This window comes from Mixophyes fleayi, chromosome 12, assembly GCF_038048845.1.
Source record: "Mixophyes fleayi isolate aMixFle1 chromosome 12, aMixFle1.hap1, whole genome shotgun sequence".
NCBI classification, from domain to species: domain Eukaryota; kingdom Metazoa; phylum Chordata; class Amphibia; order Anura; family Limnodynastidae; genus Mixophyes; species Mixophyes fleayi.
The window spans coordinates 6,485,203-6,628,063 of NC_134413.1; the positions used below are offsets into that span (position 1 = coordinate 6,485,203).

Sequence of the window (142,861 nt, forward strand, 5' to 3'; positions counted from 1 at the left end):
TGAGCAACACCAGAGAGAGACTATGGGACTGTCCGTCCCCCTACTTAAGACCACAGACACTCACAAATAAAATAGCAACACACCAGGCTGGTCTTTAGAAGCCACATTGGCACATTTATTAGTGAGGTGCAGGCTCCTAAAGGTTTTATATTTCTAAAATATTTCTCTTCAAATCAAGCCGTGGTTTAAGGGTAACTTTGAGTGCAGCAATCCCAATAAATGCACAGCAATTTAAATGCATACGTTTCTACTATATCACATGAACAAGACTAATACTAAATACATGTCTCACTTGTTACATACCACTAAGATGTACCTCTAACTCTTTTAATTACTATCCTGCAATATTACTCTAGCTCCATTATACATTAAATTCAATAACAATTGCTTTAGTTCCACTGCACGCGGGGAGATATATAAGAGCTCTGCCAGCAGGGAAGGTCTCTAAATCGCATGTGCAGCCCCATCTGGTCGCTGGCGCTACATACACATAATAAATGAAACGGCAAGTAGAATATACTGTTACTATAGCCACGAATTAACTACCACTTCAGTGTCACCTGATACAAAGCTGCCTGGTTACTATGGGTGACATCTGGATATCTTATTCAAAGTGAAAGCCTAGTGAATCAATTAGATCATTACAATCAAAAATAGGGCAGTGGTTAGCACTTCTCCCTCACAGCGCTGGGGTCAGGAGTTTGATTCCAATCAGGGCCCTATCTATGTGGAGTTTCTATGTTCTTCCCATGTTTGCGTGGGTTTGCTCTGGGTGCTCCGGTTTCCTCCCACAATCCAAAAACATACGGGTATATTAATGGATCCTAGAGTGTGTGTATGTAGGGACTTTAAATATGAGCTCCAATGGTTCATGTTGGGGGTGTGACCATGCTAATCAAATCATTACAGTCCGCCCCCTGCTATGCAGTATCAATTTTGACCTATTATAGGGGGCAGGGCAGGATGACACAATTAGTCCTGTCCCCACTCAATTTACCAATGAAGTGGGTAGGATTCGGGAGGTTGCCCTGCTTTCCCGGGAGTCCGGAAGAGCTCCTAAAAATTTGCGAGTCTCCCCGACATTCCGGGAGAGTAGGAAACTATGATATAAATAAATGATGATAATGATATGACTGACATTGATGCAATAGATGAATAATGTTGACCTGTGTGTGGGGTCCTCCGAGCGAGATTGCAGGCCCAGAGTTTTCTAGACGCTAAGTATGAGCACGGAGTAGCGGGATCTGTCCATTTCAGCACTATAAACAGCAGAATTGGCCGATTTCAGCAGGACGGTCCCGAATTTAGGGCTCTGTCCTGCTGTCCCACCCTGGGTCTTGTTTGTTATGCAGGTGTGTTAAGGGAGGAGATAGCTAATAGAAAGACTAGTGCTTTACAGTGCTAGACAGCATTCTAGCTCTCCTTATGTGGTCCCGTCCCGTTGAGACATGGCCACACCCCCTATGCTGCCCCAAGGGACTTGCATGTTGGTAGTTATGCAGTAAAGCCACCATTCTTATTATATTGACTTCCTCCGTTAGGTTACTGATGCATTTAAAGCAGTAACATAAATATAAATTTGTTCATTTCACGCACACTACAATATATTATAACAAAACTCTGTATGGCTTGAACGCAAGGAATTACTCTTCTTTTGTGGTTCTGTGGAAACCCGTATGATGCCAGAAACCTCCATTCATAGGGATTGTCTGTGTCTTCTAGGTAGAAGGGGACTGTAAACCTCTCTGGCTTTCTTTCTAAAATTGCTCCCAACTATGATGTACAAGAGGGGATTAATGCAGCTGTTGCTTGTGCCAATGTAGGTAGAAAGTTGGTTTAGAATGTAATTGTATCTTGTTACAGCACAACCAGCAAAGACATTGTAGAGATCCAGTGTATCGATGAAAGCAGAAATATGGAACGCCAGCCAGCAAACTATAAACACCAAAAGCACCGATACAACCAACCATGTGGCTTTTTTTTCATTTTTGTCTCCCTTGAATTGCTGCATTGTGTTATTCCTCAGAACGTATGTAATCTGCACAGTGCAGAATGTGATAACAATGACCGGTATTAAGAAGCCAACAACGTTCGTAATGATATTTGTGGCAATATGCCAGTTGTTGGAGGGGGGTAGTACAACACAGATTGTAGTATTTAAACTAGTGATAAATATCAGCCTTCCGAAGACTACTTTGGGCAAACTTACTCCTATTGCAATTATCCAACTGATGGCACAGTTCACCTTGGCACATCCAGCTCTTCTCATTCTGCCAGAGGACATGGTCTTCACGAAAGCCAAATATCGGTCAATACTGATCATCATGAGGAAGAAGTTGCTGCTGAACAGGTTTAGATGAAGCAGGGAATGGACCGTAACACAGAGGAAGCTGCCAAACATCCAGTTGAAATTGTTAGAAACATAAATAGCCCAGAAAGGCATTGAAACAACAAAAATCAGATCTGCAGCCGCCATGTTCCCCAGGTAGATCTCCGCCACTGTGCAGCGGTTTTTATGCAGCAAAAAGACTGAGATGACGAATAAGTTTTCTATGACGCCAAAGACAAAAATGAACCACAAGTAAATTGGCTCGTAGTCAAAAATCCATTGAAACTTTTGAAGATTTGTGCAGTTACCTGGAATCTTAGTGGAATTTTCGAGCATAGTGAGGGTGGTGTTCAAATCTTCGTTCATTCTCTGTATTTAACACACTTGGGCTCCTGTGGGACACACAGAAAATAGAATTAATGGGTTTACACTCCTCTCTTGCTGTGCATAAACATTGGATTCATATTCATATACATTAGGACCTATTTAGTACCATGGTGAAATATGCTGAAATAAATTAATAGGCTGAAAATCTATTGTGTGTAGGTAATGGGTTAGTGGAATATAACACTGGTCTACAAAGTTTTACTTTTTGAATGTTAAATTGATCTGATAGGGTGTTTCTTATAGTATTTTTGTTTTGCGCTGATTTCAAATCTGTTTGTCAATTTACATGGAGGGCTGGGTTTTTGAGTAACATGTTTTTGTTTGTTTGTTTGTTTGTTTTTTAAAAAAATCTCTAACCCCCTGATGGGGTATCAAGGTTCACCGATACTTCTATCAATCGCCTTCAATGTCGGTCAGGTCTTCATTGATTTTCAGTCGACTGGTGAACAGAAAAACACCCAATACATGTATGATATAATACTGAGCAATTCTGATTCTGTTCCAACCAGAGCTTACTTCAGGGTCTTTATTTATACAGTAGAATATTAGAGGTATAGAAGCTTAACAACCAATTATAAGACAGTAGATTATGAAAACAACATGAAAACAATAAACTAATTGTATATTATGCGTACTCTGCAGCTTGTAAGTTTAAACAAATTTTTCTTATTTATGCTTTTATCTTCTCAGGCATTCTGCCACCAGTCTTGTTGTTACTTTACATAGAACATTCAGCTGTGTGTCCATGGGTTGATCATGTTCTCTGAGAACATCTTGTTGTAACATTTTTCAAGGCTTCAATCTGTACCTCTTCTCATTCTGAGTACAATATCTGCTAATTTCTTTTTTTAAGGTTATAGCATAACATAAGTTTCTAAAGCTTAATACATGATATATATAAAATCAATAATCATACAAAATTACCCTTACACTCCCCTCTGTTGATTAAATATCTACTTCTAACTTTTACCTATCAGTCATGGTGATAATCAGCAGAAGACAGTTAGCACTTACCTTTACACTATATGGTATCTTAAGGACCCCACATAGGTAGAATAATAATTCATTCAGCACGTATCTCCTGGTATCTTTATCACCATAACTCTTCTTTCCCTATTTAATGTCTTATCCAGGTTTATAGAGGGGAATACTTTGCTGATATCTATTTAAAATTGTCCTTGTATTATGTTAGGTAATGGTTCCATATAATCATTATAGTTAGCACAAGAAGAATTAGTAACAATGGATGAATCAAGATATTCATTGCTTTCTTCATGGAATAAGATCCATTAACAAATATGTCCCACTAATGATGTGACAAACCATTTTTTAATTCCACTCCACAATTGTCTTCCCATTCTGCTCACAGATTTTTTTAACCAACTTCGTATCTAACCCGGGGTCCATGCCTGCCCTAGGATTTTCATCAATCGATGGTCGCTGTCAATCTCGCTGTAGTTTTTTGGTTTGATTGCTGACCATTGTTCATAGTGTTCACTGTTTGCCTCAGGCATTAAACTTGTAGACATTTCTGAGATCATTACTGGTTCAGGAAGCTCATTATTTTTCCTGCATTAACAACAATCAAGTGTCGGTAATTTCTTAATCAGCCATATAACAATTTTCACAACCACATATACGATCAACAGGATGGCCAAACCCTTTGCTACTAATGCCAATATCCAAAATGAATCATGACTGCCAATGAGGTTATGCATCCACACAAAGTCATTTTCAGAGTTTACTCTCCTATGAGTGCAAATTGTTGAGCAATACTTCCTCTTCTATTTCTCATAGTGCCATAGAAAATTTGTCATTTATCTGTCTGTTTCACACTGGGTTAGGGAGGCCTTGATCCCTACTTCAGTCACAACTATTCTGGCAAGACATATCAATACCATAAGACAGTACATCTCTATTTATCAGAACAAGACTCCCCTGATTTGAAGACTTTGCAGTGTGATGCGTAAATCCAGGTGTCTATTTCCCTGTACTTTCACTGTCATGGGAGTCGTCAACAGGACTTGATAAGGACCCTTGTATCTGGGTTCAAGACTTCTCCTGACAACCACCCAGTCTCCAGGTTGCAGTCTGTCGATATCTGTATCAAAATTGGGGTCTGGAATGGAAGAAAATAATTGACCATATATTTCAGTTAGTTGTTTCTGTAATAAGGCAACATAGTTCAACAAATCACCATGTACATGCCGTAGTTGCTGTGGAAAATAACAGCCTGTTCTGTGTGCTGTGCCAGAGTGTCATATGGTGTTAAACCTGTGTCTTTCCTAGGAGTGTTTCTTACTGAATGCAGGGCCATAGGTAAACATGAGATCCATGGCAGGCCTGTTTCAGCCATGATTTTCTGCATATGCTTTTCTGCATGCCCACGTCTCCACCCAGCAACTGAAAAGGTCCACACACACACACAAGTACATTTTCATACCCTGAACATTAAAGAAGCTGAATAAAATCTATCTGAATCTTTTGAAAAGGATACAGTGTCTGAGGGGTGCTTTTCTGTGGAGTTGGGACGGACTTACCCGGGATGTTTTGTGCACAGATTTGGCAACAAGCAACTAATGCTTGCGCTGCTTGGGCAAACACTGGTGTTATCCAGTATTTGTTAGTGCTACAATAGCATCCTGCCCCTGGTGCACTTTCCCATGTACTATATTGGCCATAATTGGTTAAAGTGCTATTGGCAGATATAATTGCTGACCTTTACACCATTCTCCTTGCACTTCTAGTGCATCTAGTTTAGCCCAAGTTATTTTCTCATTCTCTGTTGCTTGTTTTTGCATAGCTTGGAGTATGGTTCGTTCAAACTTGGGGTCTGGGGCTACCACATAGGCAACTTTTCCTTCTGGGATTGGTTTTACAGCAGCATTTCGAGCAGTTTGGTCTACCAGTCTATTTCCCTCTGCCTCGGGCATTGTTTCCTTGTGTGTGCTTTCACCTTAATCCCTGACAGTTTAGCAGGCATCTGAAAGGCAATTCTCTTATGTGGTTTGCATGTTTTATGGGTCTGCCCGGTGACCCCATAAAGTTTCTGCTTTTCCATATTGGGCCATAGTCATAAGCTATACCATAGGCATAGTGTGAGTCTGTGTAAATGTAGACTTTTTGTCCTTCAGCGTATATACAGGCCAACGTCAATGATTTTAACTCAGCTTCCTGTGCTGACATATGGCTTGGGAGTGATTGCTGAATCAATATGTGTGTCTGTGTAGTAACAGCACAACCTGTGTACGGTGTGCTGTTTATGTAGTAGCATGAGCCATCTACAAATAGATCTATGTCAACATCAGGGAGTGGTGTATCATGTATGTTTGTTAGGCCCAAAACCTCTAATTGCATGAGTTCAATACAATCATGATCAGAAAAAAAAGTGGTTTTTTTGTGTATTTCTTCAGTTTTTTCTTCAGATGCTTCACTCAAGTCCTCATATCCCCTGTCTGATGCTTCACTCAGGTCCTCATATCCCCTGTCTGATGCTTCACTCAGGTCCTCATATCCCCTGTCTGATGCTTCACTCAGGTCCTCATATCCCCTGTCTGATGCTTCACTCAGGTCCTCATATCCCCTGTCTGATGCTTCACTCAGGTCCTCATATCCCCTGTCTGATGATTCATCTTCTTTGTGACTCCCCTTACCCCCCTCTTTTGAATCATCAATGGGGAGCAGGGTTGCTGGATTGAGGACTGTGCATCTGGTAATTGTTACATGTGAGGGGCTAAGCAAGGCTACTTATTTAGTCTAGCTGCAGACAAATGTCTTGTCTTGTCCTTGCTTGATTGAGAATTTCTGTGACTGCATGTGGTACCATTGTGGTTACTGGATGTCCTAGCACAATATCTATACTCTTTTCAAGCACTACAGCAGCTGGAGCTACTGCTTTTATCTGTGTAGAGTAATATGCAAGTGACCTCTGTTTGTGACCATGTATCTGTGTCAGTACCCCTTGTGCATGTGCTCTGACTTCATGATAAAATAATGTGAAAGGCTTGTCATAATCTAGCAAAGTCAGTGCTGGCGATGAAGTTACTTAAGCTTAAAATTGGTTAAACATTTGGTTCTGCTCAGAGGAGAGTGTAAATGGCTTTCTATCATCCAGAAGTGCTAATGTAGGAGCACGGATAATAGCTCATAAAGTCTTAAGTCTTTTTTCGTTTATGTACAAACATTGAATTCCTAACAATGCATTACCATACCCAAGAAGTATTTAAAGTATATGACAATTACAGTACAGTAAATAAGGGCAGTGAATGTGTTTATAACACTGATTTGACTCAAAACTATTGTGAGGATAAAAATAAAAACTTTTTGTTATCTACCATAATTTGACATTACATTGCATTACTTCCTTTCAAACTATCTAATATAAAATTTGGTTAAAAAAAACCCCAAAAAACAAACCGAAACATCATTTCATATTCAACTATGTTAGTCCATTTCTCCTTTATTTTTCAAAAACATACCTTCTACGACATACATAAAGGCCATGCATTTGCTATGTGAATAGCCCATAAAATCTAATATCTTTTTCCAAAACACATTAATCATTACTCAGCAGAGTCTACGTTATTTAAATCCTTCACTAGATTTTACTTATGTTTGTTGTAGCTGTGGACCAAAACATATTGCAAACTTCTATTCATTGGAAGTTGGATAAATTAAATCTGGATTGCCTAAAGAGTCTTTCTCTGTAGCTGGAGACCTTCTGTGAAGAGAAAAAACTTTTGCATAGTGATTAACATTTATTCATTAGAGATTACAGTAACTGTCATTAATTCACATTTTCCAATCAGTGTGTGTTGCATGTAACATGCTTGTCAATTTCCATACACCATTATCAGGTAACCAGTAAACAGTTTTGTGCAGTGAACAGCTGCTAATAAGACACATGTTTACGTGTTTCTCTGTGTAGCTTTACTGTGACGCTATGCGTTCCACGTTATGAAAACATGATTTCCACAGGGACAGTCCCCGATATCACAAAGAGGGAATGTCAAAGTGACGTGACCTGAGCAAGTGTTCAAAGCCACTCCTTTCTTATCATCACCTAGTACAACCCCCTTGAATGACTCTGATGTGTTTTCTGGGTTTACAAACATTCAGTAACAAACAGCCCTCTCTAAAGGTTCCAGGCATTCAGCCATTTTGAAAGCAACACTGTTTCTCTCATAAATCAGAGTACTCTGACTAGACACCTCGCATTGTATCTGCAACAGAATCTCCCATCACCAAATATTCTCACACATTTCCAGATTCTGTGATTTCCGTGTCGAAAGTGCAAATGTATTCACTTAAACAAGTCTCTTAACAACTAATTATAAGGGACTAGATTATGAAAACAACAAGCTAATTATACATTATGCGTACTATGCAGCTTGTAAGTTTAAACAAATCTTTCTTATTTATGCTTTTATCGTCTCAGGCATTCTGCCACCAGTTTTGTTGTTACTTTATATAGAACGTTCAGCTGTGCGTCCTTGGGTTGTTCATGTTCTCTGAGAACATCTTGTTGTAACATTTTTCAAGACTTCAATCTGTTTCTCTTCTCATTCTGAGTACAATATCTGCTAATGTCTTTTTTACGGTTATAGCATAACATATTAGTTTCTAAAGCTTAATACATGATGGATATTAAATCAATCATCATACAAATTTACCCTTACACCCCTGACCTACATCGCTGTATGACTGTATAAAATAGCATACTTATCACTATTAACCATTGCACACTGGCTGGTCTGAAATGCAATATGTAGCACTTAACCTTGTGTTTACAACTCCCATTGTCCCATAGATTGTAAGCTTGCGAGCAGAGTCTTCTCGCCTCTTTGTCTGTATTACCCAGTATTGTTTATTACTGTTTGTCTCCAATTGTAAGCTAAACAGAATTTGCTGGCGCTATATAAATAAATGATGATTATTTTCAATTTGAACTTTCCTTTTAATATTCACAATATAATGCATATATGCATTATATACTTCTAAAATGAACATTTAGTGGGGGAATTCAAGTCGGCCAGGAATAACGCAGCATTAATAGTATTACCGTTAATACAGTCATTTTAACTCGGATTTCTGCTTGCAGCTCAGTGTTAAAGATTACAATGCTAATGGTAATAGTGTGCACTATTATCGTAGTAACGGTAATAGTGCGCAGACCGCCAGAGGTGGAACTAGCGAGCCATAGGCCCCGCTGCAGGGAAGCGGGGAGGAAGGAACCAGGGCCCACAGCTCGCTAGTTCGACCCTCTGCATATGCAGTGCAGAGGGCCCCATTATCTCCATGGGCTCCGGTGCACCGAATCTGCCGTATCAATGGTAGTTCCACCACTGCAAACCACAATACTTTCGGCAGTAACGCGGCCAATTGAATTCCCCCCTTAGTGCATTTTCTGCTGCTTTTAGCTTTAGGAACATTATATTTAGTGAAAAAATATATAATAAAATCCCACAGCGCTTCACTTTTAACTGCTGCCTAAGAGATTCCAATGAGAATATACACCCTTCTCAAATATACATTAATACTAAACAACAATATGGAATCCTATGGGCGCTGTTATAATTTCTTTACAGAGTTATTAAAGAGACATAAAATACTTAATTTTGGTGATGATAATCTTCAGATCTTTGGTTCTCTACGATATCTCTCCCAAGAAACATATAAATGAGAGAAAAAACACAATAGTGCAACAGTGTTTGTAGTAATACACTTATTTAGCAATGTCCCACATGAAGTTCTTGATGGTTAAGAAAACCCACATTTTCCTCCTTATTTAATGCCCCCTAGTGTAGGGCTACTCACTAGAAATATAAGGGATATAGGCACATCAAGATTTATTTCTTGTTTCTTTTTCCTTTTATCTTTTCCTTTAGCATCTTCCTCCCCACATCATATAGGGATCACCATCATATCATAAAAGAAAAAATAATAAAGTGCATAATGGGTAAAAACAAAAAGAAAAATCCATAAAATATATATTATTGTACTCCTACCAGATAAATTCAGGCAGTTGGTATTATTTTCACATAGCCCGGGATATCAGATGTAGAAAGGCCAAACGAATATCCATTCAACGGAGGAGAAACAGATTCTATATGATGTAAAGATCAGCCTGCATGCTCCAATATGTTTCAACCATCTTCGTCTTTTTTTAAAGCGCATGTCAGCTGATCCTCCCTAGTGAGCTATTCAAATCCAGCTCATCCAATCACAAACATGTCCCTAATTAAACCTGGTGATATATTCTTATCATGAATAGGAAGTGAATAATAAGGATACCTATATATTATGCCAATCAAAGAAAAAACGGGATATTAACCTTTTTTTTTTTATGTTTCTGAGATGTTCACTAATACAAATCTTAAGTGGTCTAGATGTTCTTCCCACATATATGAGATCACATTTGCATCCCAATAAATAAATCACAATCTTCAAATTACAGGTAAGGAAATGACTGATAGAATATTCCTGTTCTTTTATTACAAAATTTCCCATTTTACTTTTATTACTATGCATAGTCTTACAACCCTGACACATCCCACATCTATAGAAGCCTTTACTTTTAATAAGGCCAGCTGTTTCTTTACATTCAAGAGAACCTCTCACAAGTTTATCTTTAATATTTAATGCTCTTCTATAGATAAAGTTTTTGAAACTACTCACTATACTCACTCGGATACTTTCAAAGTATCCGAGTGAGAATTTCAAATTTTTTATGATAATTACTGAATCTCGTAATAGAGGATGTTTCATAGTTCTTTTGTTTATTATGCCGATTTTGTTGACCATTATTATCTTGAAATAAAAGGCTGTGTCTATCAATCTTTAATGCTCTATTTTTTTACTCTTTCTAAATGTGGGTCATTGTATCCTTTTGCCATAAAGACTTTCTTCATGTCATCCATTTGGCCATCTCAAATAATTAATTCTGTACAATTGCGTCTAAGGGCTAGATTTACTAAGCAGCGGGTTTGAAAAAGTGGGGCTGTTGCCTATAGCAACCAATCAGATTCTAGCTGTTATTTTGTAGAAAGTACTAAATAAATGAAAGCTAGAATCTGATTGGTTGCTATAGGCAACATCCCCATTTTTTCAAACCCGCAGCTTAGTAAAGATACCCCTAAGTCTTAATGGCATTCCCTTTAGCCAATTTTTAAGGGATGTTTCATGATGTTCACTATTCTTAAGGATATATGAGTTACTGTCAGTGGTTTTTTTTTTATATCCCTTGGTATGTACAATCCCAGAGAAGTGGCCACTTGGAAGCGGGGGGGAGTGTTGGTAAAGCTGGAGATTGCACAAAGTTGGAAAGAAACCAGATAAACGTAGGCAGTGTTGAGGGTGTTCCAAGCCCTGGGGTTTGGGGGGGGGGGGGGTGTAGCCATATCATTCCAAAGAAATAAACCTAAATTGTAATTGTTGTTTTTTCACTTATACGTTCTATATATTTTACGCTCTTTCTTCTATGACTTTTTATATTATCTAGTGTAAAAATACTACAGTCTCTCATCCTACAAACCCATAAACTGCCTCTTCACGTGCATAAAAAGTAGATTTTTCATTAAGTTAAAATTCTAATCAGTCTATCTTTGTTTTTTAACCATTACCAAAGTTTACAACAAAATGACCAAAATACAACTTCTACCAGTCCTGCTCCCCTCCCCCCACTCCGTGTCAGCCCTCCCCCCCCTAGAATGTAAGCTCTCGTGAGCAGAGCCCTCTCTCCTAGGGGTAAATGTATCAATCTGCGGGTTCTTCAACACCCGCGTGTTCAGCCTCTTCCGCGATTAAATTTCAAGCGGCGCTGCATTGTAAAGGGTTAACTTCCCTTTACAATGCAGCGCCGCTTGAAATTTAATCGCGGAAGAGGCTGAACACGCGGGTGTTGAAGAACCCGCAGATTGATACATTTACCCCCTAGGGCTAGATTTACTAAGCTGCGGGTTTGAAAAAGTGGGGACGTTGCCTATAGCAACCAATCAGATTCTAGCTTTCATTTATTTAGTACTTTCTACAAAATGACAGCTAGAATCTGATTGGTTGCTATAGGCAACATCTCCACTTTTTCAAACCCGCAGCTTAGTAAATCTAGCCCCTAGTGGTTTTTTTTCGTATATTGATGATGTCATTTTTTTCAAGTGGTAATTTTATGCAAATTTTGTTGTAATCTTTATATATTACTACAAAAGTGACAAAATGAAAAAAGCACTTAACTGAAAAGCACAGAAAGAAGCCAGGACACTATTTTAAAAATAAAAAATAAAAATAACTGTTGTGGGACATGTACAATAGATTAAAGACATCTAGTGTTAGAAAATCCCTATAACTTCTGTGCATTGTGAGCTTTTTTATTATAAGTCTTTGTTAAAATTCATAAGAGGGAAAGAAGAACGTGCGTGTGGGTCATTGTGTTTTAAAGAGCTCAGTATATGCTTGAATTGTGTAGTAAATGTTGTATTTAGTGCAGCAAACTTTGCGTGTAATATAATACATATAGAGACGCGCAGATCTTATACAGAACGGAGGTGTCAAGTTAGGAGATATTTTGAGACAAGTGAGGAGATGTTGGTGCAGTTTTGTTGACTGCCTTGTATGTTAGTAGAAGATTTTTATATTGGGTTTGGTAAAAAAAACAAAAAAAAAACCAGGCAACCAATGTAGAGACTGACAGAAGATGGATGATGTGCTAGGAAGTTATGATGGGAATAACAGAAAATAAAAAAGTCTTATTTGTAGAAACAAATATTGATACATTACCTGTGAAACAATGAAATCTCCTGGATCCCGAGATGAGACTGTGGACTTCCTCTGAGTGATGTGAGTGTGTGGTACAGAGCAGAGCGATATAATATATAATAATGTTGGGTGGTATTATCACACCCTTGGCTGTGGGGAGAGGAAGGATCACACAGAAGCATTTCAGATGGAACTCTTATCAGATACTGATATGGAAGTTATCATATCAGATGCTGGGCTGTCAGGATTACATGTTAATCTGTTACAGATTGTATATATTCACATGACTATTAATTGGCAAAGTATCGCAGGTTTACTTGTAGAATCATTGGTGTGACTTATTACTGTGCCAACCTGCACATTTAATAAATTGTGAATTGTGACTGATCCTAATAAATTAAACCCCCTTCAATAAATTAGCTGGAAGGAGCTTGTCCTTTACATTTTGTAATGTTCGTTTCCACCTTTTTAATTTCCGAGAGGCTTCCGCTAGCTGAGGCATAAGGATCAACTCTAAGGCTGGGTACACACTACAGCTTTTTCACCTGATGATCGTGCCAATCGCACAATAAATGAATATTGGGTCCAAAATCTCATTAGTGTGTGCGCTCCAACAACCATATTTTATCGTACCAAAGCACATTGAATCATTTAATTTTATAAAGAGACTAAAAATCACTATGAATGATGGAACGATGTCGGGCTGATTCTGCAGTGTGTGTGCACTCACCACCAGATCTCCATCTTTTCAGTTGATGGTTATGATACAGGGGCGAACTGGCCATTTGGCTCTTCTGGCAAATGCCAGAAGGGCCAATGGCTAAATGGGCTGATCTGGTCGCCCCAGCAACTGCATCTCCTGGGAAGCAGGGGTGGGCTGGGCCAGGAAAAAACTATTTTGGGCCTGTCCGACACTATTACTTGGTGACTGGCCCCATCTCCGGGACCAGCAGCTTTACTTTATGCTATTGTTGGATACACGCAACACAGGAAGAGCCTGTTAACCAGGAAGTCCTGGTGCGTTCCGCTGTGGAACACATACCGCAGATTCAATTCCAGACGTCATGGATTATTACATGTATCCAAAGCTAGTGGCCCAGACACAAGACTGCAAAGAGGCCAGAAGTTTCCCAAGAAGTGAGAATAAGTTGTCTGAAGTATATGCCAAGAGATGTGTAAGCAGTGATATTATTGGTTATTTAAATAACCAATTCACAAAGTATGTGACAAGTAAATCATTCAAATAATATTACCCCCAATATTGCCTATTTTGGTGCCTGTTATTTCCAATATTGCTGTTATAGCATCATAACACAAAACATTTGATACTGTATATGCTAAATAGTCATTGTGAGCTTCAGAAGTGGTTCCAATTACAGTAAAATTCAATGTTTTAGGTAATGAGCATCTTTTACAAGTGCCAAAGACTATGTGCCCCAGTATATGGCTTTTTATTCAAAACTCAACTGTTCACAAATTGACCACAGTTATAAGGAAGAGGAGGAGAATGGGCCGACTAGAAGTGTGTAACTCACATGGTACATTATTGATATGACAGCTGGCACTGTAGACCCATGCTCTGAACTAGACAGATACCCTCCCTGATTGTGCTTATTGCGCCATATAACTGTACTAGAGACGCATGTGTAAGAGAGCAAAGGCCTCATTCAAAAAGCACAAAACTGCCAAAGGCACAGTGCAAATTCTTCTGACACCAGGCACCTCGATCTGCCCTGGTGCATTTCTATGTCCACCAAAGTGCATAGGTTTTCAGTGAAAGTTGGCGGCATTTACAAATGAATAGAGGTTTGTAGTGGTCGATGGGAGCAGTTGTGAGGTATGCAGTAGGCACACCTTTGCAGTAGGCACACCTTTGCAGTAGGCACACCTTTGCAGTAGGCACACCTTTGCAGTTTTAACATTAGGCAAACACGTTTCATTTGCAGATCAAGATCATTAAAATCACTTCACTCTGCAACACTTGAATTTTTGTACCAGCTCTCAGCTGGTGGAGATTGGGTTCTGTCCTATACTTTTTAATGAGATGCAGTTTGCATCTTCCAGTTGCACTTTTTCCTATGTTCAAACACACATGTAAGAAAGATATGAGAGTGAGGGGACATCAGGCCTGTTTACTTTGAGCCATAAATGAGGCAGAACTGAGCAATATTTTAACATTTAGTGATGTTGTTACCTCTCCACAAACAAGGCGCACTAGGTGCGGAGAGACCTGCGGAGAGTAGGAGCATACCTTAAAGAGCACTGGGGAAGTGGTGGGCAACAGGCAGCGCAAGAGTCACATGCGGCCCCCAGCTCCTTACTGCTTTATCATCAGACTTGTTTGTTTTTGACCACTGTACAATTTCTCACAGGGTGGATAAGGTTCCAGGAGCAGCATAGGAGGAATCCACAAACACCACCAGTGTATGTAAGTAAATTGACTGTGTGTTACTTAATCAAATATTATACTGGCTTAAACTGTGAACAACAACTTCTGGATGAGTACTGCACACTAGTAGTTAACATTAGGAACCCCTGAGGTTTACGCATCAGAATATCCTGATTCTTGGACAATTCTATGCTGAATGGGACTTACAAAAAAAAAAAAATCAGACTGTGAACTTGTATAAAGAACACTAATCCTCATAGACCACTGACTTATCAATCTTTACATCCTTTATAAATAAGGCTCTTGAATTTTAGTCCCAAGTGAGCAATTGAATAAGTCATAATCACACAGATCATTCATACATCAACACAACGAGATGTATCGCTAAGTTGTCTCTTCTCTTTAAAAATAATTTTGAGGCTGATTACCTCCACAACCTAGCAGCTCCCGGCCACACTAACCTTCAGCCCAAGCAGTTCCACAGACCACCTCACCATATTTCAGTCTGTCTCTCCAACACAGCGCTGGTGAAAGAAGGTATGTGCAGGGGGAAGGGGGGGGGGGGTATATTAATGTAATGTGGATGGGAGGTGGACTAATTTATGTTAGGAGGTTAATTTAATGGGATGAGGGTGGGGGCTATTAATTTACTTGTTGGTGATGGTGGGGCTATTAAATTGATAGGCTCCACTATTAAATTAAAGTTGAGGTGACAGGACCTTTTAATTTAATGCTGGGGTTGTTTGGGGCTATTAATTGAATGTGGGTTTAGGGAGGTGGGCTATTAGTTAAATGTGAATATTAATTATTTAATGCCGGGGATGGTTGTGGGAAATGGTTATATTTATTAAACATATTTGCTATTTATTTATTGCTGGGGCTGTTTGGAGGGAGGAAAATAGGTTTATTTATTAAATGTGTATACTATTAATTTAATGTTGGGGCTTGTTGGAGGGAATTCGGTCTAATTATTAAATGTGAGTACTGTTATTTTAATGTTGGAGGTTGAGGGAGTCCTAATTATAAAAAGCTGGTGCTATTGATTTAACACCATGGCTAGTTGGAATTTTCTACATTTCATGTACCCATTTTTTCCCCAAATAGGGCCTCCAACATTCCAGGATCCAGACAAGCAGCAACTGGTCTAAAGACACCAGTAGCCACAAGTGATAAAAGTGACAAGAACAGTAAGAGAGAGCAGGACAGTCTGCCAACTGTCCTGAATCTGGTGGGGCAGTCCCAAATTTGAGTAACTGTCTCGCTTAATCAGGATTTGGTCTGACTAAAAGGACAGGTGGGAGGTATGTCTTGCTTCACAAGGTACTACTTGTGAAGGTAGAGCTGCGTGCATCTAACAGTAGTGAACACAGTATTGCCTGTGTATTTGTCTAAAATGATAAACATGTTACATAATAGGGACCCCCTTTCTTAAATATCCTGGGCCCCTCCAGCCTTTATCCAGCTCTGGTTAGCAGGAGGAAACTGATAGCTTCTCCCAGTCCCTGGATAGTACACAGCCTGCAGAGCAAGCCGAGGAGCTCTAAGTATCACAAGATTTGGAAATCTCATGAGACTAAGAGCTTCCCTGCTCACTCTACAGGAAGTTCCCACCCTGATGGATAGATAATACACTCCCAGTGGACTGGGAGTGTATTAATGTGCCTGGGGGGATTTGCGTTATGTGGCTGGGGAGGGGATGATAAATGTAAATATTATAATGTATGTATTAACACCCCATGTTGACTACGCCCCCCAGCACAATGTGGCCACACCCTTGGTGGTGCCCCCACTCCGTAGCCGGGACTCAGTTTGTTTTCTGCCCATCAACAGATGTGGACCTGTGTGCTTTAAATGCCAGGGCTGATTTTTAGTCCCAGTCCGACCCTGTTATGATAGATGAAGAGCACAGATCTGAAGGTAAATTGTGTAAAACATGTATGGTGTGTACACATGAATCGGCTGCTGATCAGTCATTGGTAAAATCGTTAATGATAACGCAGCGGGAGAATTTTTCTGTAGTGTGTACCCAGCTTTAGATGTACTATCCTCTATCTACTACATATTCACATCCTCAACTGCATAGAGCTGATTTTGGCGAATTACCCAGATAGTCTGTTTGAATAAGCCAATAATATTTTATTTCTGTAAGAACTTCACGGTTTAGACTGAGGTTCGTTTTGGATCTTTGTCTTTCTGCCATATCCAACTTCAATTTCAATTTCTTTAGTTAAATCCACATAACCCCAAAGTATAATATATACTTTCTCATGCTTAACATTTTGCAAGTTGTTCTTTTCTTACAGTGATTCTCTGGGTTTTCTTCCACAGATTCTTTTGTGGTTGTGACCAAAAAGTTATATTTTTGTTCCATCTGTCCACAGCACTTTGGAGTATATCAAACAATTCTTGGATAATCCTAAAAAATTTTGTAACAGACTTCTTTTTTTTTTTGTTTGTTACAGTTCTAGATAACTTCCATGGTGGATTATGGGTAAATATATGAACCATTACTTGTAAAGGAAATTATTTTCTTGAATGTATTTTTAAATAGTCAGAATTTAAATACTGATTAGGATTTTTGGCAACAGAGAACAACAGGAAGGATGAGCGTGCGATAGATTAAATGTCAGAGAGATTAACCAAATCAAAATATTTTAATCAACATCTAAACATAAATGTTTTTGAGGAGACCGGAAACCGCGAGTCTTGTTCTCCAAGTCCAACTAACTGATATTTTGCGTGTACAGTATATATATTGTATTGTAATGCTATTGTATAAAGGCAATATAAATATTGCGAAAATTGTCTCCTAAATGAGAGAGGTTACTTAAACATCTGACATCTTTTATGAGTACATTGGGCAAGGAAACTGACAAATTATGTCCCACAGGTTATTTACAAGCGATTTTGCATGTACGTGCCTTTATATTCATGAAAAGTTGCATTTTATAGTGAACCTTTAAATGTCCCTCTTTGCCTATTTTTACAACCTGGGAGGTATTGGTTTCTTTATCAGACTATGACTGTCAAGCGGTTTATCATAGTGTCCAGGAGGAATGAGACGTGTTGTCCCAGAATTCTCTGTCACTAACAGACCATCAGACGTGCTGATGCTTTGGGTGCAGGTCTGATGGAGCACAGTAAGCATGGCAGGAGGGCACCGTGCTTACCGGGGCACCCGCCTGTATCAAACAAGTATATTCAATATATTCTATTTTTATGTGGGTTTATTTGGCCCCTGTCCACTTTACATCCAAATTCCCACTCTGAACAGAGCAAGGATCAGATTTGGTGCCAGAGTATGGGGGAGCTGTGTATGCACCACAAAGGGAGATGCTTGATCTGCAGGTCATTTAAGCTGTGTAGTCTGTTGGTCATTGGTGCTGTGACATTTTCTGGTCATTGGTGCCACGCACTCTGCGGGTCATTGGTGCCACACACTCTGCGGGTCATTGGTGCCACGCACTGTGCTTGAATCATTAGAACATGCCTATTTTCTGGACCAATGGGCAGTGGGGGACAATTCACATCATCATGCCCCCCCCCCCACACACGCTGCGTAAACACGTCATCACATTGCATGTGTGTGAGCAAGCGTGATGCAAATCCAGTCATCAAAACCCGTTGATGAGAATAGTATTATCCAGGTCCTGCTCTCATTACAAGATGAAAGCCAGGATCCCGGAGGGCAGTCTGGTAATCTTCCTGGACTCCCAAGAGAGTAGAATTTCGGTAGAGTAGGCAGGTACACTACAGAATGGATATTCATGGCAACGCTATGCGGAGATCAGTGAACAGGGGCAGGGGGACATCTGCTCCCCCCGATTGGTCCCATAGTGAGCTACCTTGGGCTGGCTCACTGGAGTACCTGCATTTTATTTTTCTTCAAAATCTTATTAACAATATTTGTTGTTACTGCTCCAAAACAAAGTAACATGGTATAAAAACTTGTAACAAAATTTACATTAGTAATTGTATACACAATATGCTTACACACGTATGTAATCAGAGATACAATATAGCCCCCCCCCCCCCTCCTCTTCTCTTATAGGAGAATAGGAGGGTCGTCCGCCACCATTCTCAACTCATACCATGTCGAAGATGACAATTGTCCAATAGATTGTAAGCTTGCGAACAGGGCCCTCTTACCTCTCTGTATGTATTACACAGTATTGTTTTATTACTGTTTGTTCCCAATTGTAAAACGTTATGGATTCTGCTGGCGCTATATAAATATATGATGATGATCGATAAATCAGGTTGAAGTGAGTCAATGTATCTTTCCCACAATTCGAAAAAACATCTTGACTTTAGACTCGTTTTGTGAGCGATACTTCCAACCAATCCATTTTAAATATGTAAAATAATTAATCTTTAAAAAAGTTAAATGGGGGAGACTCTTGGTTGTGACCACACCTGTATGATGTTTTTTTTTTTTTGTTGCCGCACCAAGAGCCACAAGGAGTCTTCTGTTACCTCTCCTCTCGGTACTTGTTGACCCTGAGGAAGAATACCCAGGATAGCCCAGGCTGGCGTGAATGGCAGATAGTTCAATAGTTTGTCCAAAGCAAAGGTTCTGACTTAGAGCCAAAAAGCGGGTACTAGTGGACAATTCCAGAGACAATGTAATATATCTACCTCTCTCTCCTGGCATCTCGGCCAATGATGAGAACAGGAGGAGCCCATTACAAAACTATGATGTGGGGATATATAGGATCTATGATAAGTAGTAGGAAATGGTGCAGTGTATATACTGGCTGGAATCAGGTGTCTAGAAATATACAAATTTTCTAGAAAAAAGTCAGGGAATGATTGTAGACACTGTAGGAGACCCACTGTAATGGTGGAATCATCCATTTGGTCTCTTATAAAGTGACAGTGGGAGGTGATGGCCTTGTGTCAAGGGGCGCTTTGGGACAAGATTATATCCAGGGGATACTGCCAGTCGTGATCAGAGAAGTCTCTAATTATGCTGCTAATATAATATTGCACTTGAAAATATGCAAAAAGGAAGGGACTAAGGCAATACAATTTCTGTATAGCTTGTGTATGTGTAAGGGGACGTCTGTTTGAGATATATAGTAAGCAGCCTATTTTTGTGATGCCTCGTCCTATCCAGGCCTCAAAGATGAGACGTCCTGCAAATCAGGGATTGAAATATACTTATGAGAATTTAAGTAAGTGTTGTGTCTCAGGATACATCAGACTCTGGTCCACAGCAGAGGGTTATCTTCTAACTCATGGGGTATTTCTTGGTCATGCAAATGTAGAAAGGATACTAGATTCCTATTTGGGAGAAAGCTACTCTCCAAAGGAGTGTCTGTGTATATTTCTGTGCTATGTAGCCAATCTCTGAGATGTCTGAGTAGGACTGAATGGTTGTAATGAGTAATGTTAGGGAAGTTGATGCAACTTTTAGTTTTTGGTTGTTGCAATTTGATCACGCGAATACTTGGTCTTTTACTATTCAAGATGAAATTCTTAAATAGTGAGTTGAGCAGTTTTGTATCTCTGAGTAAGGAGAAGTGGTAAGCACTGTATAAGGTACATGAGTTTCGGGAAGGTGGTCATTTAAATAAAATTGTCCCTCCCTAAATAAGAGAACCAAAGATGACCTCACTCCTCCCCCCAATACCCTGATTATAGAGGAAATAGTTGTTGATACATTCAGTTGGTATAAACAGGAGGGATTTTTACTAATTTGGACACCAAGGTAGGTGAGTAAATGGGGTATGTTTGCCCCACAACGGGCAGGTGATCCCTGGCTTAAGGTATGTAGCTATAGACTTTTCTGCATTAATGGAGAGTCCCAATATTGATCTGAATTCTTCAATTTTATTTTCAAAATTAGGTTTTAATATCTGCTAACAAGGATGCACAAATTGAACCTGTTACTGTATTAGTTGTGTAGCTAATTTTGATTGGGACAGATATGTACAGATAAGGCGAGTGTTATATTCACCATAATGTGAGACTGAAGCTAAACCTAATTTGCATACATAATTACTTTGCAGCTAAATGGACTTTTTTAAAAAAAATATATATATATGTATTAAGATCCTGATATTTAAATTAAACAAATCTTAAAGTGTTTTTTTTTACAAAAAGATAATAATGTAAGGGCTATTTAAATATTTTAAATAGGCAGAATATTTTCTCTTATATATGTTAGTCCTATTTCACACATAATATATGCACCGAATTACAGGCACACACTTGGGGAGTGGGGAGTTAGTTGCTTAAATACAACGGGATTGAAACCCCTACCCTAGCAGGCGGCAATTGGATAATCAACTGGCTGGCAAATTGTAGTCCAGAGGGCAAGATCCAGGGGTGGTGACTGCATCTGATTTTGACTGCATGTTAATGGTGTTTGAAGCATATAGGTCAGTGTAGGACCTGCGTATATCGAGGTGCCCTTGACAGTGGGATGCAGGCTTAAATATTTTGATCAGTATATGAACCAATATCTTAGGTTTTCATATTGCTAAATACACTCAGAAATGCAATGTTAAAGATAAGCGCTGACAACAACTGTCTTTTTGTATTGTATCTTTTAAAACATAACACAATGGTTGTTTAATGTGGAGCTCTTGCCTTCTTATCAGTTGCTTATCCTGCTAATTATACAGAACTTGGTTATGCAATGTATATAAAGTGGTATTTAACAAAATTCTATCTGTACCCACCTAATACGGTGCTAATGAAAGCAGATGAGCACCGTTATGCATATATACAAAGTAAGTGTAGACTGAGGGACTTAAGTAGATTTGGATACAATTTATGCTTAAAACAAAAGTGTAAATGACTTATTCAGAGATGCCCAGGACAAGCAGCAGCAACTGTACCCCTCCTGACCCCTAACTCTGTGCTGGTTATATCCTTCTTGGTGAGCTGGCACCTGTCTCATGTAGGATGCTCTGGTTCCCCACTTAATTCTGGTGCTGTCCGAGTCAGGGCTGCAGGAAACAAGCGCCGAAACGTCGTTCCGCAGCTTCCCAGCACAAGTTAAGCTCTGAATATAAACTGTCTGTCAAAGTGAAGAAAGAAAATCAGAACTGTTAACTTAGGTTATTACATTAATTGTTCAGCTTTGATCAACCCTCTTTACTTTACTTTATTCTACGCCCCACCTAGCAAACAGAATATTCCGGCAATTTAAACCAAAGGGGACAGGATGGAAACATTTTTTGGATAAGCCGAATAACAAGAAACAAGAAGCACTTTCTCCCAAAATCCAAAGAAAACCAGAATAAGGAAAGGTGAATGCTATAGTTCCCTTACAGTTACATAGCCAAACATTGGTGCAGTATAATGCAGGGACAATGGCTTCATAGCTAGGTGTCAAATCAAGGGTATTAAGCATTCTATAGATTACATTTTGCAGACTTTAGCAACCCAATATATCTGCATTCAACAGGCTGAGCAATGAATTTCTTCCGCAAAGTATAGCGCAGCTTGTTTAGGAAAGATAAGCTCTGCCGCAGTCCTCCTTTTGGTAGAACCCTCTCACGATAGCGGGGAATAATTCTAGAAAAAAAAATATTTTATATAAAACATTTTTTCAATTAGATTTTTTAAAAAATATTTATTTTAAATTGTTATATATATTTTAAACATTTTATTTATTTATTTGTATTTTATTTGTTAGTACTGGTAACTGGTCTTCCAGTTCCAGTGACCCAGGTTTAACAAGTACCGAGGGGTAACAGAAAACTCCTTGGGACTCTTAGTGCGGCACCCAAAAAAACCATCATACAGGTGTGGTCACAACCAAGAGTCCCCCATTTAACCTTTTTAAAGATTAACTATTTTACATATTTAAAATGGATTTGTTGGAGGTATCGCTTACAAAACAAAGTCTAAAATCAGGATGTATTTCAAAATGTGGCTCACTTCAACCTGACATTAAGCCACAGATTTATCGATAGTCCTCTTCGACATCATGGTATGTGTTGAGAATTGTGGCTGACGACACTCCTATAAGAGGAGGGGGGGGACTATATTGTATCTCTGATTACATACCACCAAACACATCTATATTCTGGTTCAATATTTTAAACATATATAACTGTGAATTGTTTATTACGTGTGTAAGCATATTGTGTATACAATTACCAATGTATATTTTGTTACAAGTTTTTATACAATGTTACTTCGTTTTGGAGCAGTAACAACAAATATTGTTAATAAGATTTTGAAGAAAAATAAAATGCAGGTAGTCCAGTGAGCCAGCCCAAGGTAGCCCACTATGGGACCAATCGGGGGGAGCAGATGTCCCCCTGCCCCTGTTCACTGATCTCCGCATAGCGTTGCCATGAATATCCATTCTGTAGTGTACCTGCCTACTCTACTGAAATTCTACTCTCTTGGGAGTCCAGGAAGATTCCCAGACTGCCCTCCGGGATCCTGGCTTTCATCTTGTAATGAGAGCAGGACCTGGATAATACTATCCTCATCAACGGGTTTTGATGACTGGATTTGCATCACGCTTGCTTACACACATGCAATGTGATGACGTGTTTACGCAGCGTGGGGGGGGACGACGACATGATGTGAATTGTCCCCCACTGTCCATTGGTCCAGAAAACGGCCATGTTCTAATGATTCAAGCACAGTATGTAGCGCAGAGTGCGTAGCCCCGGTGACCAACAGACTACACAGCTTTAATGACCTGCAGATCAAGCATCTCCCTTTGTGGTGCATACACAGCTCCCCCATACTCTGGCACCAAATCTGATCCTTGCTCTGTTCAGAGTGGGAATTTTGATGTAAAGGGGGCAGGGACCAAAAACCCACATAAAAATAAAATGTATTGAATATACTTGTTTGATACAGGCGGGTGCCCCGGTAAGCACGGTGCCCTCCTGCCATGCTTACTGTGCTCCATCAGACCTGCACCCAAAGCATCAGCACGTCTGATGGTCTGTTAGTGACAGAGAATTCTGGGACAACACGTCTCATTCCTCCTGGACACTATGATAAACCGCTTGACAGTCATAGTCTGATAAAGAAACCAATTACTCCCAGGTTGTAAAAATAGGCAAAGAGGGACATTTAAAGGTTCACTATAAAATGCAACTTTTCATGAATATAAAGGCACGTACATGCAAAATCGCTTGTAAATAACCTGTGGGACGTAATTTGTCGGTTTCCTTGCCCAACATACTCCTAACAAATGTCAGATGTTTAAGTAACCTGTCTCATTTAGGAGACAATTTTCACAATATTTATATTGCCTTTATGCAATAGCATTACAATAAAATATATATACTGTACACACCCAAAATATCAGTTAGTTGGACTTGGAGAACAAGACTCGCGGTTTCCTGTCTCCTCAAAAACATTTATGTTTCGATGCTGATTGAGATGTATTGATTTGGTTAATCTCTCTGACATTTAATCTATCGCACGCTCATCCTTCCTGTTGTTCTCGGTTGCCAAAAATCCTAATCCGTATTTAAATTCTGACTATTTAAAAATACATTCAAGAAAATAATTTCCTTTACAAGTAATGGTTCATATATTTACCCATAATCCACCATGGAAGTTATCTAGAACTGTAACAAACAAGAAGAAGTCTGAAATAAGCCAAACAATTCTTGGATTATCCCCAAAAAATTGTAACAAAGTGCTGTGGACGGATGGAACAAAAATATTAATTTTTGGTCACAACCACAAAATAATCTGTGGAATAAAACCCAGTGAATCATTGGAAGGAAAGAACAACTTACTGAATGTTAAGCATAAGAAAGTATCTATTATTCTTTGGGTTTATGTGGATACAACTAACTACAGAAAGAAAATATTCCAATGTCAGTGAAAAAATTTAAACTAAAGTTGGAGATGGTAGAAAGACAACAAACCCAAATGAAGTATTTACAGAAATAAAATATTAATGGCTTATTCAAAAACACGATTGGCGAAATTCATCAAAATTCGAGTACATGGAGTACAGTCATGGCCAAAAGTTGTGAGAATGACACAAGTATTGGTTTTCACAAAGTCTTCTGCTTCAATGTTTTTAGATCTTTTTGTCAGATATTGCTATGGTATAATGAAGTAAAATTACGAGCATTTTATAAGTGTCAAAGGCTTTAATTGACAATTACATTAAGTTTATGCAAAGAGTCAATACTTGCAGTGTTGATCCTTCTTTTTGAAGACTTCTGCAATTCGCCCTGGTATGCTGTCAATCTACTTCTGGGCCACCCATTCCTGCCTAATCAATGTTTGTCAGAATTTGTGGGTTTTTGTTTGTCCACCCACCTCTTGAGGATTGACCACAAGTTCTCAAGGGGATTAAGGTCTGGGGAGTTTCCTGGCCATGGAACAAAATTTCAATGTTTTAATCCCCAAGCCACATAGATATCACTTTTGCCTTATGACAAGGTGCTCCATCATGCTGGAAAAGGCATTGTTCGTCACCAAACTGTTTTTCGATGGTTGGGAGAGGTTGCTCTTGGAGGATGTTTTGGTACCATTCTTATTCATGGCTGTGTTCTTAAGCAAAATTTGTGAGTGAGCCCACTCCCTGGCTGAGAAGCAACCCCACACATGAATGGTCTCAGGATGCTTTACTGTTGGCATGACACAGGTCTGATGGTAGCACTCACCTTTCCTTCTCCGGACAATCGTTTTTCCAGATGCCCCAAACAATCTGAAAGATCAGATAAAATTACTTTATCCCAGTCCTCAGCAGTCCAAATCCCTGTACCTTTTGCAGAATATCGGTCTGTCCCTGATATTTTTCCTGGAGAGAAGTGGCATCTTTGCTGGCCTTCTTGTCACCAGTGCATCGTCCAAAAGTCTTCGCCTCACTGTGCATGCATATGCACTCACACCTGCCTGCTGCCAGTCCTGAGCAAGCTCTGCACAGGTGGTGCCCTGATCCCACAGCTGAATCAACTTTAGGAGACGGTCCTGGTGCTTGCTGGACGTTCTTGGGCACCCTGAAGCCTTCTTCACAACTATTGAACCTTTCTCCTCGAAGTTCTTGATGATCAGATAAATGGTTGATTTAGGTGCAATCTTACTAGCAGCAATATCCTTGGCTGTGAAGCCCTTATTGTGCAAAGGAATGATAACTGCATGTGTTTCATTGCAGGTAACTATGGTTAACAGAGGAAGGACAATGATTTCAAGCACCACCCTCCTTTTAAAGTTTCCAGTCTGTTATTCTAACTCAATCAGCATGACACAGTGATCTCCAGTCTTGTCCTCGTCAACACTTTCACCTGTGTTAATGAGAAAATTACTGACCTGATGTCAGCTGGTCCTTTTGTGGCAGGGCTGAAATGCAGTGGAAATGTTTTTGGCATAAAGTTCATTGTCATAGCAAAGAGGGACTTTGAAATTAATTGCAATTCATCTGATAACTCTTCATGACATTCTGGAGTATATGCAAATTCCCATCATAAAAACTGAGGCAGCAGACTTTGTGAAAAATAACATTTGTGTCAATCTCAAAACTTTTGGCCATGACTGTAGTATCAAAATATATTTTGTTTCACTTTTCTTCTGCAGGCAAATGAAGACCTAAACGGTTCTTTTCCATTTAATTTGTATTTAAATATTCAGTCTATAAGCCACTTAATACCACAGTTTCTCAAACGTAAATTTTGATCTTTGCCACCTTAAGCAGGGGTGAGGGAGGTCAACCAAACTTAATTACAGAATCCAAAGATTACTCGTGTTTTGTATATGTGGTTTTATTACAAAATGAGAAAACTATAACAGAATTGAGCAAACAAAGATAACTTATACAGGAACAAATCATTGCACTATTCTTGCAGTGCTGCTATTAAAAATGTGTATAACAGCAGTAAGAGAGAGAACTCCAGTATATCTAAGAAAATGTATATTTTTTGCATGTAATTTCTAATAAAACGACATGACACTTGCCCCTCTCCAGGCTGGCAGGGAATGACTATCACATAATTCCACTTGTCTGATCAAGCTGTGGTCTTAGAACCTTTATTTATTGTAAGTGCTAGCCTGAAAGCAGGGAACGATGGAGGACAGGATCTTGGACAGACGGAGGCCAACTTTCATAACAGCCCACAGAGCAGCCGCCTCCCGTGTCATGGACACTTAAAGTGCTTGACAATTTTTTTTAATGAGTGTTCATAAGTGCAATATAAATAACTAATGCAAACATTTTAGTTATTGGATATTCAAGTAGGCACAATATCCGGCAGCCTTGTGTTATTTCCAAAATATTTCAGTTATAATTTTGTTTTGAAACCTTTTTACATTTTTGACTTTTTTTTTTTTAAATAATCACTTAATTTTATTCTTTTTGAATTATAACTTTACCCACATCACTTGATGGCAGTGATAAATAAATAGATACACACATTGTATAGAAGGCAGTGCTATCAATTCTTTTGTTTCTTTTTTTTTTTTTGCATTGTAGGATCTCTGATCCTTCATTCAGATAAAATAACAATTCAAACATATATGTGTATTAAAAAAAAAAAAAACAGTTGTTCCACATGGGCTGTTATATGGGCTGAGAACCCTGAAAGTGTAAACAATGGCCGATCCCAGCGGAGGCAGCCATATTGTGGGCATAAACAATATTCACTCATAGAACGGCAATAGCTTGTTATTGGCAACATATAATATGTTTTGGGGAAGAATACATATTTTTTGGGTGTAGTTTCATATTACACCAATTGTTTATTTGATCGCTCTGTAAAGTAGATTGATCACCATGAATGAACAACTTCTGTTATACTAGTAATTAATAATTTGCTATTTAAACGAGTTATACTACTTAACTAAGTAGTATAACTTTTGTTATAGGAATCCTCTTAGTTATTTAAGTATTTCTCTCTGTCTCCTGACATATTTGTTAATGTCTAATTCCTATTAGCAGTGAAATTCTAATTAGAGGGAGAACGCAGATTCGGTAGCTATTCTAGTTTAAAAAGGGAGTGTCTACCTTTAAATTACTTATTTTTTAGTTAGTAATTCTCTCCTATATTTTACTAGATCTATTGCTTATCTATGGCCTTTTTGTGGTTTGTTTTTTTTGGGGAGTTTTTTTCCCACCAGATTTTTCATTCTCGATGCCCTTGGGTACCACACAGATCGGCTTTGGAGAACATTATTAACCAGGTAGCAGTTCTGTGTTGTATCTACAGTCAATGAAAATGAACAACTTTGCCGGAGATCAAGGTTGGTGGAGATAAAAGTAGAATTTGGAGGTGACCCCTCCTCTTTCTTCTCTAAGTTGATGAAGCACTAATTAAATGCATAAAGCATTAAGTGAGTGGAACTACTATGGCTGAGGCAGACTTGTCCAGCAAGTGCCTACAGGCGAACGTGTAATTGTCAATCTTGTGTACAAGATTTATCCACAGCAGAAACAGATTTATGAAGTCTAGTGTTCATGTGAACAATATTCTTTGTTTTTTGTTTTTTTTTAAATAGTGAACAAGTCCCTGCAAAATAAATATGGCAGTGATGTGTGTCATACGGCAAGTTCTCACATTGCACTTTAAGGATTTAATGACCATAAAGTGTTCCCCTCACCTAAACACACGGAGGCAGCCGGTTTATGAGCTCAATAAATATTCAATGCAGCCGACGGTATGAGGCCGTTTTCCTAGTGAATGTTGGTCCACAAAAAGGCTGCCTGCAGTGTTTTTGTGTCGGATACACTTCAAGAGGTAATTGTCCAGCTTTCCGTTTGCACTTTCGCAGTATCGAGAGGCATTTTTATAAATAATCCAGAAAGTAACATTGTATCTTCTAGAGTCTTGATGGATCTCCATGATTCAGCTACAAGTTCCGCCGATGGGAGAGGACTGTGCCCAGGTCGGCTGGGGCCAGGTCTCTCACTATTTTACTCAGTCCGCAGATCTTCTCCTCCAGTAGATAGTTCTTCTTCTCGGCTGTCTGATGTCGCTGTTCGCTCATCTCCAGGGCCTTCAGCAGCTGAGAATTTTCCACATACAAATCTTTAATCTTAGCGTCTGCTCTTGTGGTCCTGGTTTCCTGTGGGATATAGAGGAGACGTCTTACACGAAAGAAGGTGTAATCTACATGCCTTTAAGTCACCCCTAGTCAGAGAAACATTGGTAGACATGGATGAAGAGACTGTGCCACCAATATAATTCTGAAAGGTCTAACCCATGTAGTTAGAAAAACTCTTGAGGGGCTCCCAGGGGCTGGCTGGCAAATTATAGCCTGGGGGGCAAGACTCTACTTAGTAGCCTATTAGGAACATTTTAAGGGAAAAAAAATGCAGATAGTCCAGTGACCCAACCCAAGGTAGCGCATTGGCCTGGGGGGCAGATGCCCCCCTTCCCAGCCAGACTCTTCCCTCGTCCTTCGAAGCTGGCCACTATTATCGGTACACAGCTCGCTGCCCAACCGTAGGGACAGGAGACCGTAGCAGAGAACTCTACCCATCGTAGAGATGCAAGACCAAAGGAGGGGCGTGTGCAGTATATAGGAGACACCTGATTGGATTAGCTGATGCTCCTGACCAATCAGATACTGTATATACTACACGCCTACAGTGAGGAATTTCAGCTGCCTGACCAACTAAGTTAATAGTGCTCTCCACACTAAGGGTTTGTACAGGGGTTTAATTGTATGTCTGTCACATCACTTAAAATAAATAACAATGCACACAGCAGACAGACTTTACTCTTGGTTTTAATATTTCGCTATCCAATTAAGAGGGATTTTCTTAAAGCATACCAATAAAGATATAGTTATTTTAATTTATTATTGATATCGCAGAGTGCCTTCGAATACACAATTTCTTCCTATCTTCTTTTCTTACCAGACTTTACTCTTGTTATAGCGCCCTTAACCCTTATCAAGTCCTAACGCCAAAAGCTCTAATGTTGTTATTGAATATATTTTTTGCTGGTAGAGAGAGAAGCAGCTACCTTCAGCCAGCTTAAAAAAATAAATAAAAAAAAAGTTGAATTTCTGATTTCTCCAGATCTGGACGTGTTCAACTACCTGCAGATATTACCAAAGTATTTTATTCATTTAAGCTACAAAAGAAAAAAACAAAAACGTACTTGTTCTTTCAGTTGATTTACTTTTTCCTGCAGAAACATCTTCACGATTCTCAGTTTTTGCTCTACGTCCAGCATGCGGACCTCCATTTTCTTCAGCAGCTGCTCCTGGTCACTCTGTATATTAGGGAAATACCATGTGATATTGGGATGTGGATTGCAATGGACAATACATTAACAAACACAGCTGAATGTGTAACTAAGATGCAGGATGAAAAAATAAGAATCTTAATACAGAGAGAGAGTCAAGAGACGAAACCGCTATTAACCAGTGTGCAATATTTGGTTTAACTTCTTATTGCAAAAACCAATGTACATATGGCCTTCTCTAGTAAGCAATACTAGGCTTCACCAACATCAGGGAGTAGTCGTCTTCTAAAGGTTTTGTGATCAGTTCAGCTAACTCTGTCCCTTCTTGTTCGTCATGTGACATTATGGTAGCTTGTTGGGTGCCAAAATGAATTGGCTGAATTATTTGGGAGATACTCAATTTATTCACTGTGACTATCCACAATGATATCTGTTCTCGTCAGATTCGCCTCCCCCTGCCCATCCTCTCTATCCCTCCTATGCCACCCTCTGCTTTTACCCTCCTGTAACTGTGCCTGAGCTCCTCACTATCTCTTTCTTCCTCTACAACCTGTCCTCTTGATCCTGCTCCCTCCAAGTTCCTCCACTCCCTTTCACGCCCAATGCCTGTCATCACCTTGTTTACCTCTTTCACCCATCTTCCCCCACTGGTATGTTCCCCTCGGCCTTCAAGCATGCTCTCATCTCTCCTATTCTCAAGAAACCTTCCATTGACCCATCTTTTGTCCCCAACTATCATCCTGTATCTCTGCTTCCCTTAGCTTCCACAATTCTCAAACAACTTGTCTTCAATTGTCTGACCCACTTTCTCTCTTTTTGGCTCTCCCCAGTCTGGCTTCCATCCCCTTCTCTCAACTGAAACTGCCCTCAATAAAAGAACAAGAGACTTACTGTCAGCAAAGTCTAAAGGTCACTTCACCCTTCTCGTACTCCTCGATATCTCTGCTGCTTTTGACACGGTCAATTATTGTCTTCTCCTCAGCACCATTCACTCCCTAGGTCTTGTGAAACATGTCTCTCCTGGTTTGCCTCTCTGGCTGCTCCTTTAGTGTTTCTGCTTCTGACTCTTCCTCCATCTATTGGAGTCCCCCAATGCTCTGTCCTTTGCCCTCTGCTTCTCCTTCCTATCCCAAGTATCTAGCTGTCTCTCTGCGTTCACTACCTGGATATCAAAACACTTCCAAACTAAACATCTCCAAATCCGAGCTCATCATGTTCCTGCCAATGTTGCTATACCTCCAAATATTTCCATCTCGGTTGATCTCTCTCTCTCTCTCTCTCTCTCCTGTCACCCAAGCCCACTGCCTTGGAGTCACCCTTCACTCTGCCTTCAGCTTTTCCCCTCATAACCAGTCCCTCAACAAATCCTGTCACTTCCTCCTCTGTAACATCACTAAAACCAGCCCTTCCTCTCTCAGGAAGTAACCAAAATCCTTGTCCGTTCAGTCACCCTCTCTCACCCCGACTACAGCAACCTCCTTCTCACTGGCCCTCCTGTCTCAACTTTTTGACTTTCAATCCATCCGAAATGCTGCAGCTAGGCTCATCTTCCGCTAATCCTCTGCATAAATCCCTTTGTTGGCTGTCAGTTTCAGAATTCAGTTAAAGCTCTTTGTCCTTACTAACTCTTATCACCCCCTCAGATCCATCTCTGACTTGGTCTTGAGGAACATACCAACCCGGGCACTTCACTCTGCCTAAATTCACCTCTTATTACCTCCTCCTCAGCTCACCTCCAAGACTTCTACTGCAGTTCCCCATCTTTGGAACTCCCCACCCCATTCGCCTCTTCCCTTCTCTCTCCCCCCCCCCCCTCCTGCCGCCTCGCCTCATTCGACTCTTCCCTTCTGCCCCCCCGCCTGGCCTCATTCGACTCTTCCCTTCTGCCCCCGCCCCCCCAAATACTACAATCCTTCAAACGTTAACTCAAGTCACCTTTTCAAGTCTGCCCATCCTATCATATCCTCTTCCTTCACCCAACATCTCCATTTTCTCCCAGTTGGTCCTATGGTCTCACCACTCTTCCCTCTAGAATGTAAGCACTAAAGGGCAGGGTCCTCTCTACCTATTGTCTTATGACAGTCTACTGTCAGACTCCCTCATACATCCTGTCATGTATTTCGATGCAAGTCCACATAACATTACTCACACACTTATGTGATAACCTCATCTAGTTGTGAGTTGCTTCTGTATCCGGCGCTACAGAATCTGTGACGCCTTGTAAGTAATAATGTTGTGCACCCTCTCCATAAAGTGAGGCAGTGCTATTTCACCACACACTGTAAACTGACTTTAAGAGCTTCAATCAGAAATGAAATGACTGCAGCTCAGACCCCCAGCATGAAGGTTTCCTCTGTTATCTCGCACTGATCTGCTTATGCTGCTCGTATAGGTCTTGGCTGGTCGCTTGTCACAATTGTCTTTGCAAGATATTCCAACTTAAAAACACTGTATACAAGTTGTGTCCTTTCACAGATTGACCAGTTAAGAAATCCATAGTGACAAAATAAGTTGCTGCAAAATGGTGGAGAAATCAACTTTTCTTTTGGTTAGAGGAATAGAAGGTGACAAAGAAAAGTATCAATTGTTAGCTGTAGCCACTTCCTGTGTATTTATTTCTGTTTAGTTCATAAGAAGTAAAGATTCCAATTCACTGACCGTTGTGGTGACAAACCACAGGTCTTAAGAGACAGCGGATACACTAGATAATTTGTTGAGTGTTTGTTAGACTATTCATATTACGGTTTCCAGACATCTATTTCTTCTTTTCTTTTTCCGTTACTTCCCCTTCACAACCTTCTCCTATTTTCACTAAAGCACTTAGAGTTAGGGAGATTTCTTTGCAATATGCAAATAAAGAGAACAGGCTTTTGGGTACTTCCATTTACAAGGCAATGCTTTTAATCACTGCCCCACCCATTGGGTCCAAGGTAAAGTCTTGTGCAGACACAGTGCTACCTCCTACATAACCACAGACAGTTTTTCCCTTCCTCGGCCTCCTCAGTGCAGGATAGGTTTTTCTGGTCAGCATATGAAGTAGTACAGAGTCCCGCTAAAACAATAGGATGGGGTTAGGGAGATTATGAAGCTGCGCATCCTAGGAACAATGCACCAGAGGAAATAAACTGTTGCATATTGCATGGATATACATACTGCACAATGATACGTAACTGCGATGTTACTCATGAAACTTGAGTCTGCATTTCTCATGATAACATCCCAGCTGCGTATATCTCACGGTTTGGAATTCTTGTTGAGAAAACTATTGTGGGGATGTGTCTGTTCCATATATATTAAAAGCAAAGACAATCTATGGTAATGGAAGTAATCTGCCTGAAAATGTATTACTTGGCTGATAATTGGTCTGTCAGTGACTGGGCGATGCGGGATAAATGGTTTTCTGTGTGAAAAAGTTAGTAGTCGGGTATAAGTGGTACTTACTGTTTTCATTTCCCTTTTAAGTACAATTAGGCTTTTATTTGCCATTGGAAAAACACCTTAGATTTGCTTTGGCCATAACAATGGCGGTACTTTTCTTGACTCCAAATTGTTTTGACTTTGATTAGCTGAGTGGTATATAAGTGATTGTGTGTTGGTATCACTGCTGCAAGACTATTGTTACTGCTTTGCCAACTGATTTTCATTAAACATTTGTTTAATTATATTTTTTTGTTATCTGTGGCGTTAATACTAGGTCATATTTTGTATAAAACATGTGAAAATAATGTCACCCAAACTGTACCTGCTACCGAACCCCCCCCCCCCATACTTTTGACTAGCTCCTGCCGAGAGATGGCTGAAGAGGGGTGTGAAGGGAGGGCGGAAGGCGGGTGGGGCTTTGTGATGTGCATCATTATTGGCCCCGTCCCCCTGATGTATGCCTGTTTGGGGTCTTTTCACAGTGGTAAAAAGACCCAAAGCAGGCATTAAGTCTCTGGGGGCTGGGCCAAAATGACATGAATCGCGACGGTCCACCCCCCTTCCGCCCAGCAGTTGCAGGAGAATTGACAGCTCTCCCGGGATTCCGGGAGACCACCCGGAATTCGGTAGTCTCTCGGACATTCCGGGAAAGTTGGCATGTATGGTGTAGGACCCTACAGGTGCCAAGAAACAAAGATCTGGTCAGCACTGATGACTTACTGGTGGGGCAATCGGCTCTATCGATACATTTGCACTCAGAGCCATATTAAAACTTCACGGGGTCTTTCTATCCAGTGTCCAATACTAAAGTAAATATTAATGCCCCCTCCCACTATTTATTAAAACAGCCCTAAAAGTTCTATCAATTAAATTTCGCTTTGCCACCTTCCCCGTTCACCAGACAATGCCTGTAACCACCATACATAGAATGCAATGCTTAGCATAGGATTGTAAAGAAAATATTCTATACATTTTAATTTTTATAATGGCCATATACAATTGTGCAGTAGTTTATACAATTGCGATATAAAATAGAAAATTATTTATATATAAGAATAGCATTTAAGTATATTAATAAAAAACACAAGAAAAAAAATCTGTTATAGTTAAGACTTTTATTTCCCAGTTCATCAAAACATCAGCCTCTCTCTTTCCAAAAGTATCTTACAAAACTTTGACAAAAATTCTGTATAAATAGGCTCATAACGTGCCTTGTATAAAATGTGTTTCCAGTCAAAAGGTTACAATATTATAAAAGAAAAAAAATATAAATATATTAGTAAGATGGAAATCATATCTAATAAATAGTATAAATACATAAAATTTGGAACAAAAAACAGATTTTTTTTTAAATAAGGTATTTTACACACATTTCTACATATGTAATTTACACGGATTATTTCTACATCAGTAATTACAAAAAGTGTTTGAAGTGTACTTGTTGCCTACACACAATAGAGGCAGCCATTTTGTTTAATGAACCAATATTTAGGAGTGCACAGCCAAAGAAGTCACTACTGTACCTTGAGGAATGTGGCACTCTTCATCTTCACGTGGTACCAAATCCCTCAGTGTGAGGTCACTAGTTCCTAGTTATGGGATAGGCCACGTTCTCATGAATATTGATTCGGCCCACAAAATGGCTGTCACCACTGTGTGTAGGCAACAAGTACATTTTAATACTGCAAAGGTTAACATGAAGGTACAGCCAAGCAGCAGGGCTCCCGGCCCTCAATACGTTCTCTCAGCTAATGCCAGTAGAGTGTTAGGGGACGTTAGCGTGAGGTGCTCATTAGAAGCCATGTTTTCAGAGGCGGCCAATCCGTCTGTAAGAGTCTGCATGCAGTGCTCGTTGCTCCTGAAGCAAGGCCTAAGGGAAAAATGCAATTGGTACTTTTCACCCCAATTTTACATGGCTGCATTTTGCAAAACACAAGAGAAAAGAATCCCACTTCCGACACCAGGGATCATTACCAAAAAGGTTGGATGGGGCAGCCAGCCTCTGGTGAGAAAAGTGTACCAGACATGCAAAAACAAATGTGGGTTATTCTACCTCAGATGTCAACTTCCAAAAGATGAGAGATGGAATTAAAAATTTCTAGTATTAGATTTGCATAAAATAAAAAAGGGACATATTGTAATAAGACTTATGATCCCCACCAGTCCCCTATACAGAGTGGAAGCAGCTATTTTGTGGCCTGAATGTTCATGACAATGCAGTCCATCAAATCACTGGTAACTAATGCTATCACTGAGGCACAAAACTACCTCAATGCCATCTCCCTGGTCACAGAAAGGCTGCATTCTCATCAGTATTGTTCTGCACATAAAATGGCTGCCTCCCCTGAGGGACAAGTGCACCTTAAAATACATTAGAATACATAATTTAGCGCAGTTTAGTTGTTGTCCAATTAATGTGGGAAATAAGAGCATATAAAATGTTGGACAAACATCTCAGTAAGAGAAATCATGTGAATTTGTGTCCATTCTATAAGAGCAACAGTGACTATATATTATGCTGCCTGATCATTTGAAGTCCTTGGTGAAAAACACAGTTCAGCTTTCAAAATTCCTTTCAATGCATTTAGTAAAAGTTGCACAAGGACACAAGTAAACCATTCATTTAAAGTTGTAGGAGGGTGTTAATTCAGAAATGCCATGGAATCTATTGGAAGTTGACAAGATCGGTATGAATTCTATATTTATAATAAAAAGATTAATTAAGCAGATGATATTACACGGACAGTCTAAATATCTACACTAAAAGCAATTTCTATTAAAGCAAGTCAACATAAATAGGTTAGCTAAAGCAGGAGGTTAATGAACGGAGAGGGGTCATGCAGAGTAATGCAATAAGGGTTAGTTAATCTATTATGGACTCATAAACAAATACACAAGGTATATAAAAGGAGTATGTAATGATATTTGTGTCTTAATATAACTCAGACAATTTAAAAAAAAACAAATACTTTAAATAAAATGATCAAAGATGATCTAAGGTGACATTTAATCCTTGTCTGCCTCCAGCTACGTCAGCCCACCCCTCTTCTGGTGTTTAGATCTAAAGACGGAGCAGATATCGCAACAGCTAAAGTGCAAGATTCTGCAGAATTTATTAGCTGCATTATAAACAAGCAGAGTCCTCAAACACTATGTAGTGGACGCCGTCCTCTTTGGATCCCAACAATGAAAGAGGGACTCTAAAACTACCACTCTTAAAAACAAAGGCAAATAAAAATCAAGAACACAATTGCAAAAAAATTAAAGCAAAAATGTAAGTTTGGTCTATGGAAGAGAGAGGGGGCATATAAAGGATGGTACAATGCAGCTCACAAAGATAGATAAAATGTACCAATGTAGCTGATGATGACTGCATGCACAGTGAATAAATTGAGGCCTATAATGAACTAGCATTACCAGAGAAAGTACATCCTGTGTGAATTCTCCATTATCATATTTGCCTACTTTTTGGAGGAGAAAGTGCGAGAGATGCGATAATGAGATCACCTCATGGCGGCCTGCCTCTCGCTGCGTAAACGATTTGCGCCATTGCGCAGCCCGCGCAGGGTCATAACCTGATTTGCGTCATCCAGCCCCCCCATCCACTTCACAAGATGATGGGGCAGGATTTGAGATGGTGGCCTACTCTCCAAGGAGTCCAGGATGATTCCCTGAAATTGGGCAGTCTCCCGTACATTCCGGGAGAGTAGGTATATGACAGACAGTAGAACGGAGGGAAATGATCACACACTGACCTGTGGAGCGTTGTTTTCGGCACTGCGGTGATCCATCGCTGCCTGGAGCTGTTGGTTTCGCCGGTCTAGCTGCTGCAGTTGTTGTTGGAGCTGTAGGTACTGTTCCCGCGGCACGGTGGCACAAGCTTGCTGCTGGAGCTGGGGGCGACTATGAGGCGCACTGGTGGGCGAGTGCAGCATCTGCGGAGCACATACCACCAGTTACATATATGTGTACATTGTAGTTGGCCATCAGCCTCCTGATCCCATTTACTTTACTGTCTGGATGGCACTACCACTAGGCAAATCTAGGCTTTCTATGACGATAAGATAAAATATATAGGATTCAAGATCTACACCATTTAGGCAATGTGGTCTGAGGGTATCACTGGGCCTAAAAGCTGACAATTATCTGAAGTCTGTTCCGACTGCTAGACTCATTTGATGAGGCCGCAATACACACCGGGTACGCAGATCTTAATCCCTACTGCCAGGAATCTCCACTGCTGCTCATACTTAGAAAACCTGTGGATCTCCAGGAGTTGTGAAACTACAAGTCCCAGATGATAATGATAGCTAGAAGGGCATGCTGGGATTTGTAGTTCTACACCACCTGGTGATCCATGGGTTGCCCAGGCCTGTTGTAAAGCTTTAACAGAGGAGCAATTACAGGCAGTTTCCCCAAGTGCCTGGTTTGTCCTAGATTTCCTGGATCTGTGTGCATGACTTGCAATTAGCTATTTGCATCATGAAAACATAGTAAATGGTTAAATTGACCATCTATATGGTCTGGATGTCATAATGTGACACTTGGACAACACACAACAGAACATTGCAAAAAAAAAAAAAAACTTTAAACATGCAGCTCTTGTATTTGTATCCAACATGTACCACAAATCACACAAAACAGCATCACAATTCTGAAATCATGCAACACACTCAAACACATCATCAGCTATTGATGGTCCCGATCGTGAAAAGTAAAAATAATAGATAACTGATGAACGTTGTCATTATAAAATATACAGTTTAAAAAACAAAGTGTATATGATCAGCTACCCCAATATTAAGCATTTTAATCATTGGAATCGATTACAATTTCTTGCTACAAATGAACTCTTTGCAAGTTTTGATTCCCCGAACATGTCCTAGTCGCTAAGTGGCCTACGACCAGGGTCACGTGATTTCCGCAGTCCATCTGCATTAATTGTGTAGTTTAAACTGCAGGGAGATGACCGCACTGTCTCTTAATGCGGAACAGCTGTATGAGCACGATATGGTGGAGTTCTGTGCTTTAATATATTCCAGTGTCCTCAGTGTTACAAAAATAAAAGATCTCACGACTGCAGCTCCACAATGTATAGAACACCCAACAGAAGACAAACTATAATTTAAAATATTTAATAACAGAGTTGTAAAGCTAATGCTCCTTTTAAAAGGGAAACTTTTTACTGCAATTCAAAAGCCACAGTCTACCATAGCTCTGTCGCAAATATATTTAGTTATGGTCGGGGTTCTGAAACAACTGGTTTAACGATATGAGAAAGCATTTGCTGGTCTTGTGGACCGCTGTAACTTGATATAATGCATGGAGAATATACGGAATGGAAAACATGGAAGACTCGCGGTCATGCAATGATACAATCAAAACATTGATATATCTTTACCATGTATCTCAGAATCTGAACTGCACCCATCTCTGAGATTTCCTGAGATCTAGAAAGCGGGCAGGCACAGAACGGGAAAACAGGCAGAAATATGATTTCGTAAAAACTCTCAATGAAGAGATAAGGATTTGCGACAACATCCTGACACAGACTTCTCTATATCTCATGAGAAACTGCACATCTAGTTAGAATCATTTAAGATCATCTTTAAAATCAGGTTTCAGCAAACTCGCAGTGAGGTCCAGATAATGTACAACTAAAGCAGCTGGCTGGGACTTGTTGTTCATAACAGCTGAAGAGCCACACAGACGCCTAATTTAAACCACACACTTTAAATTCTTCCCATGGAAGACTCCTAGATCTGTGTGCGGATTGATACGTTTATTTCGAGATATTACCCTTACTAAATATTCCAAGCGGAAGTAAATGCTGGATGAAATACTTGATAACTTTGTGTAAAAAAAATATTAGTACTATCCAAGATATATGCACTTACTTCTGTAATATGATCTTCAAATTTCCCCTGTTTCGTCCGTACACCTTCGTTTTCAGCCTTAATGGTTTCCGAATCCCTTTCGAAGGCGCTCAGCTGACTGATCTGATAACCAAAATCAAGAGGTCTTTGTGTTAATACTAGTCGGGGCATAGGCACCATCAGTGATGGAACAATCGCTTTTGCATGAGTTGTATCGGTTATGGGGATTGGAGATGAGGGGAGCTTGGCAATGGTGGTCCCTAGGCCCTCAGAGCAGATGGACGGCACTGCAGGCCCTCACCCCAAGTTTTGGTATGGGTCACGGAGAGGGACCGTTAGGCCCCCTGAACGAGATGTAACTTACTGTTTAAAAAAGAAACTATGTTGATAAGGAGTCTGTCTGTTGGTGCATGGCTAGAATGTGTCTCCATTTACTATAGTGCGTTAAAATAAAACAAAATTAAAGAACAGTTCTCAAAAACTGTTGCCCATGGATAGAAACCACCACCAATGCTCTAAGAGAAGAAACCGTACCAACCCATCAGTAATAACCGGTTTCACCGCTAATTTTCCATGAAAGACCCAACCCTTGAAGTAACCGACGTAATGAGCGGACCTTCCTGTTGGCGGACGTCAGGTCTTTCTGCAGCTGGTCACACTCCCTTCTCAGACTGGACTTCTCCTGCTCCAGAGCTTTCACCAAGCTGGACTGGCTCAGCTGCTTGTGGTGTTTCAAAGCGATTACGGAGGACTCCAGATGTCGCACCTATGTCAGTGAGGAAGGAATAGTTAATTTAGGAGACATGACCTTAGTATATTACATTACACGTAGCTGGGGTGACTCTTGTTATATGTATATATATATATCCTAGGCAGTCTCATTCTTTAAGTTTCCTATTAAGTGCTGCTTTCAGTTCACTAAAGAACCTAAATGTATCCCAAAACTGCTACCCACCATTTAATATTATTAATAAGTTGTATAGAGGATGGAAAGCAGTTTCAGAAAAATATGGCTCTGGGGTACTAGACAAGTTGGGTAAGAGGCTAAAAAATAAAATTACATAGGTGGCAGAGGAAGAACGTTGGCAAGATAGTAACTTGGAGCATACATTTGATTAAGGATGAGGGCACTTTATCCCCTGCTCATCTGCATGTTCCCATTATTGATGAGGGCGGAGAGAACCACCTGTAACCAATCAGATCATTTGAATGTTCATAGTGGCAGAAAATGAGCTGATCATGTGGAAGGCAGTTACCTGTCCAGGTGTGAGGACAGGGCTGCATGTGACAGGGGCAGTGACATGATGTGAGGAGGGGAATGGAGGCAGCAGGAAGCCACAGACTGAGAGTTATATAGTGGAAGGAGCAGGGTCCCCAGCAGCACAGAGTATATCAGGAGATGAGTGATGTGTTAGTGAGGACAGGGCTGCATGTGACAGGGGCAGTGACATGATGTGAGGGGGGGAATGGAGGCAGCAGGAAGCCACAGACAGAGTTATATAGTGGAAGGAGCAGGGTCCCCAGCAGCACAGAGTATATCAGGAGATGAGTGATGTGTTAGTGAGGACAGGGCTGCATGTGACAGGGGCAGTGACATGATGTGAGGAGAGGAATGGAGGCAGCAGGAAGCCACAGACTGAGAGTTATATAGTGGAAGGAGCAGGGTCCTCCAGCAGAACAGTAATGTGAGCCTCTGATGTGGTCAAATTTTGGATGAAAACATTTTTATTTGAAACAAATTTTATGCAACCCACTTATTCAATAATAAAATTACCACATTTTAGCTGTACAATGGCCAATGCTCATATTTAAGAAAACTTATTATTAGCATATAAGTGGTCATTCTGCTTCAGTAATAGCACCAATATTCCGCACGTCACTCTACACAACAAGCACACTGACAGACCACCCCTCTATTTACCTTTTCCCTGCTTTGGGTCAGATCAGTCTTCGTATTCTGAACCTCTCTCTGAAGTCGCTCATTTTCCTGTCTGAGCAGCTGCTGTTCCTGCTCCATCAGCTGCTCCAGGTCATCCCAGTACTTCTTCTTCTGCTGGCCCTGTAGCCCCGAGGATCTCATCGCCATTTCCAGGACCTGCTTCTAAATGTCACGAGACACACAGCGCACCTTGTAAACCTCACCATGACAGGGGAGAAAGGGTTTGTCTTCAACTACACACAGTCTTCTATTGTTAAGGAAACTGTGCCGTTCAGTTACGTATTTAAAATACATTTTAAAATATATATTTATACTATAAAGTGTGACCATCACCTACACCAGTGTTTCCCAAACCCAGTGCTCAGGGCCCCTAACAGTGCAGGTTTTCCAGGTGACAAGTGATACAATGTAACACATCCACAGGTGGTATAATATCAGTCAGTAATGAGTACACCTGTGCTCCAGCAAGGAGATATTCTCCCCCCACCCCGTCTATACCTCTATGATTCCGAATATTGGTGCAGTACACAAATAAATTGCAACTACTGCAATGTTTGTAGTACGACGAGAGGCCATAAAGCCGATGCACTTAAACTCATGAAGTTTGGGCCCACATACACACTTACCTAGCAAAGGTTAAATATGTTCTGTAGGCCCCTTCTAGCCAATGGGATCCATTGTGGGCAGGTTTTGGGTTCCACAGATGCAAACCCTCTCTGGCTGCTGTTCTACATTATTCTCTACATAAAATCCCGTCCTCCCTCCCCTTTCGATCATGCACTGTATTTTTATTGTTTTCTGTGACCTTTTCTCGCCCTCAGAGCAGACACAGTTGGCTGTAAAGCACTGTGATCAGAGACTGATACCTACAGCGCTATCGCTGTTTGGCCGCAGGTCGCTGCCCCCTTCGAGGATAAGGTGGTTCTTGGTCCATTTGTGTAGAGAGGCTCTTGACCTTCTGTGTGTGGGCACATCATTGTGCGTCTAAAGGGGGCGTAGTCACACTGACACAAGATTTAGCGACAGCCATTCAGGAAGGGAGTTTCTCCTTGGTTCAGTGGATTCAAGGCCATACATTCATTTGGTTCAGCATTCAGTGGTTTTAGCCCCCTCGTATTGTGCTCTCTCAGCCATCAATGTATTATAATTAAAACTGTGACCTAATTGTGCCAAACTCACAAATGTGTCATAACTTAATGCTGTAAATTGCAAATAAAGACTAACACCATGTGCAGTTTATGTCTAACACACTGGAGATGTGGTCACCTTGGTGTTTGCGTTCTGCAGCTGTTTGTGCAGTGACATCACTTCCTGTTTCAGAGACTCCTTCTCCTGATGCGCGACGCGGAGATCAGACTTAATGCGAGACAGCTGGAGATTAACACTCTGCAGGTTCTCTTCCAGATTCTGGATCTAAAAGGATAAAACAGATACTTCAATTAAAAAAGGATCAGAGCGCTAGAGTTTTTGGGAGCCCTGAACAAAAAAGGTTCCATTTACAATTTAATTATTTGCACATAATCAAAGATCAAGTCTGGTCTACTGTAATTAAGACCACCCCCCACTCAACAGAAGGAAAATATGATGAGGGTTATAACAGGTGTAGTATAATTGGAATATTTAGCACTATAATATGCCTCCTATTTCACAATTACACTAAACAGTTGTATAGAATGACAAGAGATCAGCCCGTGATATAACCAGTCTGTATTTACCTTCTCCTGAGACATTGAGACCTGATTCCTAAGACCGTGTGATTGCTGTTCCCAAGTCTTCTGTTCCTGCTTCAAGCTTACAATCTTACTCTCCAGATGGCCAACTTTAGCAGACTGGGGAAGGACAGTGAACAAGCTGTTAAAACACCATTACTGCAGAAGTCTGAGTGTTGTTGTAAAGCTGTAGTTCACGTGAGGTCCTGGGTTCAATCTCCCGACCTACACACTCTGTACTGCTCAAGAGAGAACCATAACATGCAGTGTAAGAAGTATTTTCCTACCTCCCTAACCAGAAAATTTTGGGAACTTTCCTTAGCTTTTTCTTTCTCTGAGTTTTTGCATAGGTCCATATCAGAGGATCTAATGTGCAGCGCTTACCACCGTAAAGCATAATGTCGGTCTCATCCCCAACTGTATTATTCTGCCAACATAATTGTATTTGATTGTCAGCAGTGTGGCAAGCTGATTATTGTGTCACGGCGCAGTGGCCTCGTCATTACACTTCATTGTGGCATGCTATGGAGGCCCGTTTTCCATCAAAGGTACGTCATCAGCTATAGGAGGTTCCCAAAGCAAGGAACTCCTATTATTCAGGGGTTAACTTTTAAAACAACTTTTTAGAAAGGGGAAAGTCTAACTTGCATTACACTTATCAGTACCAATATCCAATTGGCCGCTCTGGATTTTAGCACACACCTTCTTGGGCTTATTACCTTGTAGCAAACATCACATTACTTAAGTCTTTGAATTTAAATCATTATTATTCTCAAAATTCTGCCTTCTTTGGTCTATTCATAGAATTATCTGTATTACCTTTGCCACACAATTGTTTAGTTCCTCTCCCAGAGTTTCTTTCTCCTTTAGCAGTTTTTCATTCTTATTCATTAAGAGTGAAATTTCATTCTTCAGGTCCGTGATCTCCGACGATTTTGAAAGCTGTGAAACATAACCAAAAATGAGAATTAATGTGAAAATAAACCTACTTTTAGCTACGGCTTACTATAACCGTTATTTATAGGCACAGTGAACCTTATTTGTCTGTATGAGTGGTACATGCCGCACTGTGTGCTCAGCCAAGAAGTATATCCTAAACTCTATTAAGCCTTTGAGACAACCAAAGCTGCTGTTAGTGGCCCTCTTGTGTATTCATCTCGTGGGGTCATTCCCATCCGTATTGTATTTTAATTCTCCACATTAGCGCCATTCGCAAGACTGGTGGGAATTGAAAGAGAAGATTCAAAAGTTCTAGGACAGGTGGCGTGAGAAGATTTGTGCGTCCATACAGCAACTGATTGGACAGGGGCCACTCCAACCAATCAGGCGTTGCATTCAGTTCAAGAGTACCGTGAATCCCAAAGTCTACTCCTACCCTCCAACCTCCCAATCTCACCAGCTTCCCATTTTTTAAGCTATGGGCAAATGTACCAGAAAAGGGACACGGCCATCAAATGTCTACCATTGGGGTGCACCAAGTAACGAGGGGCTGTGCCCCTGGCAATAGAATCTGTTATTCCATTAATAAAAGTTAAAAATAAAAAAGTTAGAATCTCGATCTCTCACCTGCTTCGTCCCCATTTCCTGTTTCAGAAGAGCGTTCTCTTGCTCTAGAGATCGATTGTTCACTTTGACCTTGGACAACTCTTTTTCTGAATCAGAAATCTAGAACAGCAAATTTAAGAAGGTTCTGCTATTATACATGAACACATTGGGTGGTATTCCTGTTCTCTAACCCCTCAGAGTGACACCACTGATGCCAAGACAACAGTTTTGTGCCTGTGTTATGCCCCATTGTGTAAGGGAATTACTGCACAATGGCCGATGCCGGAGACTTTCTGCATAGATTGCCACCAGAGACAAGCACATTTAACCTTTGTACCTTTGACCTGTAGCCTTCAATCTCCTCGCTCATTTGACACTTTTCCTTTTGCCACTCCTCTAGGCCTTTAGCAGAATCCTTCTTATCTTTCTGCTTCAGAAAAGCCACCAGCCTACGGTTGAGATCTTTAAGGTCTTCCTGGTTCTTCGAGTTCTTCAAGTACAGCTCTTCATTTTCTGAAACCAACTGCTCATTCCTGGTCTTTGATTCTGCAACCTAATTACACGACAAATGCAACAAAACTAAAAAATTAAAGACTAAAATGTCCAAAACACAGCATATAACTAAAAGCCAAAACAAAATAGAATTATTAGCATAAAGCTTCACATGGGATACATTATCAATATTTTATATAGTACTGTAAATATTTTAGATATGTGAATGGCCATTGTCTCTTTACAAGATTCTGTTTCCAGCTCTCGCTCCTGAACATTTAGGTGTTAACTGAGGACATAGTTTGACTTCATTAACATTTCAGCAACCACCTCATTTTGTCCAGGAAAAAGACTTAACACTTGTATCTATATCAAGAGGTGGATCTCAAAGCGTTTCAGAGCACTTTCCCTTTTATCAGCTGCAGTAAGTTTCGGTATCGGTGTACTTTGTTATTTTCTCTATTTAGCGCCTGATTTCTCTTTGCTTTTTGGCGTTTCAGAGCAAATCTCCTTCCACAGACAGCTGGAGAATATCCTGTAGTAGAAAACAACCAACTCCAAAACGCGTAACATGGAGGATACTATTGAAAGAGTTAACCCTATATATGCTCTTTTTTATAAAATGTTTGTAAGTGCATGCAATTGTTTATAATAAATTTCCCTTCAGCGCTTGCTCTATATCTCTTTCAGGGGTACCCCTCTCCATTTAAACTACTCATCTTTACTGTGGCAGCGACTGAATTTAGTGTTTGTTTTTTAAGTTTATCAGCAGTCATGGGTAGACCTAGATTAGTGCAATCACTTTGTTTTTAAGGTCAATAAAACAAAGGGTTTTATGTCCACTGGTGGGTGTGCTTGTGCCAAAAACCAACAATCAATCAATCATGGATGCTATTCAGCGGGTTATTTTGTCAAAGACTTTCTAAAACATTACAGTAAAGGGGAAAGACACAGACCTGACTTGTCAAAATATCGACCATCTTCTCCATGGCGAGTTTTTCATTCTGAGCAGTTTCAAGGTTCACCCTGCAAGAGGAAGACCGCAAACTGCATTTAAAAATCCGCAGATTTTAAATTTATTGGGTTTAATGGGAGCAGAATATACTGGATTCTTTTCACATAACACTTTAAACTGTAATAGTATAACGACACTGCAGAGAGCAACGGGAGCTCTACAGCTGTGATATAGACCAGCTCAAAAAGTATAAAAAAAACACCTAATATAACAGGACATCAAAACACAAAGTAGTTTTGTAAATTATATTAAAAAATAAAAATAAAGTTTTTACCACATTTCTTCACAGGCGTCCAGAAGTTCAGCAGTTTTTTGGTTACAGACGTCTCCCTCCTCTTTCAAAGTACTAATCTGAGTTACTAAAGCTGCATTCTCCTCCTTTAAGTGTTTATTCCTGCACCTATGAGGTAGAAATAGGTTTGTTGTTGTCCACAAAAATAAAGTTCTGAGCTAAAAAAAATGAATGTTTATTGTAAGACTGAAACACATCCCATTCTGGATATCACTGATAAAGTCATACTGTCCAATATAGCAGGAATAGTTTACAAAGCTCTGCGTTATTAGACAGATTTCCATCCAATAGTGATCATAAGCACATTAGCGTAAATGGATAAAATAGTAAATAAATATATATCTCCGATGGATGCAGAGTATAGTGCTCATTATAAAAGTATACATGCTTAATTCAAAGGAGCGTGAGAATAGGATTCATCTAGGCATAATATCATTAGAAGACATGCAGAAACATGACAGAGAAGATGTCGTTAGTTAAACATATCTGCAGAAAAACAAAAACGTAAGATTGAACGAAATCTCTACAGCAGTGGTGGGCATCTGGCCGTCCCCCTGATCAGAGTAACGTCAGCCATTTGGTCCTCAATCTAGTAATGCGGAGTGACTGTAGTGCACTCACTATGTAGCAGGTTAAACAGAGTCGACTTCTCACCAATTTTCTGGTGAACCTATTTTTACTCTGGACATGTCTCACAGCGCTCGCGTTGAATAATGGTTTGATGCCCACCACTGTTCTACAGTTTAAAAAGGAAGACAAATTGAAGGCAAATTTGTGTGCTCATTACAAGCGGAAAAGCAGTTCATTAATTCAAAGCAACTTAGTAGGTTACGAGATACAAGATATTCAAAGAAGAAAGAGCAAAAGTCCCCCTGCACCAAGATGGACAACATAAAGCAGTATGTTAAACCAGACAGAGGGAGCAGGTTGGGTAATTGTTAAATTGTGATGTTCCTTTGAGCGGTTACGGTGTTAATTCTAGAAGCGCAGAAAGCAACGGTGAAGCAGAAAGTTTCTTGACGGAGTTGACACCAACAGAAGAAGGGGCTATACATTGATATTACCTCAGATGTTCCAACTTCTTCTGAATCTCATTCTGTAGACCAGATCCATCTGCCTTCTGCTCCATTTCTCCATTCAGACACCTACGCCGTGGACTTGGCTCTTGTAGACTACCGGTAAGCAGGTCATCTTCTACAGCTGCATCATGACTACTTCCTAGATCTCCATGATCTTCCACTTTTCTCATCTGTTTTTGCATTTCTGAATGGTCTTCCGGACAATTATGTTTCCGTTGCGCTGAAGAAGCAGTAGAATATTCAAGTGCCATCCGATATGGTGAGATTTGGACATTTTCCACTTTACTATTTAGCAGATGTTGCCTTTGGAACATTGTATCTTGTGCAGAATGTTCCTCAGCTTCGAGGTTCCATTCTAAACTTTTTATTTGAGTTTTTAGATCCTTAGTTTGCATTTCTGTACTTGCACACATTGACTTTACAACATGTGTTCTCTCCAGTCTCAATATGTTCTCCTGCATCAAATGAACAAGTGCTTTAAGTTCATCATTTTCCTTTTTGGCTTCTTCATACAACTGTTCAAGCTTCAAGGAAGCTTCAGTCATTTCTTCCATGTTTTGAATTTCTGTCTGCAACCACGAGACTTCCGAGGATAACAACTTGTTGTTTTCAAACGCTTCTGCATTTTTAAGCTCCATGAACTTCAACCTTTCCTGTAGTTGAACATTTTCCTTTTTGGCAGTTGTGAAGAGCAGTTTTAGTCCAGGTATTGTAATGGGTGCTTCCTCCAGCTCTGGCAATGGAATTTCTTCTAAGTTAACGGCCTTCTTTACCTGGTCATACTCTAATGTTAAATTATTTAGATTTTCTTGAAGTAAGATAATCTGAGTCCTGAGATAGTCATTTTCGTTTTTCACTTCTCTATAACCTTTTTCAAGCTTACACAACACTTCCGTGGTGTCCTCAAGTTCCTTTGTTTTATTTTGAAGTTTCGTGTTCACATTTTCTAGGGCTTCCATATATTGCTTATTGGGCATAATATCCTGAACATTGGGTTCACCTTGTACTTCAAATACCAGCTCCCCAAACTGGTTTTCTTCCGCCTCGGTTTCTTCCAGTTGATCTCTGACCTGGTCTTTGCTCGTCTTCTTCTCAAGTAAGCCAATCTTCTTCTGCAGTCTTGAAATCTCCGATAGCAACCTCACATTATCTTTGACAGTTTGCTCATGAACGTTCTGTAGGCTCCTGAAAACATCTATGTCATCTTCAAGAAATGCCGAACCGTTCTGGAGTTGAGGTTCAAGTTTAAACTCTGAATTTCCCTTCTCCATCAACCTATATTCTCCCTGAATCTTATATAAAGGAGCCATTTCATTCTTTAATTCTTTGATAGTACTTTGAAGTCTAGTTATTTCTGCTCTCTCTTTTTCTGCCTCGTCACAAACGTTCTTATATAGTCTTTTGGATTCTAAGAGTTTAGAGTTCAGATCTTCTTTCTCCAATTCATGGTCCTCGTCTAGTTTTTCTATAGTTTCATGTAAAAGCTGGATTTTCTTCACTGCTTGGCACAATTTTTCATCTCTATTATCTAGCTCTTCCTGCAATTTCTCTATTGGGTTTTCAGTCGCTTCCCTCAATTTGTCATATGCCCCTTCAATTGCATTCAGCTTCTCCTGAAGGTTCGAGATCTTCGATAATAACTCTACGTTATCTTTCACAGTCTGCTCGTGTACATTTTGCAGACTCTTGAGGACACCCCTTTCCTCATCCAGAACCATTGAACTGTTCTGTAGATCAGATACAACTTTTCTCAACTCTGCATTTTCTTTCTTTATGAGCGTATGTTGTACCTGAATTTGAGATAAAGACGTGATTTCATTTTGCAGTTCATTGATTGTGCTTTGAAGTCTAGTTATTTCTACAAGCATTTCCTGTCTCTTTGTGTCTGTTCTTTCACACATTTCTTTATGAAGTTCCTCTGACGCTGACAGTTTGGCTTTAAGGATGTCTTTCTCAGCTATATGATCGCTCTCCAGTTGTTTTATTGCTTCTTGTAGAGTCTGAACATATTTCTCTGCATGACACAACCGCTCATATCGGTCCATCAATTCCATCTCCGGTGTCTTCTCAAATTGATTATTATCTGCTTCATTTGTACCAAACTCATTTACTTTCTTAGTATTGCCAATATCAAGCTTAGCCAAGCCCAACTTCTCCTTAAGCCTAGAGATCTGTGACTGCAAAGAAACATTCTCTTTGACCGCCTGCTGATGTACATTTTTCAGACTCTTGAGAACACCCCTTTCCTCCTCCAGAACATTTGAACTGTTCTGTAGATCAGATACAGCTTCTCTCAACTCAGCATTTTCTTTCTTTACCAACGAAAACTCAATCTGAATTTGGGACAAAGACATGATCTCGTTTTGCAGTTTATGGATTGTGCTTTGAAGTCTACTTATTTCTACAAACATTTCTTGTCTCTTCTTGTCAGTCCTTTCACACAGTTCTTTATAAAGTTCTTCTGACTTTGACAATTTGACTTCAAGAAGGTCCTTCTCAGCTCTATGATCCCTTTCCAGCTTTTCTGTGGTTTCTTGTAGAGTCTGAACATTTTTCTCTGAAGGACACATTCGCTTATCTCGGTCCATCAGTTCCATCTCCAATGTCTTCACCGATTGATTCTTCTCTAGTTCACTCCCACCTAACTCATCTACCTCATTGCCAACCGCAGTCCTAGACAAGTCCAACTTTTCCTTAAGCCTAGAGATCTCCGACAGTAAAGAGATATTCTCTTTGACGGTGTGCTCATACACAGTTTGTAGGCTTTTGAGAACGTTCCCCTCCTCCTCCGGAAAAGCGGAACTGTTCTGGAGCTGAGAGACAACATTTTTCAAGTCTGAATTTTCATTCTCCAACAATTTATACTCTGTCTGAACCTTAGATAAAGACATGATTTCATCCTTCAACTCATTGATAGTGCTCTGAAGTCTAGTTATTTCTTCAAACATTTCTGCTCTTTTTTTCTCTGTCCTATCACATACCTCTTTATGACGAGCTTCAGACATCGACAATTTTGAATCAAGTTCTTCTTTCTCAAGTTTATGCTGCTTCTCCAATTTTACTAGAGTCTCTCGGAGACATTGAATGTTTTCCTCAGCTTGACACAACTGTTCATCTCGCTCAGTCAGTTCCTCCAGCAGATCACTTTCTAGTTGAATAATTTTGCTGCGGAGAACATCTTCTCTTTGTTTTGCACTAACTCTAAGCTTGTTCAGGTCATTTTGCACTTGTTCCTTTTCCCTACAGAGATTATTGACCAGTTCCTTGTAGGTTTTCTCTACCGCAATTTTTTCTTGTAAAAGCTCAGAACAAGACATTTTTTCTTTTTCTAGTCCCTCTTGCGTCCTTACACTTTCTTGAACAAGCTCTTTCTTTTCAAGTATCCACTGAGCTTTCTCCTCCGCATGATGAGCTCTGAGATCTTGAAGATCATTCTTGAATTTTTCATCAAGACCCACCAAGTCCCCTTCATACTTTTTCACTGTTGATTCATAGTCCTTTGCAAACTGGGCCTCTAATTCTGATATTTTTCTATTATACTCCGATTCCATTTTTTCCCTAAACATGGTCAATATAGAAGATGGAAAAAATTTGACTCAAATGCGATGACTTCTATGTCATATGTATTCTGTATGGAGGGGAGGGGGGGGGGGTTACCCTTACTTCTTTACAAATCAAAATTTGAGACAGAATAGAAGAGCAAAATTACTTTTAAAAAAAAAAAAGGTACTTGATTTGTGAAGTGTGAATCACAAAATGCAAAAAGTAGAAAGGTGCAAATTAACTATTAAAAGGAAAAATCATCATCTAATTACAAGTTTCTATTATAAAAAAAAAAAAAAAATTTATGAAAGGTTCTGAGAGCTGGAATAATAAATTATAATATGGGCTGTTTGCACATCATCTAATAGGCAGCGAGAGCTTTTCACAATGCCAAAGTGTGTGTGTGTGTGTGTGTGTGTGTGTGTGTGTGTGTGTGTGTGTAATAAATAAATAATATATATATATATATATATATATATATATATATATATATATATATATATATATATATATATATATATATATATATATATATATATATATAATCTCTATCTCTGGTCTCTGTATCCAATGTCAGAGGAGGCAGAGAGACAACAAAAATGCACTTAGACTGTTGCAGAATCTTTCTACAGACATTTGACACATCGATAACTTAATCTCACTCCGAGTGCCGTTTCTGTGTACATGTTTATCATTTTGCTAGACACTCGCATATGCAGTGTTAAGGACAAGCGACAATGACTGTCTTTTTGTTTTGTATTCATATAGAGCAACTATATTGCCATGCCGCTGGTACGAAGTATAATATGGGATTAACCAAACGCTTCTCTGACATTTCAAAATATTGCCTTCTGGCAGCTCTTATCAGGCCTGTTTAAGGCATTTTTGGGTGGGCATACAAGCCAGCTTTTGTTAGACGTAAGACCCTGTACCTGGGAGGTGAGTGCATCTGGTTTTAACTGCATCTTGATGGTGTTTGAAGCATATAGGTCAGTGTAGGACCTGCATACAATGAGGTACTCTTGACGCTGGTATGCAGGCTTAAATGTATTGATCAGAATATGTACCAACACCTCATGTTTTCATTCTGCTAGACACACACACACACACACACACACAGTGTTAGGACATGTTATCACTCACCTTTCCTCTTGGAGCTCATGCTCGTTTTGTTCCAACAATTGGCTCCTTAATTCTTGTTTCTCCACTTCGTGTCTTTCCTGTAAATTGGATATCTGCTCATTTAAAGTTTGCTCCAGATGATACTTTCTCTCTTCATAAGTTGTTACCAGATCCACCAGTCTACGTTCTCCCTCCTTTTCGATGTCCTCCGCTCTCTGGACCAGTTCCTCCTTCTCCTTATGGTAACTCTGCCTGGCTTCCTCTAACTGCAACTGGAGGGCGGCCTCCTGCTCCACCAAACAGAGTTTCTGTTGCTCGAATTCCGTTTCCATTCTGCCAACCTGGTCGCGGTGCTCACACTCCGCTCGCTGACGTTCATCCTTCAGCCTCTGGATGTCCGCTTCCAGCTCTGAGTGTCTCATCTTAAAGAGTTTTACTTGCTCTTCAGCCTTGTGAATTTCATCGTTGAGTTTCTGTCGTATGGATTCCTGTTCTCTCTCAAATAAGTATTTTGCTTCTTTTAGTTTCTCTTCATAGTGAGTCGTCTGCGATTAAACAAAAAGTTATAAACCCTCGGAATTTATTTTTTATTTTACATTCATCTCAGTAAGGGGAGAAATGTATCACTATAAGTAATGAGGATTTAAGATAGCCATGCAAGCTGCAATATCACAACAGTGTGTGTGGCCCCACAACAGTCACAATGCCTGATCATAATTCAAACTACATCGAACGTACATATCAACAGTCATGGTGGTGAATGCAGTTGGAAGATGATCGATGTTGGCCTGTGAGTTTGGAAGAAATACAGTCGTTCATGAACCAAAAACAGGTTTACTACAATGGGGCCAAATCGGACACCGATCCTATCACTGCTCAGTGTATTAGCAGTATTAAGCCTTGTCATTCCCATCAGCCCTCTAAGTCTCCTGCAGCTCACGCCTCCAGTCACCATATGATTGTATCGTCTATTAGTGTTGTGCTGAATGCAGAATTCTTCTTGGGATCAAGCTGATTTTTAGAAGGTTGGAGAAAGCTGAACACAGCAATACGATTTTGCTAACTAAATCCTGATTTCTACACAACTTCAGCACGTGAGACACAAAATTATCACTTCCACGAGCTAAATTCACAAATAAGATGTAACGGTTTATGCATCTCCTGTATAATTGGAGTATGCAAATTAGGATTCATTTTTAAATTCGGCAGAATCTTTTGAAACTCAGAAACTTCCTTCAAACTATCCTCTTCACAGAGGTCCACCACCATGTTTATACATGGACCATGAAGCGACCTGAGAAGCTGATCGCAAACCAACTTGTGTAATTCAGGGGCGACTGTATCTGAAGACGATCTCATCAGCACACGTGACCTCTCAATGTGAGTCACAAGATGAGGGGGGTGAACCTCTCACGCATTGGAGATTGCGTCATTTAAATGGATATTACAAACCTTACTATAAGGACTCGTTCACACTCCTCAGCAGGTAAAGTGCAGTCACAATAGGATGGGCTTGTCCACTGCGTTCTAAAATGTTAACACGCTTAGGTTTTAGAACGCAGCCAATATTATTTTCTCACGGGCCACCAGTATAATAAATTGTACTAATAAAAGGGACAATAATGGAAAATGTGCAAAAGAGCGCGTGTTCGATTTTTACCCAGCACATATGTACAAAACAAGAGAAGCAAAACCATGAGGCACGTCGTGCGGACATGTCAAAACTTCATAAGCAGAATATTAAAATTATTGACAAAAACACTGAGAAAAATAGAATCCACACCACATTTCTATATTTGTTTTCCATAATTAAAATGAAATAAAAATTGCAAACATTACTATAACTTCCCTGTAGCACATGCATGAAAACATTAAAAGTACAATTCCTTCAGTTCCCGTCGGCCATTAGAATAAAGCAAGGATCCATCTATAGACTAAAGTACGATGAAAGAGAGAGGAACTTTAGTAACTGACTTTAATTACTGTCCTCAAAACTACAGTGACCGGGACCACAATTCTACATACACTACTAGAAAGCTGCATTTTGTACAGTGCACTCAAATATACATTTTAAAGCAGGGGAAGTGATCTGTAGCTACAGTATAATGGCCAGGGGTATGTACTGTATTACACCAGGGAGATAATTTAAGAGTAAGGCAAACGTTCTGTAAAAAATAAGAGTAAAGGGCAAACACTAAACCATGCGGTAAAATAAAGGTCAGCGCTTACCTTAGATTCCAGCTCCACCGTCAGCTCTTCCACTTCTCTTTGGTGTAGCTCCCGCATCTGTTCTATCGCCATCTCTGCCTCTATGCTCATGTTCAGTGGTGGGCAATCCTCCGAGCCAATCCCTGCAGCATGGAAATATTATATATTTATACATGTACAGGATCGCTTATACACAGAGAGGAAAAATAGAGAATTATTGTTGCTGCCTTACAGCGATATTATTACGTACACAGAGCCCCGATCAAAGTAATTCATGATTAGATACTCTATATACAGCGCTGCACAATATTGTGGCGCTAGAGAAATAAATTAAAGTGTTACTCCTGATAGTTTCGATAAGAGCTTTGCTACACAATATAATGACGGGGGCAGGAATATTTTTACGTATAGAAAAACCCTTCATAAAACTAATATTTTATAGTTATTAAAGCAGATGTCCCCAACATTACATATTTCATTGTAATCCACCTCCTCCAAAATAAACATACAATAATTAATCTATTTTAACAATGGATATTCAAATGTGTGGGTACTGTCTGTTCGACATGTTAGAGATAACAGATAAGCTGAATTTTAAATCTGTGGTACACCACCAACTGAGCGGCCTCCTATGTTCATTGTGTCATGATTTGTATGTTACAGAACAAGAATATTATTCTTGACAATCCGTGGTAGCTCGATAGTGGTCCAATCATTTGCACCTGTGGTACCAAAGCAATTAGATCTGTCTAATTAAATTTATATTCAATCTGATGGAACAGCTCCAAAAATATGGTTGGCTGAATGAATGTCATAAGGGTGAGGTCATACACAGACAGAAAGCATGGAGCTGGAGCCCCAAATGGCCGTAACTGTACAAACCAAATTAACCGCGATTTGCGATTAAGTCGGATTGTCACAAATGGTATTTTATGGTAAAATGCATTTACATGTATCTCAGATAATGTATTAATATATTCATTTAGGATCATATTTGTCAGATTTTAAAGAGAAAAAAAAAAATCTCTATTTACCTGGGTCATATTCAATCGTATTTCTATTGTCCATTTCATCAAACAAAGAATTCTTCAGCGACGCTCTAAAACCCCGGACACCTTGCGTTCGATACTCTTCAAGTTCCAGCTGAAGTTCATCAATGCGATCCTGCAGCTCCTGGTTAGATGAATAGATGGTTAGACCAGGACACGGTTACAGATTAACCCTACGGTGTCAACAACAGGCACCAATTGCTGGACAGACATTGACTACTCACCCGGCGCTGCCTCTCGTACTCATTCCGCACTTGCATCAACTTCTCCTCGTGCAGGAAAAACTCAACACAGCTCGGATCCAAGTCACCAAACTGCCGGGTCAAACAAGAGAAGTTAAAGTAAAGCAATTTGTGAAAGCAGATAAAATGGAAATTTAAAATTGCTCTGGGATCATCGTTCGTCGAGCTACCAGCGGTATAGAAAGGGCAGCTACATAAAATCCTTGCAAAATAAAGACAGTATGTCAACAGAAAATCAAAAATAAAATAATTGTTGCTTTTCAAAAAAAAAAAAAAAGTAATACACACCATGAGAAACTTTTTTCTTATATAGTCACTTTGAGGAGCACTGCTACACATTTTAAATTATACGGAAAAAACTAAACGCAGACGGGGAAAGACATATTGATCTGCTACCAACTTCTTTCCAATTGCATATATTCAAGTGGGCCGATGTACACAAAATAAAAGTACAATAGATAAAATAAAATGATGTAATAGATATTACTATAGGATTAAAATAATCCAATTGCTTCAGATGAACATTGTTACAACAGTAGTTGTGAGGATACTTTACATAAATAGTGTGTGCACCTTCAGATTACTACTTTATAATCTTGTACATATCCTTCTACAACTTTTACTATATATAGTGTTTACTCTTTATAATGCATTTGCTTTTTTGGTCTATTTTCTTTGTGTGCTTTGCAGGAAGATTTTTATGTCCTATAGCCAGAGGGGTTTATTATCACACCCTCTTGTATCCAAAGCAAAGCAGATCTGCGTCATACCCAAGTGCAACAAAAACCATGCCAGAATGATGTGTAAGCCACAAAGATAAATCAATGTTGTTTCAGGGAACAGGTTCAGACAGGTGGATAGTGTACAAGCATGTTACAAGGACCTGCATGTGTTACCCAATCTCAGTGTTGGATTTTTATACAGACAGGTTTTCTATTGAATATTTTAGAGCTCGTATTTACGAGACTAATGGATGGATCTATGTAAATATTAAAAACTGATCACATGACGTCACCGACCTTTTCCCTCAGTATGTTGTCCAGACTCCTCTGCAGTTTGTCCGTCAGAGACTCACAGTCCGCCAGCTTCTCTGAGGTCTCCAACAACTCCCTTTCCATACGGCCGTTCTCCTAGGGTGACGGGGAAACGACAGACGGTATAAATCACACGGTTACAGTTGGATCTGGATTGATAACCTGGCAAGGGCCGAGAAAGCTCAAGATTTACAGAAAGACAGCAAATGGCCGTACGTAGGGCGGAGCGCTGCTCACTCAGAGCATTGCCGTTAGTTATATTCAGCAGGGTATAGGTGGAGGGGGGGGTAACAGATCTGGAAGATATTTCGGAATACAAAGGAGAACTAACAGGCGACAAATAACAATGCTGAAGACTGAAAATAATGATCATTGTTGTTCCAGAAGCCCAGACGGGGGAGGGGGGGGGTGGATGTTAATCACATGCTCAGAATCCCCCTTTTGAGCAAACTTCCTGTTTAAATTAGGAACAATAATTGCTTTTCATCCCTATGAATGCACAAGCGGCTGTGTGTGATTTGGTGGTAATTCTAGGGCAGAAGGTATCATTTTTTTAAATGTTGGCTGCATATACTGTATATAGAATATAAAGAGTAATATTTGTCGAAAGGTGAAGCTGAAATTTCTGCGCTCACCCCCTGCTTCAGTGTCCTGCTTATAGTCACAGGTTAGATCTCTACATAGAAAAATATAGCAACAATTACACCTATAAAAACCAAAACTAACTCAAATATTAAAGAGGAAGAGCATCATAACTAACCAACGTAATATCTATAAATCATAACTAACCAACGTAATATCTATAAATCATAACTAACCAACGTAATATCTATAAATCATAACTAACCAACGTATTATCTATAAATCATAACTAACCAACGTAATATCTATAAATCATAACTAACCAACGTAATATCTATAAATCATAACTAACCAACGTAATATCTATAAATCATAACTAACCAACGTATTATCTATAAATCATAACTAACCAACGTAATATCTATAAATCATAACTAACCAACGAAATATCATCTGCAACTTATGTGTTCAAAAATTGTTACAAATATATCTGAATGACTATATTCATTTAAAAAGACCACAGTAGAGGCAGCCATGTAAGCGGGCTGAGCCAATAACAGCCTATCAATTCACCAGGAACCAGTGACATTTTGTCCCTTTAGTTCTTACTGAATAGAAAACGCCCTCCAAACTTACCTTTATGGACAAGGTCAGCCGGTCTCGCAGGTAATTCTCTTCCATTTTCACCTTATCGAGCTCCTGTTCCAGTTCAGTGCGCTGACGATTGGCTTGCTGTAAGATCTGCTCCCGCTCCTTTCTTAGCTCGCTCTTCAGAGCGGCGCTCCGCTCCTTGTACTCTTCGTCCAGCTTTCTGTGGGCGAGAAGCAGGTTTAAGAGAAAGGACTGGTAAGGCCATGCTGTACTTACTGCATGCTAGGTCTTGTGCACTATCCTCCAGCAGGACTCAAGGAACAAGCTGCTGACAACTTATGATGATCCACAAAAGCACACTAAAATTGAGGACCATACGGCATATGTAATTGCCTGATCTCTATAATTGTAACCTGGATTAATACATGTAGGTTAGAGACTGGGGGCTCGATTCATTAAGAAACGTAATTGTAGATATGTGCAGTATTTTCCATTAACTTGGTCTGCGCATTCCCTTAAACGAACTATACACCAAGTGTATGCAAATCATTTTCAAGCGCAAATGGCATTTATGATAGCTTGCTATTACATGAGTGTAACGGTATGGGGGTGGGGGGGAAATGGGCGTATGCACATAACCAATGTACTGTAAGGACGTGCAAAGCTTGAGCGCACACAGCAGTGTCCAATTCAAGCTTTGGCCATCTCTCAGGTACGTGTATCTCTGTCGTATCACTTGCACCAGCTACAGGTCGGGTAAGTGCCAACTAATAGTGATGCCAGTCTTGTATATAGCTAGGACATGTGTTTGTAATCAGGAGCAACAGTAAAAATGTATTTTTTGTACTGTAGACAATATCATCATGATAAATTAATTTCATCTGGGGGGTTTAAACACTTTTTTTTAAATGTTTTGTCATTGACTATTAACAGGTGGTAATAAAGTGAATACTTTTTTTCTGTGTATTCTCATGGCACTTTTATATTGCAATATGTATTGGACGTATCCTGCAGTGCACACCTTGACCTGTATTAAACAAGAGACGGTTCTCCATATCCACTTCTTGTTGAATACAGATGTGTGTTTGCCCAAATTAAGTGCGTTTTAAAAATAAATAAGTCACAATAAGTTTTGCATGCCTTAATGAATATTTTATCCATGAAATGCAAGCACTAAAGAGAGTAGCAGCTTGTGAGAGGCCAAAATAATGGTCAACCAGAAGTTTAATATGATCAAGACTATAGGATCTCTTTTCCCAAAGCCTAGTGGTAGAACATGCATGTGTCAGTGCTGGTATGAGCCAGTAACACAGAATAACTGAACAATCAAAATGTTCTATACAGCAATGAGGAACCGACTACTGCACTAACTGTAAGACATAAATAAGCTCCTCCCACTTCTATGAGCCTGTCCCTATCTTTAATCCCATCTTCTAAACCCCACCCCCTGCAGAACACAATAAACTTGCTCTAGAAAAAACACCAGGATACATGAATGCAATATAGCGAGGAACATACTGAAGGTTGTATTCGTTACGGCGCTCGATGGCGGCGTGATGGTCGTCCACCTCTGTTGCCATCAGACTTTTAAATTTTTCATTTTTCTCCAAATCCAAACGCAGCTTTTCTTTCTCTCTGGCATTCTGATCGGTCTGTTCTCTGGAGAGAAAGAATTTAGCTAGGTTCAAAGTTCATAGGATTATCAGTAGGGAATGACAACCCCCCCCCCCCTTCCCCTGCAAAGACAGCCCCCCCCCCCCTCCCCCAGGCTACAATAATCTCTCATTCAATATAAAAAATAGATATAATTATAATTCTACCTAGCCATAAATAGCATCTACTGTTGGTTAAAGTTGTGTCAACCAGCTTAATAGACCAGTAATAATAAATGCGTTCCTGTATATATAATGGCTTCCCCTGGCTTTCAGGGTACACAGTGCACCTCAGACAACCTCTGTACTAAACACGTCCGTAGCCTCTGAACCCAGGCTGTCGTCAGATGTTTGTGTATATAGTCCTGACAATACTGGAACACGCTGGGACTTTCAGTTCAATCATAGTAGCCACAGTTAGGACACAGAGCAGCAATGGGACAGGAAGCCAATAGTCAGAACCTGATGAGTTAATGTCTTTCAGCCCCACATAGCTGCTCTGGGCACTATGGAAAGCTTCTCTGATTGGCCTGAACAGCTGCACGTGTTACTTTGTTGGGTGATCAGTGGTGGAATTGGGGATATACCGGGTTTGTCATACCACCACTTCTCCTACTGCAACATTGTAACACTAGCACACTCTAGTCACTTACATGCCCCTTACATTTTTCATACTGTCACTAAACCTTCTACTTCCACCACTGGGACGGATGTTGATTAGTGCTTATGCTCAGCGACAGCAGAAGAGGAAATCGGAGTGATCAGAGAGAACAGAGTACGGAGAAGGTGAAAAAGGAGAGAAAGCTGAGAGATCAAAGAAAGCACATGAGATAAAGGAAAAAAGCGAACGGAGAGCTGAAGGGCGAGAAAGGAGAGCTGGCGGATAGAACACGGTGGGAGCGGAGCTGCAGAACAAGCGCAAGAGAAGGAACTGGATATGGTAACAGCAAAGGCACTGAGCCTTGAGGTCAGTGTGTAAATGTTTTTGTGCGATTGTCCTTTATTTATTTTTAAAGCATACTATCAGTATTATTCCATAACACATTTGACTATGTGCGGCCAGTGGAGCGACGGACAGCGCGCGGCCAGTGGAGCGACGGACAGCGCGCGGCGCTGCTTATTCTTGCAGTGATGCAAAGATTGCGTTATAGGTCTTCTATATCCCTACATGGAAATGGTTCCATATACTGTATTATTACGAGTCATCAAACCAACAACCCCTAATTAAAAGCGTATATACTCCCTGGTCTATAAAACAGGACTGTACTTTCAAATAAAACAAGTTCCCAAACAGACAGAAAACAAAATAAATGGTCATAAATAAGTCAGTAACTACAGGAATCAGAGAAGTATTCGTAGAAGGAGATGTAGACGTACAATAAGTGGCTGATCTCGGAGCGGAAGCTGATCAGGGCAGCCTGGTAGATCTCATTTTTGGTGATCAGAAGTTCATTTTCCAGAGTCATAGTCAGCTCCGTCAGATTGATCTTTCCTTCTAAATTAAAGTCAAGAGCCTGGAAAACAGAGAGTACACGCAAGTTATCAGCCAGCGAAGGTAGAGCCTGAACGAGACAATACGATTACTTGACTTCAAAGTTACTTTATAAACCTGGTTTATTGCAACAAGTTAGTGTTCAAATCAAAATTGTGGTCTTGCTGCAATGCACTTGGATATCGTTTCAATGCATGAAATTAAATTGTTCAGGTTCTAGAGGTTTAAATGGTTCCTCTCCTCAATCCGCCACTATATCGGTTTACTCAAAGTTACAAATAATTTCCTTCCTAGTGGACCTGATGCACCCACAGACCCCGATCAGTGGAAACTCTCTCTCGGTTCTTAATTTACAATGAAGGAATTGCTACTGTAGAGACAAGCTAACTTGTAAATCTATTGGGAAACCATCAATAGTTTTATTCACCAAATCTTTTATTTGTGAAATATTTGATAAGTTGTGAAGAGCAGCGGGTGTAACACTGGCCCTTAACACTGCTGCGACAGATTCCATCTTTACTTTGGGACAGTTATTTCTTGGGATGCGGATACGTTGTAAATATGAAGATTGAACACGGAAAGACACCACCTTCAGCTGGGTACACACCTATGTAATCGTACCTCAGATGCGAAGACCAACAATTTCACCAATGATTGAAAGTCCCGATGAGCATGCGGATTAATGTGTACACACCTACACGAATTACCTTCAGGTCTGTGATCTTCATCGCTCATAACCACCTGCTGAACAGATCCTGACTCTGTACACTCTACAGACATCTGTCTACACTGCTGGTCGTGAGTGAGTGAGTACACACTGCCACATTTGTCCGACATCGTTCCGTCGGTGATCGCGATTTTTAGGAAATTTATAAAAAAACTTAATCAAACGATACGATGTGCTCTGGTACTATAACACATGATCATGGGAGCGTGCACACTCTTGCAATATCTGACCAAACGGTTGTTTATTGTTTAATGAGCACGATAATTGCATAGGTGTATACCCAGCTTTATGGTCTTTAAAAGGGGTCAAGTTTATAATTAATAGACAAAAGAATGACTAAACAAGTGGTTTCTGTGGAAGAGAACCTTGAGTATGGCCTGGCCGTTCTCCAATCCTTCTTCATTCCACAAGTCTATGATGTCCTCCACCGACCCGTAGCCCGTTCCATCATCGAGTTTAGAGAACATTCGGAACCCGATTGTCCCAGCCATAGTGGATGGTGTTAAGGTCCTTCTCCCGGTCTCATCGTAAGGCTGCAATTAAAGGGATGAAGGTGGCTTTATACTCAGTGCCAAGATAAAATGGCTCAGACACTTATTGGTGAACTAACAATCCATGGAAAAATATTAACAAAATGAGTAGATAAGTTGAGCTTAGCAAATATCCCTGGTGTTTCAGAAGTTAAAATGATTCATTAATAGATGTAAAGTAAAAGCACAAAACAAAGGCATAACGACAAAGCTAGTTATGCACTAATCTTTAGAGGGATGTACAAACTACTACATGAAAGTTTTATAAAGGTGGAAACCCCTCTGGTTGTAGAATACACGGTCTGCGGAGACCTTGGTGAATCACACGGTTAACGTGGATCCTTCATCCTCCTACTCTCCCAGCCAGATCTTATTTATCATTTGAAGCAGCTTAAATCCACATCTCTTTCCAGAGTCTTAAGTTGAAACCACCACAGAGAGATTAAACGGACACGTTACCTGCAGTGATAAGTGCCTCTTCAGCTGGCGGTATGGGGTGGAGGACGAGGGGGTTAGTAATTTGGTATTTTTACAGACTTCATAGAAAAAGTCCTGGAGGCTCATTGTGTCGTCGTGATCCAAGTTCTGCAACGCATCTTCCAGCGCCTGCGATACACAATAAAGGGGGGAACGAAGGAGGTGTAACTGTAAATTACGGGTAAGATAAGTGGATCATCCCCAAAACAAATCCATAAAGGGATTAGTAACAAACTTAAAGCTTATTCATAAAATAATGGTTACTGGTGTAAACAATACATTAGTCCTCTTCTATTAATTATAGAGCACTACAAAAAATGACACCACTTTACCATTTAGGCGCCATTTTTAAGGTTTTGACGGTATTATAAATGGGCTGATCAATTGATCTGTAATTTTACAGCATACAAAACGGCAAAACTACAGTAAGGGGGTCAATTTCTTCACCACAAATGTAAAACGAAACTGGATTCAATATTATTTGTGTGTGATCTGCTTTTTTGTGATCAGACATACTTTAACAATTGCAGAATATTTGTTTATTAGGAATTAAATAATTTCCCTCATTTTGGTAAATGTAAAATGTTCACTCTGGAGATTTGACATATCCCAACCACCATCAGCTAAAAAGGAATGTAACACACTGGAAAAATACAATAGGAGGACCAGCAAACTCTTTTGTAATGAAAGTGTTTCAACCCCCCCCCCCCCCCCCCCACATCCCCTTCAGAATAAATACCCCCCCTGAACCTTCTCGCCCTTATAGTGGAGGATTTTGGTGAGAAGCCCACCGGGGTAACTGTCCCAATTTCAGGGTATATTTATTATGACACAGGGAAAGAAGAAGGAACCTCCCAAATCAAGTAATAAGTTTGCATCAGTTTCACCAATTTTAATTTCTTGTAAAGGGAGCAACTCCTCTGTCAGTGATGCCTTTTGTTCACTAGGGGGCAGTGCTGAGAAATACATGAATTATACTTTATATTTTTTAAGAAGTTCTGTGAGATTTACATCTAAAATGAAAGATGCGTTTACAAAGGACACTCATGTTTATGGCCAATTAATAGTAACTGCTGTCATTTTTTCTGATAAAACAGTATAATCAGATAAATGTGTGTAAACAATGTTATTTAGGAAAATACTGGTATTCTCTGTAATTTCCCTCAAAATAATAGTTTTATTGTAGCACCTGGTAGAACAATAATTTTAATAAAACAATAATTGCAAAGGACGCTACACAGTCAGTATTGCCGATTACTAATCACTATTGACACCCATGCAGAAATTTGAGGGGAGTGGACGGGTTTGAACTCTATGGTAAAGGCGGCCTGTGATTGGTTAGCCACAACACTGCCCAATCACATGGCTCAAGACCAACCACTGACACTTTCTGACACTGCCTAATTCCATGGACGTTCCCTTTAACGGATCATCCCCGCTGATACTCTATGCTGCGAAGAGGAAATGTCACTTTTAGCTTTTCTCAAAAAGAGAACTAGACGCCCACAGCAGTTTTCCATGCTGAAACTCGGTGCAAAAAAACCCAGAAATATTTTGTTCACCTATTTAAAAAAAAAATCATCATAAGACCATAACACAACGTCTCCTGAACGACAGCAGCAGGAATCATTTTGAATGAAGGGACATATAGAAGAATTCTATATTCACTCAATAAACCGTTGTAATTTCATCCAGTAAAAAATGGATACTTTTATTTTATTTTTTTTAAACAGTTGTTTACTAAATTGCAACAGTTCACATCCACCAACTTCCCATTCCCAAACACACAAACAATTTGTAATATAATTAGCCACCAAACATGCAGAAGTTATAATGGTATTGTGTCCTAGGCTAGGTAGTAACTGTTCAGAAACCTTACCCCTCCCAGAGTCCCGTAGGCATGCTAAGCACTCTGGGAGCTGTAGTTTCTGGTGCCAAGGCGTGATCATTTAGGGGGTCCCCTCGAATCTACCCGATTTACGCAAAGAAATACCTGCGGCCGACTTACCTCTTTGCCCAGGTTTTGGAAGCCGTACTGTTCACAGATTGAGATGAGCTTCTTCCTGTTCAAGTGCCCGTCTCGGGTGATACCAAGATCCTCACAGATGAGCTGAAGTTTCTCTTCCACCCAGTCCTGCTCTGGAGATAACACAGTCTGCGAAGCGTTGAGGTCGTCCGGGTTCCAGAACCGCAACTGGCCTGATGAGAAAATAAAACAGACTTCATCCGATTATGAAACCTCTCCCAAGACAGACACAGATGATATCTATAATATACAGATTTTATGGGGGTTTCCAGACATTGCACAGAGAAGCACAATATCTATCCAGCTCTACTGAATTGTCGCTGCCCACTACTTATACACAATCATGGGCGCATGGTGAAAATCAAAAGTCTGCTTAGACTACTTTTAGAAAAAGAATTATCTTCCTGAAAAATTTACTTAAACATAAAAATATATTGGGTAACTATGTTGTATTGTGGAGTAAAATTAAGGCGTTTTGTTTAGGAATTGGTGACAGCAATTTAACAGTCACACAGGTGGCGCTGGAAATCCCAACCATGTAAAACGGACACCCGTACAAGGCTAGACAAGTAACAGAATGTCCTTCATACTTATAAACACAATAAGCAGTGGCGTGGTCTGTTTGCTACCCAAAGAGTATAATTTTATGTTGCATTAAAGAACAAGAGCGTAAAAAAATCTTTAATATTGAAAGATACAGATCTGCAGAGAACGCCTGTTCTGTACACAACAAACAGCGATCCTTAAATTGTCCACAGGTCTCCACACAGGTGGAATGATCCATATCCCAGTACTCGGAGGTAACTATCTATGCTACTACAAGGAGATCCACAAAACATGCACTGCTGGTAAAGCCGTAGGACAAACATGACAGCTACTGGGCACAGATACCACAAATGAGAGTTGCTTGATTTGTTGTGGTCAAATATATTTTCTTACAGGCTGATCCAAGCAAACCCCAGCGCTTTAAATTTCGGCTGCCACGTTATAGAGTTTGATCCTTTATAATCTAGTAATTGGAGGCCTAGCCGTCTTATTAAACATAAATGGGCAAACACAACACAGGGTTATTAGAGCCGATAATTACGGCCAATTCTAATACATAAACAGTCTGTAAAGCGATCCTCTCAGACAGATCAGAGACCTGTTCCAGACAATTGTTTTTATATCCCGGCAACATTTGACACTCAGAAACAGAATGTATTTTAAAAGTTAATCTCATTACAGTATTTATGTTACAAACTAAGCAGTGCAGCATAGTAACAGAACGGTGCCCTCATTGTGTTATCCTAACAGATGTATATTGTGTTTACTGACCGCACACTTAGATTTATTCTTCAGCCACCTCTGCACAATGCCTCCGTGCCAACTATTAACCAACCTGTTCCTCTGTGCAACACGTCAATCATGAATTAAAAGCTACCAAATATATGGCCAGGTCCATCCACAATACTCCCTGTGCCAAGTGGGGGCACTGTTGTTATATTTCTCTATAGCAATTACTTTTTCTATTAAAGTTATGCAAGAATCAGCTATGCAGCCAGGCAACACAAAGGCAGACCGCAATACACAACACGATTTACATTCTGACCTCCACGTGTCACTCCTTCGTTCTTTCACTCCAACCCCTCCCCTTTAGACTGTAAGCTCCGACGAGCCAGGGTCCTCATTTCTCTTGTTGCCTCCCTCTCCCCTATTCACCACTTGCTTTCTACCCCTCCCTTGTCACCTTCGGTTGCCCTCGCCATCCCTTGTAATTCCCCTCTGTAATAGGACTTGATGTTATATTTTAGTACTACTAGCGTTTGCTACCGCAATTTTCAGTTCCACTTATGCTATGCAAATTTTTGTGAACTTTTCTGTATGTGACCTAGGTCTCCCTTGTCTGCACTACAGTCACGTACAGCACTGCGGAACCCTACAAATAACAGCTATTATTATTATTGATCATAATACCACCACTGATATTTCAAAGTGACTAACCATATGTTTCTTTTTTGCCCATTGTATTTAACTTAAACATTAGGATATGAATGCTTCAAAAATATACATAATTATAGGACTATACTTGGTTTCTACGTGCTAGCAAGTAGGTTTTGAGTAAAGGTACCATTGGTTAACTTCTCTTCCCCATGACCTCTCGTCTTATGGAGCTGTAACAAATCTCTCACAATACAACAACTTGGAGACGTGGCCTTGTGACGTTATTATGGGCGTGGCCAGGTCAGAGTGGACTTATTTCCATACAGAAGGTTATGTATGTGCCTTTATATGCAATGAGATTCAAACAAAGATGGAGGCAGGTACTTGCAGGTGATGCTCAGCACATTTATCAAAAAACAAAGCACAGTTGTCACCAACTGCAGAACAATTACAACAGAACTGACCCCTAGAATAACCTGCCTCAAACAAAACAAAAACCAAGTGCTTGTAAGTTCCTCTCTCGTCTATTGCGACATTGGCGTATATTTCCCTTCCCAATGAATGTCCTATTTGTACATTAGCGTTTCATGTTAACCCCTGCTTTACCTTCTGCTTCATATTCTTCTCCCTCCTCATCCTTCCAATGCTGGAAATAGAAACAAAAACGGTATATTAGTGACCAGAAGTCGCATCACAGATGTCATCATAGAGACATTACAGAGTGTGTAAAAATCCAATATCCCTAAATCCAATATTCCCTGTGGAGGCAGCCGGACAAGGCACAGAACACCTGTTCACTGTGTCAGCCTGACAGCACCATCAGTCAACTGCCCCCCACACATTACAGATTATATTAAACTACCCCCTCTTGCCCGTCACCTTGGTTACATCACTCGTATACTTTTTGCTGTTCCTATTCCCATAAAAAAAGGTCACGAGAGCAGCTTTTTTTTTACTATTTTATGGAGAGGTTATAAAAAGGTTATGGGTCAAAGTCGCACCAAAACATGGCTGCCAACGTGTCAGGGGCATAAAAGAGGAGTTTGGTGGTTGCTAGGGTGCTCGAATCACAGCTATTGTCCCACAGATTTGTATTGTGTGGCAGCTGTATTGGTGGGGGGTGGGAGGGTCACACCTATTACACCAAAGAGAGGGAGATTTGAGGGTCTTTGTGCCAGTGCAAACATGCTTTGCAGAGCTTAAAAGCAGATGGTCCGAGGTCTCCCCATCAGAGCCTCAAACTCGAGTCATTCCCTGACTCCATCACACACTAGAACAGCCGAGCTATTGCCGGAACTCTGCCATCTGCTCCAAGGAGGGGACTTTTGTTATTCGGCCAAGCAGGAGACCAATTTAAGGACTTATTGAGGCGTATAAGGAAGCCGACCGTTCTTCTGTCCCGGGTTAGGAAAAATCTCTTTTCCTCATCTAGAAAGCGTAATGACCTTCAGTTCAACATTACATTACGTCTTATCACAGTATCTAGAAGTGTAGGGCCTGTACACGCTGCCTGTTCAGCAACGGTATTGACAAATATCCTATTTATCCCCTAGGTCCAACGCACACTGAAACGCCTCGCGACCGGACAGAATTATGGTCTCATATTAAAAATATGCAAGGCTTTAGGTTGGTTAAATCATTAACAGATTTACTTTAACCACAGAGGTCCTAACACAATACTTGTAAGACAATGACAGAAGGTTAAATATCAGCTTAATCTAGGAGGAATGAAAACACAAACATAATGCAGACTTATTCATTGTCAATGTTTATTTGTAGCTATACAAACCTTAATGCAAGAATAAGTTTTCAGTATAAGAAAATTGCAGGATACTTAAATCTTAAAAGATTTTAATTGCTATACTGAAAATAATCCTGCAATTGTCTAAATTTCTATATAAAGTTTAGGCCCCTTTACAAATATTTACATCTTATTATACCCAATTCACTTATTTCTAGAGCAAAATATTTTTTATTTTTTTTTACGATTTATGGTGTTGCTCCTGGCTACCCCTAACCTGCGCCAGCCCTGTGCTCTTCAACAAATATCTGCACAGAATTACAAGTAAAGCTGGGTTCACACCTATGTAATCATACTTCAAATAATATTTCTGTAACAATTTTACCAACAGCTGAAAGTCCCGATGATCATGCAGCTTCCTGTGTAGGCACCTACACCATTTACCTTCAGATCTGTGATCTCTCATAACAATCGTGACTCTGTACACAGTACAGATATCTGCCTACGCTGCTGGTGGCGAGTGCGTGCACACTGCCACATTTGCCTAACATCATTCCTCGTGATTTTTAGGAAGTTTATAACGAAACATGATCTTGGGGACGTACAAACTAATGCAATGTCTGACCAAACGGTTGTTTATCGTGTGATCTGTATGATAATTGCATTAGTGTGTACAGAGAACTCACTCACATCAGTCTCTGCCCCATTGGAGCTTACAATCTATATCCCCTAACGTACACAGACAGACAGAGAGACTAAGGGCAATTTAACAGCAGCCAATTAACCTACCAGTATGGGCGTGGGAGGAAACCAGAGCACCCGGAGGAAACCCACGCAAACACGGGGAGAACATACAAACTCCACACAGATAAGGCCACGGTCGGGAATCGAACTCATGACCCCAGTGCTGTGAGGCAGAAGTGCTAACCACTGAGATGGGTCTCTAGTCTGTCCAGTCAAACAAGTGTAACATACAACAAGTGTTGTTGTATGTTACAAAGACCACAGCCATTGTCACTTCAGATAGACAAATGTACACATATCAATTCAAACATTCACTAGTGTCTATTATTTGTCGTTTTAAATATTAAATAGTATTGTTTAAATGGGGAGGTCATCACCGCTAAAGGAGGAATATTTTATCAATAATTAGCTTATTATTACAGAATGTGTTCTATTTGCAGTCCTGCCACTTTAAGGACGACTTGTGAAATAAAAACTCCGATCCAACATAAATTCCTTAAATAAAACCGCGAAGCAATTAAAGCCAGTTGACGGCCAGGATACGCGGCTGACTTCTCAGCAAGTTATTACTTACAGTCTCCCCCATGGGTGTAAGAATTCAGAATGACTACATAATGAATGTGTGCTGGGCCTGGCTGATTAAATAAGGTTGGGTGGGCTATTAATATTAAACAGGGGGGTCACCACCACATTCATTATGTAGTCAGCGGCTGCACGCCCGTAGGGAGCAGGATAACTACCAGCTTATGAAGGAATCTCATACGCGCTGCAGAGGACTGGTCGCGCTCGGAAGGCGCTTATCAATTCCATATTTAAAAACCTGACGGCTGACGAGGCTTAGCTCTGGGTAACTATTAAAAAGGAAGTGTCATACATTAAGATAGAGCACAAAATAAAACGGTGTAGGTTACACTATAACAACCATCCAATACCAACATCAAAACATTTCACTGGCTCCAGACTTGTACAAAAGGGAAACGTTTCCATCAGTTAATCAATATCTCAGGGAAAAAAAAAAATGTAACGCTTCCTAAATATGATTTATGGAAGTTACTTTATATACTGGAATCCTTATTTTTAAATACATATAAAACAGACACATTAGAACAATGACATCCAACAATAACCAATTAATGTCCTGGCTGCCTGGCTTCAAAACTCGATATTGAACACATGTAAGCTTCTTACATATTATAGTGAATGAATAGGCTGTATTGTCATCATATTTGCCAACTTTTCCTCGTTGGCTTCAGGGAGATCTCGGGGGAGGTGGGCGTGCGGGGCAGGGCTTGACTAATCGCATCATTTTTGCACCGCCCCCTAAACGATTGCCATAATTTTGGCCAATTGCTGAAGAGGGTGGGTCTAATATTATGTAATATTTACGTCATTAAGCCCCGCCCCCACCACTTATCTATTGAGGGGCGAGAATCGGGAGGTTGCCCTGCTTTCCCTGGAGCCCAGGAGGTCTCCCAGAAATGTGGGAATCTCCTGGACATTCCGGGAGAGTAGGCAACTATGCGTTAAAGAAAAGCAGCTAATGAATCTCTAGAGACTGAAGAGTCTTTTACATTTCTGTCTCCATTACTGAAGTCATGTTGTCTTACCTGTCAGTCTTTGATTAAATCTTGGTCTCCATGAAAATGGCCACCTCCATAGGCATCAATACATGGACATAGGACACAATTTCTGAACTGTGTCATCATGCCACAGGTGGCGAAGCCAACCACGTCTTGTAACGGGCTCAGCATCAGGGAGAATGCCAGACTCTTCAGGGAGATCACCCCTATTTCCCGGAATGTCAGGGAGACTCCCTGACATTCCGGGAGAGTTGGCAGGTATGATTGTCATTAACACAGGTTTAGCTTACAAAATATCTGCCTACACTATGCCTGGGACATAACTGCACTTAAGGGAATATTGACCATGTACAGGCAACTGTTATTGGGGTGTAGGTGGTGTGAGCCCTGGATTTTCTGTACAGTGGGAGGAGCCACCAACCTGTGTGGCCCTGTCCCCCCCCCCTTTTGTGGCTATGAAAGGTGCCCCAAGAAATTGTTGTATCAGGGCTCCAAGATTCCTCCAGGCAGCCCTGTTGGTCTATGGAGAAGTCATAGACCCCTTAATTACAAATAAAATTAATTCATTCAAATCAGTGTCTATGACAAATAAAAAACATTAAGAAAAAAAACAAAAAAACTGTTAACACACCTGGTGGCTACACACAGTGGAGGCAGCCATTTTGTTGGGCTGTACCATTATTCATCAAATGCAGCCCATCAATTTACTAGGTACCAGTGTCATCTATGAGGAGATTTCAGCCTTACCCTGATACTTCGGATATTAGGCTGCGTTCACAAAATGGTGGCACAAGAGGTGGATGCGCTAAACAGTGGATTTCCTGTCACCACATATAAATTGTACTAGTTTGCTTAAAACATCCGAAAAAGAGAAAAGAATCTGGAGCTTGGAGTTTAATACCACCAGAAAGTCTTGTAATTAGGTTTCCAATTCTCTGTTGGAGCGAAATTATTCTAGCCAACCAGGACGCTTGATGAATTCATATCCTCCCGATTAGCTTTTAGTGCCAATGTCATTATAAAGGGCTCTGTCAGACAAAAGGCCAAAAATAAATAACTTGCAGTGTAATCCTTTCCTTATTTTCTGATGCACCATATAATTATAAAATGTTAATTGATGGCGACAGGTTCCCTTAACGCTCGCTCACGTGTTAAATGCCTATTATAAAATGTTTGAGTCTCGGATCCGCATGGCTGGAAGTCAGAGGAAAGAACGCTGGCTTCTATCCACGCCTCGACTTCACAAAACCCACTTTGTGAGTATTAAAGAGAGCACAAATCCAACAGCACCTTAATGAGGATCCCTGGCTCCCTCCTGAAATATTAATGATGGCAGGCGAGAGACATTATGGAGCAGAGCCAATGGTGTTTGAAGTGGGAATCGCGGTTTAAAGTGGGTGTCATTCACAAAGAGCTTCTCTTCTTCCTACATTCCTGCAACAAAGCGATTTATAAGTTCTACTACTTCAAAGTCACCTTACATAAACATAATAACCGGTGTTAATTCCTGGCAGCGAGATCACACAAAGCACAACAGCGGTACTTTCGGTAACGAACTAGGCGTTATGTGGCGGAGATGCCGTTGCTACGTCTACAATGGAGAGGAAACTTTGTCCACTTCAAAGACACCACCACAAAAATAAGTCCTGACACCCCTGAGAGGGGGGAAGGGGCTGTGGGGGAATATCAAAAACTATTACTTTCTGTATCGGGAAGACGAGAAAATAACTTCAGTCAACGTTGTCAAACCTACAAACATTATTTCTATTCAAAGAGATTGTATTGTAAGGCCGATTAGGCCAAGCACCATGTAGTGGACTGCAAACCGTGATTGCTGGTACCAGTTGAGGGTATTGGGAGTAAGTGGTAGCATCAGAGGATTTAAATCCTGCAAACTAATCCTGCAAAGTGTGAATGGTGACTTTTGGGTGAAGGTTAGGGTTAGGGCCCTAAGCTACATGAGCACCGGGAAATCTCATCGTGTATGACTCGTGTCCGAGTTATGTCCAAAGTCATTGTGAGATCCTTGACTTTGCCTAGCAGTCTACCAGAGGTACGCCGAGCCAAGGACAGACCGTAGAGACCGCGAGAGAGGTCACCAAGAGACACACAGAGGCAGACTTCTGAGTGGGAGACTAGCAAGAGAAATGCAGAGCTACAGAGGTATTGAAGACATCTGCGGACATGCCAGGACCATTCACATGCCAAGCCCAAAGAAGTCAAGTCAACCCATTGAGTGAGTGAGACTGATACCTGAGAATAAAGGCCCAATGTCTAATAAAGGGAATAAGAGACTCTCAAAGTCAAGTTGGACCTGATGCTGAGAGGTCAGGAGAGCAGCTAAAAAGAGACAATGTAGAGAGTGTTACTATCTTAGACATGGAGTGTCAGCTCCTATGCATCATCTGTAAAACACAGTCAATTATTTATTTGCCATTACTAAGTGTATGATGGGGGTGTTCAGAAACAAGAGAGTCTGGGGTCCATTGTTAAACCTGTAATGTGAACTGTAGTTTTTGTCTTTATAAAGGGGTGACACAGGACCACTACTCCCCCAATCTGGCCTGTGGAAAGTCGGAGGAAGAGGTAGGAGTCCTTATAGCAGATACCTACCTCACATACACCTGTGAGAGGCTACAGTAAACAAAGTGTATAACAATTGTCACACAGTGACTTCATTTTAGAACTGTATGTCTGCAAACAATCTACAATGAGGATATAACAGCTTCCAGCCGTTATAAAACAGAATTACTGAATCAAACATCAGAAATTGGTGAAAAATGGAGTAACCCTAAACAATTAGACAGATATAAAACGAAAACCCCCGATTGTCAGGGTCAAACCCTGAGAGTTCCCACATATAGAAAGGGCTACTCAACCCAAGTAAGGACCACACACTTACGTGCTGCATGCAGGGATTGTCTTATTTTTGAGACAAGTCCAGTTGGAATTTTTAGTTTTGATGTGGACAAGAGCACAGGATGAACAGAGACAGGGGGAGACACCGATCAGGCTACAGCAGGTAAGTACCACTAATTCCACAGCGCTGTACAGAGAACTCACTCACATCAGTCACTGCCCCATTGGAGCTTACAATCTAAATCCCCTAACATACACACAGAGACACACACAGACCGAGAGAGACTAAGGGCAATTAAATAGCAGCCAATTAACCTACCAGTATGTTTTTGGAGTGTGGGAAGAAACCAGAGTACCCAGAGGAAACCCACACAAACACTTGGAGAACATACAAACTCCACACAGATAAGGCCATGGTCGGGAATCTAACTCATGACCCCAGTGCTGTGAGGCAGTAATAAGAAGACCAGGTCTCAGGATTACAGCAGTGTAAGAATAAGAGATCACTAATCCCGCTGACATATAACCGTTACCTTGCTGTCCTACCAGAAAACATTGAAGGTGAAATTCTTTACAAGGCGTCAAGACTTTACCCCACTATGGACGCCCCGGTGGCAAAACGTCAACAGCAACATTAGAAAGTTCCTGCACAAAACTGCAACAATTGGGAAGACTTCACTTGCACACAAGGGATTTATTTTGCTTTACTATATACTGAGACTGACAACATTCATGTTCGGATATGTCATCTATGTGTATTTTGGAATAGTAATCTACAATACTTTTACAGGAAACCCAAACAGCTTTAATTTAATTATTCCTCTAGCCAGTACTAAGCAAACCACTACATACACACAACAACAACAAAGGATACAGACTTCTACCAGTCTATTACAAAATAATTCTGCTACTATAATTGGGCAGCTTCTCTGTCACACTGAAAGATATAGGTGTTTAATAAGAAAATATTTAAAAATTTCCTCACCCCACTTTCTAAGAGACGATAAAATATTAATGAGTCAGGAACCAGATTAATGCACATGCCAGTTACCCATCAGCGAGGAGACGCACACGTAGCATAACATCAATGAGAGACATTAACTAACACATGTCAAAATGTAATTTAGTTCAGGAGTATTAAGGTTATTAAAAGCCTGGCACATCGTTAGAGAAATTGTCTGCATCTTACAAGCCTTCTGGTGATGAAAATTCCACATACGACGGCGTGAACTACAATCCGCGGACAAGGAGGCGAGGGAGAGAGAACGTAATTAAACATATTTTGAGCAGCAGCTGCGGGAGACACGAAATATAAATATTCAGCCTGATACACGAGATTCCGACTCTCAACTGAAGTGCGTCGCACCGGGAGAGGCCGCCAACCGGTATTCAGTATTCACATCCTGACATTTCCTTCTGCTCATTGTGAATTCTCCAAATCCCCCAAGATTGGCTTTTGTTTTTTTTTTTAGAGAGATGGGGGTCTCCTGGAAACTCATTTGTCTGTTTCGTTTTGTATTTTATATATTAATGTGTGCAGGTTACTATACTCTTAATATTTAAGCTATATTACTAATTCTAAGTATATGCGTAAAATGCAATTGTAAATAATTTTCTTTACCATTTTAAATTCCATTCTATTTTTTAAGCCGAGTCATCTTAACACAATGTTACTAGTACTTCTCGCTCATAGCTAAGGCATCTTTATATTAGTTGATACTTTGAACCAATCATTTTATTGGCCCGTAAAGCGGAGACGTATAAACATTCTGAGGGATTCATCACAATACACTAATAAATCTCCATCCAATTCATTCCCAACAACTGTCATTTATGATGAGAGAAGATACCAACAATAATTTTGGTTTCTTAAACGCATGGATGGAAATAACGAGAATAGGTGACCCGTCAATCTTACTGAGTACATGTCAGCCACCCAGATGCCCAGGAAGAAATATGTCCCCCTAAGTCATTACCTCGTCGCAGTCTCTGGAGACGACCTGCGATGACCTCATTCCTTCATCCTCGGGTTTAATTACGGTCTCTTCATCAAACTCTTCCAGGGAGTCCTGCAGCTCCGGCACAGACCGCCGTCCGTACCGCTTGCCATCCTTGATGTATTTAGGCTGGGCTTCAGGGGAGCAATCTAGTGTCAGAAATCAGAACACAGAAAAGGGATTTTAGTTCTGTTCACAGAGATCGATAAGGAGCAGCTCTGGCTTTGGGCGATAACAGAGTGTCTGTAACAGGAAAATGCAAGATAACGATGTAAAATCCCCCTCACCGAAGGTGGTTTAATTATAGGAAAAATACAAATTAGATATAAAACTTTCAGAAGGTGACCAAGTGATTACCCTCAATGGCTGGTCTAGGATCTGAACAAGTGAGTCTCTCTCTCGTTATTAATAAACACTTATAGCTTCCAGAACGTCAGCTTCTCTTGTGAATAGCGTTTCCTTAACATTATTGAAATGATTATCTATTAAAAGGTTTTATGTCACCAGCTATTCTACAATAGTTTAATTTACTAATAGACCATAGTCACCCTTGCCTATAATTGCAGTTCAGGACTGAAGCCATCTCTATGTACTGGTCCCACGTCTTGGTCACTACACTTATACAGCCTCAGACCAATGGCCCAACGTCCAGGGTCTACACACACCCCTGCCAGCCCTAATACAGACTATAAAATGTGCTATGTATTCTATGCGGGTACCTTACAATGGAAGCTATTCTATACACGGTTATAGTATAGTACAGTGTTGGCTAACCTGTGACACTCCAGGTGTTGTTAAACTACAAGTCCCAGCATGCTTTGCCAATATATAGCAGCTTATTGCTGGAAGGCTATGCTGGGACTTGTAGTTTCACAACACTTGGGAGTGCCACAGGTTAGCTAAGACTGGTATAGTACATCATCACTTATAGGGTCGGCAGCTTCATTCAGTGTAAAAGTAATAATCTAATCTTAAGTGATTAGATCATAAATCGAACAAGTTGGTAGACGCAGTCATCCAACTGCATTACATTCAATTTGGCCACTTAAGTGTTTGGCCAATTAGGTTTTAGATCAGGATCCGTAGGATTGGTCTGTGTGTGCCCAGGTTTACCATAAAGACCCCTTTTTAGAATAAGTGGGGAATTTAATTGGCCACGATGTGTCTACAAAACAGGATTTTCTCTCTTGCTCATTTACTCTCGCTTCACATGGACCATATTAGCCAGCAAGGTGCACCGCCGCACGTCACTGCTGATTTTACCTGCCCCTAAAGACTAAAAACTAAAGTTTAGAACCCAAGTGTGTCATATTATATTGTCAATAAGGTTCGGTTACAAAGTACAAATGCTCTCGTCATATCACGCACCTACTCTAGCACACGCCAACTGTTCTTGCGGTTAATGCATGGTTTGACAGGCCAAGGCAGAATGCAAAACTGTTGGGCAGATTGGGGGCGCTCCTTGCCTATTAGTCGTATTGCATTTTGTGAGATTATTCAAGTTAGCTGTGGGTGAAAGTGTATTTCCAGAGACTTTTCCCATTTTATGTGTGGGCGAACAGACTTTTCAACAAAAATACTTCAACACTCGGGCCGGTCGGATGTGTCGGATACCCAATCACATCCTTATACTTTTATTGGGACACATTTTGCAACCTCCTCGTGCAATTCTACAGGAAAGCGCATTTCAACCAATGCAAAAGAAAACTTCTAAAAACATAAGTGTGACTGATGTATTAGAGGCAGTATGTCCCACCACATTCCAATGTAGAAGAAATTAAAAGATAAACTTTGCAGTATTTTAGGAGAGAACAAAAAAATAAAAGGTATTCTAAATAGAAGGGTCCTAAAAAGGGGTATGTAGATTAGACGTCGGCAACAAAGACGTGGTGAGACAAAATATTGACAGACGGGGCAATTGCGCAAATAAAAAGTAAACAAAAGGGATACATTTTAGTTCTAAATTACATTTGTAAAATAAAGACAATTAGATATTCTCTAATACTAATTGGACAGAATACAAAAGAACTTTACAGAGAGGAGGAGGGGATATTACAAGGCAAACATTGCAACTGGACAGTCTGACATTCATCAACATAAAAGCAGAATGGACACTGCTGTAATTATAAAGCAGATATTCGCCTTGACCCAGAGCAAGGACACCAGCAACTAATTACTAGCTGTAGTTCCTCCATCATGAGACGGCCAGACCTGTCCTGACACACAATACACCAGACAGCCATAAAACCCAACACAGATGACTTCTGTCTTTATTCATCTAAATCCCAAAACCTACAGACGGGTGCTTACACTGTGTTCTACTTTATTAATGAAGACACGCTGCACATAAACAAAAAAAACAACACACAATTTGGTCATAGAGAGTGTGCAACAGTCACAAGGTGCTATTTACCAACAATGTTAATGTGCAGCAACCCTCAGAACCAAGCATTTGCTTGAATTGTCTAAATAGATCAATGTTAATTGCTAACTGGTAATCGTCAGCTGCATATTTGCACTGTATGGAAAATTATTCCTATTGACTCATTTTTTTTTTTTATAAAGAAAAACATTTTCGTAATGGTTCTATTGTTGTTGGTTATGAGGGACTTGAACTGGATCTCACATACATGGGGTGTACGAAAACAAGTTTCTGCATGGACAACGTGCTTCATAGCGTGTCCCAGCCGCCCATAACGGAATAATACGGTTGGTCTCATACTCCAGCCTAGTCGGGATTAGATTGGAACCTCAGCCCCTTAATCTTAGTATGGTTAATCTATAAATGCATATGTTCCAGTCACATTGACGAGCATTAGACTGACAACTAATTTCAGAAACTGTATGGACATCATGTTTAAGCAACCTTGACCCCCCCTTCCCTAGCTGCTTTGGTACAGCCCACACTGGCAATGCATGCTGGGATGGAATTCCGCAACAGTTTGGAGATACATACTCCATCAGCTTTAATGTGATTCTCTTGGATGAGAGTTTCGAATAAAGAACAAAAAAAAAAAAAACTATATCAAATCGATTTCATCATCTATATTTAATTATATTAATTTAGTTATTGGATAGATTGTCACTTATACAGGTGTTGATTTATTTTATTTTTATTAAAGAAGAACACAATCTGATTGTTGCATGATGGAATTGCAATGATACTAGATCCAGGAAGCATCCAATATAACAACAAATTGCGCCGACTTCCTCGGAACAAGTATCTGCCTACAAAACCATTGCTCCATCTCAAGGACATGTTCCCAATCCACACATGGACTTGAAAGCAACAGAGACAATATACTGTCCCAATAGGCTTAGTCTTTTATTATCTTATAAATAATTGTCCTGATTTTGGAGCGTACATGTATTCTTCTCGTATGAGCAAAACTTAATCCAAGCAGATCTGATTGGACATTATGGAAAACTTAGTTGGACAACGACTGCACCAGCATGACATCCATCCGCCACACAATATGAGGCCTAATGCAATGCAACTTCATAGAAGACTAAAATTTGTATAATCCAGCTATCCAGGGGTGCGTCACAGGTGCAAATGGATGTTTGTCAATCAGTCCTTCCTGCCAACGGAGAAAAAAAACTAATGACATTGTCACTCATTCGGTGTCTTAGGTTCCATCTAAAACGTGGGGCATAAGACCAACAACTATATTGGCCTAATGGTAATGCCAGCCCTGATTACAGCAACTATCTTACTTGCGCCACAGCACAAAGCATCTCACGCTTCAATGAGGTCATTGGTTCCTAGTGAAAGAATGGAGAACTCCCTCGTATATACATTGGTCCAGCCACAAAATAGCCGCCGTCACTATGGGTTAGGTTAAATTTGAGGCCTTAAAAAAAATGCGTTTTACAAAATGTGTCACAGTAACAAATGTGATATAAATGTACGTGGACCTTGCACGTTCTTAGACATTGCAGGCTTTCAAATTGCATTATATTTTTCCCATTAATTTATATTCCATCGTGTGGTTCAAGGACAAAAGAAATGTCTGGACGATAGGAAATTAATAAGATCCTGGATAAAAGGGAGAATAGCTGTAAAGAAAAAAAGGTTTAATTGTGATTTAAAAAAGACCAAAAGATGTCTTCAGCCATGACATGAATAGGAAGGCTGTGTGCGTCCTGCTTTGAGCTGAACACTTCAAAAACCTTCCTGCAGATGTATTCCTTTAATAGTGAGCTGTGAGCTTGAAGTGTATTATCTGGGGGCCCTTCAGATACATTATTTAATATCCAGTGCTGAGAACGGTTTTATTTGGTTGAGATACATTGTATCTATAAATTTGTCAGCAACGGGGGAGCAGGGAAGATCTCTGTGTGAGACACCAGCGTTTCCTTATCCAAATTCATAATGGCTGATGGGTATTAAGAGAGCAGCAAAACAAAGACACAGAACGGCTCTGCAAATCTGGAATTAATCATCTTTTATTGCAACTTTGCAGTGTGAATTTTACAGTCTGGATGTCTGTCTTTTGCAGATTTGCCAGTAGAAATATTAGAGTTTCGCTAGAGGCTTCTTTTTTTTTTTTTTCTATAATAAAAGTAAAAAAAGTCAATAAAACAGTCTTTAGAGATGAATCGCTAACCCCCAAGATCATATTATATACTGAATAAATAAATTGTCGAGTGTGATCCTAACACTGCAGTTGTGTTAACACATACAGAGCACTGCGATTTTGATCTTTTCCACAAATCAGCCCAAAGTTCACAATTTCTGATGCTTCAATTCAAGTGGTCATAATTCCCCAATCGAATGGGTTATACCTGTAATATACACTCCCTATCGATTGTTTGTTAGATACACTCTAGTACTGTGTATCTAACATTACCTGGAAACTTAGGATTCTCACTGTTTGGGAGTAAGCATGCCTGCACTCAATCTTTGGGCAATGGGGTTATTGAGCCTTTAATGTGAGATGGAAGAGAATAAAGAGGACTGTTTGCAAGAAACCAATACCACCCTTATTACAGATATTTTACATAGCACCGATGTATCCTGTAACATTGCACAAATTTAAATTCATTCAGAGAAGCTTGGGAGAAAAAAAAAGCCTCTAGGTACGGCCGAGCAAAAACACTAATTTGTAATTATAGGAAGCATGCAGCCTGGTACGAAATTAAATCTTACCCATTTTCAAGCTCCCCTCTCCCGCCCTCCCTACTTCAATCTCAGATCCCTCACAGCTACCAGGAGGTCGCAAGCTACAACCTTCACCCCTCAGCTTTGAATTAATCTCCCTCGTTTATTAGCGATGAACAAATTTAATCATGAATCCCAGCCCCGCCGTGCACAGATGCCAATAAAGACAGAAACCCAGGGTACGGAGACACTTTACTAAATAGCTGTAAATAAATATCTTCAAAGAACGGCTTGTTTTATAAACAGAACGTTAATTGTAACAATTCCAAGTCTGTAGCGAGGACAGGCTAGCGGGATACGGTCTATTATAGCTACTATCTCAATACAGCGCTGACAAGATCACATTCGTATGTATATATGTTTGTAACGTTCCTTACATCCTTTTCATAACAAGGAACATCAAAAATGTATTATAAATTGATTTGCTTGAGTCGCACTCTAGTACGAAGAAACATTGTTGCAGAACAAACATCTCCAATACAATGAACAAAGCAAAGGATTAAGGAACAATATGCGCATGCGCAACCTTATTGGCATGCGAAACATTCAATAGGGCATCACCCAAGACTCCTATAATCCGGAACTGCGGGAGGTAATAAGGTGGGGTGGGGGGGGTAAGCAGAGGCAGTTGTCGCCACTAGAACCGATCTTTGAAGAAGAAGATTCTGAGTGATGTGTTTGGTGAATATTTCAGCACTTGGAATAGAAGTTTAAAATTTCCCCAGAAGAAAACATATACTAGTACTAACGGAGATCCATCAGAGACTTCTGTTAATAGATAACATTAATGTATGGATATACACACTGGGACAATGGCATGATTGTTGAAGCACTGCTGTGTAAACTTTATTTATGGTCTATACACTTAAAAATATTTTAAAGTGGAACAGTCAATCCCCACGTCAAAAACTTTGGGATAAAAACAACATTTTGGAAGGTAGATCATACAGATTAACGAAAATCTCAACACTTCTGAAACATACGGACAGCATTTTCAATAGTTTGCTAACTTTCTAAATGAATAATACATTACAGTGTCACTTCTGCAGTGACATTATTCTGAAAAATAAGCCACTTTTAAAAAATATGCAATTCTACAGCTTTTCAGAGCAGAAGTTAGGTTGACAGGCTGTGCAAAAAAATATAAAACTATTAGTGTTAAAACTTCAGTTACATCAGGTTCTCTTCTACTTCTTTACAGCAGGGTAACCTTGTTAGGAAAGGGAGCGCTCCTCTTACTGAGCCAGTAGAGTGTGAGTTACAGGCTTGCAGACTTGCTCTACAGAAATGTATTGTGTGTTCTGCAGGCTTCACACCCAGGGATAGTAATATTACAAGAGCTTAAATGACTGCAATTTCAGCTTTTTGATCTGAATTAGATCCCGTCACTGTTCTAAATAAGTGGGAGGTGCTGTCACCTGTTGGTAACCAGTAAACTTTACTTTTTAACAGATGTGATGTGGAATAGATAGGGAAAGTGGAACAATGTATTTCATGCAAGAAAATTTTAATTTAGGGGAGGGTGATTTAAAACCCAGCATGAGTGTATCACGGAAAAAACAACAAGTTTGTTCATAGCAACAAGGTCACCCTAAAACTTACACTTGTCAGTACATGGCTTTATATATAAAAAAAAATAATAGTTATCTACTCCCAGTGTACAGACGGTATTTATACTGGGTCTACAATTTAGAGACGACAGCTGAAAAGGATTTGTACGTTTACACTGCCCGCCTTCAATATACCCTCTTGAGAAAGGCTGAATATCTGCTTTATTGCACTGTGACCCTTAATCATTTAGTGAGAACAACACCTGGCCCCTATTATATAAACCATTACCCCAGATGGGAAATTATTTAAGAATGAACTGGGTGAACCTTATTGGGAAACCACTGATTAGGTTTGTGTCTGAGAATAGCCCTAAGTCTTGTATCCACGGGCGAGCCTTTTGTATGATCGTACAGCTCTCCAATCAGCTGAAGGGTTTCTTCTTCCATCTATTCCCTTATAGTCTGTGTCTAAGTGGCCTCTTCACGTCAAGAGTCCAGGTATCTGCACTATAGGGATAAAGAGTATTGCTATTATAATGGATGTTGTAATTGTAATAACTATGCCTGCAAATCATCTGCACGAGTGATCGTGCCTTCCTTTCTTAGTGTAGAGGGCCTACAGGAAAGTCTCCCCTCAACTAGCAGAAACACATGGCAACATAAACACCAACACCACTGTTTTACTAACTCTTAGTGTTGCGTTCCCACAAACTTACCTAATTCTTATTCCAACACCTGTCCCCTCCCCCACGTTCTACCATCTTAATTTGCAGGTATCGATAGGATGTCAGAGAGGGCAGACATCGAAAAAGGTCATTAGGTGAGACTAGCAAAGTGAGGGACAATATCTTCGTCATTGAGTTTTTATGCAGCTGCTTCCTCTCTCTACAGTCTCTAGGATGGATTTTTACTGATCCTGTTATTTCTCCTGTCCCTTTCTCATCTGTAGTTTGTGAATTGTTTATTTTTTGCAAATTGCGCGGTACTGCGGATTCTGTGGCACCATAGAAATAAAATAAGAGAACAATGATGACAGCAAAAAACACCCACAACAGATAATAAACCAAGAGTGCTCCTTATAGGAGCAGAAACACAGGAAGCATAAGTGGAGTTCAAGCCGCTGCAGTGTTGCCATTAAGCAAACTAAGTCGCTCTCCTAGAGCAGGGGGGTAAATGTATCAAGCCGCATGTCAACAGTGGAGATGTTGCCTATAGGCAACCAATCAGATTCTAGTTATCATTTATTTAGTACATTCTACAAAATGACAGCTAGAATCTGATTGGTTGCTATAGGCAACATCTCCACTTTTCAAACCCGCAGCTTAGTAAATATACCCCTCTGACTCTGCCTTGGAGAAAAGAAATCCCTAAATAATGATAAATGCAGTGCAGATGGGACAATATAAAATGCAAAAACCTGATACTTCCTCCTATAACTACACCGACCTTCCCCTTGGTGTATTTACAGCAGACAAAGCTTAAATCCAGGCAATTAATTTCTGAGAACAAGACACAGGGTGACGCGTATTCTATACGTTACAGCTGAAGTCACGGCTGCTAAGCAACAAACACACAACAAGCTCACTGCTCACCGCACAGCAAACAACTCACACGTTTAATTGGAAAAGTAAATAATTATCCAACAAACAGAGGACGCTGCTGAACCCTGTACCAGAAAAGCATCACCTCCATGTCGTCAGTAAGACAACCTCACACCTTACAGTCCATTAAACATCATCTATTCATCAATATCTATTCCAATATGAAAAAGCCTTAGAAGGTACGATCCAAATGCGATTGGCTGATGTGCCCTCTTGCAACTTATACTAAGTACATTGCTGTATTTATGTATCATCATTTATTTATATAGCGCCAACATATTTCGTAGCGCTTTACAATTGGGGACAAACACAGTAAACTTCATTTGCAAATACATCCTGGATAAATAATAGGCATCCGTCACCCAATAATGAAATCATTTATCTTCCTTTTTTCCATCTATGCTTTTTAGCCATGTATATAAATGACTCAGGCAGGGATGTTTACAGTATAGCACCAGTGAATGTAATTATGTGTGGAGGGGTTACAGTCATCCTCATACCCACTGACTCAATTGGACCACACAGGTCGGTACCATATTTGCAGAGACCTGGCATTGGTTTGGTAGAACACGGGGACCAATCAGTGCAGCCGGTAGTTGACCCCACACACCTATAACAGCTGTTGTCATTGGTGCTGCTTCATCAATGGCCGCCTTAATCCCTGTACTTCTGTTTACAGATGTACTATACATCACATACAGAGGAGGTTTTGATAATAATCTTAAGGACACGCTGTATCCAGTTTGTAGAGCTTCAGTACAGTCCAATCATCACCCCACGTAGGATGTGACCTCTGACATTCTCTACACAAACCTATAATAACAGCAGCCATTTTTTATTTCTTTTTAAACGCTAATCAGCATTTTCGTTACCTGGTTCCGGTCCGTTCTCCTTGTTGGACAGTGTGTTGGATAGTGCATCAATTAGGGCTTCTTTAAACTGGTCAAAGTGAACCTATAGACAGAAAGAAGAAATATTTACTTTGCCAATTCCCTACAGTAATAATCATTCTTCTCAAGCGTCTCATTACAAATGACCTCATTTCCCCAATGCACTTCATCTTCTGACACAAATAGACGGAGTAGCAACAGTTACCAGCAGGGAATAAAGTATGGTTGTTACACACAAATAGAGGTAACCGGGCCGGTGCACTTACTGACTTATAACATACTTGCCAGCCTTGCCCCACCTTCAATAGAGAAAGGGGTGTGCCCATGTCAAAATGGGGGCATGGTCACATTTCTGGGGGCGTGCCTAATGCCTTTGAAGTGCTCTCCTCCAAACACTATTCATTGCTGGGAGCTCCAAGGCTGCCCCAAATGGTATAGCTGGACAGACCCCTCAAATCAGGACAGTCGGGAGGTATTCTAATATCGTGAATTAAAGGTATACCTAACCCCCCCCCCCCCACATAAAACCATACAGCACTCCTTAAAGTGTACCCCCACCTGTACACAATGGAGGCCGCCATTTTGGTTTCTAAAGCACTATGCATCCTGTCAGAAAGCAAGAGACAAGTAATCACAGCCGTGAGGCAAAGTGCGGGCAGTTTAAAAGTCATCACATAAGGATTTTATTGACCATCATAGTGTTTGAGACCGATAAGGAACCAAAAATCTTCATATGTCACACCCAAAAATTTCTAGTAACGAAGCATTGGTTTTCAGTTAATTGAAAGGCCACAAGCTCGCGGACAAGATTCAGCCATAAAAATGTGTGTGAAGACAACTAGTGCACTTTAAATAGAACTCTCTCAAACAACAAATCCCCTGCCATAAATACACTTCTAACAGTCACAGACACAATGTATTGTAAAGGCAGTGAGAAATCTTGGTTAGAGGGTAGAGATAACCTTTCATACAACATGGGAAAAACAGGAGCATTAAAAAAAAAAAAAAAAAAAAAAAAAATCTATATATGAAATAGGCTGACTAATTTAGAACCAAAGAAGTTATACTAAGAAACCAAAATTGCAGAAACCTGGTGTGCGCTATTATTTTTATTACATTTAACTAATATTTCTCTTAAAACAAAAGTGACATTTCCAAAACAGCCATCAGAATATTTACAAAAACCCAAATCAATATTTGCAAATGTGAAAATAATTAATCTGTCACACATATTTAATTTATTTTTAAATGTCAACTTATTGTAGAATCAGAGGCCGTCCACAAAGCATCACTAGTTAAACAAACCGGAATAAAGACAAAAGATTAAGAAAGGACAAACGTTAACTCATTCCAAAATACAGTCGTCTGAGAAACGGGGTACAGCCAAAGTGAAGAGATTGACAATGCTGGAATGTCACCCCAGTGTCTGTGTGTAATCTGTACCCGCTCCAGTGTCACCCCAGTGCCGCTGTGTAATCTGTACCCGCTCCAGTGTCACCCCAGTGCCGCTGTGTAATTTGTACCCGCTCCAGTGTCACCCAGCTGCACGTGTGTAAAGACAGATGGTGCCAGCTCCTGAATCCTGCAGCAATTTCACCGTGACCAGATCAGATACAACCCAGAGGGATTATTCTACATGGCAAGAGCCAGATAACACGGAGGCGGCCATCAATTAGACTCGCAATCTAATCTGTTTAATACAAGATGCAACTGTGCGGAGAGTAGAATGTTAGCAGTAAAGAAAAGAAAATCAGCATCACCTGAAATTTATTAGTAAAAGTTTAATGTTACGAACCTCAAACAGACAAAGCCTCGATGTAAACATGGGGGAGAAGGGATTAACGTAAAGTATTGTTGGGTATCAAACCTTCTAAAAAGGACAAGTGTAGGTGGTGCCTTCTACTAGCAAAGAGTGCAGCCTTCAACAAGACATAGAGCCCTATACAAGACATAGAGCCCTATACAAGACATAGAGCCGGCGATCAGAGAGTGCAGCCTTCTACCATACACACAGCCCTGTGCCATACACACAGCCCAGCCGGTATTGTAACTTTTGAATCGCACAGCATGTGCAGATTTGGTGTTCCACATTAAGGATGGCACAGTTATATTTTGCTGGAGTCTTCTCCTTCACACACACACACAGGTCTGGAATAAACAATGGGAAAGACTAAGCGATAATTCCACGTAGACACATAATGCTGCTTTGTGCTCAGCGGGGAAGTGGGGGGAGAATCCATCATTTCACCTAATGATATCACCTGCTCCATTCACTGGACCTAGACTACAGACAACACCATCATTTAATTAGTAAGGATACAAATTGCCTCTTAGTGAGAGCTGACAAGTCATTGAGAATGAGGAAGAGAAACATTAAAAAAAAATAAAAAAAAATTGAAGGTGCAGAAAACAGCAACAATGTATTTTTCTGTAGAATGTAATATACACAGAACAGCCATCAAATGCACCCTGCTAAATGCAAAGTTAGTACATATTGCAAATAAATATGATTTTTTTTTTTTTTGTTTGTAAAGATGAACTACCTCAAGATTTATGGGCAATCCTGGGTTCTGAAAAAAAAAAAAAAAAATGACAAGCATCGTCTCTCCTGCTACAGTACAACTGTCTGGCAGTGAATGCTGGAACTTACAGTTCCACAATAGCCAAAGGGCCAGCGATTGTCTCAGTATGCACCAAACTCAAGCCCTCAAAGGCTTTTTCAGTATTCTATGTAATGAATAAGAAAATGAAGGACCTCAAAATGTTTTGTTTTGTTCTTTTCTACCACTGATTTAAAGAAACACCAACAATTTAATTATTTTTATTTTTTATGCTTGTGGCCACAATCTTCAGGCTCTCCAGCAGTGTAGTCTGCAATCTCTTTGTTTCCAGACATGTCACTCTTCAGGAAGGCTACTGCAAACATTTGCCATGACATCTCATGAATATGCATTTGTAGTGAAGACGGCAAATTGAGGACACTGGGGAGGGGGGGGGATGCACAGGGCTACGTTGTTTCAAAGGTAACTCAGATGTAAAGAGCATGACATTGAAACAAATTATTGCTTTTGCCATCAGCAAGGCGACTGCCTGCATCTCCTAAGTTTCTCTTAATAAATCTCTGGTCTCTGTGTGAAATGTACTTGCTTCTCTTCTTTTCTTCTGCAATACGGTTTTGTTTTTTGCTTTTTTCTATTTCAGTTTGACCTATGCAGCCCCTCTCTGCCCTCCCCACCTCCCCCTAACTCACTTAGGACTGAAGTTTATTGAACCTGACGGTATCTATGAAGAAAAGACCCTGCTTGAACATTAGATTCAGTAACCACAGGACCTATGTGGAGTCCTATGCCATAGGCTTCAATTATCTGTATGTGAGAATTAGTCTTTTTATAACGGCCCGTTTCATATATAGACACCACACTACCTGCACCAGTTTGATAAGAACCTTGCATCACTACACTGTGCTGTTTGGAGGACCCTGCTCGTTCCACCATCTAATGCACACGTTTTTAAAGTTTTCAGATGCATATAGTGCTGCTAATAATAGTGAACTATATACAATCTGCATAGATTTCTATTTTTAAGCATATGTTTTTTTGAACATATATAGAATGCAGTAAGAATAATTCCTATACTTTAAAACAGCTCGGAAATGGTGTATACCAGTATTTTAACTGGTAATATGCCCCAAGTTAAAAGCAAAATATTCCAATGCCATTAATGTAGCGATTTGTTATCTCTAGGTCTTATGTCTTTATTTCAGTTTTTCTTTATATTCTGCACATATACTTAGATTACTTAGTATATTACTTACATATACTTTGTCATGTGAATGGATTATACAGATACTTCTTATGGAACATGTGATCTGCTAGGTTACAGAGTATCCGATGGAATGCAATAAAAGAGTTATTATACCCTACAGCGAGCGTTACTTGCAGTCTGATCACTGAGGATAGTTCCCACTTGATTTGCTCTGTGAATAATCAGCAGCTAAACACCAACACATTAACTGTCTTATGATACATTCCTGTAATGCTGACTTCCTGACTCTCCACCGACCACCCCCCCACCTCGTCACTCCACATTATGGCTTCTTACTCTGCCAAGTAGGTGGTCCTGGAGCAGGGCTTGCTGGAGAGAGGGGGCCACTTCCTCCAGCTGTAGCATATGACAGAGGTCCGTCAGCTCTTCCTGTCCCAGAGACCCAGTGCCCGTGGTGTCAAAACTGTCGAACAGTTCCTTAAGGCGAGCTTCATACTGGTCCTGCTCCATCCCATAGCCACCGAACCGTCCTGGAACACAACAATGGGACACGTTAATACATACAAACTTCTTAACACATTATCTGCACAATGAGTGAGTAGTGAGGTCATCATTTAAGTATAACACATTGATGTATTAAAAGGAGCAACTTCTCCCACTTTAATAAAACAGGTCTATGTGGACTGGGACTCATACCGGAAAGGGACATTGGCAAGTTCTATGAGTTAACACATGATCACTTTACTAAAAGTATCACAGCATTGTCACTAATGTTTTGAAATTTCGTTATAAAGACATCAGGAGCCAGCTTAGAGTTTAGCGCCCTCCGTAATACGCACAATGCAAGCAACCCCATGTCATTACATTATGTCAAAATTTACCCAGGTATTTATGACAGACAGATACATAATACAGACAGAAGTGACCTATCCATTCCAATGCTGGAAGCAACCATTTAAATCGAGACCTGCTCATCCCTTATACAAACTACAACAAACATTTGTAAACAAGTTATGTACACTTTGAAAGAAAAATATTGTCATTTTTAGTTTGTATTTAATAAACACGGCAAATACCACTAATTCAGACTCTTGTATCAAGAATAGTTATATTTTATCGTACATAAACTCCATTCAATCTGCCGCTTCCAAAAACTTACTATCTGAGGGAGCCGAGTCCGGTTGCCTCATGAGAGAGGAGACATGTAGATTAATTCCATGTCATTGTACATACAAATGGACATTATTACATGAAAATAATTCTACCTACGCTAAAGCAAAAGTAGCATCATTTCATATTACTTAGTAAACATCTAACCAGTTTAGCTTAAAACCTTCTCCATAAAAAAATAAATAAAAAAAAATGGTTAGCTATTTCCACAAATTCGGCACACTAATACAATCAGCCAGCAAAATATATTATATATGAAGTAACAACAGAAAGGAGGCGGGCAATTTGTGGGCTGAACCAGCTTATTGATGTGCTAGGAACAAGTGATATTACTGAGACACTGCCTGACTAATATTCATGAGGCCCGACTAATATTCATGAGGCCCGACTAATATTCATGAGGCACAGGTTCCTAGGTTATTGATAGGCTATGTTGTCATTAATATCAGCTCTGCAACAAACAAGTTATGTATCCCATGCACACATGCCTCATAACAGATATTACTGACTTATATAATCTCTAACCTGCCATTTGTAACCAGGAATTCCAAATTTTTAAACAGATGCTCATCGTCATCACAGACAAGCTTAGCAACCCGGAGTGGCTTTGATGCAAATTCGCTCAGACATGACAAGTCTCAGGCGGTCAGAGAGCACATCAGCGTTTTATTACATATTTAATAGAATTCAAAGATACACCAGTAACTCTACTCGGTAATTACTGTAAGATATGTTAAATTAATAGGGTCTGTTATTACACCTCATCTATTGAGTGTAATTTCTATTTCTACAGCTTCCTGGTTTGTTGACGTTTTTGTTTTTCTACAAATAACAATTTATCACAGATGTAACGCCGCAGTTTACGACTGGAGTGAATTAGGTCAGCAGACAGCACTACACACACGATCATTTGTTATAGGTCTGACAGCGCAATTCAGTAACGTCACGCAGAACAACAAATGGGTGGTGAGGACAAGTAAATATATTCCACAGAGACCCTCACCGCTCTCTATCACCAACAAGAGATGGGCGACATGTTAACCATTAATGTCTCAAAAGGTGCAGAACCCTCTTATTGGTAAATATTGTCAGCTATTCCAATTTACTTGGATGATGTTTACTATATTCAATCTCTTATTTTATACCTGATGAATACTCATCATCATCATCATCAACATTTATTTATATAGCGCCAGCAAATTTCGTAGCGCTTTACAATTGGGAACAAACATTAATAAAACAATACTGGGTAATACAGACAGACAGAGAGGTAACAGAACCCTGCTCACAAGCTTACAATCTATGGGACAATGGGAGTTTGAAACACAAGGGCATGTGCTACATCATATTGCACAATGGACCAGCTAGAATGCAAAGGTAAAAGTACTGAGTGGGCTGTGCATGTTGCAATGTTGGTCAGAGGGTTGTTGTCTTGTGTTAGCTGTGTAGAGGGTGGTAATAGGGTAACCAAGGGAGGTTAAGATGGTGGGTGAGGAATATTATAAGCTTGCCTGAAGAGGTGGGTTTTCAGAGAACGCTTGAAGGTTTGGAGAATAGAGAAAAGTCTCACTGTGCGAGGGAGGGAATTCCACAGTGGGTGCAGCCCAAAAAAAGTCCTGTAACCGAAAATGGGAGAATGTGATGAGAGTAGAAGAGAGACGCAGATTTTATGCAGAACGGAGGTGTCGAGTAGGGAGATATTTTAATATTCGTGGCATTTTAAGAGGAACGCCCCTAAATAGTCTTTCATGGGACACTCAAATACCCGCAGCCAAAAGGCGTGGCTTAACGTTAAGGGGCGTGGTTTAAGTGGCACATACCATGTTCAAATTGGGGGGTATAACTAAAAGCTAATTATTTGTTCATGTAGTTTTCATGTGCAGTATAATCCGCATGTACGGAACCCCTGCAGCCTGGTGGGCTACTTATGGCACATAGCAACAGGACAGTAAAGGTCATGCGTTTATTCTTTCAAAAGTGGGTTATTTCCAATTCACAAGTCACCCTGTCTGTACTTAATTTTCTGTAAATTTTCATCTATTTGAGACTTTAAAACACTGAATCAACTTCAGCCACATACTAACCTAATTGGCAACTTACACTGTGTTCTTTCAATCTAATTTGTCAACTGCGTATTAAATAATAAAGTATTCAAACAAAAAAGTTATTTTTTTGTTCACTATTCCTCTGGTATTTGTCTTTGTGTTCCATATATTATATATACACACACACTTATAGAATATAAATTATAATCTTTATTGTAGCTGTGTTTTTAAGCTCTCTTGTGGGTTTCCTAAGGAGGACACAAATAACTTTCCTCTAATAGGGCATGTGAGCCGCTAAGGTCTGGCTGGTCGGCATCTAGAGGGTTAATTTAATCAACTCCATTTGAAATAATCAAAATATGTTTTTCCCCCACTCTTCATCCCAAACCCCTGTGATTACATTACACTTTCATATACCAGCTCTCTGCCAGAGAGATCTGAGCCTCTGCCAACGAGCGCAGTGTAATTAGCAATCACGATTAAGTCATTGTACTGAAATAGCCCTGTCTTTGTCTTCTGTTACTGTGACCAGGAAGAAAGAAAAAAAAAGTGTTTGTTTTTCTTTTCTGGCTGACAATAGATTAATCTTTTTATTGGTTAATGTAATAATTATTAACCTTACTTTAAAATTAATCCTGCAGATACCAAGTTGTATTAATTAACAGGATCTGGAAAATAAATATGGAAGATGCAGGTATATTGCAAGCTTCTCAGGGCAGGATTCATATTTGCTCTGTACAATGAAAGATAGGCTGGTTGACCTCGCAGGGGATTGGTTGACCTTTCTGTTACGGATAGTATTCAGCCACAACAGCAACTGATGGAAAACTTGGAAACCCAACATCATAGTGCTCGTTAATGGTGTACGAAGTGTAGGATTTCCAATAACAAAAAATGTGTGTGGCCCTATGAAAAGTGGGATTGGGCTGGGGCAATGTTTGGGTGGATTTTGTTCCATTTTTTCATGTAAGGAGTTTGTATGTTCTCCCCGTGTTTGCGTGGGTTTCCTCCGGGTGCTCCGGTTTCCTCCCACACTTTAAAAACATACTAGTAGGTTAATTGGCTGCTAACAAATTGACCCTAGTCTGTGTGTGTGTGTGTGTGTGTGTGTGTGTGTGTGTGTGTGTGTGTGTGTTAGGGAATTTAGACTGTAAGCCCCAATGGGGCAGGGACTGATGTGAATGAGTTCTCTGAACAGCACTGTGGAATTAGTGGCGCTATATAAATAAATGATGATGATGATGATGATATGAGAGGTATGAAAATATAACCTACCAATTTGCAGCATTAACACAAGCGGGCTGAGCTTAACCAAAAGTGGGCGTTTCAGCCAGAACAGGGGTAGGGCTTATGTCCCGATTTTGCATATATGTTGGGGATATATGGAAAGCATTGAACACATATACAGTTCTATGCAGTATGAGCCCATTTGCAAAGAGTTAACTGATAATAAAGACACTATGCAAAACCATACAGATCTGCATCCACCTACAGCGTAATTTAAAGCACTGGATCATTCGGTTAAAATGGTAGTATTTATGTTTACTTACTCTTTACATTTTGGCATGAACTATCCAATACACTTATGTTGAGAATTGGACAGACCACACCAGTCATTTATACTGCCCGAAAGGAAGAGAAATGATACTTCTCGGATCTCCCTTGGCCAAAATTGCTGCGATATATACAATTTACTATGTATAATGAACCAACAACTGGGAAAGAAGCTAAAAATAGTCAATTTGCCAAGGCAAGACATGCTTGGGCATAAGTAACATGTCTGTGAAAGGGTGGATCAAAACAAAAGTGCCCGGGCAGTCTAAAAATAAATAAAACCCCCAATAAAAATCTTGCACACAGTATTAAGAACAAAATACTGTAACCACTAAGATTTCGCTGGCACTCTAAAAGTCTTCAGTTACCCCCTCATTTATCCCAAAATGTAATCCCATCATTTAATAATTTACTGAAAACAATTTCCCTGCATAAACGTAGCACTACCAAGCCAATTCAACAGATGATTTGTTTAAGTACACAAAGACAGAATGTCATTATATGGGATTTAATATGAAAGAAAGTCACAATGTTTAATAAACAAACAGTTATCAAAAATGAACAAAGATATATCAATGAAAAACAGTTTCTTAAATTTAAATGGGAATAAAACACAGAGACGGAAGAACTACACTCACATACTCTCTTCTGCAATCTGCTTCCTGGGGAAGGCTAGAAAGTTTGGACAATTTCTCAGTAGCAAACAGATCCCCAAAACAAAATGGGGATGTAGTTTATGGTACAACCTCCCCCCAAATTCACCTTGGCAAGCCTGATCCACTTTGTTGAAACTGCCGTTTTGCTATGATGTGTTAATTCAACTGTAGCTTTTGTAAGTTAATAAAGTTTGATAATATGCTCCCTCCTCCACCACAAGCAGCTGTAGCCAAACCTACAGCTCTAAGACATGTAGGGGAGTTTCCAAATATATGTGGGGGGCATTTTGTGTCTGAGGGCATGTAGAGATATTTTGGAGCAAGAGGCAGATGTGAGTGGCATGTGGGTCCTCTTTGGGATGAGTGATGGGAGGGTACTTTTGGGGCTTGGCACACGCTGCCCTTGAATTATATCAGGTTGTCTGTCACTGCTGTAGAGCGACAACAAACATCCCCTGTGCTAGACACAATTAAACCAGCACAATTAGAGGTTCCAACATTCAGCTACTACAAAAACTGCAGAAAGCTGTTAGTGTGGTTGATAAATACCAGCATATTTCACTGTTTTTAATATCTTGGCAATTGTACAACCCTCCTAAACGTCTGTGGCCGTCTATTGTGCATTCAGCTACTACGGACGCTCACGTCATGTGGGCACACGGCCCCCCGAGGGGTCTCTGCAATGCATATTGGTCAATTTTGTGCTCACAGCGCAGACAGATTAGCAGCACGCCACAACTAAACACAAACAAACCCTGCAGCACCAAACAATTATCATGATTGCAATTTCTTTGCATAAATGGCATTTGCAGAGATTAGAAACCGACAGGAGGGTTGTTTTTTTTTGCAACTGACTGACATGACCAGAATAAAAATGAACAAATTAGAAGGGGCGGCTGTTCACGTCGGCTGATTTCGGGTGGTTCCTGCCAAGACGAGACATATTTAGGTCACTAGAAAGCTGGAACGGTTTGTTTCTAAAGTATGACCTCAGTTAACCACCGCTGGAAATATTATTCAAAGGAAATTATATATAATATTCAGAAGGAAGACTCCTCTTTAAACCACGATTTACTGCTCTTAATTGTGCTTTACTGAGGTGGATGAGATCGTAGTTATGAATACCATTTTAATGTTGCCATCCACTCATGTTTCTGGAGTGAAAATAGTGTTTAAAATTCCACCATGAAACGGTTACAAATCAGATTTACTTTTAAGCACAGGTCAACTACAAATATAATGTAGACAGAGCACTAAGTAACCCAGTTTTTTAAATATTGTACAGTCAGTTTCCTTGATTTACTTTAACCAAAAATGTTTAAAGTTGCTCACAAGCGCTTTGATCTGGCTGTCTATGAGCGGGTAATCGTTGGATCTAACCATCCACCATACTGGATCTAATGTCATACAATAGGTTTTCAGATTAATTTCGATAGGCCCATTCAGAACAAGATGGTTGGACGATTTGGACCATTCCAAAACTCATCACTTGTGAACAGCTTGACGCTTCGTACAAACACAGAGGTATGATTTAAATCCACCTCTCCTTCGTGTAACTGATAAATGACAAGCCCCTAAACGGTCAAATGTTTATATAGAACGGGTAGATAGGTTATAAATACATCTCTGATTTAACCTTTGGAACATAAAAATGTACAACGTCCCAATGGATGAGCACCTGAAAATATAAGCCAAAAAATACAACAACATCTCCATCCCCTTCTCAAGAAACAGCTAAACACTCACAAAAATATTTGTACAACATGGTTAGGCCTATTCCCATTACAATGGCTGCAAGTACTAAATTAGCGCTTGTGTTTAAAGCTAAATTATCTAAAGCGGTTTCCCAACAAAAGAATTGTACGATAAGTGATTTACCCCCTTGGCAGCAAAGCACCAAACAGCAAAATAAACAGCTGTGAATGCATACTAATAGCACTGAATTAACAGCGTTCGCCTGAATATTTAACACCCTTAAGAATATGAATTGTGGATATAAAAAAAAAAATAAGCAGCCATTTGAATATTTATATTCAATAACTGCAACCTGAACAGAAATCAGAAGCTTTCCAGCTTTAGCAATTAGCCGACGTACTAAGACAAAAACACTAATCATGCATTAGCTTGACTGTAAATATCATTAAAATATTTTCACATCTCCTTCAATCTCAACAATGAGCAAATTATTTTTCAGGACTAAATAGATTGTTTAAAGACACAGTAATAAAGACACAGTATTGTCTACACAGAGTAGCGGGTATTTTGTGAGCAGAACGTAGGCGACGGGTCTACTTATTTTTGCCCGGTGTCGTCTTCTCAGGCGTTCACTGAGCCGTAAGCGTATGAGGTCATCATTCAGAATGTATTGTGTAGGTGGCTGATATCGCGCAGGGATGGATTGTGCCGTTTCATCGTGGGCATTAATGATCCTTCTATCCACCTGTGCTCACAAAACGTATTATGTGCCCTTAGTCAGTCCGTAAAAATTTCCAAAAAGTACAACAAAGTTGTGGTTGAACATTTTCAAATTATCGTGGTCTTATTTCGTAATAAAGAACATGCAATTTTTACAGTACCATGAACAGAATTATTGAGGAACGGTTTCCCATCTATAGATATTAAGATCGGAACCTGGGTCTGCTCCAGGCATCTCTGTACCGTTGGCAGAGGCAGGTTACCCACAGGTATTAGAAACCGCCAAGGACATATATGGGCAGCACAGTGACCTAGTGGTTAGCACTTCTGCCTCACAGCACTGGGTCATGAGTTTAATTCCCGACCATGGCCTTATCTGTGTGGAGTTTGTATGTTCTCCCTGTGTTTGCGTGGGTTTCCCCTGGGTGCTCCGATTTCCTCCCACACTCCAAAAACATACTGGTAGGTTAATTGGCTGCTATCAAATTGACCCTAGTCTATCTCTCTCTCTCTCCAAATGGGGCAGGGACTGATGTGAATGAGTTCTCTGTACAGCGCTGCGAAATTAGTGGTACTATATAAATAACTGATGATGATGATGATGATGGACAGAAGTCTCATCAAACATCAAGGCGTTTGAGAAGCCACGGTAAGCAGTGCTTGGACTTGTGGCAGAAGGGAGGTGCGTGGGTACAATGAAGGATAGTCAACCGACACCACTGTGTTCTTTTGCAACGACCGCAAGTAAACAGAGCAAGCGGCGCCTAACTACCCAAAATAAAACAAAAACTTTTTGTAAAAGCATGATTTTTGACACCAGAAGGTAAAGGGACTTAAAAAACCAAGGAGAACTAAGTGATTCCTTCTTCATTTGATGCACATAAACGTTAAATGCTTCTTAAAAACGAGTCCAACCACCAACAAGCTTTTGTACATCTGGCAACATCTACAAAACATTCCAAATGTTAACGGTCCCAGAAATCTATTACCCTGAGTGGGTTATAAAAGAAGTGTTAAAGGCTCGTAAAGGAAAACAGAATTCTGTAAATTGCACATTAAAAATAAATGAAGTTAAAAAGAAAACAAAAAAACCACAGATACAATAAATAGAAAAATGCCGTAAGCACAACAAGAGGATGAGCAGCTTAATGCTGCAATTACAACCCTGTGTCAACAAAGAGCCGAAATTATCAAGAAGAGACCAAGACATACAATAGGCAATGTCACCAATGAGATGTGTGATATTAAATAGCAATTATCCGGATGCTGTTCTGGGGAAGATAATGCACAATGCTCGAACCTCGCTCAAGTCTATGGGATACAAAGCTCAGCGTGACTTCTACTGTTCTTAAGTTTGTAGACACCGTAGTACGTAGACGTAATCAGGGTTATTCTGTTCTTTTGACTGCAAACGTTTTTGAAACAGTCTGACAAAGCTGACAGCTCAGCTATTGTCTAGATCGTGTATTTTCATTCACACAGATACCTTTATCTTTTCCCCTCAATGTCATTCACGTTAAGCTGAGGGAAATTGTATACTATGAAAGATATATATAATTATTTTGTTTTGTGCAACTACAAGTCCCAAATCACCATGTCAGTCAGTAGCAGACAGGGCTTAGTGAGAATGTTTAATACACAACAACTAGAGGGCTATAAGATGTCCAAGGTGCATTGAGACTGACTCATTGGTGGAGTAGAACAATAGCCTTCCATCCATATATGTATATATTTTTATTGCCTGAAAGCCCATTGTATGATTGATCAATATTACCTACAGAACGCGATCGAGTTTGCATTTTCATTAGCGCCTGCCTGACCCTAAGTGTTTTCATATATACAGAAAGCTCGATACTCAAAGAATGTTACAATACAGAGCAACTGCATCTCCCCACGTATCATCATCATTTATTTATATAGCGCCAGCAAATTCCATAGCGCTTTACAATTGGGAACAAACATTAATAAAACAATACTGGGTAATACATACAGACAGAGAGGTAAGAGAACCCTGCTCGCAAGCTTACAATCTATGGGACAATGGGAGTTTGAAACACAAGGGCACGTGCTACATCATATTGCACACTGGACCAGCTAGAACGCAAAGGTAAAAGTGCTGAGTGGGCTGTGTGTGTACCTATGTTGGTCAGAGGGTTGTTGTCTTGTGTTAGCTGTGTAGAGGGTGGTAATAGGGGACATTAAGAGGGTGGTAGAGGAATACTATTAGCTTGTCTGAAGAGGTGGAATATACACTGGAATATACAGCAAATCCTTCACCCCAAACTCTTTTATTAAAGCTATACCTGCAGAACTAAGTTTAAGGGGGGAAATTCAATTAGCAGTGAAGGGTCTCCGGAACGTCTGCGAGACACTTCGCCTCCGAAAATGAGCGAAGATTTTTACCATAATGGCCGGCAATGTGCGAGGCGCGATGTCCTCGCGACAAATCGCAGAGAATTGAATTCCACCCTAAACATGGATTGTCTACGCCGCCAAATATCCCCCCAAAACACATCCAACATAATCCCCTACTCATGAATCTACTATTAAGATTCCTTCTAAATTGGTTTGTAACAAATCATTCTACATTTTCATCTGGTGTATTTCCAGCTTTTAGTCACATAACATCATTATGTAGCGCTGGACAATCTGTTTTTATTGCGGACATCAGTCTCTAGAGCTCAGTGGAGCTTACAATCTAATTTCCTGACCGGGAACAATTAACTTACACGTATGTATTATTACTTTAGGAAGAAATGCACAGAAAACACAGGGAGAGACACAAACTAAACACAAGACAGGGTCAGGACGGAGCCCAGCGCCGAGAGGCACCAATATCGTACCACTAGCCCTGTGGAAGGAGATATCTTACTGACTGTCACTTCATTGTGCAAATGTCTCCATTTGGGACAACAACCTGGACCATAACCGCTACCTACGGGGACAAAACAAAGCATCTGCTCCCTAGCAACGGAGTTACGCTCCACAGAGCCATTCACCAGCAAACAAACATTACACACCCAGCCTGCAGCACTGAGACAGACACAGGCAGGCCGGCACTTAAGAGGATTGCACAGTGTTTAATTATATACAACCCAACTAAACTCTTCAATAGACTCAGCTCAGTATTGTGTTTGCTACTGGTTAACCAAAGATAAACAACCGCCTTTCATTCCAACAACACGAGTGTCAAAGTGAATCCGTAAAGTACCGGCGCAGATCCCAAATAAAAAAAAACTCTCGTCTTACAGGAAGAATACACTATTTACGCACTATAAATGCTCCGTAAACATGAAAATAAACCACTCTGTATATAGTATATCTTTCCTTTAAAGGGATTTTCACCTTCAGGTGACTAATTTATTTGAATGTATGCGCCCTTCTGCAACTTTTACTAAATATGTTGATGTTAGTTTCCTTCTGTGCTTTTTAAGCTCTGAGATAGAACACAAAGCGGCTTCCTAGAGACAATTGTATCAAATGTGTCAGAAATCATTAAAAACCAGATCTGCTGACACGGATATAAATTCATGGCTGAGAAGGAGGAAAACAAAAGATAAATATACAAATATTTAGTAATAGTAAGAGTTACTGAAGAAGGTTCTGATGCCAATAACATTAAGGGCATCTGAAGGTGGAAAATGATTCACTGAGGAATAGACTTTACATGACCCTTCTCGGAACGCACCATTAAATCAGATCACTCCAATGAATCATCATTTGGGATTCATTATGACTTCACTACTGTAGTATTATCTTACATGTCTCCAGAATATTCTTACCTTCTGCTTACGATTAAGAGATGCCTCTCTTTACGGCATAGCCACTTTATACAAACGTGAGTTAGGAGATACATTCAGTGGGCATTCTAGTAGTTTAAAAATATAGACCGCTCCATGCGACTGTAGGGTTGGAGAAACTGGTATGATGATGTATGTACCAAGGCAGTGGTTTCCCAAATCCAGTCCTCAGGGAGCCCTAACAGTGCGTGTTTTCCATATATCCTTGCTGGAGCACAGGTGTAGTCATTACTGACTGATACATTGTAACAGAGCCACAGGTGGTAGAATTATATCACTGGTCACCTGGAAAACCTGCACTGTTAGAGGTTAGAGGGACACTGAGGACTGTATGTGGGAAACCCAGTACTAAGGTTACTTTATGTACCACTGTCAAATAGACAAATCTTTAAAGTGTGCCCATTACATGCAAACAGTGGAGGCAGCCATTTTATGGGAGGGACCAATATCCATGACAAATGACTAGGAACCAGTGACATCACTGAGCACTTAATAGATTAACAAATCAATATTAACAGGTAGCTGCTGAAAAATTATTCTTTATTATAACAAGTGATGTTATGATTCAGAAGCGGATGGGAAAGTATTTTCATAACATATTCGTGGTCAATAGAAGGAAGTGAGATAACTTTATAAGGGTAAAAGTTAGAATTATAATAACAAATGTTTTAGAATTACAAACAAGGATTGTACGGTTCCGCTGACTACAAAGAGTTTAATACAGTCTGAAGTGACAGAGGGTTCCTGGTACCAAAGATAGGAGATAACCTGGACCTGCTTTCAGGTTTACACTCAGGCCACTGAGATAGGAACAATGGCAGCAGCTGGGTGTCTGAGCATTAGACCAGCAGATAATACTATGAATGCTTCACTTGTGCTCAGACCTCATCCACAAGCCTAGGCAACCAGACACCAACCAAACCCAAGTACAAACACTGCTCCTGGGTGAGGACTGTATCTCCCCAAGCAGTGAGCTGTCAGCACAGGATGAACCCATGATGCAAGTTATAACCCAACTATACCAACAGCTCTCTGCCAGGGTCACCCCTGGTCCTATTACCAGGCTGTGGTGGGTGCAACTAAACCTGGGCTGTGACCTATTACTAACAGAGCACAATCCAATCATTCTTATTCAATCAGTGTCAGGAATGCAAAACATGATCATTATAATTGTCATTAAACCAATGGTACAATTAACCAGTCAGTGACACAATTCAAAGGGGGGGGAGAGGAGGAAATGATTCCCTGTGTGGATAAGGGGCCACCAAACGGTCTTACAAGTGTAATTAGTCTGGAATCATGGGAGCTCGTATCCTACACTGGAGCCACTTACTCCCCCCCGCCGCCCCCACTGTGATCACTGAGGCATCTAACATACATTTACCATTCAAGTGCGAGCTATAGAACATATATAACAAGATCAGCCCGGGGCCCCTGTGCATTTAACCCGTTCATCTCCGGACCCCTGTGCATTTAACACGTTCATCTCCGAACCCCTGTGCATTTAACCCATGCGGCTCCGGACCCCCGTGCATTTAACCCTTCAGCTCCGGACCCCTGTGCATTTCAGCAGTTGAATGCCCTGTGCCAACCACTGCCAAGTTGCGAGGCCAATGCCCCCCATTGAGCATTTCAGTGCCCAAGAGCGTCAGCTCGTGCCCAGCAGGTCCCGGGGCAGACACGATGCACGGAGATGACCCCAGCTGGGCACTGATGGGGGCCAGTTACCCCCCTGCACCCCATCCAGCCCTCACCCGGCCGGGGCTCTGCCCTCAGACATCCGGCGATGGAGCTCAGGATGCTGCAGTTCCAGCTCCCGCCCCGGATCCCAGGAACCGTTACTCACCCAGATGGTCACTGTGTCTGGGGCCGTCTCATCCTGGGGGTCCCCGGGCTCCCGGGTGTCTCCTCCGCTGCTCCCCCAACACTGAGCTGTTTGCAGAGAGGTTTGAATGGTCTGTGGGGGGGAGGGGGGAGGGGGCAATGACGTGTATATCCGTCTAATGCATGAGACGCCCCCTGGAGGCAGACACAGGCAACAGCAATTATATTATTATTATTATTATTATTATTTTATATTATTATTTTATATTATCATCATCATCATCATCAGTTATTTATATAGCGCCAACATATTCCGTAGCGCTTTACAATTGGGGACAAATGTAATAAACTAATAAACAAACTGGGTAAAACAGACAAAGAGGTGAGAAGGCCCTGCTCGCAAGCTTACAATCTATATTATTATTATTATTATTATTATTATTATTATTATTATTATCATCATCCTTATTATAATTATTGTTTCTTTTATATTATTATTATTATTATTATCATCATCATCCCTATTATTATTATTATTATTATTATTATTATTATTGTTTCTTTTATATTATTATTATTATCATCATCCTTATTATTATTATTATTATTATAATAATATGTCATGCATAGTACACAACACTCTAACACTGAATGACTTAGCCTGGTACAATAAAGAGCTATTATTAAGCAAACAGCAATATTTATTATGAAGCATCAAGGAAAACTGTTGCATAGGTAAAAGCTGGTGTTCCCAATAGCAACCAATCACACTCTGTGCTAGTGCAGTTTAGAAGACTTTAGGGGATGTGTTATGTGTTGCTAGAGGCAATGCCACATTTTCCCTGTACACCAGTTTTCATAAACGTCCTCCACTCATTGGTTGCAGATGTATATAGCTGTGATTGCTGCAGGCAGCATAGTGAACCATATAATATTGCCCCCCAGCGCCATGACCAGAATGCGGTACAGATTGTGAGCATTTGCCAAAAACATAATTAAAAAACAATAATATTTTTTGTTAATAACCATACGTTTAATCTATCATATATGTTAAACATACAAACTCCGCACAGATAAGGCCATGGTCAGGAATTGAACTCATGACCCCAGTGCTGTGAGGCAGAAGTGCTAACCACTGAGCCACTGGCCTGTGCTGCTCTTGGAATCAATATGGTTTCCTTGCAGGTACCACAAAGTAAAGGTAATTATCAGCACCGCAGGAAACAAGCCCCTGTGGTGTATATAAGAGGCAGCTTTTAGTACTAGGGTTCAAGACAAAACTAAAAAAAACACAAATCTGTCTGAACAATGGAATTGTCTGATGTTCCCCTTTAAGTTCATGCAACTTCAGAGATGCCTGTAAGTCCCCTCCGGTCTAGTAATACATACATTTTGTTATAGATTACGCCTGGCACAGACTTAGGAGAGAATATATTAGCAGTATCTGTATCATTTGCACAGTTGATCATGTGCACAAAGCTGTCAGCATTTATTATTATGAAGTAATCATTAAACTGACCATAGCACCTCTGGGGAAAGACTTATGGCGTATACAAGTGCCATTATCTGTGTCTTGTGTGTGTGTCTATAGGAATCTGCACACAGACATGGATGTACATAAAAGCCTATGTTGATTCGCAGCCACAGTCATACAGAGAATCCTATCTCAGCAGAAGGTGAAGCCGTTAGTAGACAGATGGTTTTGTATCATTATGCGATAATGGGTTAAATCATACTGAGATATAAAATCCCAGCGATCTTCATATAGCAATATCCACAGATCATCTTGCCATGGTAAAATACATGTGAACTGAATGTTTGTGTGTTTTCCATTTTTACTTTTTATTTTTTTGCTAGTGGTTTATTTATTGTCGTAGGTCAGAAACTCTTTGTGACACTTGTGTTTATTTAAGTGTTCCATGATGGAACGGCTAATATTCGTTACAGGTAAAACACACTTGGAGATGATGGGGATATCACACAAGCAATTTGTTTTTTATATTAAAGCATATCTGTCACCTACGGGCAGTGATGCAGCCATTTTATGGGCTAGACCAATGTTCGTGAGAATCCCGCAGTTGGCGACTATCCGTAGTCACCAGGAAGAGTGTCGGGTTTTAAAGATTTTTCTTGAAAATTGTTATCCCTGGAATTTTCCCTTTTTCAATTTTTACCAACTGCCCAATGAAACTCCTACCAGAGGGTAAATGTACCAAGCTGAGAGTTTTCGCGGGTTTGAAAAACCAATCGGATTTTAGTTATCGTTTATTTTGTACATTCTACATAATGACAGCTAGAATCTGATTGGTTGCTATAGGCAACATCTCCTCTTTTCAAACCAGTCGGAAAACTCTCAGCTTAATACATTTACCCCCCTGGTGTCCTTAATCTCTGGGCTTTATAAGTTAATATGTAATGAAGAAAAGTATTGAACATGCAATAAAGTATGTAATAATCAAAATAGATATACATGACATAAGGGGGATTGTTGTGCTCCATATAGTTGTGGATTGGGTGTGGGAATGTAATGCTAGGCCACCCCGCCCCCATCGTCTCCCCCGAAAACAACTTTGTGTCCCCTAAAATCAAGGCAAGGGAGCGTGGTACCCACTCAACACTGTTCTGCTGTGCAGGGCCCACCTCCCACCATTCCCAGTATCGGGACAAACATCTTGGAATTTATGTAACTATGGAGTTCAGACCGTTCACTCGCTAAGAAGCAGGAGCGTCCAGGGGCACATGCAGGGGGGGTTTCTGGTTCTCCCCTCCGCGAACGAACATGCGCTAAACATTGCCCCTACACATCAGCACTGTACTGTACAGCAGCCGCGGCGCTGTCAAAGAAGCGTCCGCAGTGGTGCTGTATTGTACTACAATACACAATACAGCACTGCCACGGACGCTTCTTTGACCGCGCTGCGGCTGCTGTACAATTCCGCATCCCCAAAATGGAGCTGCTGTGCATGCGTGGCCGCATGCGCAGCAGCTCTCTCTATATATATTTTTTTTGGGGGGATGGACCCCCCTTAAGAATCCTGCATTTGCCCCTGGCGTCATTGGTGTCTACTGAATTGATCGGTTATATTGTCAAGATTATTGGTTTGGACCACGAAAGGGTGAAACATTCTACAAAGGAAGAGAAGTATTAGAACACGAGGACATGTACTGACACTGGGGGGAAGAGAAGTATTAGAACACGAGGACATGTACTGACACTGGGGGGAAGAGAAGTATTAGAACACGAGGACATGTACTGACACTGGGGGGAAGAGAAGTATTAGAACACGAGGACATGTACTGACACTGGGGGGAAGAGAAGTATTAGAACACGAGGACATGTACTGACACTGGGGGGGAAGAGAAGTATTAGAACACGAGGACATGTACTGACACTGGGGGGAAGAGAAGTATTAGAACACGAGGACATGTACTGACACTGGAGGGAAGAGAAGTATTAGAACACGAGGACATGTACTGACACTGGGGGGAAGAGAAGTATTAGAACACGAGGACATGTACTGACACTGGGGGGAAGAGAAGTATTAGAACACGAGGACATGTACTGACACTGGAGGGAAGAGAAGTATTAGAACACGAGGACATGTACTGACACTGGAGGGAAGAGAATTATTAGAACACGAGGACATGCACTGACACTGGAGGGAAGAGAAGTATTAGAACACGAGGACATGTACTAACACTGGGGGGAAGAGAAGTATTAGAACACGAGGACATGTACTGACACTGGGGGGAAGAGAAGTATTAGAACACAAGGACATGTACTGACACTGGGGGGGAAGAAAAGTATTAGAACACAAGGACATGTACTGACACTGGTGGGAAGAGAAGTATTAGAACACGAGGACATGTACTGACACTGGAGGGAAGAGAAGTATTAGAACACAAGGACATGTACTGACCTTGGGGGGAAGAGAATTATTAGAACACGAGGACATGCACTGACACTGGGGGGAGAGAAGTATTAGAACACGAGGACATGTACTGACACTGGGGGGGAAGAGAAGTATTAGAACACGAGGACATGTACTGACACTGGGGGGGGAGAGAAGTATTAGAACACGAGGACATGTACTGACACTGGGGGGGAAGAGAAGTATTAGAACACGAGGACATGTACTGACACTGGAGGGAAGAGAAGTATTAGAACACAAGGACATGTACTGACACTGGGGGGAAGAGAAGTATTAGAACACGAGGACATGTACTGACACTGGGGGGAAGAGAAGTATTAGAACACAAGGACATGTACTGACACTGGGGGGGAAGAGAAGTATTAGAACACGAGGACATGTACTGACACTGGGGGGAAGAGAAGTATTAGAACACGAGGACATGTACTGACACTGGGGGGAAGAGAAGTATTAGAACACGAGGACATGTACTGACACTGGGGGAAAGAGAAGTATTAGAACACGAGGACATGTACTGACACTGGGGGGAAGAGAAGTATTAGAACACGAGGACATGTACTGACACTGGGGGGAAGAGAAGTATTAGAACACGAGGACATGTACTGACACTGGGGAGGAAGAGAAGTATTAGAACACGAGGACATGTACTGACACTGGGGGGAAGAGAAGCATTAGAACACGAGGACATGTACTGACACTGGGGGGGAAGAAAAGTATTAGAACACCAGGACATGTACTGACACTGGGGGAAGAGAAGTATTAGAACACAAGGACATGCACTGACCTTGGGGGGAAGAGAAGTATTAGAACACGAGGACATGTACTGACACTGGAGGGAAGAGAAGTATTAGAACACGAGGACATGTACTGACACTGGAGGGAAGAGAAGTATTAGAACACAAGGACATGTACTAACACTGGTGGGAAGAGAAGTATTAGAACACGAGGACATGCACTGACACTGGAGGGAAGAGAAGTATTAGAACACAAGGACATGTACTGACACTGGGGGGAAGAGAAGTATTAGAACACGAGGACATGTACTGACACTGGGGGGAAGAGAAGTATTAGAACACAAGGACATGTACTGACACTGGGGGGGAAGAGAAGTATTAGAACACGAGGACATGTACTGACACTGGGGGGAAGAGAAGTATTAGAACACGAGGACATGTACTGACACTGGGGGGAAGAGAAGTATTAGAACACGAGGACATGTACTGACACTGGGGGAAAGAGAAGTATTAGAACACGAGGACATGTACTGACACTGGGGGGAAGAGAAGTATTAGAACACGAGGACATGTACTGACACTGGGGGGAAGAGAAGTATTAGAACACGAGGACATGTACTGACACTGGGGAGGAAGAGAAGTATTAGAACACGAGGACATGTACTGACACTGGGGGGAAGAGAAGCATTAGAACACGAGGACATGTACTGACACTGGGGGGGAAGAAAAGTATTAGAACACCAGGACATGTACTGACACTGGGGGAAGAGAAGTATTAGAACACAAGGACATGCACTGACCTTGGGGGGAAGAGAAGTATTAGAACACGAGGACATGTACTGACACTGGAGGGAAGAGAAGTATTAGAACACGAGGACATGTACTGACACTGGAGGGAAGAGAAGTATTAGAACACAAGGACATGTACTAACACTGGTGGGAAGAGAAGTATTAGAACACGAGGACATGCACTGACACTGGAGGGAAGAGAAGTATTAGAACACAAGGACATGTACTGACACTGGGGGGAAGAGAAGTATTAGAACACGAGGACATGTACTGACACTGGGGGGAAGAGAAGTATTAGAACACAAGGACATGTACTGACACTGGGGGGAAGAGAAGTATTAGAACACGAGGACATGTACTGACACTGGGGGGAAGAGAAGTATTAGAACACGAGGACATGTACTGACACTGGGTGGAAGAGAAGTATTAGAACACGAGGACATGTACTGACACTGGGGGAAAGAGAAGTATTAGAACACGAGGACATGTACTGACACTGGGGGGAAGAGAAGTATTAGAACATGAGGACATGTACTGACACTGGGGAGGAAGAGAAGTATTAGAACACGAGGACATGTACTGACACTGGGGGGAAGAGAAATATTAGAACACCAGGACATGTACTGACACTGGGGGAAGAGAAGTATTAGAACACAAGGACATGCACTGACCTTGGGGGGAAGAGAAGTATTAGAACACGAGGACATGTACTGACACTGGAGGGAAGAGAAGTATTAGAACACGAGGACATGTACTGACACTGGGGGGAAGAGAAGTATTAGAACACGAGGACATGTACTGACACTGGGGGGAAGAGAAGTATTATAACACGAGGACATGCACTGACACTGGGGGGAAGAGAAGTATTAGAACACGAGGACATGTACTGACACTGGGGGGAAGAGAAGTATTAGAACACGAGGACATGTACTGACACTGGAGGGAAGAGAAGTATTAGAACACGAGGACATGTACTGACACTGGGGGGAAGAGAAGTATTAGAACACGAGGACATGCACTGACACTGGGGGGAAGAGAAGTATTAGAACACGAGGACATGTACTGACACTGGGGGGAAGAGAAGTATTAGAACACGAGGACATGTACTGACACTGGGGGGGAAGAGAAGTATTAGAACACGAGGACATGTACTGACACTGGAGGGAAGAGAAGTATTAGAACACGAGGACATGTACTGACATTGGGGGGAAGAGAAGTATTAGAACACGAGGACATGCACTGACACTGGGGGGAAGAGAAGTATTAGAACACGAGGACATGTACTGACACTGGAGGGAAGAGAAGTATTAGAACACGAGGACATGTACTGACACTGGGGGGAAGAGAAGTATTAGAACACAAGGACATGTACTGACACTGGGGGGGAAGAGAAGTATTAGAACACGAGGACATGTACTGACACTGGGGGAAGAGAAGTATTAGAACACGAGGACATGTACTGACACTGGGGGGAAGAGAAGTATTAGAACACGAGGACATGTACTGACACTGGGGGAAAGAGAAGTATTAGAACACGAGGACATGTACTGACACTGGGGGGAAGAGAAGTATTAGAACACGAGGACATGTACTGACACTGGGGAGGAAGAGAAGTATTAGAACACGAGGACATGTACTGACACTGGGGGGAAGAGAAGTATTAGAACACCAGGACATGTACTGACACTGGGGGAAGAGAAGTATTAGAACACAAGGACATGCACTGACCTTGGGGGGAAGAGAAGTATTAGAACACGAGGACATGTACTGACACTGGAGGGAAGAGAAGTATTAGAACACGAGGACATGTACTGACACTGGGGGGAAGAGAAGTATTATAACACGAGGACATGCACTGACACTGGGGGGAAGAGAAGTATTAGAACACGAGGACATGTACTGACACTGGGGGGAAGAGAAGTATTAGAACACGAGGACATGTACTGACACTGGAGGGAAGAGAAGTATTAGAACACGAGGACATGTACTGACACTGGGGGGAAGAGAAGTATTAGAACACGAGGACATGCACTGACACTGGGGGGAAGAGAAGTATTAGAACACGAGGACATGTACTGACACTGGGGGGAAGAGAAGTATTAGAACACGAGGACATGTACTGACACTGGGGGGGAAGAGAAGTATTAGAACACGAGGACATGTACTGACACTGGAGGGAAGAGAAGTATTAGAACACGAGGACATGTACTGACATTGGGGGGAAGAGAAGTATTAGAACACGAGGACATGCACTGACACTGGGGGGAAGAGAAGTATTAGAACACGAGGACATGTACTGACACTGGAGGGAAGAGAAGTATTAGAACACGAGGACATGTACTGACACTGGGGGGAAGAGAAGTATTAGAACACGAGGACATGTACTGACACTGGGGGGAAGAGAAGTATTAGAACACGAGGACATGCACTGACACTGGGGGGAAGTGAAGTATTAGAACACGAGGACATGTACTGACACTGGGGAAGAGAAGTATTAGAACACAAGGACATGTACTGACACTGGGGGGAAGAGAAGTATTAGAACACGAGGACAGGTACTGACACTGGAGGGAAGAGAAGTATTAGAACACAAGGACATGTACTGACACTGGGGGGAGAGAAGTATTAGAACACAAGGACATGCACTGACACTGGGGGGAAGTAGGTTCAAAGGAAATGTGAGGAAAAACTTCTTCTCAGAAAGCGTAGTGGGTAAGTGGAATAGCTCCCATCAGAGGTGGTAGAGGCTAATACAGTATAGCAATGTAAACATGCTTGGGATAGACATAAGGATATCCTTACAAAGAACTAAGGATCACATAGGGTTTGTGGTCACCATAGACTGGTTGGGCCAAGCGGTTCTGATCTGCCGTCACATTCTATGTTCCTATGTAGTATTTTAGTTGGAGTTTTACATTTCTAAGGGCTGCTGAGAAGGGGGGAGAGATAATCTCCAGAATCTTCCACATACAGAATCCGTGCGGACAGACAGCCTGTGCCCAGGCAGGATAAGGAACGGTTTACACCAGCTGGGCGTTCGTCGCTGGGCCGGCTGCTGTGACATATAGGATGCAGACAATACAAAAGGAGAAGAAGCCTCAATAGCGGAAGACAAATTATCATATGTACTTATAGTAAAGACTAGGACAATTCATACATTTAATATGCTTTTTTTTCATTATTTTTCTTTGTTTCCTCAAATTTATGTTAAAAACAATAGCAAAGACAAAGCAAAAACAATAAAAAATCGATCAGACCAAATAAGTGCAAAGAGGAGAACGGAAGGGGGGGGGGGGGGGGGGGGTGCACCAAATGTTAATATCTGTTATTGGGACATGCATTTATTTGTGCTGTAAAAATGTGTGGAAAATGCTGATGGAAAATTATTGTTATAGTACATTATATATGGGATAATCTCCTGGTGTAAATTATAAGAATATTAGGTGTTATTGGCCTCTCTGCATGAATCAAAATTTCTTTATAAATGTTACTTTTCTAACGATTCTTGTGATATTCTTAACACTTTTCCTTATGAGCCTTTGTGGATGTTTCTTTCCAGACGACTCTGATCTGTTCAAACTGCGTCACGTAAAAATTGCGATTCACTTAAATGTTATCGCACTGAGCATTGGTGCAATTTATGCTATAGTATGACCAGGGCTGCCAAGAAGAATTCAGGGCCCGGGTACAACAAATTCATGGGGCCCCCCTCATATTCAAGTAAGCCCCAAAATTTTTTTGCGCCGCCTTACGGCGGCGCAAAACAATTTAGGTGTATGATCATACATTCAGGGGCGTGGCTAGCCAAACGGCGGTGCAAAAATTTTGGGAGGTGTGGTCATGCATTTGGGGGCGTGGCAAACGTGCCATTGGGGCGTGGCTAACATAAAAACCACTAGGCTCTCAATTCGCCGGAGCGTCACATATGTTCAAGCACTCCTGACTTTCAGGACATCTACCACCACAGTGTAGTATACAAACAATGCAGTGTGTACACAAACAGTTCAGTCTTGGCCTACACCTTACATTGGGCACAACATTCACCAAAAATTGGTATTGTCCCTACTAGAATCACAACATTTCACACACTGTGCTGCTCTCTCCTACCTGTTCTTCTCACTTTCTCCACCTGTGGCTGCTGGTTTCTTTAGTTGTGGCTTGTCCGGATCCAGGAATGTTGAAGGACCTATTTTGAAAAAAAAATGGCTACATTTAGAAAATTACAGCCAGCCCCGGCGTTAAATCAATAGCACCCACAATTAATAATTAGGCCTTCCTCCAGCCCCAACATTAAAATAATACTATTCACATTTAATAAATAAACTTCCTGCAAACAGCCCCAGCAGTACCTATTTCTTGCAACCATCACTGCCATTAAATAATTCAGTCACATTTAATAAATAGACCTCATTCTCCCTAAACTCACCCCAACATTCAATAGCCCCCAAAACTTTTTTTCTCCTCTGTTCCTCTCTCCTTTTTTTCCTCCACTGTTCCTCTTTCCCACTTTTTTTCCTCCTCTGTTCCTCTTTCCCACTATTTTTTCCTCCACTCTTCCTCTTTCCTACTTTTTTTTCTCATCTGTTCCTCTCTCCTTTTTTTCCTCCACTGTTCCTCTTTCCCACATTTTTTTCTCCTCTGTTCCTCTCTCCTTTTTTTTCTCCTCTGTTCCTCTTTCCCACTTTTTTTCCTCATCTGTTCCTCTTTCCCACTTTTTTTTCTCCTCTGTTCCTCTTTCCCACTATTTTTTCCTCCACTCTTCCTCTTTCCTACTTTTTTTTCTCATCTGTTCCTCTCTCCTTTTTTTCCTCCACTGTTCCTCTTTCCCACATTTTTTTCTCCTCTGTTCCTCTCTCCTTTTTTTTCTCCTCTGTTCCTCTTTCCCACTTTTTTTCCTCATCTGTTCCTCTTTCCCACTTTTTTTTCTCCTCTGTTCCTCTTTCCCACTATTTTTTCCTCCACTCTTCCTCTTTCCTACTTTTTTTTCTCATCTGTTCCTCTCTCCTTTTTTTCCTCCACTGTTCCTCTTTCCCACATTTTTTTCTCCTCTGTTCCTCTCTCCTTTTTTTTCTCCTCTGTTCCTCTTTCCCACTTTTTTTCCTCATCTGTTCCTCTTTCCCACTTTTTTTTCTCCTCTGTTCCTCTTTCCCACTATTTTTTCCTCCACTCTTCCTCTTTCCTACTTTTTTTTCTCATCTGTTCCTCTCTCCTTTTTTTCCTCCACTGTTCCTCTTTCCACATTTTTTTCTCCTCTGTTCCTCTCTCCTTTTTTTCTCCTCTGTTCCTCTTTCCCACTTTTTTTCCTCATCTGTTCCTCTTTCCCACTTTTTTTTCTCCTCTGTTCCTCTTTCCCACTATTTTTTCCTCCACTCTTCCTCTTTCCTACTTTTTTTCTCATCTGTTCCTCTCTCCCACTTTTTTTCCCTCCTCTGTTCCTCTTTCCCACTTTTTTTCCTCCTCTGTTCCTCTTTCCCACTTTTTTTCTCCTTTGTTCCTCTCTCCCACTTTTTTTTCCTCCTCTGTTCCTCTTTCCCACTTTTTTTTCTCCTCTGTTCCTCTCTCCTTTTTTTTCTCCTCTGTTCCTCTTTCCCACTTTTTTTTTAATTCCTCTGTGGCTCTCTGCTTTTTTTCCCTCCTCTGTTTTTCTCTCCCCTTTCTTTATAGTACTGTCCATCTCTGTTTTCCTCCCCTTGCCTCTCCGTTTCTTTACTTACCTTTTGTCAACTTCTTTCCTTTCTTTTCTTCTCTTCTGTCAACTTCTTTCCTTTCTTTTCTTCTATCTCCTCTTCTGTCTTCTTTCTTCATGCTGGCTGCAGCGTTCCTCACTGACTGACGGGCGTGACTTGATGACGTCACGCCCGGCAGTCAGTGTGAATGGAGAAGAGGAGAGGAGGGACACGGCGCCGCGCGATCACGTGAGTATCGTTTTTTTTCTTTTTCTTTTTTTCTTCCAGCTCCCCCCACCAACGAATAACCCCCCCCCCCCCCCCCGCGGGAAAAAAAATAAAAATAAATAAAAATCGCAAAAAAGAAAATTATAAAAAAAAAAAAAAATTTAATTAGCGGAGAGGGCCCGGCCCGGGCCCCCTGGCATGGCCGGGCCCGGGTAAAATGTACCCGCTCCCCCCCCCTCTCGGCGGCCCTGAGTATGACAAGAGGAGGGAGGGTGGGGGAACAAGGGGAGGGTGGGGGGTGTATGAGACTAGGGGAGGGAGGATGGGGGGTATAAATGACATGGGGAGGGAGGGGGGGTATAATGTGACTTATGACCACAAGAGGCATTGTAGTCAGGGCAGGTTATTAAGCATCATGCCTCATTCCAAAAGATTATCCCAATTAATTTAATTTTCCTCTGGGAAAGTGCTTCACCCAGATATCACAGGACAGTCAGTAATGTCACCATCTCTCCCGTGTGATACATGTCATTCAGTCATTAGGACCATAACATATGGACACTTGGAGAACAATAATAAGACTGGATGGGGGGTTGATAGATGCATCTGTAAGATCTCCGTAAGGCGATGGGGGGATCTTTGAATGTGATATTTACAAATACACATAACACTTGAATTTTCATTGATGTACATCAGATGGGCGCAATCTGCGACGCTGACCTAGACAGAGCCTAAAAATAAAATGACAATGCTGAGGACAGGAATGTGAGTTGTGTCCATGATATGTACCATCATCATTTATTTATATAGCACCACTGATTCCATAGCGCTGTACAGAGAACTCACTCACATCAGTCCCTGTCCCAGTGGGGCTTACAGTCTAAATTCCCTAATATACACAGAGAGAGAGAGGTACTAAAGTAAATTTTTGATAGCAGCCAATTAACCTACCAGTATGTTTTTGGAGTGTGGGAGGAAACCAGAGCACCCGGAGGAAACCCACGCAAACACGGGTAGAACATACAAACTCCACACAGATAAGGTCATAGTTGGGAATTGAGCTCATGACCCCAGTGCTGTAAGGCAGAAATGCTAACCACTGAGCCACCGTGCTCATAAACTCATTTATTTAGAGTCACACAGACATAGAGGACACGCACTGATGCTGTCTGCACCAGAGGAACTAAAATCAGAACTACACCCATGTTTTAATTCATATCTTCTAATTAATGTTATAATTCGAAAAATGACTATTAGATTTTTTTCTGCTGGTGATAAACAGCAATACGTTGAATTAAATTCAGTTCTGCTAATTCAAAAAGAAATTTCTTTAAAAATTAAAAATAAAGTAGATCAAAAGTATTTACATTTTTTTTCACAATTCTGTAACCTTTGACACAAAGCCTCATTTAAAGAACAAAACTTTTTTTTCCCATGACCTTCGGCTGTTATTGCTATAATATAATACTAATACTATATAATACTGACATGGCGATGTAAAAGTACCTCCGCAATACGTATTATATAGGCTTCTCCATGCAAAGGTCGTAACAGGAAAGCAATAAAAAGTCATATTGTGGATGAAAATACCCATATTTGTTAGCAATAGTGCTCAGGGCGGGGTATAGTCACATGGTCTGCTGTCGCTATAGTTACATTACAGTGACCAAGGTGGGGTATAGTCACATGGTCTGTTGTCGCTATAGTTACATTACAGTGATCAGGGCGGGGTATAGTCACATGGTCTGCTGTTGCCATAGTTACATTACAGTGATCAGGGTGGGGTATAGTCACATGGTCTGCTGTCGATATAGTTACATTACAGTGATCAGGGCGGGGTATAGTCACATGGTCTGTTGTCGCTATAGTTACATTATAATGATCATTGCTATATAGTCACATGGTCTGCTGTTGCTATAGTTACATTACAGTGGTCATTGCTATATAGTCACATGATCTGCTGTCACTATAGTTACATTACAGTGATCAGGGCGGGGTATAGTCACATAGGGGTAAATGTATCAAGGTGAGATTTTTTTGGCAAGTTTGAAAAGTGGAGATGTTGCCTATAGCAACCAATCAGATTCTAGCTATCATTTTGTAGAATGTACTAAATAAATGACAGCTAGAATCTGATTGGTTTTTCAAACCCGCCGAAAAACTCTCAGCTGTCGATATAGTTACATTACAGTGACCAGGGCAGGGTATAGTCACATGGTCTGCTGTCGCTATAGTTACATTATAATGATCATTGCTATATAGTCACATGGTCTGCTCTTGCTATAGTTACATTACAGTGGTCATTGCCCTATAGTCACATGGTCTGCTGTCGCTATAGTTACATTACAGTGATCAGGGCGGGGTATAGTCACATGGTCTGTTGTCGCTAAAGTTACCTTATAATGATCATTGCTATATAGTCACATGGTCTGCTGTTGCTATAGTTACATTAGACTGATCACAGCGGGATAGAGTCCCTTCGCTCTGTGAGGTGACTACTGAAGTGTCTCTTCCTATCCCATACACAGACTGACATAAAGATTTCTACTAATGTCATGTACTTTATAAAAGACAAATATTTTGAATCAATATTTACTAATAAGGTAGAAAACACTAATATAATATTTGTCTTTGCTGTCATACATTTTGCAGCCTCCAAACTCTGCCCCCTGTGACAGACGCCTCCATTTCCCCAGGTCAAATATTGGGTGTTGCTGACTGACACCCCGTTATTATGTCCGTGGTCTCACGGTGACCATTCTAAAATGTCTATTAGTTATTTATTATGATGAAGGTTACATGTCTGATACTGCTGTAACATCTTATAGTCTGTAGTATATGGAATGGGAATAATGTGATGATGGATTAGAGGTGATGTCTTTGTAGTTACACTTTTTTATCCTGAACATTTGTTCCCAAACTGTCCAGTCCCGTAATACACCAGTATTTATTCCATTCTTCTGCATTGTACGTTGTAAACCCGGGGGCTGGGCTGGTGGCGGAGGACATAGGGCGGCTCAGACTCCAGTTCTCCTTCATTATCCTCACTTGGCTGAACGTCCTACGTGGAGCAGTGGGCACAGAGCAGGGCTGACTGTGGGGGGCCAATACTTTGGGTTTTCTGAACTCATAGGACAAACATTGTTTGTATTTCTGCTCATTGTGATGTTTATTGTTAATAATATCATCATCATCATCATCGTCATCATCACATCATCATCATCACTATCACATTATCATTAACATCTTCATCATCACTATCACATCACCATCAGCAATCTTAAAGGTGACCTGTTACGATTCCTCTAGCGATATTTGTTTAAAAAGTGCCAGAATCATCGCAGAGCCCCGTTCACCTAGAAGCTAAGATTATATTCTGTTCACATTGCTCTCTCCCTGGGAAAAAATTACTCTATAGACCCGATGACAACTCTGCTTTATCACATCATCATCATCATCACCATTTATTTATATAGCGCTACCAATTCCGCAGCGCTGTACAGAGAACTCATTCACATCAGTCCCTGCCCCATTGGAGCTTACAGTCTAAGTTCCCTAACATTCAGACAGACAGACAGTCAGACTAGGGTCAATTCTGATAGATGCCAATTAATCTACTAGTACATGCAACATATTAACCTGTGAGCCTTTCCCTCCGCACAGCGCACACAGTTCCGGCTATGGTTAAGGAAAGGTGCCCAAAAATGTTTAGATGGGACCATTGGCGCCAATTCCAGGAATACGTAACAGGTGGCCTTCAAGACAAGTGCATCCCGTCGAGGCTTTACTGCCGGGAACCATCGTCTCCCACATTTCGTCAGCGATGGATTTTCCCATGTAAACCGAGAGACAGACAGGGTGCCGGCTAAAATCAAGGTCAACAGCAGATTATAAACACATGACGTCTACTGTGATTCTCCCAGAGCATCATTACCTCTTGTTCTATCCTGCTGTATAAATCTGTCCCATCATGTCTGCTCTGGCTACAAGGAAGAAGCTTTGTAGCTGACGGCTTTATCCCACACAAAGGAACCAGAGTTTGTGCTTCCAAATTTACACCGTATACTAAAAACACTCGTTTCTTTATTTAAACCTCTTCCAATTATTTACATTGTTATAAAATATTTTCTTTATTTTCATAAGGAATCCCAGTTAACAATATATTTAGTTTTGAACTTGAATATTTTCCTTTCAGACTTTGAGAGAAGTTGGTCTTTCCCCGGGAAGTCTGTCTTCCTGAAAAGCCCCTTTGTTGTTAATATTGATGCACAGTACAACTTTTTTTTTTAGTATGTATTTTTTTGTATGTCAGTCAAAATATTTTTTTTTTAACTTTGTTTTTATTAGGTTTTATAGTGTATTAAACAAAAAAAGGAATGACTGAAAATAAACATTAAAATTAAATCAAACAGCTAATGACTATAACGTTAAAATGAAGAAACAGAATGAAGTGTGTTACATATTGCCACATTGTATTACACAGTCTCACTTCCTTTTACCAGAGTAATAGAACGCGTTGTCTAGCAGCAAATGATAATAACGGTGTCGGATTTGTGTCTAAGGTTCCCAATATCATCACATTATTAGTGACAACCTCTGAGAGTATATGTCAGTCACAATTATCTCTATACACAGTATAACTTGAAATTAGGTGTTTGCAATTCTCAGTAATTATCCTGTAAGGGTCACTGCATCTATATGTATAGGAGACTGAACATTACTAGATATACTTTGTGATCTTGTCCAGTTGTCATGTTATATTGTACAATGCACCACTTGTGACAACAGCGGGAATATTGGAATATACAGCTTTAGACAGCTGCCTAGGGCACTGGGCTTTTGGGGCGCCACCGAGACATCCTCCTCCACACGGGCTCGCTGGGCTGGTGTAAGGCCTTTGTGTGGGCTCCGCCCATAGAAAGAAAAAGCGCTGGCTTAATTCCTCCGCCATGTGTCTTTTTTTCAAGGCAGGGGCCAAGTAGTCTATTGTTGTAGTGCATAACCCTGACCGCCCCTCTGCTGGCCCCTCCAACAGGCTGCAGCTAGACAGGGGGAGGGGGAGGTAGGCTGAAGCTTTGCAGAAGGGTCCGTGGATCCTTGCGTGGGCGTTGTATACACAGGGGACATCTGTTACTGCTTTCTGAATGATTTATATTCAATGCACCATAATTTCCCTGATTCTCCAAGTGGTGTAAATTCCTTGAATGTTGGGGGAATCTTCTGGACCAATACACGAATCACAAATTGCCGCAATTCGTCCAAATTTCTGATCAACTAAATGAACTCTCTAGTTCATCATCATTTATTTATATAGCGCCAGCAGATTCCGTAGCGCTTTACAATTGGGAACAAACAGTAATAAAACAATACTGGGTAATATAGACATAGAGGTAAGAGGGCCCTGCTCGCAAGCTTACAATCTATGGGACAATTGTTTGATACACAAGGGTAAGTGCTACATCATATTGAATATTTTTCCAGTTAGAATATAAAGGTTACAAAGAATTTAGTGGGCTGTGTGATCAGTCACACAGCAATGTTGGTCAGAGGGTTGTTGTCTTGTGTTAGCTGTGTAGAGAGAGTTAATAGGGTAACCTAGGGAGATTAAGATGGTGGTAGAGGAATATTATAACCTTGTCTGAAGAGGTGGGTTTTCAGAGAACGCTTGAAGGTTTGAAGACTAGAGGAAAGTCTTGTGGTGTCAGGGAGTGACTTCCATAAAGTGGGTGTAGCCCGAAAAAGTCCTGCAACTGGGAATGGGAGGAAATGATGAGAGTGGAAGAGAGACGCAGATCTTGTGCAGAACGGAGGTGTTGAGTTGGGAGATATTTTGAGACAAGTGAGTTTGTCGGTGCAATTTTGTTGATGGCCTTGTAGGTTAGTAGAAGAATCTTATATTGGATTAGTTGAAAAACAGGCAACCAATGTAGAGACTGACAGAGTGGCTCAGCAGAGGATGAACGGTTTGCAAGGAAAATCAATCTAGCTGCTGCGTGCAAAATAGATTGTAGGAGAGTCTGATTTTGGGAAGACCCGTAAGGAAGGAATGCAATAGTCGACGCAGATGATGAATTAAGGTCTTTGCAGTGTCTTGCGTGAGATATGTACGTATTCTAGAAATATTCTTTAGATGTATGTAACATGATTAAGACGTAGAGGGGTATTCAATTTTTAGCGTTAACGGAAAAAAACGAGCGCTCAAAAAATATTACCGTTTATACGGTAATATTGCCCGAGAAAAGCGTTAATACGGTAGCTTACTCGCGGAATTTCAGCTCGCCGCTCAGGGAGCAGCGAGCTGAAATTCCGCGAGTAATTACCGTATTAACGTTAAGATTTTTTGAGCGCTCGTTTTTTTCCATTAACGCTAACATCTGAATACCCCCCGTAGAGTTGATGTGGGAAACAAAGGATAGTTGAGAGTGAAGGATTACATCTAGGCAGCGAGCTTGCGCGTTGGGATTTATGGTCATGTTGTCACCAGAAATGTCAGGCAGGAAGCTTCTATTACTGGGTGGGAATATTATTAATTCTGTTTTTTAAAGACTGAGTTTGAGTTGCCGAGAGCACATCCCAGAAAGTTGCAAACAATTATTTGTTTTTGATAATTTTTTGAAGTATAGGTATTTTTTTATCCAAATTCTGTACGTGCTGATCTGAATTCACAGAGTTATTTACAGTCTGAAAGTGAACATGATGAATCAATGTCTGAGGATCAAAACTTATTCAGTAGCCTAAATTTTACCCAGGAAAATCTTGCTTTTCTTTTTACGACAGGTTTAGCTCTCTGCTGCCCTCACGTGGTCACCTGCAGTAACACATGGGAAATAAGTAACATCTGCAAATGCAGAACACGACTGATTGTGACTCAGGAAGCGGAAGATGCAGAAACCATAACTGTCTGTGGGAACATTGTAACATATGAGTTACTTGTTGTTATATTGAACATGCTGCGTAATTCAGCTACGTCGGAAAACCCAGCATGTAGCTGACAGACTTATACTTCTAAAGGGATTCTAGCTTATTTTGCAGTGGTATGTACCTTGTATATTGTCCTTGATATATATATATATATATATATATATATATATATATATATATATATATATATATATATATATATATATATATATATATATATTATCCAATGGACTTTATGCAATTACTCACTGCGGCACAATGTTAGAAACAATCAGGTGACTCAACAAATTACAGGACTATAAATTTGTACCAGTTCTCTTATTGTCTGAGCCATTTTTAGAATGTTTTAACAATTTACAAACTATTAGTTTAATAACCTCTTGAGCTCTGCATAACCCTTCATATATATTGATATTTTATTGATAATATTTTTGACAGTACTTAGCAACTAGTAACAGCAGTTGCTTCATGAACATTAGGAATTTATGTTCCTAAAGATAATTTCTTACAGGAACACAGTTCTCTTTTAGTTGCCCAACAGGATAAGTTACAGGTACAATGCTTATGCTGAAATTTAGAATAATTGGGGCTAGATTTACTAAAGGGCGGTTTGCTCAAACCACTGCTTTCCGGTTAGTTTTCTGGCGGTTTTGGGGGAATTTTTTATTTTTTTATTTTTTTTTAAAGGGACACTATTATAGCATTATATTATGTGGGAAATGTGAATATATAATATTATTAACTGATTGTTAATGGTAGATATAATTATTTATATTGCACAATTTGTCATTACATATTGTCCGAGTAACATAATAGTTAAATCATTTTATCTCCTTTATATATTGAAATTTAGTTTTCCCCGCATAAGTTATCATTTAATTAATTTTGCCCCTTAATCAATAAATATTGATTGCCAACCTAATTTAAATGTCAATGGTGCTTCCCCTATGTTCTGAATGGCAAAATATTTCAAACAGGATGTTTTTGCTATCCAGCCATTCTGAAGCAGGTATTAAAACTGTCCTGTCCTGTCCTGTCTTTTGGATGGCGGTTTTGATGGCGGTTTGGACAAAGCCATCGGCGGTTTAGCTTTTTCAATCCGCCGCACACCCAGTCATTTTAAATTAAAGGCTCATTAAATTAAAGGCTCCACCAAACGCGATTCTTAGTAAGTCTAGCCCTTGATGTTTATTTAGGTTTCAGTTAAAAATATTTATTTTTTGTTAAAGAAAAATAGATTATCTGATACATTTTTTAAAAATATGAAGTTTTATACTGAAATTAAAAAAACAAATAATCTGGTGAATGTGATCTCTGTCTGCCCCTAAACCTGGCACTGGATTTACATAGACAAGTTCTGAAGTGTCTGCCTCATTGGTGGATAGATAACCTTAATCCACTGTTTTCAGAAGGAGAACAAAACTCATTGTAATTCAGTAAAAAGCACAGAAAAGATCAGTCTCCTGCGAGAGGAATTACTCTGGACAATAATCCTGTTAAATGTTCTCCTAATACATTGAGATTTTTATTATGCTTGATGTTCATCCCAAAATTGTATTAATATTGAATAGAAAGAACTATAGGCCTTCCTCGTAAAACGGATTAGAGCAGCTGTCTGGAAGAAATAGCTTATATTTCACCTTATATGAACCAGCGGTTTCCACGGCATGAAAATTGTCACTGGGCGCAGATCCGCTGCGTCTACTGATATATTGTGCAGAGCGCTGCACTGCTCTGTACAAACTCTAGATGGCAGTACTAGCGTCAACTCCCAGCATTGCATCGGAGGTAATGGAGACAGCGTTGGGGTCCCTGGCGGCCTGTGTGTGTAAAAAATGGGGCTTATACATAGCTCTCAACTCAAACTGGGACCTTCCCGCCTAAATTGGGACAGTTGGATGGTATGCAGTAGTGACTGTACTTATCTGCTGAAAGGGTAATGCCAACCAAAACAACATTTTTAGTTCAGTGATTTAATATAGGCATGGAAACCCGTCCCTAGCAAATTTCCCATTCCCCGCGCCGACACTCGCTAAGCAACAGGCCCAGCGGTAAGAGGAGAGATGAGCGGATTGGGACTGTTTGTATCCAACTGGGACCCAACTTTTTCTGATAAGCACGAAATTCTCCATACATATAGTTTCGTTTTTGAAGTGAAACCTCTTTGTTGGCGCCTAATAAAAAATAATTTGTGGAGATGAAAATGTGTAACGGAAAGTGACGCCATGCACCCCCCATACCACACGCTCTGTTTTGTACCCTCCGATCCCAATCCTATCCACACATCTCTGGCGTCCTCTTCTCTGCTCAAACACATATCAAGCTCAAAATGTCCAATTTAACAGCTGAATCAATACGGGGTGTTTCATATAAGACAAATCAAAATACATTTTCAATGACAAAGGCAAAAATTTTCGCTTACAATGCACACTCTGGGTACACACCAAATTTTTCTTTCCTGCAGGGGGAAAAAATCTCAACATCTGACCTGTTGCTCTGCTAATGCTGCCATTACCAGGAATGAAACCCCTCATATGTATATTATATATTCCTTTCAGCCAGTGTTATGTGTAAATTGTTTTATATTCCACTCACTACCACCTCTCAGATGGCCGTCACTGTGAAATTCATCTCATTATTCAGAGTAATTCTTATGTTGAGTTTCTATAGCAACTGTGTGGTGGGGGGGGGGGGGGATTTTGTCAAGCTGATGATTTATATATTTTGCTGTATATCTGGCTATATGCCAGAACAAAACGGAAACGTATATCTGTGATTGTGTGATTAAGAATCACGTTTCATTCATGTAGATTTAGTTATCCGATCAGCCATGTAAATCACAACACGCATGAAATACTGTCACATGCTCCATAGCTGCACAGCTATGGAACATGTATACAGTGCATTCATTTGCTCTTGACATGCAGGGATGCAGTACAAGTAGTAATTACGCTGGAAGCCATGCACTACTCCTAATCTCCAACATCACCATTTCTCCCAAGACACATTGCTTTGCTCCTGGTTTTCACAGTTATTTTCCAATCAATCTAATGTGGACTGACTTAAATAACTGATCATAGATGTGTTTTGTTTTTGTAACATGCAGAATGCGTTAGGCTGCCTAGACACAGCGCGTTTTACCGAACGACAGCAGCCGGCCCAGTTGATGGTCCCCCCCTCTGAGCTGCCTTCTATTTAATGGAACAGTACGCGGCTCAGACAAGACTTTGACAAGAGATCATTGATCTCTCTGATGATTGCAAGGGACGTTCACGGAGCCATTTGGGGCCATGCAAGACAGGGTGTAGATGGGAAAACTACCTTAAATTGTGTCTGTGTGATCGTTATAGGGATCAATAATCATCACCCTTATGTGTGCACCCTTCCATCTCATTCTGGAGATATTTCTCTGCTCCTGAATGTAACACTCACTCTGTAACTTAATTAAGCTGTGCTCATTAACTCATTAATATAAAACAATTCCTTTACGGTTCAGTAAACCGATAATCTGGGTCAGGATGAGATCTCCCCATCCCCTCATTGAACCCTTCCACTATCGCAGGTACTTATGTTGATATTAGTAACTGATGTTTGAAATACGTTCTTCTCACCAGGTAACTGAGAAAGTGAATTAAGCGTGAATTTCTGGGGAAGAGCAGTTTGTACTGATTGGAAGTGGACACGTTTTAGGGTCTGCGTTTGTAACCCAACTAGCCACGTAGGGCCTGGTACAGAATTGGATAAATGCTGTTTCTACCTCTCCGTAGGGATCAATGATCCCTATTCCAGTTACTACATTCCCTCATGCGGCTGAACGCAGCCCAGGTGAACAGACCACAGACGCAGCCTAAAACGTGAGCAGGTAGGAGAACTGCCGTATAGGACTGTGCACCAGGGAATGTTTTGTTTGTACGTTATGGTGTAATGTTCTGCAAATACAATTTTGTCCTAAGTTGGTAGAAAATAAGTAACCTATACATAACTAAATAAATAAGCTGTATAGAATGATCATTAGGACCCTGTCAGGACAGAAGACGAAGGATAAACTGTGCTCTAATTATAAAAGCCATAAATAAAGAGGAAGTGAAGATATTTACTCTTTGACCTAGTGAGTGTTTGTTCATCTGTCCTGTGGGTAAAAGGGATCTGGATCAGACATAGCAAGGATGAAAAGAAGAGATCCTCCGTATAAAGGGGGCCCTGGACCTGTTTCCCACGGCAAGGGTCAGCGGGCCGACTCCCGGGAATCTCCAAACCCGCGGGCCCGGATTACAAAGAGTAAGAGCCGGTGAGTAAATCTTTATATTGAAGCCCTAATGCTAGATGGCTGATCATTATCAGAGAATGCATCATTGTACTTTGTGCTCAGCAGTTGTATCCGGCTGCTAAGCCCGTGGACTGAGAAAGGGGCAACACAAAGGAGCAATTGTATTACACACATTTAGTGGGGTAATTATGTGCAGTATAGAAGCTATGTGTATCTGGGAACCCCAGACAATAACAGCCCTGGAAAGGTGTCCCCTGCTCTTGCCCCTGTCTTCTCACTATCCCCCCCCCGCCGTCTTCTCACTATCCCCCCCCCTTCCCGTCTTCTCACTATCCCCCCCCCCCCGTCTTCTCACTATCCCCCCCCCCCGTCTTCTCACTATCCCCCCCCCGTCTTATCACTATCCCCCCCTTCTCGTCTTCTCACTATCCCCCCCTTCTCGTCTTCTCACTATCCCCCCCCCGTCTTCTCACTATCCCCCCCCCCATCTTCTCACTATCCCCCCCCCCCCTTCCTGTCTTCTCACCCCAACCCCCCCTTGGTGCACTACAACCCCGTGAATTTTAATTAGTCATTTTTATTTAATGTTACTATATTAATCCCCAATTACAAATGATACCTTAACGTTGGTAATTATTGAAAAATAGGGAACAACATTCGCAGGGCACATAAAAAAGTGTTATTTTCCCTGGAAATTATTTATAGCAGATTGAGCAGATTTTCTAGTAGTTGAAAATGGAAACTGCTCCCTACTGCTGTAAGGTTGGCAGAGAGCAGTAAAAACGTGAATCTAATTTGGAGGTTGCTTGTATTATAGGTACAAGACAATAGTATATGTACAAAGTTTGCTTAAAATATATTTATTCCTGTTTGTATAATATAATATTGGTTGCAGCTGGTTGTATAGAAATCCTCCTGTTCATATAATATAAGTGTTATCACATGACAGCACTGCCGTCAGCACACAATGTAACACATAGTGAAACTTCCTATATGAAGTTAACACGTCACTGCCCCCCCTGTCACATGACTGCTGATCATGTGACCCCCGAGGAAGCCTCAATTGTAATTATATCTGCATTCCAAGGTCACGTCCATGTTCATTTATTGGCTCAGCCTCAGGACGGCAACTGTGTGTATAGAAGTTATTTTAGTCTATATATGTCCCCTGCTGGGGCTGTTATATCCTGCGAGTGCAATATTTCGGTTTTCCTAATTATTAAAGCTGATCTTTCATAGTATGGGCAGCACGGTGGCTCAGTGGTTAGCACTTCTGCCCCACATCTGTGTGGAGTTTGCATGTTCTCCCCGTGTTTGTGTTGGTTTCCTCTGGGTGCTCCGGTTTCCTCCCACGCTCCAAAAACATACTAGTAGGTTAATTGGCTCCTATTAAAGTGACCTTAGTGTCTCTCTCTCAGTCTGTGTATATTAGGGGATTTAGACTGTAAGCCCCAATGGGGCAGGAATTGATGTGAATGAGTTCTCTGTACAGCGCTGCGGAATTAGTGGTGCTATATAAATAAATGGTGATGATGATAGTGACTCACTGATGAAGCCCAAGACTAAAATACAACTATATATAAAATGAGTGCAGCGTAGATTGCGTATAATGCTGCTAATTGCATAATTTGCCCTTACCCAGTAAGGTATACCTCCAAACTTTGGGATTAAAGAGTAAAGACATTCAGTATGGAGTGTGGCCATGTCATATCTGCCTGCACTCCCAAATTATCCGGGAGGCTCTCGAATTTTCGGGCACCAGATCCTGGTGAAGGCGGGGTCTGATAACTCGCTTTGCATCATTAGGCCAGCCCCCTCCATGCTGTATCATGGATCTCGTCGTTACACAGCAGGGGGTGCGTTGTTATAGAAGTTGACAAGTATGGTCACATTGGGGTTATGGGCACAGCACAATGGCAGTGTGCCATGCCGCCCCATGGCCATGCTTAGTGTTTCAGAAGCATTGAATCCCCAGCTCTCCCCTTAAAACACCCCTTTGATACCACGCATACCTGGTACCTGTGGCATTGAAGGGGCATCAACCAATGGAACATCTCTCCCAACTGTCCCCAAATCGGATAAAAGTGCTATTAAACAGAACAGTACCCTCAAATCAGAACCACCATCCACGTGTTTTTTTTTACTCTTTCCAATATGTTAATTGAAAATCACGCCATATAAACCAGTTTATCCAATGGCCATGTCTTAAAACACTGCAGTTAACATAGTGATGGTAATTTAATAAAATGGTGCAAGCTGCAATGATGTGCTGTAACCGATAGCAACCAATCAGATGTAAGCTTTCAACAGTCTAGTGAAGACAGAAAAATGAAAGCTGATACGTGATTGGTTGCTACCGGCCATGTTCAGCCTGCACTGTTTTATTAAATACACTCCAGTGCTTCATTGTAATCGGGTGTAAGGAGGGTCACCTCCATTCTAATCCACTGAGCTGATGTGAGGATAATTATAGTAGAGTGCTGTGGTACATGCTGGTCTTGTCACAATAAAGGATTATATTAATGTGTATATATATATTTATGTTATTTTATTTTCAGTCCTTTGCCCAGTTGGTTTTTATACCTGAAAGTGTGTGCACTGATCCTTGGCAGCATTTATATAACGGTCCCATTCATCATCCGAATATTCCCGGCACTGCTCGGCAAAGTAGTTTATTTAAATATGGGTAAGTACCACTTAATAATGTATAAGCCAAAAATTAAGAACTAACTGAGATGTCTATCTACTGACACAGTGCTGGGAGGAGAGAGAACTGTACAGAGCACAAACCAGTCTCCTGCTCTATCCCCTGACATTAGTGTGTAGTAAGTGGTGTAAGATCCCTGCTGCTGTGTGACCTGTCTACTGACACAGTGCTGGGAGGAGAGAGAACTGTACAGAGCACAAACCAGTCTCCTGCTCTATCCCCTGACATTAGTGTGTAGTAAGTGGTGTGAGATCCCTGCTGCTGTGTGACCTGTCTACTGACACAGTGCTGGGAGGAGAGAGAACTGTACAGAGCACAAACCAGTCTCCTGCTCTATCCCTGACATTAGTGTGTAGTAAGTGGTGTGAGATCCCTGCTGCTGTGTGACCTGTCTACTGACACAGTGCAGGGAGGAAAGAGAACTGTACAGAGCACAAACCAGTCTCCTGCTCTATCCCCTGACATTAGTGTGTAGTAAGTGGTGTGAGATCTCTGCTGCTGTGTGACCTGTCTACTGACACAGTGCAGGGAGGAGAGAGAACTGTACAGAGCACAAACCAGTCTCCTGCTCTATCCCTGACATTAGTGTGTAGTAAGTGGTGTAAGATCCCTGCTGCTGTGTGACCTGTCTACTGACACAGTGCTGGGAGGAGAGAAAACTGTACAGAGCACAAACCAGTCTCCTGCTCTATCCCTGACATTAGTGTGTAGTAAGTGGTGTGAGATCCCTGCTGCTGTGTGACCTGTCTACTGACACAGTGCTGGGAGGAGAGAGAACTGTACAGAGCACAAACCAGTCTCCTGCTCTAACCCCTGACATTAGTGTGTAGTAAGTGGTGTAAGATCCCTGCTGCTGTGTGACCTGTCTACTGACACAGTGCAGGGAGGAGAGAGGACTGTACAGAGCACAAACCAGTCTCCTGCTCTATCCCTGACATTAGTGTGTAGTAAGTGGTGTAAGATCCCTGCTGCTGTGTGACCTGTCTACTGACACAGTGCTGGGAGGAGAGAGAACTGTACAGAGCACAAACCAGTCTCCTGCTCTATCCCTGACATTAGTGTGTAGTAAGTGGTGTGAGATCCCTGCTGCTGTGTGACCTGTCTACTGACACAGTGCAGGGAGGAGAGAGAACTGTACAGAGCACAAACCAGTCTCCTGCTCTATCCCTGACATTAGTGTGTAGTAAGTGGTGTAAGATCCCTGCTGCTGTGTGACCTGTCTACTGACACAGTGCAGGGAGGAGAGAGAACTGTACAGAGCACAAACCAGTCTCCTGCTCTATCCCTGACATTAGTGTGTAGTAAGTGGTGTGAGATCCCTGCTGTGCGACCTGTCTACTGACACAGTGCAGGGAGGAGAGAGAACTGTACAGAGCACAAACCAGTCTCCTGCTCTATCCCTGACATTAGTGTGTAGTAAGTGGTGTGAGATCCCTGCTGTGTGACCTGTCTACTGACACAGTGCAGGGAGGAGAGAGAACTGTACAGAGCACAAACCAGTCTCCTGCTCTATCCCCTGACATTAGTGTGTAGTAAGTGGTGTAAGATCCCTGCTGCTGTGTGACCTGTCTACTGACACAGTGCAGGGAGGAGAGAGAACTGTACAGAGCACAAACCAGTCTCCTGCTCTATCCCCTGACATTAGTGTGTAGTAAGTGGTGTGAGATCCCTGCTGCTGTGTGACCTGTCTACTGACACAGTGCAGGGAGGAGAGAGAACTGTACAGAGCACAAACCAGTCTCCTGCTCTAACCCCTGACAATAGTGTGTAGTAAGTGGTGTGAGATCTCTGCTGCTGTGTGACCTGTCTACTGACACAGTGCAGGGAGGAGAGAGAACTGTACAGAGCACAAACCAGTCTCCTGCTCTATCCCTGACATTAGTGTGTAGTAAGTGGTGTGAGATCCCTGCTGCTGTGTGACCTGTCTACTGACACAGTGCTGGGAGGAGAGAGAACTGTACAGAGCACAAACCAGTCTCCAGCACTTGTAACTATTGATACCAGTTCAAGACCATTTTTTAGGCATTGGTTCTCCCACAATAATTTCTCAGTAATTTATTCTCTTGCCAGTAAAACTTCCTCTGTTTGTGGACTTGAAAAATCCAGGAGAGGTCTTGAATCACACCACAAATTTCTACCTCACATCTGAAGAAGGAGTAACTATTGGAGTCTGGTGAGTGGAGTTGGACAGAATTGCAACAAATATTGTTAATACATCATGTACTTAAGGCAACTACATATTGGAACCTTAGGGGGAGATTCAATTGACGCTGATGTGCGGCCGGACATCATTGCGCACAGTGCTGGCTAATTTGGTAAAGAAATCTCTACTCATTTTGTCTCGCCCCACCTAATGGGTGTGATTAAAAAATATGTGTTCAGCACAACTGTCTGTTGTAGATTTACTAAAACTTCTAAAAAATTAAATAAAATTAATAGTGGAGGTGTTGACTATAGCAACCAATCAGATTCTAGCTCTCATGTTCTAGAATGTACTAACTAAATGATAGCTAGAATCTGATTGGTTGCTATAGGCAACACCTCAACTTTTACTTTTTAGAAGTTCTAATAAGTCTACCCCATAAGAGAATATAGTTGGGTATTATCTAAGCTGTGTGTAGTAATTAGAATTAGATTAGAAGAAGAAACTACTTCCACTAAAAAACAACTTATAAGTATCATTTTATATATATATATATAATTTAGAGGCATTTTATTTTCTGTTTTAACACAGGAATTACAGTGAAAGTGACTGATATTGTCTAGCGGTTACGTAGCAGAGGTGCTGTCACGAACGCCCAGCCTGTCGCAAATACAGCAATCTGAACAGCTGGCCATGACTGGTGTCACCTTAGTCACTTAGCAATGAATACACCTTTTCTGCCACCACGAAGGATTTATTATGGTGTCCTTACGTTCACCAAAACCACTTATTAATGTTTCACTCTTAAATCATGTACACATGTAGCATGAGCCTCCCTGGTCTTCGTAACTTCACAAAGAATCATGGAGAACACACTAGATTAAATTTGTTTAATCTGAAAAATGTTTCCAAGGTTTAGTTACAAAAAAAGTTTATAACAAGACATACATTAAGTTGCACAAATAAGTGTCAGAAATAAAATAGCAAATAAAACCAGAGTCACTAGTTACTAGTTAAGACTTGGTGTGTGAGGGAACACTATTGAGAAAAATGGGACATTTCAGTCTTGATAGACCCCCTTATGAAAATGCACACGTTATTGTCTAAGGTAGAAGATTTTAAACTCTTTTCCACATTGCACTCAGCCCCCTCCTTTGGAGTTTAGATGTCAATAAGGACAGATTGATCTCCCAAATGTCACAGGGCTTTCGAAGTGAGCTAAGGATGTCCTGAGATCGGGAATGTTACAGAACCTTGACTTCTCACCTCTGCTCGTCTGATTGGCTAGATGGTATACAACTTTGGGGCTTCAAACTCCTCAGAGATGCCTATCTCTCCCTGGTCTGACTAATTTCAACAGATTATTGGCACTTGCAGTTCAGACTTACGTCATCTAGCAAAGCACATGTTGAGATTACATTACAAGGTTACATACAATATACATGGTCATGCATGAATTCAGCAGAAAATAACAATCAGCCATTAGATATACTACATAATCGTCACATGTGATTTTTCTTGTTCTGAGGTATTTTAGGTTTATTGTGCAAACCAATATTTACACTATAATTAATATTTTGGAATGTATTACAAGTATGGATGTTATTTTTCTATTTCTATCTATTGAGTTGGCTTCACGGGCGATATCCTTAATGTTGTGCGTTTTATTGCAGGGGGCTTGGAGTGATGAAGGGGAAGAGACGTCTTACAAGGAGCGCGCTGATTAATCATGGATTCTTCCTCTTTTTAGGCACACCGTGCCCGCCAGCAGGGGGGAGGAGGTGACAGGAAATGACCAACGCTGGTTTGAAAAGACTCTGTCAGACGGCAACCCAGTTATAATTTATCTCCATGGTAATGGTGGAACCAGGTGATTACAGACCGATCCACCGTAACTGAAAACCGATATTTCATGTCTTCCGAACTCTGTGTGAAATTAAATAAGATTTTGTGTACTGCAGCCATCACCTCCTCACAAAGCCGACAGACAGGTTTTTGTGCTGAACCAATAATCACAAGAACGCAGCCTATCAAATCACTAGGAACTAATGATGTCACTGAAGCAGGCGGTGATGTCACTAGAGTGAATATTGGTTCAACCCGCTAAATGCCCCACCCTGTGTTGGTGGTAGGTCCATTTATCTGGATGTAGAGATGTGATTTCATCTGTAGATAAATTGCACCTGTATCGTAGGAGTCTATATTTTAGGTTAAATGTAATTTTCATTGCTTTGAAACCCTCACATTGTTCTCAATCTTCTTTCAGAGCTGTTGATCACAGAGTGCAATTAATGAAGGTGAATACCAGCTATTGTCTTTGGTCTTCTGAGTAATTACTTTTATAAGTGTCCATAAAATACAAAGCTCAGATCTGTATATAGAATAGATGGTAGACTATTTGCCCTTCTCACATTTTTATTTTCTGCATTAAATACCGGTTCTGTTACATTCATCAGACACATAACACTGGTTTGTTGTGAATCCTTTACAGGTACTTAGCCGCGCCGGTTTCCACGTCTTGTCGCTGGACTACAGAGGTCTGTACCCTAAAACTGGTGCTTTTGTGTCACTGTCCGTGCGGGTTCAATATTCCACATATTCCAATTTTTAAGGTTTCGCCGACTCCACTGGTGAACCGAGCGAGGAGGGGGTGACCCAGGATTCTGTGTATTTATACGAGTGGGTGAAGGCTCGGAGCCATGGGAATCCTGTCTGTCTATGGGGACATTCCCTGGGTACAGGGTAAGTTCTCTCTGTATAATGCCAACTGGTTCAGAGATGAATAAATATTATTAAGGAGGTAGATTTATCAGACCTTCTAAAAGGAGAAGTGGAGGTGTTGCCCACAGCAGCCAACTTGTATAAAATGCTGCAGACATAATATTACAGATAGGTGTCTCTTTCTGTGATTCAATGGATTGTTTTAATGTATTAGCATTAACATTTAGTAGGATTGGGTTTACGCTAGTGCAAATCTCTGGACTTTCCAGTGCGTTTTAGTACGTCTGCTTCCGTAAACTACACAATTTGCATTAAAATGTTAGAAGGTTGATAGGACAAAATTGTAAATTTCATATCAAAGTCCAACCCTCTGTTTAGAGACGCCCCTTTTATTTAACAAACTTTTTTCCCCAGTTTTCCTCCTAGAATACTGCTTTCAGCTGCTGCAAAATTCCAGTGTTTTTGTGGGGGAGAAATGGCCGTTTGCAAAATATGCAATGTCCCCTAATATAGGCACTCTCCAATGGTTTCTCATTTTAATAACGGAATCTAATTTCTGCAAAACTACACGCCCGGTACACCGAGACCAGACTTGGTAGGAACGTCCTTTCCACGCTCAGCTCCTCCCAGCGGACTGTGTAGAATGTTACTAACACCAACAATTTAATTTTCCCAATTCCACAAACCCGCTCACTTCGGTACAAATCAATGCGCACTTGTGTGACAATAAGCATCATCCAGGAGGATGTCACACGCCACCTTGGACAAAAATCTACTCCATATATCAATAAAATCTGATGCTTAGTCTTCTCCTTGTGAAATGCACTGGATTCAGTTTATTGTATTTTATTTGGTAATAGTTTATTTTGGAGCAATGGTGGATATTGTGCCAGCCTCATTCTTTCTAATGTTACCTAAAGTTATAAACTGCGTGTGAGCGTTATAACACCAACGCCCTCCTTAGACGATTAAGTCTGTAATTTCCCAATTCTATAACTGTATAGTGTGTTTCCACCATTGATGAAGGACTAAGTGTTTTCTTTCATATATTAACAGCATCGCCACCAATGCAGCCAGGAAGCTACAAGAAAAAGGTGAGTAGAAAAGGACCCAATTCAGAAAGAATAAATACATAGGAATTGCGACCAGGTATGTTGGATTAAATAACTTTGCAAAAGTCATCATACCCACATTTCTGTATTCAGGAGATTTTCCTTGCTGAGATCAAGGATTGGTTTTTTTTTTTTTAAAACATTTATTTTGTCCCTGACTTTTACAGCCAGAATTGTGGAAATAGATTAATGCAAATTTAAATGCAACTATAGGGAGGGGCAAACAAAATATCTATTTTAGGTTTTAGTGCAGCTGTAAGTGCTCGTACATCATATCAGAATAATAAAATATCATATTTTCATATTCTCTTTTCTTATAAAAAAAAATACAGAGACATAGGAGATATTCGGTAGATGAGGGGGAAAGGAAATTAAGCCTTAACTTGGTATTGTCCCTCTTTGTACTCCATACTCTATAACGGGACATCGCCATTTTTCCTGCCACTTCCGCCTCTTCTACTAATGAGTAGAAAGTGGGTGTGGTCTAGTGAACACCTTTATAATTTAGTTGATTCAAATCAGGAAAAGAAATATGTAAAACAATACTCAATAGTAAAGTATAAAATGACTCTGTCCGAAGAGAAGAGACCGTACCTGCCACTGATGGCGTCATTTTGTCCCGCCCACCCTGGCGTGAAAGGCAGCGAACTCATCATCGTGTCGTGCCGCGGGGCGCGGCCAAAATGACTCAATTCGCAAAAAATTGATTGTCATTGATTTCAACGCCCCGCCCGTTTTGCTATCTATTGGCATTAGGCCACTCCTCCAAGCTATTGTATTGTGAAATGATTTTCCCACCTTAGTTGGATTGCCAGGAGGCCTCTAGGAGGAGATAAAGAGGTTATGTAGAATACAAACAATGGTACCTCTACTGAATGGTGAGCTCTGTAAGCAGACTAACTAGCACCATCACAGAAACTAGGTAATCAGATTATCTTTTTACATTCACCCATTAATATTTACGAAAGATAAATACAAGCGGAAAATATAAAATGTAGGGTCAGTGCTGCTTTAATGGTCTATAACCGGGAAATAATTTTATGTCGCTATGATATTCATGTTTCTGTATGAACCCTGGTTAATGGTGTATGATCTTTCCACATAAAGGGAATCCAGCTGACGCAGTTATACTCGAGGCCCCCTATACCAATATTCGAGACGCTGGCGCATTTCACCCCTTTGGAAAGGTCAGTGGAAGCTGCGTAACGTTGGTTTATTTCATTGGACAGACCTACATTAGTTTGAGTTATATTTAGTGTCCTGAATCTGATGCTTTCTCTCCGTGGAGAGAATTTAGTCGCCGACTAAACCTATTCATAGACAGTAACAGCAACACCTACAGGTTACAAATAAAGTATTGAAGTATTGAATATTGAAATATTGAATAAACATATTGAAGAGAAAGTGTCTCCTAGCAAAACACTAAATTGTAATCTAAGTATTTTTCTATTGGATTTTAGATATGAGTACATCATACACAGACTATTAAAAACATTCTATGATGACGTTTAGTGATATTTGGAAATATGTTTAACTATGGCAAATCTAAAACTGATTTTCCTTTTCTTCATGTTCCCAGATCTACCACATTTACCCGGGATTTGAGTACTTTTTCCTGGACACCATGGCACTGGCCAATTGTGTGTTTCCCAATGACGAGAAGTACGTATCTCTAAACCACAATGCAGCCGCATACTGGTGCAAAAGTGATCACAATTGATGAAGGTTGAGCCTCACAACTAACGTTTATACATAAATTGCAGCCACAAATAAAATAGCCATAAACACCGACAGACGCATTGTACTTGCGTGAGGCAAGCTCTAGATATTTTACATCGGTTCCTTGCCCAATATCCGTGGTGAGATTACAGCACCTGGCACTGGATTTAGATTTCAGAGAAATCTTCAGGGAGGGGGTCAACATTGCAAAAATAAATGTGTAATATTTTGTAATATGGTAAATGCAAAATAAACTTTCATCTCTTGTCCATCTGCAGCATTAAAGTACTGACGACCCCCCTTATGATCCTACATGCGGAAGATGACAACGTTGTACCTGTCACAATGGCTAAAGAGGTAACATTTTATCTGGTGGTCTCAAATTCCTCCGATTCTCTCTCTTTATGCTCCGCTATAGCGGATGTTCCAATGATGACATTTATCTGGTCATCCAATCACGTTTTAGTGGTATCAGATCCTGATATTCCCACTGAACGTCCAAATCTTTCAGATAGTCTATATAAGTGTATGATTATTCAGATCTGGCCAGATTGTTGGGTCAGGTAGGATAGTCTTTATTATGGCAATAATGTATTAAATATGAATAGAGGGCACAGTGGCTAGCATTGCTGCCTCACATCGCTGGTGCCATGGGGTGTATTCCGACCAGGATATTATCAGTGTGGTGTTTGCAAGTTCTCCGGTTTCCTCCCATAGTCCAAAAACATACTGGTAGGTTCATTGGCTGCTGACAAAATTAACCCTTGTCTGTGTGTTTGGCAGAGAATTTCGATTGTAAGCTCCAATGGGGCAAGGACTGAATGATTATATTTCAACTCTACAGCGCTGCGGAATATGTTGGTGTTGTATAAATAAAGGATAATTATGATAGACTCCAGTTAGTGAACCACTAGTGTATCAAATGTTTTTATGCATGTAGAGAATGAGCCTAGACATCAGACGACCGTAACATACCACATTAAGGCACACAGATGAAAACCTAAAACACATGAATTTGGGGCAGTTGCAGAAGCGCAGGGTGTGTGTGTTAATGCCAGGACCTATCTATGTGAAGAAGGACTTATATACAAGGCTCTGGGCCGTACTGAATACAAGCTGCAGTGTCTGAATGTGTTTATGGAGTAGAATTGTTTCTTGTGGAGCAGTTGTGAGATTCTAGTTCCCACAGATTTTATAGTTTCGATGTTTCCTCCTTTCCCAGCTCCATGAAATTGCAGTGAACTCTCATCATCGCAGAGGGGTGAAGCTGGTGTTATACCCCGCAGAGCTGGGCTACAAACACAAGTTTATCTATAAGGATCCAAAACTGTCAGAGAAGCTTTGGTAGGTATACTCTGTGTACAGCCTCGTTCCAGGTACAGACGCCGTCTACAGGAGGACATCGCACAAACCTCTTTGTTTCTGGTTCATAAAGAAACTATTTCCTCTTTAGTGTCTATTTAATGTGACTTTATATGGGAATAACTGGGGACAAGGAAACAACATAGAAACATTGAGCGTGAAATACTAAAATGTCGTCTCTTTCCTATGGGGTGAGGGACTTACTGGCAATGTCTTATTAGTACTTACCTTATCCCCATAGAGGTTCCTCACTCCTGTCTGGGGGGAGGGTGTCACTTTAAGTGATTAAAGGTCTTCACACTTCACCTACTTGTCTGAGATGTTTTAAGGCTGACAGGGATACAACTTGCAATTAGATTACAGTACTCGCAGCAGCACAGATGATTTCAGCAAATGTACTGATATTGACCACCTGTCATTCAGGTAATGAGGGCAGGAGCCTGCATGCAACAGGGGAAGTAGTGGGAGTTGTGATGTGATTGTGGTATTAAATACACCTCTTTACGATACAACGTTCATTGTATTTGTTGATCCACATTCCTTTAAGTGGGACGTTCACAGAGGGGGGGGGGGGTATAGATCCCGCTGGTCACTTTAAAATGTTCCCCACAGAGCAGGAAAGGGGGTCTTACGTATCATTGCAGCCACCAAGGGACATAACTGGGCTTGGCTGGTATTCTGTAATATATGATGTTTTGGGCCAGCCTTGGGTACAGTCACACCCCGACTTATGGATTGTGTGTTTCCGTACACATTATAATGCTGTATTCATGTATTCCCCAGGGCGTTCCTGAATTCCATCTAAAGTCTGAGACCCTGCAGCTGATGATCTATATACTCCCGACCATTGTTTACAGTCTTCTCCTGGGAGAACAGAGATCACTGTATTGGGCCGTCTCCCTGTATTCTGCTCAATCAGACACTGGCAGCTGCCGACACAGAAAGACGTGGTTGGTTTTCCTGGGGGTGAAATGCACCTGTGGGCAATTGCTGGAGTACAAAGAGCGGTGAGGGCTGTACTATATAGGGGTCAGACATTAAATCCAGACACTTTATACACCCTTAGCCTGTATGTGTCTAGATTTAAATGCCTGATCTGGTAAATCCGACTGCATAATCAACTTTATTCTCTAAACCCAGCTTTCCCCAAAATCCAGTCCTCAGGGAGCACTAACAGTGCAGGTTTTCCATGTCTCCTTGCTGGAGCACAGGTGTAATCATTACTGATACATTGTAACAGATCCACAGGTGGTATAATTATGTCACCTGGAAAACCTGCACTGTTAGGAGCCCCTGAGGACTGGGTTTGGGAAATCCCGCTCTAACCCCCAAATACCCAGCTGCCATCAGTCTTCAAGACCCAAGTCATCCGTCCTATATGAAGAATTAATCGTGTTTCATGATCAGGTTACGCTCCGTCTGGTACAGAGATATCCAGCTCAGAGACATCATTGCTGAACTATATACACACATACACACGATTTTTATGGCTCTGAATAAAACAAAATGTCATTAAAAGTTCCTTTATACATTTGTTAGTATGTTTTATACTTCTGGTGCAGTAAAAATAAAAAAAAAAGCTTAATAAAAATATTTTAAATTAAATTTGCAATTTTCATTAGGACAGTGAAGCTCCAACGTTTGTGGAAGACTTAAATATCCAGCTTTTACCAAGTTTTCCCCAGATGCAATACATTTAAGACATAATGAGGCCCAAATGAAGTGCAGGAACAGTGTTCATGTTCCGGCACAAATTAAGCCACCTCTGTAGTCCACAGGAATTAAAGGCGTTTTGCATTATTTAAATCAACCCAGGTTTATGTGGTTGGAAAAGAAGTGTGAATATACAGTGATATATAGTGATATACAGATTAGTGCATGTTGGGGCTTTCCACATTCTGTTACTCTTTAGCAGTTGGACCCGCAGCCTTCGCACTCGGAGGCGCAGCCTTAGCACTCGGAGGCGCAGCCTTCACTTTTGCAGCCACGGCCTTGACTTCCTCAACTGGCTTCCTGGGTTCGTTGGGTGGTGGAATCTTCAAGTCGGACGACTCCACCCCCCAGATATCTCTGGCGTATTCCTTGATCGTCCGATCGCTGGAGAACTTTCCAGATGCCGCAATATTCTTAATGACGACTTTGGTCCATTCTAAACTAGATTTTGTGCACTTTTCGGATAAAATGTTAATCTATATGGGAGTTACACAATGGATTTGCCTAAAGGGTTTTATATTTGAATAGGAGGCGGTTTCTCTTACCCTTTTCTATTGGCATTGTCCGGGGTTATGGAACAGGCTTGCACAGTGGGTAGCATCGCTGCCTCACTTTGCTGGGGTCGTGAGTTTGAATCCAACCAACCAGGACCCCAATCTGCATGAAGTTTGTATGTTCTCCCCGTGTTCCCTCCCCAAACCAAAAACATACTGGTAGGTTACCTGGTTCCTGACAGTGTGCAAGTGGATTTAGACTAGATTTAACTGGTACATACACTGCATGGGAAATAGCACACCCAGTGTGTGTGAATGGGTCTGGTGACTCCCCCGTAATTGGGTCCTGTCCATGTACTAGGACACCTCATCCCTATCCTTAATCCTACTGGAACCATACTCAAGAAGGGCACTGGGAGTAGGTAAAGCAATTATCATAACAAGAGCACAGAATGGTGAACAATGTAAGTAAGGCAGACAAGAGAAGGAATGATACTGAGGGTGCCCTATCACAGTAAAATCTTCACACACATTATATATATATATATATATATATATAATTATATAAATCATTGGTCTGCTTGTCTGTCCAGTTATGCATTCAGACACCCCTGCACTGATTGGGATGAAACCAACGTGGGATGGTCCAGTTGGATCCTCTCCAGGTTTTAGGGAGGTTAGGGTCCCAGTGTAACCTCCCGATGGTGAACGCTATGCAGAACTTTGACCTGACGAGCCTGTTCTGGGCCTTCCACTAGATGGATTTCAATGACGTTTAATATAAAAACAAAAACGACACTGGGTAGCCACCTATTTTTAAAAGGTTGACAGTTACATCCAACTCATTGATAACTTAATAACTTGAAGATTTAAACCCAGGCAACACCGGGTACTTCAGCTAGTAATTAATAAAACAGGATCTTTATTCTTAAAGATAGATGATTCTGCAAATAATCTTCAGTGTCACACCTTTTGTCTCTCAGCACTTATTGTGGTGGGCACAACTTGCAATGAAAATTAGAGTGCACCACATTTGTGCACGGCAAATTTAGAATCGAACACACACCTAACTTAAAATTACTTGCACTGAAGAAAAGATGTAGTTAGTGGCACACTGTACAATTAAGCGCCGGTGGGATTATGATGGATCAATTGCAAATCGCATTACAAGTTGCTTCTTGCTGATATAGGTGCAAAACTAAGTTTATTATGCAGGGACCTTTCTTATAAATCAGATGTGGTGTAATAGACATGGTGCTAGATCCGTGATGGCGAACCTATGACACGCGTGTTACACACGAGGCAGTTTGACTGACACGCCAGGCCTGTTTTAAACATGCCCAACATTTTTTTCTATACAGAAGCCGCGGACGCTTCTTTGACAGCGCCGCGGCTGCTGTACATCTCCCCGTCGGCGAAATGGAGCTGCTGCGCATGCGCGGTCGCAGCAGCTCCTCCCTTGTGTATATCTCCCGGCATTACTTCAATGGTGCGCTTCCCTGGAGCACGGTAGGGCTTGTAAAGGCTATTTATAATATTTAATAGTAAAATAGCCTCAGATACTGGCCAACAGCAATGTTATGTAGTGTTTTTATTAATAGACAAAAGACTCCATTTCTGGTGAGCCTGCAGGGTATGCAGAGCTGTCTGATTATATATAAACATTGTATTATAGGAATAAAAAAGTAGAGGAATTCTGTTGAAGATTTCCAGGGACAGCATTCAAGAAGGGTCGTATCTGGGAGAAACAAAACAAAATAAGCGTCAGCGAGAGCAGACGGACGGTATGTACAGAGATTGTGATAATAGATGTAACAAGTAGAAATGGATAGGACAACACTAAATACTTGTGTAGTGAAAAGATAATGAAAATGGAAGACCAGATGATTCAGTAGGACGACAGTAATTAATAATGGAGAGTAGAGAGGTTATTCCGGCTATTTGAATGGATTGTAGGGGACCAAGATATCATTACAGCAAGATGGAGGCTGCAGCAGTCTGGACAGTATGTAACAAAATTTGCTTTGTAGTACAAGAAAAAATGTTTTATTTCTGAAAGAGTAATTCAGGGAAAGAAAACACAGAAGAAATAATAGTATATCCAGTAAATCCTCTTATGTTAGTCCACTGGGAGACACTGGGAAACATTGGGGTATAATGTAGGGACCAGTCATGCGGACACCTTAAGACATCCTAGAAGTTCACCGTAGCTCTACCCCCTCTATACCCCCCCCCCCCCCCCCGATAGGCCTTCAATTTATGTTTAACCCTGAAGAGAAATAGACAGGCTCAAACGTCAGCGATCGTGGGTGGGCAGGACACCATCATGCCAATTTCTTATTAGCAGACTTGACGACTGGGCGCCTCGCCTAGCAGTCGAGAGAAACAAAAGGAGAGAGACCTGGGCACCTTAGCTTTTGGTACATTAACAGGAAGGAAATCACTTTTTCCTCCTTTCGTCTAACTAATAATATTGTCTAGCTATGGCCCAAACAGGACACCCACAGAAAAAAGGAAGTGACTCAAGAGTCTTCTTAGACTTCATATCAGCCTCCCAGGACCTAAGTCAGGGAGTCCAACAAGCCAACATCTCAGAGGCAGATATCCATGCCCCAATCAATCCATTGTCCAGGACCACCTCTCCCAGATACTCCATAGCTCTCTGAATCTGCTCCACCAACAGGAGCAATTTAGATCACGGATTGCCAGCTAAGAAGCCCTCAATAAGCTGCTTGGACCAACATTTCACAACCTTGGTCACCCAAGAGGCTCCTGCTGTCCCAAAAAAAGGACTTAAGGGTGCCCTCGGCCTTATGGTTCACACCATCCTTAAGCATGGCTACATTAGGATTTGGGATGGTAGTTGTCTTGGACAACCGCGCTACAGGTGCGCCCAACTTAGGAGGTGTTTCGCATTTACCAATATCCTCAGAGGGCAGAAGTAAACAGAACTGTGACCTACGGGGAAACCTGGAACTTTCGGTGCAGCAAGTTACAAACCTCACCCAAGAAATCATCCAGCGGAAGAAAAAAGGACAAAAACCTTAAGAGGAACAGAGAAAAGGAGAGCTGGTGATCCAAGATGGCTTCTGTTCTGGTGACTGCACACGTGGGGTGACAGACCACTGGAGAAAGGAAAGAAGCACCTCCCCCAGAAATGCATTGGTAGCTGTTCAAAAGGATGCGGCCTCCACCAGTCCAGTGCCTAGTGGGGGCTTACATATACCCAGTATCCCCCACCTGACCCAGGCCCCTTAAGGAAACGTGAAGCCTGCCCCAACTAAGCGGTAGCCATTCCTGTGGCCCACAGCGACTTGATAAACCTATATTCCAGCACTGTGGTGGGAAAGATTAACACTCACAGTCCTGCCGTCCTACAGAGCACTGTGAAGCAGTGACTGCCATTCCTGCAATCGCTGCCTGGGAACCCCTGTAGCGATTATGGCCAGGTCCTACAGAGGAATCCAGCATTGTGAGTGGGGGCATTAACGTAAGCACCACCTCGTTACCTGCGAACTCCTGCTCAGAGCGTTACACAATCATCCGCACTGTGACACTAAAGTCGCAGACTTTCCAATTCACCCCAGTAATAAAAAATATGCCCTGCCACGCTGGGCAATTAATATAAACTGAGGGCCTAACAGGAGAGGGGTATAGAGCAGGAGCAGTGTAAGTGAACTTCTAGGATGTCTTAAATTGCCCTTACGCCTGGTCCCACTATCCTCCAATGGTTCCCGGTGATAGATCTAAAATTCTGACCCAAGTCTGCCTGTGGTGTCAAGTATATCTGGAAGCGCTTCAATCAGGTGGAGAGAATTGACACAGACCAAGTTCTGTATACAAGGAATATTCTCTAGTTTATTGATACAAAGATACAAGTTTTTATAGCCTACTGAATTAATGAATCCTACGTCATATGCATACAATTCTATACCATTAGTTTATGAGAGGCACTACTGATTAACTTTCTCATGTATTCTCGAGGTGTTTATTTTTCTCCCCCTTCTAAGGACAGATGAGCCTATTGTTTTTTATCTCAAGGGGAGCTGGAGATATGCTATGTGCAACATCAAGGGCACAGCTGCCATACTACCAGCTGGATATGAAGCTACTTATTGTTTTATTCTTGATACATTTATTTTGCTGTTCTCTATCAGCTCAACTTCAAGGCCTGCAAAATCAGTAGAAAAATGAATAATCTCTTCTAGCAAATAATATTTCTATGCAAGTTACAATAAAATGGCTGAACAAAGGTCTTATGAGGCCTTAACAAAAAATCATATTTAACACTGGTGTCCCACAATGAATGCCTGAAAAATATCAAAGTGAAAAAGTTATGGATAAGTGAGAAGGCTGAAGTATGACACCTAAAAAAGTGCGTAGAAAACTGGATGTATTGTATTTATATGTATTTTTGTGAGATCTTTTATGTACGGTGTTG

At 40.8% G+C, this 142,861-nt stretch overlaps 3 protein-coding genes across 5 annotated transcripts; 1 reads left to right on the forward strand and 2 right to left on the reverse strand.

Moving 5' to 3' along the window:
- Nucleotides 1-114: 114 nt before the first annotated feature.
- LOC142108491 (B2 bradykinin receptor-like) lies at nucleotides 115-3,039 on the reverse strand. Its single transcript, XM_075192182.1, has one exon. The coding sequence runs from the start codon at nucleotides 2,693-2,695 to the stop codon at nucleotides 1,697-1,699; it is 999 nt and encodes a 332-aa protein (XP_075048283.1). The 5' UTR covers nucleotides 2,696-3,039; the 3' UTR covers nucleotides 115-1,696.
- Nucleotides 3,040-27,815: 24,776 nt separating this feature from the next.
- NIN (ninein) lies at nucleotides 27,816-102,048 on the reverse strand. Of its 3 annotated transcripts, XM_075192257.1 has the most exons (30): nucleotides 101,935-102,048; nucleotides 88,785-88,978; nucleotides 84,666-84,747; nucleotides 75,458-75,627; nucleotides 67,164-67,203; nucleotides 64,617-64,807; nucleotides 62,591-62,737; nucleotides 61,967-62,134; nucleotides 60,760-60,896; nucleotides 59,249-59,389; nucleotides 57,776-57,950; nucleotides 56,543-56,653; nucleotides 55,506-55,595; nucleotides 55,267-55,405; nucleotides 54,254-54,375; nucleotides 52,046-52,569; nucleotides 47,345-50,917; nucleotides 46,263-46,388; nucleotides 45,930-45,999; nucleotides 44,819-45,034; nucleotides 44,503-44,601; nucleotides 43,756-43,878; nucleotides 42,943-43,056; nucleotides 42,494-42,640; nucleotides 41,210-41,389; nucleotides 39,905-40,054; nucleotides 39,310-39,411; nucleotides 37,168-37,347; nucleotides 29,906-30,019; nucleotides 27,816-28,862 (listed from the first exon to the last, which is right to left on the reverse strand). In XM_075192257.1, the coding sequence occupies exons 2-30, from the start codon at nucleotides 88,956-88,958 to the stop codon at nucleotides 28,647-28,649; spliced, it is 7,821 nt and encodes a 2,606-aa protein (XP_075048358.1). In that variant the 5' UTR covers nucleotides 88,959-88,978; nucleotides 101,935-102,048; the 3' UTR covers nucleotides 27,816-28,646. The 3 variants fall into 3 exon arrangements, with proteins under 3 accessions (XP_075048358.1, XP_075048359.1, XP_075048360.1); XM_075192258.1 differs by lacking the exons at nucleotides 27,816-28,862; nucleotides 29,906-30,019 and adding an exon at nucleotides 34,509-35,282; XM_075192259.1 differs by lacking the exons at nucleotides 27,816-28,862; nucleotides 29,906-30,019 and adding an exon at nucleotides 38,814-38,862 and having other exon boundaries at nucleotides 37,176-37,347.
- A 22,101-nt stretch (nucleotides 102,049-124,149) lies between these two features.
- On the forward strand, nucleotides 124,150-137,744 carry LOC142109274 (lysophosphatidylserine lipase ABHD12-like). The gene is made up of 13 exons (XM_075193386.1): nucleotides 124,150-124,470; nucleotides 127,008-127,135; nucleotides 129,227-129,329; nucleotides 131,050-131,169; nucleotides 131,566-131,596; nucleotides 131,791-131,836; nucleotides 131,912-132,041; nucleotides 133,077-133,114; nucleotides 134,240-134,319; nucleotides 134,712-134,794; nucleotides 135,130-135,208; nucleotides 136,074-136,195; nucleotides 136,997-137,744. The coding sequence occupies exons 1-13, from the start codon at nucleotides 124,349-124,351 to the stop codon at nucleotides 137,016-137,018; spliced, it is 1,104 nt and encodes a 367-aa protein (XP_075049487.1). The 5' UTR covers nucleotides 124,150-124,348; the 3' UTR covers nucleotides 137,019-137,744.
- The last annotated feature ends 5,117 nt before the right edge of the window (nucleotides 137,745-142,861 follow it).

What these genes read in the sequence shown, in the direction of transcription:
- LOC142108491 (XM_075192182.1), bottom strand. Translation starts at nt 2,695, where the DNA reads ATGAACGAAGATTTGAACACCACCCTCACTATGCTCGAAAATTCCACT.
- NIN (XM_075192257.1), bottom strand. Translation starts at nt 88,958, where the DNA reads ATGGAGCAGGACCAGTATGAAGCTCGCCTTAAGGAACTGTTCGACAGT. An exon ending in ACGGCCAGGCCATACTCAAG is followed by an intron (nt 60,897 to 61,966) that starts GTTCTCTTCCAC and finishes TCTGTTTTCCAG; the next exon opens with GCTCTTGACTTTAATTTAGA. An exon ending in TTGAAGATCATATTACAGAA is followed by an intron (nt 37,348 to 39,309) that starts GTAAGTGCATAT and finishes TGTGCTCCGCAG; the next exon opens with ATGCTGCACTCGCCCACCAG.
- LOC142109274 (XM_075193386.1), top strand. Translation starts at nt 124,349, where the DNA reads ATGAAAAGAAGAGATCCTCCGTATAAAGGGGGCCCTGGACCTGTTTCC. An exon ending in GGAGTAACTATTGGAGTCTG is followed by an intron (nt 129,330 to 131,049) that starts GTGAGTGGAGTT and finishes TCCTCTTTTTAG; the next exon opens with GCACACCGTGCCCGCCAGCA. An exon ending in CTGTCACAATGGCTAAAGAG is followed by an intron (nt 135,209 to 136,073) that starts GTAACATTTTAT and finishes CTCCTTTCCCAG; the next exon opens with CTCCATGAAATTGCAGTGAA.